The 126529-nt window shown below is 53.3% G+C and overlaps 3 protein-coding genes and 3 long non-coding RNA genes across 42 annotated transcripts; 2 read left to right on the top strand and 4 right to left on the bottom strand.

Moving 5' to 3' along the window:
* Window positions 1-8444: 8444 nt before the first annotated feature.
* Window positions 8445-9215, bottom strand: LOC123611751 (uncharacterized). The gene is made up of 2 exons (XR_006718844.2): window positions 8686-9215; window positions 8445-8606 (listed from the first exon to the last, which is right to left on the bottom strand). It is a non-coding gene; the product is annotated as an uncharacterized LOC123611751 (long non-coding RNA).
* Window positions 9216-9394: 179 nt separating this feature from the next.
* On the top strand, window positions 9395-51471 carry PKNOX1 (PBX/knotted 1 homeobox 1). Of its 7 annotated transcripts, none has more exons than XM_074347322.1 (13): window positions 16048-17548; window positions 18452-23630; window positions 23733-23801; window positions 24626-24733; window positions 27407-27534; window positions 29540-29711; window positions 30994-31164; window positions 34674-34773; window positions 35687-35784; window positions 40761-40889; window positions 43905-43981; window positions 46079-46251; window positions 48307-51471. In XM_074347322.1, the coding sequence occupies exons 4-13, from the start codon at window positions 24683-24685 to the stop codon at window positions 48516-48518; spliced, it is 1311 nt and encodes a 436-aa protein (XP_074203423.1). In that variant the 5' UTR covers window positions 16048-17548; window positions 18452-23630; window positions 23733-23801; window positions 24626-24682; the 3' UTR covers window positions 48519-51471. The 7 variants fall into 7 exon arrangements, with proteins under 7 accessions (XP_074203522.1, XP_074203622.1, XP_074203777.1 ...); XM_074347356.1 differs by having other exon boundaries at window positions 16048-22918; window positions 23530-23630; XM_074347421.1 differs by lacking the exons at window positions 16048-17548; window positions 18452-23630 and adding an exon at window positions 9395-9533.
* A 1146-nt stretch (window positions 51472-52617) lies between these two features.
* LOC123611737 (uncharacterized) lies at window positions 52618-55563 on the bottom strand. The gene is made up of 2 exons (XR_012500748.1): window positions 53441-55563; window positions 52618-53329 (listed from the first exon to the last, which is right to left on the bottom strand). It is a non-coding gene; the product is annotated as an uncharacterized LOC123611737 (long non-coding RNA).
* A 6491-nt stretch (window positions 55564-62054) lies between these two features.
* On the bottom strand, window positions 62055-84873 carry CBS (cystathionine beta-synthase). Of its 4 annotated transcripts, none has more exons than XM_074347116.1 (18): window positions 84755-84873; window positions 82675-82763; window positions 81213-81429; window positions 80892-81024; window positions 77946-78052; window positions 75676-75810; window positions 74166-74245; window positions 73911-74045; window positions 73331-73400; window positions 72046-72137; window positions 71153-71278; window positions 70458-70542; window positions 70069-70174; window positions 68587-68664; window positions 68346-68480; window positions 67561-67669; window positions 64686-64770; window positions 62055-62870 (listed from the first exon to the last, which is right to left on the bottom strand). In XM_074347116.1, the coding sequence occupies exons 3-18, from the start codon at window positions 81280-81282 to the stop codon at window positions 62707-62709; spliced, it is 1710 nt and encodes a 569-aa protein (XP_074203217.1). In that variant the 5' UTR covers window positions 81283-81429; window positions 82675-82763; window positions 84755-84873; the 3' UTR covers window positions 62055-62706. The 4 variants fall into 4 exon arrangements, with proteins under 4 accessions (XP_074203217.1, XP_074203270.1, XP_010964864.3 ...); XM_074347169.1 differs by lacking the exon at window positions 80892-81024 and adding an exon at window positions 64243-64284 and having other exon boundaries at window positions 84755-84863; XM_010966562.3 differs by lacking the exons at window positions 80892-81024; window positions 84755-84873 and adding exons at window positions 64243-64284; window positions 83628-83779.
* An 11415-nt stretch (window positions 84874-96288) lies between these two features.
* U2AF1 (U2 small nuclear RNA auxiliary factor 1) lies at window positions 96289-109145 on the bottom strand. Of its 4 annotated transcripts, none has more exons than XM_074346335.1 (8): window positions 108987-109145; window positions 105475-105562; window positions 102962-103028; window positions 98642-98691; window positions 98412-98510; window positions 97761-97894; window positions 97579-97671; window positions 96289-96571 (listed from the first exon to the last, which is right to left on the bottom strand). In XM_074346335.1, the coding sequence occupies exons 1-8, from the start codon at window positions 109028-109030 to the stop codon at window positions 96427-96429; spliced, it is 720 nt and encodes a 239-aa protein (XP_074202436.1). In that variant the 5' UTR covers window positions 109031-109145; the 3' UTR covers window positions 96289-96426. The 4 variants fall into 4 exon arrangements, with proteins under 4 accessions (XP_074202436.1, XP_074202390.1, XP_074202535.1 ...); XM_074346289.1 differs by lacking the exon at window positions 102962-103028 and adding an exon at window positions 102086-102152 and having other exon boundaries at window positions 108987-109144; XM_074346387.1 differs by lacking the exons at window positions 96289-96571; window positions 102962-103028 and adding exons at window positions 96951-97258; window positions 102086-102152.
* A 69-nt stretch (window positions 109146-109214) lies between these two features.
* Window positions 109215-116462, top strand: LOC141573931 (uncharacterized). 25 transcript variants are annotated; one of them, XR_012500464.1, is made up of 6 exons: window positions 109217-109819; window positions 111309-111379; window positions 111509-111564; window positions 112331-114426; window positions 114791-115036; window positions 116142-116462. It is a non-coding gene; the product is annotated as an uncharacterized LOC141573931 (long non-coding RNA). The 25 variants fall into 25 exon arrangements; XR_012500459.1 differs by having other exon boundaries at window positions 112277-114426; XR_012500401.1 differs by having other exon boundaries at window positions 111509-114426.
* The last annotated feature ends 10067 nt before the right edge of the window (window positions 116463-126529 follow it).

Genomic DNA, 126529 nt, shown 5'->3' with positions numbered 1-126529 from the left:
ACCCTCCTCCCACCCTGGCAACCGCAAGTTTGTATTCTGTGTCTATGAGTCTGTTTCTGTTTTATATTTATGTTTTGTTTTGTTTTTTTTTAGATTCCACATATGAGCGATCTCATATGGTATTTTTCTTTCTTTTTCTGGCTTACTTCACTTAGAATGACATTCTCCAGAAACATCCATGTGATGAAATTTTAACTTTCAAGTGACAATTAGAATTCTGGAAAGCAGGTCCCTGTCATGTAAACTTGATCACGTCCCAGGACTTTAAGATTTCTCTGATGAGGTGGGTGGTGGTATTAACAATCTTTTTTTTTAAAATTTATTCTGTTGAGGTGATACTGGTTTACAACATTATATTTCTACTTCTGCATACACAACAGCGTGCTTACCACCAGAAATTTAGTTTCCAGCCATCACTATACACTTGGCCCCCTTCAGCGACTTCACCCTCTCCCCACCCCTCCCCCTCTGGTAAATGCTACTCTGTTCTCTGTATCTACATGTGTTTTGTTGTTGTTGTTGTTGTCCACTTGTTTTGTTTCTGTTTGTTGGTTCTTTGTATTCCACACCTGACTGAGATAATAGGTATTTATCTTTTCTGCCTGATTAATTTAACTAAGCACACACTCCTCAAGGTCCGTCCATGCTGCCGCAAATGGCTTCATTTTATTTTCTGAATGGCTGAGTAGTAACCCACTGTGTACATATGCACCACATTGTCTTTATCCAGGTATCTGCTGATGGACACTGAAGTTTTTTCCATAGCTTGGCTATTGTAAGCAGTGCTGCTATGAACAGATATCTTTTTGAATTAGTGTTTTTATATTCTTTGGACAAATATGCAGAAATGGAATAGCTAAATTATATCACAATTTTATTCTTCATTTTTTGGAAGACTCTCCTTATTGTCTTCCATAGTGGCTGCACCAATTTCCATTCCCAAGAACTGTGATTTTTAATATTGTCCAGTGAAATATGTCGACATTTGGAAAAACTGCGTAACTCAGTGAATTAATATTTTCCAAGTGACCAAATGGCCATGTTACTTAAATCATGTGTGTGTAACAGACCCATTCAAAGTGCCAGAGAGACCAGTGGGGTTTTGTCTAATAGCGTGGGAGTTTCATTGCTGCGGTGCTGGAGTCCGCGCTGCAAGGAACCTTTAAGAAACGCCCCCGTGTCAGTTTTGGTGGAGGATATATACAAACGCTCCTCCGTGTGCCGGCCACACATCTCCGTGAGGCCAAATTTTCTTCACCCACATCAACTAAAACAGTATCTTACAGCAGATGGAACACAGAAGCAGACATGAGAAGCCAGCTGTCTTCTATTTGGCTAAACATCAAAAAGATTTGCAAAAATACAAAACAAGCCCACTGTTCTCCATGATCATTTTTTGAAAACAGTGATTTTTCATAAAATGTTATTTAGGTCAACATTGATTAGCATGGAATAGGTTTCTTATTGTAAGTTTAAATGAATTATTAAAAATCCTTTAAGAACAATTTCTTAGGTTTAATGTCTAATATCGTATGCTTTCAGGAACCCAAAGCCAGCTGTGAGGTGTGACATGGAGTTTCCCACCGGGAGTCTGTATAAAAGGACTCATTCTAACCTCTCTAAGAAATTTAAGTCTAAACTTCCCAATTTCTCATTTTTAGGAATTTATTTTATACATTTAACCTCTTGAACTTTTCAGAAGATAGGAGGGGAGAGAAAGTCCTCTAAAGTAATTTGGAACCAAAGGAGTCTTAAAAACCATTGCTACCACCTCACCCTCTACCCTCTACCCTCTACCCTCATTGCTACCCTCTAGGATGGCTACTATCAAAAAATGGGAAGTAGCAAGTGTTGGCAAGGATGTGGAGAAATTGGAATTCTTGTGCATTCCCTGTGAGAATGTAAAATCGTGTGGCCACTGTGGAAAACGGTATTGCAGTTGCTTAAAAAATTAAAAATATAATTACCATATGATCCAGCAAATCCACTTCTGGGTACAGACCCTAAAGAATTGAAAGCAGGGGCTCAAACAGGTGTGTGCACACCTGTGTTCACAGCAGCATCACTCACAATAGCCCAGGGGTGGAAACAACCCGGGTGCCCACTGGCAGATGAATGGGCAGACAAGATGTGGGCCATCCGGACTATGGAATATTACTCAGCCTTAAAAGAAGAAGGAAATCCTGGCAAGGGTTACAGCATGGAGGAACTCAGTGGAAGAAGCCAGGGGCCTTCGAGGAATGTTTGAATCAGATCACTCTTCATAACAAACAACAAAGAGAGGTCGATTGTGCTCATGGGCTCTGTTTCTCAGGCCAGACGTGGGGGTGCAGCTTCAGGCCAAGGTGGGCTCGTCTCCCCACCTCCCTGGACCCCCAGCACTGGTGGCAGCCTTTAGAATAAAGTGGGGTTGGCCCTGCAAAACCGTCTGCTCTTGCTGCTTTTGTAACTTCAACGAGAAACAGACTTTTACAAAAATGACATCACAGACAATGCCTCTTTTCTGGGGGGAGTAATTAGATTTATTTGTTTGTTTATTTATTTTTTAATGGAGGTACTGGGAGTTGAACCCAGGATCCCCCTGCACGCTAGGCATGCGCTCTACCACTGAGCTGTATACCCTCCTCCCAAGGCAATGCCTCTTGACTGTGAGCCTAATCAGAAACTGCCCCCCCCCGAAAAAAAAGAAAAGAAAAAGGAAAAAAGGAAAAAAAAAAGAAGAAAAAGAAAAAAGAAACTGGCCCGATCACAAAGGAAACTGAAGCAGCAGCTTATTCTGGAGAGTCGCTGGTTACAAGCCAGCGGCCAGGTCACTCTGGCCCTTGCAGCCATGGGGCCTGAGGAGGCCTGTTCTAGTCCTGCTCAGAAAGTCAGTGGCTGGCTTTCCTTGGAGCAGCCAGCTCCAGAGCACATTGTCCATCGATGGGCTGAGCAGCCGTTGTGGTGTGCCCTGTGACCAAGACTGGGGAAGGTGACGGCTGCAACACAGGAGACATGGAGCCACGCTTCATGCCCTTGAAGCGGCTGTTCTGGGGCAGGTGGTGGGGACAAAGCTCTTTCGCTGGGAAGCCTGCGCACAAGCTGTGCGGTCGGGGTAGAGCCGGGAGCCGTGGTCCTCCACCGCGGGGGTTCGGACTCCTGACTTCACCTCAGGCGAGCGCGGGAGGCGAGGGCCACCGCAGCGTCCTCCCAGAGTGCGTCCTCAGTAAGCGTGCTCCTGAGCAGCACGTTTTCAGTCATTGACTCAGAGTCGCCCGAAGGAAGCCGGATCTTTCTGGGACCAGGGTTGGAGCCCACTGGCCAGGAGAGGTCCTGGTGCAGACAGGTGGTCACCCACCACAAAACGGCCACAGGACCATGCTGACTGGGGGGAGGGACCCCTCGCAGCCAGGACCTGGTGCGATTCGATCCCGCGACCAGAGCCCAGGCCCTCAGCTCCTCCTCACATCTCTGTTTGGCCAGCTGCGTTTCCAGGTTAGGACGTTGTGGTGTTAGGCTGGATTCTGCCCCCACCCTCAAAGTTCGTATGTTGAGTCCTAGCCCCCAGGACCTCTGGATGTGACTGCTTTGGGAAATACAGAATCTTTCCCAAGTTACAAAGAGGGTATTGGGGGTAGGCCCTAACCTAATAGGACTGATGTCCTTATGAAAGGGGGAAATCTGGCACACAGAGAGAACACTGCGAAGGCAGACACCAGGGTGATGTTTCTGCAAGTCCAGGAATGCCAGAAACCGCATCAGACCTCCAGAAACTAGGGGAGAGCCTGGGACAGAGGCTCCCTCCTAGTCCTCAGAAGCCACCCAGGTGCTGACACCTTGGTCTTGGTTGGACTTCCTTCCCGCCTCCAGACCTGAGAGAATGACTCCCTGTTGTTTCAGCCACTCAGTCTGCAGCGCTTTGTTACGGAGGCCCCAGAAAAGTAACACACCCTGTGTAAGGAGCCCTGGGACAGGCAAGAACACTTGCTGGGCGTCTCCAGTGGGAAGCGACGTGTTCCTTGGCGCGCGCCCATCTGGGCTGCTGATTCCAGCCCTTCACTGCCTTTGAGCTGCTTCACAGGCTGAGCCGCAGACAGCGGGTGATGATGGTGTCCGTCTGTGTCTATGCGATGGAGGGACAGCTTGCTCCCCACGGCCCCCAAATCCTCCTACCAAAGCCAGTTCTGCAGTTTCCAAATTCACCCTGATATTTCTGCCTAGATATGTGTCTGTTCTTGGCGTTTTCCTTTGAACTGGCTGTAACTTCTTCCAAGTTCCCTCATTCTATTTTTTTTTGAAATGTCACTCACTTTATTCATCTTACTTGGTTGAATCTTTATTCCCAAAGAGTCATTTATTAACCTCAGGTCAGTTTTAATAAAATAGTTTGCATTTCTATAGTATTTATTTCTAGGATTGCATTTTAAATTCCCTTTTTTTAAATTGAAGCGTAGTTGATTTACAATGTTAGTTTCAGGTATAGAGCAAAGTGATTCAGTTATACATATAGATATAATTTTTCAGATTCTTTTCCACTACAGCACATTACAAAAAATTGAATAGAGTTCCCTGTGCTGTACGGTAAGTCCCTGTTGTTTATCTATTTTATATACAGTAGAGTGTATCTGTTAATCCCAAACTCCTAATCTATCCCTTCCCCCTTCTTTCTCCATTGGTAACCACAGTTTTTTTTCTGTCTGAGTCTATATCTGGTTTGTAAATAAAATTTTCATTTTTTAGATTCCACATATAAGCAGAATCATATGATATTTGTCTTTCTCTGACTTACTCAGTATGATCATCTCTAGGTCTATCCATGTTGCTGCAAATAGCATTATTTCATTGTTTTTAACGGCTGAGTAGTATTTCACTGTGCATGTTACCACATCTTCTTCATCTTGACGGACATTTACATTGCTTCCATGTCTTGGCTGTTGTAAATAGTGCTCCTTCCCTCATTCTATTAATGTACTCAGGAAGACATTTGCCACCTGTTGATTGTATGTCTGCCTGAGAGTCATGATTCTTTCTTTGGCCAACATTATTATTATTTTTTTAATTGAAGTATAGTTGATTTACAGTGTGTTTATTTCTAGTGTACAACATAGGGATTCAGTTATATATATTTTTTCCTTTTCATATTCTTTTTCATTATAGGCTATTATAAGCTATTGAATATATTTCCCTTGCTATACAGACCTTGTTATTTATCTATTTTATATATAGTAATTGGTATTTGCAAATCCTGAACTCCCAACTTATCCCTCCCCCACCCCCTTCCCCTGGTAACTGTAAGTTTGTTTTCTATGTCTGTGAGTCTGTCTCTGTTTGTAAGTAAGTTCATTTGTATCCTTTTTTAAGATTTCACATAAAAGTGCTATCAATAGTTCTTTCTCTTTCTGGCCTACTTTACTCAGAATGATGATCTCCAGGTCCATCCATGTTGCACAAACTGGCTAACAATATGCTTCAACATTGGCTGCCATTTCCCTGCTGCATTTTGCTGGGATCCTTGAGGGGGAAATGTCACTGGTGGGGTGTGTCTTCTACCCTGATCTTTTAGGGACTTCATTGTTGGAATTTTCTTCTTGAGAAAACCAAGGCTCCAGCATGAAGAACTGTGGGTCCTCCTCATCTTGGCCTCGGGGACCCTCTGTGTTGGGGGGGGGGGCTCTTCCTAGCAGACGCTAGTCCTTGCTGGCTTTGATGAAGCAAGCTACTGTATCATGAGTTCCTCTAAGGAGAGGTCCACATGGCAAGAACTGAAGGGACCTTCAGCCAACAGCCAGCAAGGAGCTGAGGCCCTCAGTCCATCTGCCCACAACCATGTGAGCTGGGAAAGGGACCCTTCCCTGATCAAGCCTTCAAATGAGACCCCAGCCCTGACCATTAGTCGTGAGAGGCCCTGAGGTAAAGGACTCAGTCAAGTTACACCTGGATTTACAACCCACAAAACTGAGATAATGTGTTTTTAGCCACCGAGTTTGTGATAATTGGTTCTGAAGCAACAGATAACAAACATACCTTGTCTTAGAAACACTCGTTCATGCATTCAACAAATACTTACTTGCCAGGCACTAGGACAGGTGCTCCACATACCTCAGTGAACAGAGTAAAATTCTTGCTCTCCTGGTGGGCAAACTCTAGTGTTCATGTGTGTGTGAGTGTTGGACAGTAGACATAATAAATATGTTACATGGTTATACAGTTACATCGTATGTTACATGTATCTACACAAGTACCATGGGGGAGAAAGCAGGGTGAAGAGGATGGGAAGGGGTTGGGAGTTTGCAATTTTAAAGCTCTCTTGAGGAAGTGATGCTAAGAAAGACTTCAGGGTGTAAAGGTGAGAGCCATGAAGTTATCTTTGGGAAGAGTGCTCCAAGCATAGGGACTAGGCAGTGCAAAGACCCTGAGGCTGAATCACTCCTGGACTGAGCAAGGAGCAGCAAGGGGGCAAACTGGAACAGAGTAGGCGAGGGGAAGGGTGGTGGGAGCTGAGGTCAGAGGCACAGGGCCGGGGCAGGGAGACCACGGAGACCCTCACGGGTGCTGAGCGAACTTTGCTTTTACTCTGAATGAGACAGGGACTCTCGGAGGGGTTGAGTGCAGCAGTGATGTGGTCTGCCTCAGATCTTTTAGAGAATCTTCCCCTACTAATCGCTGGCGACTCCCAGCCCCTGCTTATCAGTGCAAATCGAAGCAGCGCATGTATCTGGCTACCCTAAGCCAAGAGACTTGCCCTTATTTTTAGGTGGTTTTCTCACTCATTTTTCTTAGCAAAGCCTCAACTCCCAGCCATTCTGACAGCCCAGCTCTGCCTCCCCCCACCTCCTCCAGCTTCACCTCGTGATCTCCTGCACACAGTGCAGTGCCCTGCACCCTGTCCTGGGTACCACAGGCTTTGTGCACTGGATCATAAGCTCTGCCGGGCAGGGTCCAAGGCTTTTCTTTCTTCCACATCCTCCCCCACCTCCTCTAGCTTGAGACAGAGCTGCACAGAGCAGGGCTCCATCAGGCTGGCTCCTGTGCCCCACCAACTCGCCTCCTGGCCTCACAGCCCCTGCTGTCCTCCTGGAAGTTCTATGAACAGTTGTATGTGGCTTTTTATTTCACACACCCAAATGAGGTTCTTGGGTCAATAGTAGCAAATCTTTAAATAAGAAATTGGAAAGAAAATAACCAGAATTACTAATTGTGTACAAATGTTTCCTTTTTGTTAGTAAGCCACCCTAGTGCCAACAGGAGTTGGGAGGCCGTGGGTGGAGCCCAAGGAAAGCAAAGGAGGTTTTGACCTCCGTGACCCGACTTCTACCTAATTTTGAATGTTTCCTAAAAAGGGTTTCCAAATGTGAGTGGCTCAGGGCCACAAGCCTGGAGGTGATCTCTGTTGGTGCTTCCAGCCCTCTCTCTTTTCAGAGACCAGATGTGGGGTGCAGGGCCTGGGCCTCACCTGCCTTGACTTGTACCCGGCTCTCAGGTGACTGCACACCCCCAGGTCTTCCTGGTCCCAGGCCCCTGATGCCTCACACACTTGATGGGAACCAGGTGACAGCTTCAGCCCAAGGTGGGGACTAGGGTGAGGCCAGTGAGGCCAGGGCAGGTGCTTGGGGCCCATGTTCAATTTAATGTTCTGCTGTCCCTGTCTTAAAATTCTTAACAACTTCTGAACATGGGAACTTGCATTTCCGCTTTGCCCAGGCCCTGCACGTATATGTAGCTGGTCTGCATCACTGAGGTTTTGGCGTCCCCTCCAACTTTCCACTCGTCAGTGGCTCACTGGCCTCCTCCAAGCCCGGGCACTGCTACAACCTTCTCTCCAGAAAACACAGTTCTGCAGGGCCACACAGGCCGCCTGTGGCTTCATGGTGTTTGTGGAGCCCTGAAGACTTAGCAGGGATGTCCTCCTGGGCTGCTCAAGACTGAACCTCCCCCAGGTAGCCTCCAGCCCTACTTCCTGTCCTGCGTCTGCTTCACACCAGGGCAGCACGGTGGGGCAGCCCTTCTCCCAGCTGTGTACGGGCTCCACGCAGCCATCCTCCCATGCAGGAGGAATGTTTCTGCAAAGATGAACAGCCAGTCGGCCAAGCCCAGGGCCTCTGCACTAGGGAAGGCATTGCCCGTCCCTTAAGGTCTTGGAAGGCAAGGCCACCAGAGGGACCCGAGGGGATACCGCAACACAGTCTTTGAAAGTTCACCTTGAAATACAGACCACACTTTACGTGTCTCTGTGAATGAAAAATAAAGCAACCCATATCAGTAAACAGAGAATGCTGAAACCATCAAATCATCAGCTGCTGCCGCCAACCCCCAGTGAAGACAAGCCTGCAGCCCGACCTCTGCAGCCTGAGGGGGATCAGAATGTGAAAGGACAAGATACTGGCTAGGTGCTTGTCAAAAGATTTAAATGAGCCCAAACGTTTGCTTCTTCCCACACACAGAAAAGCACTAAATTCTTTGAGATGTCTGGTTTTCTTTAACAGTAATCTTTAATGTTCTGACTACAGGCTCTTTGTTGTAAAACTCCAATAATAGCCTGGGTCCTCCCGTACCTCTTTGGAGCAATCCTTCAGAGCGATCTGGGAGGCTGTCATCCTGGGCTCCAGGGATTCAAGTCTCAGAAATGTCTGCAGAATAAAACATAAATCTCAGCTTCTAGGCTGCACATTTATTTCAGTCTACACTCCCTAAAGGAGGCTACTTCACCTGCATACGGGGCTTCTGTGGGTCACCTGGAGACAGGCATACTGAGGGCAGGGCACCGGACCAGAGGCCAGCCTGCAGTGGTGACAAGAGCTCACAACCCGGGCCTAAGCACCTGGGGTCAGGCAGGTGCTGGGCACCTGTGCCATGCTTGGGGTGCACGTGTGCACTCTTCGCGACCCCGGCCTGCGCCCCAGGGAAGAAGGCAAGGGGCGGCCGCGGGCTTGTGTACAAAGGGGCGCCGCGCCCGGCAGGGGCCTGGGCCCCGGATGCCCGCGCAGCCCGGCCTCCGAGGGCCGCCCCCGGCTGGCCAGGCCCGGCTGTGCGGGGGCGCATGAAGAGGGGCCAGCGGCTCCTCGCGCGGATGGTACAGCTCAGCCCCCCCCCGCCGGACCGTGGCGGATGGTTTCGCCCACCCGAGCCTGCTCCAAACCCCTCTGCCGCCGCTGAGAAGCGAGCGGAGGAGGCGTGACCTGAGCGCGCCACGCCCCCTGCTGCCAAGTCCTGAGGCGCGATCGCGCCCCGGCGCGGCGGCTGAGGGCGGGGCCTGACTCGGGCGCAAGGCGGGGGCGGGGCCGGGTCGGCCGCAGCCCGCCCCCGGCTCACTCTCCGCCCTCCGCGTGCAGGCCCCGCCCCCAGCCGCCGCGGCGCAGGGACGGGGCGGGGCCCGGGCCAGGCAGGCCCCGCCCCCTCCGTGAATATTGATGCAGCGCGCGTCGGCGTCGCCCTCCTCCCATTGAGCGAGGCTGTGTCGCGTGGCCCAGCGTCGGCGTGACGGTTGGACGCGGGCGCGGCACTGCGGGTCCCGATTGCTGCAGCCGCTTGTCAGTGTGATGAAGATTGGCACCCAGGTAAGCTGTCACTCAACCGCTCCGCCGCCGCCGCCGCTCCGCCGCCCCGTCCCTATCAATCACGCCGGCCCGCAGGCGCCGCGGCCACCGCCCCGCCGCCGCCGCCCGGGTCTCCGCGGGCCGCCGCCGCCTGGGAGGGCCGCGCCGGACCCGCCGCCAGGGGCAGGGGGCGGGGAGGGGGCGCGAGTGGGGGAGGGGAGCCGAGGCGGCGGGGAGGGGCGCCGTCCGCCGGGCCGGCGCGGGGGCGCGCCCCGTTTGTTTTTCAGTGTGGGTTTAGGGACGCGGAAATTTCTGGAAGGCGCCGCCGCCGCCGTCGCCGCGCGGGGCCCGCTGCGAGGAGCGCGCGCCTAACTGTCCCTCTCGGAGTGCGGCGCGCGCCCCTGGCGGGCGGGGTCGCGGGGGCGCGCGGCGGGGGCGGGGCCGGGCTGAGGGGCGCGGGGGCGCGCGGCGGGGGCGGGGCCGGCGGCGCGGGGGCGGGGCCCGGTTCGCGGGCGGCGGGCGCGGAGCTCCGCGGGGCGGGTGGCGGGGCGACCATGCGCCTCTCAGGCTGCGAGGGTCCCGCTTTCCCGGCGCGGCCAGCGGGGTTGGGGGTCGGGGGTCCGGGAGGGGACGGGGTGTGCTTGCCTTCTGCCCGAGGGCCGGGGTGCCGGGTTTCTGGAATTCGTTACGAATGCGCCGCGAATAATAAACGGCTAATTTGAACTCGATGACTGGACGTGTTGGGCACGGGCCGGCCGCTCTCTGGAATTCACATTCCTTTAGAAAGAAATCGTGACTCACTTCAGAAAAATCAGGAAGAGTTGAGTCTGCTTTATTTCAGCGCAGTGGCTGTTGAAATGTCCTGTTTTATTGGTGGCTCTGAGGCTTAGCCATTTAGGTTCTCCTTTGTGCTGTGTGACTCCCCACCTGCGTCTGACCTGTGCTGCGGGAACCAGGGTCCGAGGGGCTGGGAGCAGAATTAAGATGCTTGGTTGCGGCAGGCGGAGGATACCTGTGCGCAGGAAAATGTGCGTTTGGTAAATTTGATCGCGTGCTGGCAACCATCCAGATATAATTGCCGTATGAAACGGGCTATAATTAATAACTTAGAGCCTAAGACTCAGCTTCACTGTTTTTTTCTTAGGAAGTGAGTACTTGCCACTTCAGGGTAAACGAAACCTTCAACTTTTGTTGGGTATAAATATGATTTTTTTCCTGACATATTGAAAAATGACGTATTTATATAACACATAGCATTTTGTATAACACATTGTAAGTGTCATGTGGAACAGTGGAGGTGAGATGTGGCCATTCTGCTAGTACAGGTATTGGTGATGCTCCCAATCCAATTGTACGTTGATTGGAAGATGGCAGACTGACGCAGATCTGCCTTTCATCACTTTTTTTTTTTTTTTTTTTTTTTTTTTTTAGTTTACAGAGAGTGGATACTTCTGTTACAATATTTGGTTGAATCTACGATGTACCATTGTGTAATACTGACTGACACGGTGCTTTCTGAATGCACCAGTGGAAGGACTTACTACTTCAGAGATTTAAAAGTGGGAATTAGAATGGATGAAATATAGTTGGTGAAATATGACTTAAAAGATTAACATTCTGTGCTGATGATTTCAGTTTCAGCCGGTTGCATGGTTAATGGTAGTGGATTCCAACGCATTTGTTGGGTTCGTGTCCCCAAGGGTACATACATTTACACTCTTGTATCTCTGTTGTAACTTCAGAAAAGTACTACTTAAGAATAGTGAAAGGAACTGTGTAAATAGTAACGGTCTAGTTATAACTGTCACTTTTGTTGCAGACTAATTGAAACTGTTTAAAAGAAAACCTTGAAACCACTAGAGTGAAGCAAAGCGTCTGCCCTGGGCGTTTCCCTGTGCTCTCCTGGCCTCCAGACTCCTCACTGCAGCTGTTTTAGAAAAAGTAAAATAGGATCAAGAAGAGAACCTGTTATACTCAACTTTCGTTATCAAAATATTGAACCAAATTGGTGATAAGTTTCCTTAAATGCCACCTTATTGGCTCCCTTAGTAACAGACTGAACACAGGCTCAGCCATCTCTTTCTGGGTGCTGATGGGTGTCACTGACAGTGTGCGATTGCTGTGGTAGTGCTGTGAAGACACCTGTGGCTTCTGTTGGTGAAGAAGTCACAGCTGCCATTAACACTCCGGGATTTCGTGTCTGCCTTCATAGTTGAATGAGTGCTGAATGTCAGCCAGCTGTTATTGCAAATAACGATGTGATTTTTATTTCTTATTCAGGTTCACAGAGAGCAAGTTAAGAACCTCTGCACTAGGACTCAGTTTACTCTCAGCCCATCCCTTAGTAGGAATATATATGTGCCTCTTTTTTCCTTCCTCAAATAGTTGCTGATAGCAAAGGTGATGAGGAAATAAAACCAGTGCAGATAAGGGAGCTCAGAGCTTGCGGTCTGGTGTATAGCGGGGTGAGGCTGCGTGGGGATGCTGTTGACCCCAGTGTGACGACTCGCGGCTGTGATGGTTCTGTCTTGTACACGCTGTTTAGGAAGACATAGGAAGGGAAATACAGTGTAGAAGAGGTTCCATTTGGAAATTGTTAGAATCTACATTCAAGGGCCTAGAGGCATGGTCACTTGGTTGGAGAGGCCTGGCTGCACAGGCTTCAGGGAGGCCACACCAGCCAAGCTGCCCTGCAAGCAGCGGGAGGGGGTACCTCGGCCTGAGCCGCTCCTGGAGTCAAGGTGGCAGTCCCACCCGCCAAGTCACTTTCTGGCAGGTTCACTCACAGAGGGCCGAGTGCTGGTGCGGCAAACATGCTGTCCAGTGGGGGCTTCAGACCCCGCTGAGGAAGCATCATGGTTCTGAGGATGCCCCTGGGGGACCCGGGAGGGGACAGAGCAGCTGCCCGACTCCATCTAGGATTCCTTGGGGAAAAGGTCCTCAGGATTTGTCAAAATCCTGAAAAGTCCTGCTCTCTCAGGTTGCAAGACTGAGGGCCTGTGTGTAAGTAAAACTGTTGCAGCCACTTTATTGCCTCGAGTCTTTCTTGAAGTGACAGGAGGTGCTCGCCCTGCAGGTCCAGACACCAGACCTTGCCCTCCCTCCCCAGCTGATCCATGTGGACTTGTGGGGAGATTATTTCTGCTCAGGGTGACGCCCCACCCCCGTCCCCCAAAAGGTGCACGTTACTTGGTGCAGCCTCTGGCCCTGCAGAGCCTCATGAGGTGAGGCTGGGGTGCCTTGTAGGAAATTCAGCTTTCACTGTTTGCGTCGTCAGGCCCCAGGGTGGCAGGGAGCAGGCTGGCTCCAGGGCCAGGGGTTTGGGGTCACACCGGAAGAAGGAAAAAAGGGATGCAGGGGCCACCCCAGTGCGGGGCCCTGGGTGGATGGACCCACGGCGTGGGCCGCGCCAGGATCCACTGCCCTCCTGCTCTGCCCACCGCATCCTTGGCCTGTTTTCCCAGTGCACCCCGGGGAGAGAGGGACAAAGCTCTTTCCTTTTGTGTCTCCTGGGGGCTGACCTGTGGGCCAGGGGCTCCGGGTCCCCCTTTCAGCAGGGTCTGCAGTGCGGTGGGGTCACTCAGAGGGGCCAGAGATTGGGAGGAACTGTGATCGCAGTTTCCTGAACAGTCTGATCAGACTTGAAAAAACCCTGCCTTAATGAGAGCTTGGTAAGCCCTCAATACATGTCACACGTCGTCTGAGACGTTTTATCAGGGCTTGTATTTTTGTTTGAATTAAAGTCAGGAGTTTAACTTTGCATTATTCTAAATTCAGTTATGTGTTTATGTATACATTTTTGGAAAAAAAAAAAACGAACATTTATTTCAGCAGAGTTTATTGCCGCGTAAAACACCCCTGTGGTCCCCTGGGCAGGGTCCCGAGCTGTGGCCCCGCTGGCATTTGGGGCTGGGCGCCTCGTGCTGTGGAGACTGTCCTGTGCGCTGTAGGATTCAGCAACGTTCCTGGTCCCTCCCTGCTAGGTGCCAGTGGGACCCCACCCCCAGTTGTAACAACCGAACTGTGTTCAGATGTTGCCAAAAGTTCCCCAGGGGACAGAAATCCCCCAGGTTGTGAAGTACTGATCCAGGACAGCATTTCCCACAACGCGTCATGTGGAACCTACCTTAGTGGGAAATGCATGCATTTTTACATAAAATTCAATTAAGCTGTTTGGTGTCAGTGTTACCACATGTGTTTTCATGTATTTACATAATCCACGTTTCTCATTTTAAACACTTACCTCAGGTCTCACGCGGTTTGGTGGTTCTGGGGTGTGTGTGTATCTGCGTGTGTGTGGTTGTGTGTGTGTGCATGTATGTGCGTGTGCGCATGTATGTGTGAATGTGTTTGTGTCTGCGTGTATGTGCGTATATGTGCGTGCGTGTGTGCGCATGTGTGTGTGTATATGTGTGTGTACACGCGTGCGTGCTTTACGGCCCGACCTAATGTTGCAGACCCCTTGGAGCACTTAGGCGCTGATATTTTGTGTGTTTATTTGATCATCTCGGGCCTCGGGCCTTGGGCCTCCCAAGTGCCAGCCAGGGCAGGTCGGGGTAGTGCTGCCAGGCCCGTTTCTGCGGTGCTCCCTCCTTCCCCAGGGAGAAAGATGTCCCGTGGGAGAGTCCTTACCTTGAAGGACTGTGCTCCTACTTTTCCTAAGACGTGTCCACTGCCCTTTAGCAGCAAGTGTATGATGAAAGTTCTGAATGTCAGTGTTTAATGTTGCCAGTGATAGTCATGGTCTTAAAAACAAAGCTGTGATGTGAATTTTAAATTCTGCCAGCTGTGATAGACCAGCCCATTACTAAAATGGATTCTGAGACCATTAAACAACTTTGTTGTTAGAATTTTGCTGTGTCTCTGGTGGACACGTACGGACCTTTGGCTCAGAAATACGTTTTGGGGATAGATTTTGTTTACCAGGATTTAACGTCTGTGATTTTATTTGAACGTTAAACTTCAAGTGGTACTTCCCCAAACCTTGTTTGAAAAGTAAAGTGAGTTCTGGACAGATGTATTCCTCAGAATGAGTTACTGACCGAGCACCTCCCCTGGATGGGACAGGAAGCCAGGAGACGGGACAGGCAGGCAGGTGGCTGGTGTTTCCAGGCTGCAGTCACCTAAGCCTTCCTACATGCAGAACGACAATTTACTGAGCCTTAGTGCTGAACAGTTAGTGTCCTGCAAGGTGTCTTGGAAAAGATCTCTTTTTTTGAATATAGAATTTTGACAGTTGGATTCCTTGACAGCTTTCTTAGTTTTATTAACATTCAGGTTTAGTTTAGAAAAGGATCATCAATTAAATGTTCTGGGAAAGATTAGTAATTCTGCTCAAAAATCTAGAGAGAGAGTTTGCCCTGTCTCGTGACTTGCTGTTGTCCTGAGTCCTCTTCTGACTTCATAGCTGCCTCTCACAGCCACTAAAACTGACATTGCCTGAGTTTCCTGCGTTTCTCTGCTCGTGGACTTGGGCTCAGTAGCTAAAGCACCTTTGAGAGCGGCTGGGAGCCGCCTTGGCTGGGGCGCGGGGCAGCCCGAGAGGGAGGGGCTGCCGGGGCTCCGCACGTGCGCAGGGAGTGAAAGCTGAGCTGGAGGGTGCCTGTCAGTGGGGCTGTGTCTTCCAAGTGCAACAGGTCTCCTTGGACAGCTGGCCATCAGGCCCGGGTCCCACTGTGGCCAGTTTTCCTCCAGCCCAGGAGCCTTACACGATAGCTTTCAAAGGAAAAGGCAGATGTCGGAGAGACGGTGCGGCCACGAAGCCACACATGTTTCCCAGCGGGCCCTTTACAGACCTGGTGCCCCCAGCTCTCAACTTGAAACTCCGTTGGTCTGGATCCGAGTGGAATCAGATGGCGTAACTGCTGGGGGACCGTGAATGATGAGGGGGGAGGTGGGACATTTTCCCTCCCCGGGCTCTTAACGTCATGATGACTCGTATGTAGTGTCCTCTGTGTAAAAACTGAGCCTGGGAAAGTAGCTCTTAGGTTGTAATCAGGATCTTAAAGGAACCCATGTGAATAAATGCTAGAAACATAAGCCTAGGAATTTCCGCCCCAGTGAGTAGTTCCCATTGCCTCCGAGCCCTTTTGTTTTTCTCTGTTGTTGGCATCTGAGCACTGGGAACCCCTGCCTCCCTGACTGAGCCGTGTGTCGTGTTGAATTCTTTTCTGTGGGTGCCCCTACCTTGCCCAGCAGCCCCTGTTCAGAGATCCCAGATGCCAGTGGGACAGCAGGAGGGCCCAGCATCTCTGGGCTGCGGGGCTCCGGGGTCAGGAGCTGGGGAGCAGGCCTGGCCGGGCTGGTCAGTGCCCAGGCTGGGGGCCGGGGAGGGGGCAGGGCTCCAGTCAGACCAGACCAGGCCGCCCTCACTGGTCTTTGCTCATCAGGGCTTCTTTTTTTTTCTTTCTAGAATCCCTGCTTTTTCTCTTTCTTTCTTTCTTTCTTTCTTTCTTTCTTTCTTTCTTTCTTTCTTTCTTTCTCTTTCTTTATTTCTTTCTCTCTTTCTCTTCTTTCTTTCTTTTTCTTTCTTTCTCTCTTTCTTTCTCTTTCTTTTCTTTCTCTCTCTCTTTCTCTCTCTTTCTCTCTCTCTTTCTTTCTCTCTTTCTCTCTCTCTCTTTCTTTCTTTTCTTTCTTTCTTTCTTTCTCTTTCTCTCTTTCTTTCTCTTTCTTTCTCTCTTTCTTTCTTTCTCTCTCTTTCTTTCTTTCTCTTTCTCTTTCTTTCTCTCTTTCTCTTTCTTTCTTTCTCTCTCTTTCTTTCTTTTCTTTCTTTCTCTCTTTCTCTCTCTCTCTTTCTTTCTTTCTTTCTGTCTGTCTGTCTTCCGGTCTCTCAGCATTTCTTGTGTAAAAGGCATCAGAACAGGAGATGGAATAATCCTCAACTCTTTCTGAGTGCTTTTCTGGGACTTGTTTCTTGTGGACCTTTCGACTGGACTGGATCGTGTTTAGTTAACTAGCCTGAGGGTGTACTTTACCTGCTATTTATTTAAATGTTGATTTTCCAGTTTCAATTTTAATGTCAGTTCAGTATTCCCTAAGTCTATAAGCTATAACTGTTTTAAACTTTAAAAATCTCTCCATCTTTATGTATGTTGTTTTTCTTGTTTTTTAAAAAAATTGTTCTATGCAAATTGTGTTCCAAGTGGAGAATTCAGTTATTGAGTTTGTTTGCATGAGTGGAGTACATATTATGGACTATTCCTAGGATTTCTGCCTTCAAAGCTTAAAGAAATGCTTTTCTATGGTGTTTTTTTCATATAATAGATAATACTGAAAGTAGCGATTATAGTGCGGACAAAACATTTAAGGCTTTTTCTCTTTGTAGCTGTATTCTTGATAGCATGGCATTAAAATAATCTGAATTCTTCTCTGGACTAGTCAAAATAATCAGATGTTCAAAACCAGTTACTACAAGATGCTTTGCTCAGTTTGGTGTGGCCCCATTGAAGGGGACCTCGTTTCTAGTTCGGTGCTGATGCACAAATGTGTGTGGGTGTGTGTTCGGTGTCATCAGGTTACACAGCACCCCCTGGGGATGGAGCATTACGGCCGGGTGAACCCCCTAGACAATAAGTTTAACCTTTAAGTGCCCTGAAATTCATCTGAAAGTTTTAATAAAATGTCCTAAAACGATCCTAGATGTGTTTGCCCTCCCAGATTGTGCGCTCTCTGCCAGCACTACGCCTGTAAAGGCAGGTCAGTCGCAGTGCCTGCTGCGAGAGAACTCAGTTCACATGTGAATTAGAAAGAACACAAGTTCACATTTCATCAGTGGAACAAGGATTGTTCTGGAAGTGGATTGGGCTCTAGGTGTTAGCGTTGACTGTAGGCCATGAAGGTAACCAGTAGGAGACTGAGGACAGGACACGTGACTCCTGGGTGCCTGGGGGAAAGCGAAGCAAAGACGGACTTCGTCATTTCAACAAAAGGGAGGTCAGGAGAAAGAAGGAAACAAGGACGCCTGGTTGGTGTGTTTAAGAACCGATGACTAACGTCAGATGGCGTGAGCGAGCCCAGAGCTGAGAACTAGACTCAAGGTGAGAAGTGTCTGAGGAGCACGTCCTCCTGCTCAAAGGTGTAGTTAGTAACCATAAGCTAATGCATCTGTAATGTGGAGAAATATGGAGACTGATCAAAATAGAAGCTGACAGTTCTACACAGATGGGAGACTCTAATGTGACTCTTAGCAAGACGCAAACCAAGTAGATCAAAAGAAGAAAGGATGTGGAAGGGGTTCTCACCTGGCCCTGCTGGCATTCGGGGCCAGATGGTTCTTTTTCAGGGGGCGTCCTGTGCACTGTAAGATGTCTAGCAGTGTCCCTGGCCTCTGCTCACTACGTGCCAGTATCACAGAACCCCCTCCCTCACTGTGACAACCAGAAGTGTGTCTGGACGTTGTCAAATGTATCCTGGGGGCCAAAATCATTTCTGGTTGAGAACCACTGACATAGAGGTTTTAAATAATATTGCTAATGGATATGTACAGAAATGCGTGCACAACAAACAAAACAGATTCTCCTCAATTACATGGAGTGTTGAACAAAACTGGCCACATATTAGGCCACAAAGAAAGTAAGGTTTCAAAAAGTAGGTACTATAGACCAGATTCTCAGACCGCAGGGCAGCCTGGCTAGAGCCTCAGAGAGAAAGGAGAGCTAGAAGTACCTGCCTGAGCGTGTTAAGACCCCCTTCTTTGTATCTCTTGGGTTAGAGAGGAGATCGTTAACTACTTTGAGGCTCTCTGTTAATGAGTGACAGGACTACACAGCACAACCTGCAGGGTGGGGCAAAAGCAGCTCTCACAAGAAAGGAGGTGTGTGGCCTTAAATGCATTTATTAGAGAACAAGAAAAATAAGTGAATTAAGTTTTCAACTCAAGAAATGAGGAAAATAAAATTAAGGCAAATCTGTTTTTGCTTCCTGCAAATCTGATTAAGAAGAAACGAGAACACAGTATTTAAAAAGGGAGGTGACTACAGATGTGAAATTTGGCAAATGAGAACATACCAGGTACAGCTTGACGGCAGTTAATGTGAAGCGCTGCGGATGGCTTATGAAGAAGACTTAAGTGACCAGAATTGACCTTGCAGGTAGGAAACTTGTACAGAACAGCAACTTTAGATGAAGTGGAGAAGGTAGTCAAGGTTTACCTTTTTAAAAAGACACTGGGGCGAGTTAGATCAAACTTTCATGGAAGAGCTCATTCCTGTGTTGTATATATTGTAGCAGCCATTCATGAAACAATCATTGTGCTCCTGCTGTGTACCAGACACAGGGAGGGTGCCAGGAATATGATGGTGAACGAACACAGAGCCGGCTCCTGCCTGCCTGGAAGTAGTAACGGCACAAGCTAATCGAAGGCCTGTCCCCATAAATGCAAAGTGACAACTGCAGTGAGGACTGTGGGAAGGAGGCGTGTTTTGCTCTGAGATGTGGGTCAGAGGTCAGGGCAGCCCTTCTAAGGTGGAGCTGCCCGATGGGAACCATCCAGGGGGACAGGAGTGGACAAGGGGACAAGGGTAGGAAGAGCATTCCAGACAGGTGGGGACGGTGAGCTCACGGGCCTTGAGGGGTTGAGGGTGCTGAAGAGCCTGGAAGGGCCCAGTGTGACTGCAGTGCAGACGGGGGTGACCTGGGGTGGGGCGGGAGGAGAACAGGTAAGGATGCAATGGTGCTGAGCAGTCACACTGTGTTAAGATTTATGATCTGTATCTTGTAGGCAGTTGGAGTCCTCTGGAGGGTTTTAAGTGGGTGTGTCATGATCAGACCTAGGTTTCCAGAAGAAACACGCCCATGTCCACAGAGGAACTGGTGGAATAAACTACGCTGAGCCCACAGTGTATGTTTCTCAGTCCGCAGCTGTGGACAGGGGTGAGGGGACTACTGACCTGCTCTGTGGCATCTTTAGGACGTGGTGAGTGGGAAGAGTAAGGCTCAGAACTGTGAACAGAGAGGCATGTGAACATCTGCTTGTGATAAAAAAGCTTAAACCCAGACTAGTTAAAATGGGTTCCTTGTAGGAGAGGAGAGGAGAGAGGAGGGTTATAAATTAGGTTTCTGGACCTACCTTCTATAGTTTTGATTCATGGAACTGTGTAACCGTATGAATGTTTTATATAGTTTTAAATTAAATTAAACCAAATGGTGGGGGGCAGGTGGGAGTACTACCTAAAAATTAAAAGCAAAGGGAATCAGAAGAACCTAACTGGGCATTGAGTTGGTGGCTTAACTGCACAGAGAAAAATTATTTCAAGTGACTTCGAAACAAATTGGATTGTACATCTATTCTAGTGGGATAAATCCTAAGGAGAAAGGAATTACAAAGAAATCTTAAGGTTTTTAGTTTTCATATTGTTAGTAGTAATACTCATTATTTTGAAACTATGTATATACATATGTATAAAATATGACAAGTTGTCATTTTACTGTTATTAGGAACAAGATTTTCAGGGTAAGAAAAAAGATATATAGTGGGGAGGGTACAGCTCAGTGGTAGAGTGTGTGCTTAGCTTGCACGAGGTCCTGGGTTCAATCCCCAGTACCTCCATTAAATAAATAAATAATTAAACAAATCTAAATTACCCCTCCTGCAAAAAAAGAAAAAAAGAAAAATGTTATACAAATACTAATTCAAAGTAGTTAAGTAAATACCCTGTAATCCCAAATTTGAATTGGAAGTATCAGTGTTTACTTGTTTTGAAAAGATTTTTTGAGAAAGTATTTCCAATCACTGTCCATTGAAAAGGCCTAGCCAGAAAGAGAAAGAAAAATACCATGTGAGATCACTCATATGTAGAATCTTAAAAACAAAACAGAACAAAAAAGAACACTAAGAACTCATCTGCAAAACAGAAACAGACTCGCAGACATAGTAAACAATTTTATGGTTACTGGGGAAAGGGGGTGGGAAGGGGTAAATTTGGAAGTTTGAGATTTACATATGTTAGCCACTATATATAAAATAGATTTTAAAAAAGTTTCTTCCGTGTAGCACATGGAACTATGTTCAATATCTTGTAATAACCTTTAATAAAAAAGAATATGAAAACGAGTACACATGACTGGCACATTGTGCTGCACACCAGAAATTGACACGTTGTAACTGACTACGCTTCAATTAAAAAAAGAAAAAGAGAAAGAAAATGCCTGGAGACAGTGACCAGCCAGTGGCAGGAGCACACATAGCACTTAGATTGTGGTCTCTACCTATCATTTTCCATTGTCAGGAATCAAAACCCCCTCCTTGGATGAATGGCACAGACTGAGTTTGGCACAGAAAATGAACAAGATGAGCCTGGAGTATCTCGTTTTACCTGAAAGCAAGGAAGCTTTCCAGACTTCCAGGGTGCGTCAGAAGCTGTAGGAGATGACTGCAGGATCTTGCATTGGAAAAAGATAGGATAACTTGGAACATCAGAACATGTATAAGTATATAAAAAATGACTGAATTTTTAAATGTTCAAACCCATGAGATCATGGTATGCTAAAACCGCCTCCCTGGTCACTATCGGAGAACGCTAGGGAACGGGCATATTACCCTGAAAATGGGTAACCAGAGGGAAGGAAGCAAGCCTTAAGAACGCCCGTCATTTGGGACTGGTAGATACTACTGTGTACAGAACGGTACACTTGCAACTGAGCGTCTCATCAGTTCTCCGACAGCGGGCGAGCACAGGGGACAGAGTCCACCGGGTCAGCGCCGACTCCCTGCCCGGGCAGGAGAGGAGCCCCTTGATGCAGATGTGAGCAGGTCTAGGGGACAGGGTGGGTGTTCTGGGGTATTTGGTCTGGGGAGGGCAGTCCCTCCCAGGTAAGAGCAGGGCGCCCACTCTGCCTCCCCATCCTGCTCTGCCAGGTTTGCTCAGAGAGCCCGGCTGGTGAGAACCACCTCACAGCTGAGAGACGGGCGTGACTGGGGCTCTGTCTTCTTTGTCTGGGCCCCTGCAGGGCCTCTGCTGTGGGTTTTGTTGAGTTCAGCTGTTGGGGACGTGGCAGTGCTGCCTGGTCGCAGTTTGACACCATAGGTGAGCAGCTGCGGCTCCTCCCGACCCTGCGGTTCAGGCCCGGTGGACTCTGAGCAGAGCCGGCAACGGCGGGCCTGGCATTGGGCCTCGTCCCAGAGGATGTGCGTCCATCAGTGCATGGACAGCAGTGACTCTCCAGCATGGCCAGGAAGGGACTCGTCCACAGAGGGGAGGGTCATATCTTTTCCTTCAGTTTGGCTTTTTTTTTTTTAATGAAAGTAGTATAAAGTGTTTTCTTTTCCGTCTTGAATGGCGGCCGACCTTCAGAGATGCGCACAGTGGCTGATGGGGGAGAAGCCCCCATCTCCCGTTGTGCAGCTCTGGGAAAGAAGCCCCGAGACTCAGGAGCCCTGTGCCCCCCTCATTTCCCAGGGGGATCTCGCGGCCCCGGTTGCCTTCCCTGCAAGCTGGAGCTCACAGCTCCGCTGGCCGCGGGGGTGTGGCGTTACCTCTGCCCTCACCGGACACGCTCTGCTTTCTGCAGGCCCTTATCCCGTGTCTCCGCGGCCAGAAGGTATAGCTGTGAAGTCAGGGAGTCACTTTCAAAGTCTGCCTGTTGCAGAGACGTTCACTGAGAGAAGTTGGCTTTTTCAGTGTTTGTGTGTGTGTACGTGTGTGTGTGCACGCGTGCATGTATATGTGTGTGTATGTGCATGTGCGTGCGTGTGCACGTGGACTGGGGCCTGGATCTCCCCAGGAAGCCTCTTCTGCTGTTCAGTGACTGTCCGTAGGGCGGTGCTGTGGGCTGGCAGCTCCCTTCTCTACAGGCAGAGATGAGTTCAGACACAGAGCCCAGCTGTGAGCTCTCATCCCAGCAGCCACGTGGTGGTGGCTGGGGGAGAAATGGGAAATGGCCAAGGTCCCCAAGGAGAGGCAGAGGTCAAGGTGCAGAGTGAGTCCTGTGTCCAGAACGTGCCGTGTGCACAGTGAGCCTGGGTATGAGTCTCTCCTTTAGACTCTCGGCGCTTAGACTTCACGTTGGCTGGTACTGGTCGTTGGGGATGCGGCAGGACCGGCCCTCAGCCCTGAAGGACCGTGCACAGGGTGGAAATGAACTGCTGAGGTGCTATGGGCCTGCAGGGAGCCTGTGAGGGCCCCGGGGAGATTCCTGGCCTGGGTGAGGATGCAGTTCCCAAGCTCCCAGCTCAGAGGCCAGCTTTGGGGAGGGCGCTGGGGGGTGTCCCTTTGGCCATCTGCACACCCGCAGTGGGGCCAGGCTGCCGGGACTTGATCTGCAAGGATGGTTTTGGAAGGTGGAGGACGGAGTGGGAGGGTGAGCCTGGAGCTCACGTGGTTCCTCCTGAGATCAGGGTGTAGCGATGATGCCGGGGCGGAGCTGGCGGTCAGTCAAGGCAGAGGCCGTTAGGAGGGGCTCAGCGACAGGTCTGTGGACATGTGGGGCCTCTATCTCAAGAATGGAGTCCCAGGGGGCCGGGAGGGCAACTCTGGTGGTGACTCCACGTGACTCATCTCCCGGCCTGGCGCCCCCTCCCGCGCCCACGCCTCCCTCTCCCTCGACCCTCAGCTGCATTACCACAGCTCTGTTCCCAGCATCAGGGGCACTACCTAGCTCTGCCCTCGTCCCGTGGGCCCTGCCGGGTCCTTGATCTTCCTCCCCCCGGGAGGTCTCCCGCAGCCTTGTGGCTTTACCTGCTGCCCCGTGTCCTGGGGCTGCTGTGACTAAGTCCTAAAAGCAGCGGCTGGATGGAAACCACACAAATGTGTCTCTCACTGCTCTGGTGGCCAGACCTGAAGTCAGGGTGCCGCAGGGCCACACTGCCTCTGAAGGCTCGAGCGAAGGGTCCTTCCTGCCGCTTCCGGCTTCTGGGGCTCCGGCTGTCCCTGGCGTGTGGCACCTCTCCCGTCTCTGCCTCTGGTTCACACAGAGTCACACGGCCGTCCCCTCAGTGCCCCTGAGAGCTGCTTCTCCCGCCCCCACCCCGGTTTTAAGGGCATCCCTCTTGAGAGCTTTAACGTGGTTGTTGTGTCTGTAGAGACCCTGTTTCTCAGTAAGGTCCTGTTTGCGAGGATGGGGATGCCTTGGAGGGCACAGTTGGACCTCTGCACATGCCAGCCACGCACTGATGATTACTGGGTTTGTACCTATGGGCCAGACTCACTTGTTAGCAACTTCCTCGTGGATACTTAAGAAGCGTCTCAAACCTAAAATGTCCCATCTCTTGCTTTCTCCTCCCAGTCTGCAGAAACTGCTCCTCACAGTCTGCTCCGCTTCGGGACATGCGGCTCTGCTCTGCCAGTTGCTCAGGTGGGACCCGTAGACCCTGCCCTGGCCCATGAGAGTGTGACCTGCTCCCGTGTCTCCCTCCCCTCCCCTCCCCTCCCCCCTCCCTCCTGCTGTCCCACTGCTGGGCCTCCCCTCTGCGGGTGGCACAGGTGGTCCCCTCTTCCCCAGGTACCCTCACTGCCCTCCCCGCCCCCTAGTCATTCTCTGTCCCTGCCTGATTTCTCTACTCTCATCACCTCTGGACATTTCTCCGTGTGCGTGGTGACAGGTGAATGACAGCATCCTGTCTTTGCATTACATGCAGATGTTAGCTGAGTGCCAGGTGCAGGCACCCTGAGCACACCTTTGTCACTCCTGCCTGAGACTCAGCCTCCCTGGGCTCAGTGTCAGCACATCTGCCCGACTGCACAGCCGTGGGCTCTCGCTCCCCTGTCATGTCACCTTGCAACCCTGCGTCCCCCCCCCCCCCGTCCCGTGTGCTGCCTGGCATTCCTCTTGTTTATGGTCCCGGGAAAGCAGGGCCTCGCCTGTTGTTTGCTGCTGCACCCCAGGGCCCAGGACAATGGCCTGCATGCGTAGACATTGCTAGATGTTTGTTGGGGGTGTGAACGAATGAATCCTAACGTCTGGAAGCGCGGTGACACGCCAGGGCCCCGGGCAGCACGGCCGCCCGGCCGCCGGGCGGGTGTGGGGTGCTGCATAGGATTTGGCTGATGACGTGGTGTCGAGGGTGGTTTTTACTCCCCATGTGAAAATACATGTTTTAAGAAGTCCGGTGCTATGTAATCAGGGGACAGCAGTGCTCTGCAGTGATTAACGATGCTTCTCTGCTTTTGTTTTCCCAGACACCACTTGCTTTTGACTCAAGATGATTTGATGTTTTGTAATAAAGCTCATTAACCATGATGGCTACACAGACGTTAAGTATAGACAGCTATCAAGACGGGCAACAAGTGAGCGCTCGCGCCAGTCCCCTCTTCACGCTCAGCGGTGCCCTGTGCGTGCCGGCTCCAGTCCCCGTGAGGCTGCGGGTTCAGCGTGAAGTGTCTATGCGGTTATTACGTGTCAGTGCTCAGAAGATGAGCTGTAGAATTGTTCGAGTCATTTCCTAACTGATACTGAGATTGCTGGTAGTTCTGACTCCCCCAAGTCACAGTATCTCGGGCATTTACCTTTTTCAGGTCAGTGTTAGTGAGTATTGTTGCTTTTAAAGAAAAGCTGGTTGTTGTGGATAACGACAGATGCCCGCGTGGCCTGGCTGCGGACGTGAGCAGGACCCGTGTGGTTGCATGTCCCCAGGTGTGGTGGCACAGCAGAGTATCCGGTGATGTGCAGGGCACCAGGGCAGTGCTGTCTGCACCTTTCCTGCTCGCCCCTGGGGACGGCGTCTACACAGCTTTCTTCAATAATGCGGTGGCTTCTTAAGTGCCCTCCCACTGCCCCTGAGGCTTGATTTCCCTTGAAGCTGCAGGTGAAGCCCGGGTGTTTTGTGTTCTGTGGCCCAAAGGAGCTGGGGGCCAGGGAGGCACGTGCAGCCTTTCTGGGGACCTGAGGACGTGGGAAGGCTGTGTGCTGGAAGGCTGTGTGCAGGGAAAGGACGGGGCTCGGCTCAGGCCCCTCTGGCTCAGGCCCCTCTGGCTCAGGCCTGGGGCTCGTTTCCATCGCGGACACTCACCTGCCTTTGCAGGAGGTGGTCACGATGCCCAGCTCCCTGCTCCAGGGTTTAGGGATCAAGGCACCCCCCTCAAGCCCGGGGCAGGGCACCTCCCCCACCCATCACTCCCCGCTTGGTGAGGTCCCGGGGGCATTCATGACCCGAGGCTGTGCCCCCTCTTCCCAACATGTCTCTCCGTGGTGGACAGTTTTGCACTATTCCTGGTATGTTTCCCGTTGCAGCGATTTTGTTTGTTTTTGTTGGCTTTTTAAAAATTCTCGGTGTTTTTTGCTCCCTATCGGTGGGGAGCTCAGTTTCAGCTGCTTTCCTCACCAGGAGGTCCTTTGCTATTCCCAAGTGATTTTGTTTCTAAAATGCAAATCCAGCAGTGTCCCCTCCTGTCCCTGGGCCCTGCCCTGGCTCTGCCTGCCCCACCCCGTGTCCCTCTGCCCTGTGGCCCCAGGCCCCCCCTTCGCTCTGCTTCCTGTCCTGCAGGTCTTTGCCGTCTGCCAGGACTCCCCCCGCCTGGTCACCACTGCAGCCCGCTCCCCGTTTGCCAGCTGCCCCCCCATCTCTGTTCTTCGTAGCAGAGCCCACCTTCCCACAAACTTCTGTGTCCACCCTCCTCCGGCCGGCGCAGCCCCGATGCGGTGGGCGTCCGGTGCGGGGCCAGGCACAGTGGGGGAGAGGCCTTGCTTTCAGGAGCTAAGCCTTTCCCGTGACGTGGAAGCCTCTTTGTGAGCATGATTTTAAGTAAGCATTTAATACTCTGCGGTGTAGACAGGCCACACTGACTTAGCATCCTCCGAGGCTGAACATTTAGGTTTCTCTTTTTTCACAATCAGTTTTTAAAAACCCTGAAGTAAATCTTTTAAGGCTTTTTTTATAGTGCTGTCAGATTTCCCTCCAGAAAGACTGTGTTCGACTTGGCTTTAGTTAGTTGCTTTAGGTTTGTTTTTTTAAGAGAGAAACAACTCCCACGTAGGCTGTCCCACCCCACGGCAGCGGAGTGGCAGTGGCCACCCGCCCTCGGGGCCCTCAGGGCCCAGGCCGAGGCCAGAGCCTGGGCCTGCAGGGCTGCTCCCTTGGCCCCTCCCCCAAGCGTCAGGCGGGGTTCCTGGCAGGGGTGCAGGCTCTCCCAGCATCCGAGGATGAGCCCCCCCACCTCACCCCCAAGTTTCCCCAACAGGCTGCTTCCCTGAGGGGCAGGTGGATCCCAGACAACCCTGTCCTGAGGAAGCCGAGCTTGGGGGCAGTAACCTGCTCAGGGATCATTAGAAGTTTACTGCAGCAATTTTGTTTCATTTGTAAACTGAATTCTTTACGTTTAAGGATTTAAATACTCTCCTCTTAAGTTACAAACAACACAGTTAGTTTAAAGCAATTTAAAAGATCATATCTTTAAGGCTTCCTCTTATGTTTAATACCGTTTCTTTAGACACAGCTGGTCTTTGCTTTCTGGATGTAGTGACTTTTCTTAACATTTGTATAGCTTGCGTATTCCTGAGGTGTAAGGATCGGTGAGGGAGGAGGATTTCAGCCCTGTCACGAGCACGTGGCATGCTGGATTTGAGTTGTTTTGCGACAGGACGAGCAGGGCGTGGACTAGTGGCTTGCCCTGCTCCTGCTGTGGTGGCACTTAGTGTGAGGACGCACCGTGGGCGGGGAGAGTGAGACAGTGTGGGTCCCATTGCCGCAGGGCTGTGTGATCACTATGGTTTTGAAAACCATAAGCATTTCACAGATTTTGATCCTCTCAGTGCTTAAATGGTTTGGGAATTTTACCTTCGTTTTGGCCATTTAAAAGCATATTAAATTCGCAGGAGATTTGGTGGTGGTGTTCTGTACGTATTATTGCCACTGGTAACTGTCTGGCAGTTTACTGTTTTACTGCCTTCCTATTTGAGAATAGAATACTTAGTGACAGCTCATTTTGTGTTTAGTAACAAAAATTCCCTTCCTCCTTCCACAGATGCAAGTAGTAACAGAGTTAAAAACCGAGCAAGACCCCAATTGCTCTGAACCAGATGTGGAAGGAGTGAGCCCTCCCCCCGTGGGGTCCCAGACACCGATGGATGCAGACAAGCAGGCCATTTATAGGTAACGATGAGACGTGGGGCATAGGGGTGTACAGAGGAGCAGTGAGAACAGAAAACCTTGTTAAATGGGACATGAGCTATTAAAGGCAGAGTAGTAAGGCATAATGTGCTAATTGCTGGGTGAAAGCTTTCTCACATTACGACGTTTTTCCTAATATCTTTAAGAAAAAAAAAAGTTTGGGAATGTAAATCTACATTTTAGTCAGCCTTGCAGAAAGAAACCTTGAGGCCCAGATGGTTGTGCTGGCGAATTCTACAGAAATACAGAGAAGAAACAAACAGCGAGTCTACGCAGTCTCATCCAGAGGAGAGAAGACGAGGGAACACCCTGAACTCCTTTTATGAATTGAGGATCCTACTGATACTGAAGCCTGACAAAGACAATACAAAAAAGAAGAGTGAAGACCAGTATGCCTCATGAACTTAGACATTAAAGTCATCAATAAAATAGTAACAAATAAAATCTGGCAACATATAAAAAGAACATTTAGTGACCAAGTGGACTTTATCCCAAGAGTGCAGGACTGGTTCATCATTCAGAGATCAACCAATGAGAAACACAATGTCATCATACCAAGCAATGCAGAGAAGCATTTGACAGAGGTCAATAGCCAGTTACCATTAAAAACCCTCAACAAAGCCATAATAGAGGGGACTTTCTTAACCTGAGGAAGGGCAACTGAAAAAAACCTACAGCTCACCTCGTGCTTACTGGTGAAAGAGAGAATGTTTCCCCTTGAGATTGGGAATCATGCAGAGGTGTCCACTCTGACTTCCTGTTCAGCACAGTAGTGAATGTTTCACCAGTTCAGTGAGGCAAAGAAAAAAGAAAAGGCTTATCAGATTAGAAAGGAAGAAATGAAACTGGCTTTATGCCTAAGTAACATGATTATCTATATATAGAAAATCACAGAGTGTACCAAAAGCTACCAGAACTAAATAATTGAGTTAATAAGGCCACAGGTTGTAAGAGGAATGCAGAGAAACCATTCCTGTTTCTGTACCAGTAATGTACAACTGGAAACTGAAATTAAAAAGATAATAGCATTTACAAGAGCACCAAAAAAATTTAGATATAAAGCTACCAAAACACATACAGAACCTTTATGCTGAAAACTATAAAATGCCACTATAAGCCATCAAAGAACACCTACATAAAGGACATACCATGTTCATGGATTGGAAGACTCAACATGGTAAAGATGTCATTTCTCCTAAAATTGATGTATAGCTCTATAGCAATCCCAGTTAAAGTCTTTGCAGGATATTTTTGTACATGTAGACAAGTTAATTCTAAATTTTACATGAAAGTCAAGAGAACTAGACCAGCTAAAACAATTTGGAAAAAGAGGAATGAAGTTGGGCAAATCCATCTCCCTGATTTTCTCAGTGGAGAAAAAGTAGACTTTTCAACAAATGGTGTTGGAACAACTGGACATCCATGTGCAAAGAAAAGATCCTTGACCTAATCTTATATACTATTAAAAAATCTTCTCAAACGGAGTGTGGCTCCAAGGTAAATTTTAAAACTGTACAAGTGGTATTAACCAAACAATGGAATGCTACATGGCCACAGAAAGGAATGGAGTACTGACTGGTGTCACAACATGGATGAGCCTTGAAAACATCACACTAAGTGAAAGAAGCCAGACATGAAAGGTCACACGGTGTATGACTCCATTTATGGGAAATGTCTAGAACTGGCAGATCTGTAGAGACAGGAGGTAGGTTAGTGGTGGCCTAGGGCTGGGGTTTGGGGGGAAATGGAGACTGACTGCTAATAGCTGCTGGATTTCTTTTGGGGAAAATGAAAATGTTATAAAATTGACCGTGGTGAGAGTTGCACATCTCTGTGAGTATACTGAGGCCACTGATGTGTAAGCCGTAGCGAGGGAACCGTGTGACATGTGAGTTACATCGCAGTAGAGCTGTTATGTAAAATGGTGCATATGTACATACATTCTCAGGGAAATGTACAACATATATTTTTAAAATTTTTCCCCCAGGCATCCACTATTTCCATTATTAGCTTTGTTGTTTGAAAAATGCGAGCAGTCTACCCAGGGCTCGGAAGGCAGCACATCTGCCAGCTTTGACGTGGACATTGAGAATTTCGTAAGGAAACAAGAGAAGGAAGGAAAACCCTTCTTTTGTGAAGATCCAGAAACTGACAATTTAGTAAGTAAAAGAAGTGTTTTCATTTTTTATTTCTTCTAAATTTAAAATCTGTTCACTAAATTTTAAATTTCTAATTAGAACTCTGGGTCGTTTGAAGCTCTGCTGAGGCGGAGGACCGTACAGTTCATGAGTAGCTTACTGTGTGCGGCTGGAGTGTCCCCAGGTCTCCAGCCTTCCCCCTTCAGAGCCCGCGGGCTCTCGGACCAAAACCATAGGCCCTGACCAGCAGGGAAAGGTCTTTGGAAAACTTTTCCCTGAAGAAGTTGCCCTGGTCTCAGGTGGCAGTGTTGTCGTGGTTGCTTTTAATTTCTCATTACATATTCGACCCTTACAGCCAAGTGAATTTTACGGGTGCGTTGTCAGTCGGTCTCCTCACCTTTGAAATGGGACTAACAGCACCTTCCTTTCCAGGGTGAGGACCAGAGGCTGTCTCTGCCTCTGAATCTGTGATGCAGCCGCCAGCGAGCAGGAAGCAGGTGTGGCCAGCGTGGGCCCGGGCTGCCAGGGGCCGGGCTCTCCTGCCCAGTTCCGTAGCACAGGGCCCGGCAGGCTTGATGCCTGGTACTCACTCTCGTTATTGACCGGCTGACTGGTTCATTCCCCGACGGTGTGAACCCACCAACAAGGTCACGGGGAAGGAGCTGAGTTTTAGGCTGAGGGTTCACAGCAAGTGGTGCTCATGGTAACAGGTCTTCGTTAGTGTCAGTTGTCTACCGCTGGGGGCAGATTACTCCCAATGTAGTGACTGCATATAAAACCATAGAACTTATAGGGGAATTGTAAGAGAAAATCTTTAGAACCAGGGCTAATCGAGGGCTAGGCAAAGAGTTCTTTGCATGGACACCAAAAGCAGAAACCATAAAAGGTGGAGTTGGTAAGTTGAACTTCTTCAAAATTAAGAACCTCCTAGGAGGTGGGTCCGGATTCATCCCCATTTAGAGATGAAGAAACAGGAGCAGAGCGAGGGTAAGCCTGTAGCGAGCCCGTGGTGGGGCTGGGCAGGGGCCCGGCCATCTCCTGGTGCCGTGACTGTCTGGGGCGGTTCAGGGATGGTCCGTCTTCCCTGCACACCAGGAGGATCCCAAACCCCGAGCCGCAGCCCGATGGGGCTGGAACGATTTGTTGTTCTGCATAATCTCTGGTGTTTTCCCTCTGTTACTGGCAGTGCGGATGGCCACGCTGCACAATGTTCATGCCAGTGGTCAGCTGTGTGCTGGTACTTGTACCTTACCACTGCGCCACCTTTTTCTTGTCTGAAAGTCTTGATTTTCTCTGCTTCTAGATGGTGAAAGCAATCCAGGTTTTGCGTATTCATCTCCTTGAGCTGGAGAAGGTTAATGAACTCTGCAAAGATTTCTGCAGTCGATATATTGCTTGTCTAAAAACGAAAATGAACAGTGAAACCCTCCTGAGTGGGGAACCCGGAAGCCCATACTCTCCCGTCCAGTCCCAGGTACTACGTCCCGGTCCCGGAGCGTCTGCAGGGCTGGCGCGTGTTGCGACACCAGCCCGTCAGAGTTGTGGGCTGTCGTGTGGCTGTGCTGCGCCAAGGACCCCCGGGTCTGGGGACCTGGCCTGCTCTGACATTGAATTCCCTCGGGCTGGGAGAGGCCCCAGCTGCTTCTGCAGTGAATGAAGTGAGGCCTCAGTCTGTGGCCTGGAGCCTGGAGTCCACGTTTCTGGAGACCAGAGTACCATTCATCTCTTTCTTTCTCTTTTTTTAAGATGTATTTTTAAAATTGTGGTAGAATACACATAGCATAAAGTTTGCCAGCTAACCATTTAAAGCACTCAGCTAGGTGACATTAAGCGCATTGACACTGTTGTGCAGTCATCACCTCCATCCGCTTCCAGATTGTTCCATCTTCCCAAACTGAGACCCTGTCCCCAGGAGACACCGACTGCTTTTCCCCCTCCCGCAGCCGCAGCCCCTGCCGCTCCGCTCTGTCTCTGTGAATGTCACTAACCTGGGTCCCTTGTGAGAGGCAGTCGTACTGTGTGTGTTCTGTGTCTGGCCTGTTTTATGCAGCATGGTGCCCTCAAGCTCGTCGCTGTCAGTTAGCGCTCTGCAGGCACGTGGTGACATTTCCTGGTGGTTGTGCTTTGCGCATCCCCGATGGCTAGTGGCGTTGCCGTCTGTCACGTGCTCACTGTCCATCTGCGCCCTCTTTGGGAGACTGTCCGCTCTTGTCTTCTGCCTGTTTTCTAACTGGATATTTAAAACCTGTTAGCCCCTGAGAGTGTGCTACACACTAGTCCTTTACTGGGCACGTGATTTACGAATATTTTCTCCAAGTCTGTAGTTTGTCTTTTCATTCTCCTTTTTTGGGGAGGTGTTGGGGATTGAACCGGGCCTCATGCATGCCAAGCACGTGCTCTACCACTGAACCACACCCTCCCCCCACTTTTCAGCCTCTTAACAAGGTCGTTTGCAGAGCAAACATTTTTAATTTTGATAAAATCCCAGTTATCAACTTTTCCTTTTATGAGTCATACTTTCACTGTAAAGTCTAAGAACTCTTTGCCGGGCCCTAGATCCCAAAGATTTTCTCTCTCTCTCTCTTTTTTAACCTAAAGTTTTATATTTTACGTTTAAACCCGTGGCCCATTTTGAGGTTTGTGCGTTTGCCTCTGGGCGTCCAGTTGCTCCAGCACCATTTGTCAACAAGGCAGCTCTTCCTGCACTGAGCTGCTTTGCACCTGTGTCCAAAATCAGTTGGGTGTGTTTGCAGGGCCTGTTTCTGTGTTACCTGCTCTGTACGTGTGCCGTGCAGTCTGGATTCCCGTGGCTGTGTAAGTCTCAACACTGGGTTCACTGATTCCTCTTGCTTTATTCATCTTTTTCAAAATTATTTTAGCTATTCTAGTTCCTTTGCCTTTCCATGTAAATTTTAGAATAATTTTGTGTGTATCTACCAAAAATGTTACTGAGATTTTGATAGGAATTGCATTAAACCTGTGCATCATTTTGGGGAGAACTGACATCATTACTTTCTTGACTCTTCCAGTCCACAAACATGGTGTTCTTTCCATTTATTTATGCTTCTAGGATTTCTTTCATCAGTGTTTTGTAGTGTTTGACATACAAGTCCTGCACATGTGTTTTTAGAATTACACCTAAGTATTCCTTTTTTTGACCAGTGTAAATGGTACTTTATTTTTAACTTCAGAGTCCATGCTAACATGTAGAAATCCAGTTGATTTTTCCATGTTTACCTTGTATCCTATGACCTCAATGAACTCAATAGTCCTAGAAGGTCCTTTTTGTAGTTTCTTTGGGTTATCTACCTGTTTAGTTTTGTCGTCTGCAAACAGGGACGGTTCCGTCTCTTCCTTTCTGATCTGTATGCTTTCTATTTCCTTTTCTTGCCTTGTCGCACTGGACAGAGCGTCCCGTGCTGCCTGAATGGGTGGGGAGAGCGGGCGTCTCCCCAGCTGCAGAGGGAACGCGTTCCGCCCTTCCTTGTTGGTTACAGTTTTACTGGTAGCTTTTTTTTCTAGATATCCTGTGTCAAGTTAAAGAAGCACCCCTCTGTTCCTGTTTTTCCGGGAGTTTTTATTACATTAAATTTTGTCAGATGCTTTCCCACGTGAGTTGATATGGTTCTGTGATGTTTCCCCTTTCACCTGCCAGCATGACAGGTGACATTACTTGATTTTTTCAATATCGAGCGAGCCTTGCGTTCGTGAAATGAACTCCACTTGGTCACGGCACATAATTCTTTTATACAGATGCCTTATTCTGTTTGCTAATATTTTTAAGGCATTTTTGTGTGTACATTAAGGGGCAGTCATCTGTAATTAATCTTTCATGGTATAGTCCTTGGCTAGGTTTGGTTATCAGGATAATACAAATTTCATAAAATGAGTTGGAGAATGTTTTCTCCTCTTCTGTTTTCTGGAGGAGACTGTGTGGAGCTGGCATTAATTCTTCTTTAAATGGTAGACTTCTCCAGTGACACTACCTAGACCTGAAGATTTCTTTTTGAAAGTTCTAGAAGTGCTAATTCAGCTTCCTTAATAGTTACAGGGCCACTCAGAGTATCTGTCCCTTCCTTTTGTGTTGCTTTCATTTCTTTCCTCTCTTTCTAGGTTCTTGATGTGGGGCTTAAATCACTGATTTGGGTGGCTTAATTTTGATTCTGACAAGGGTAATGTGGCAGACTTTCTATATACCTACCAAAGCTTCTGCTTTCAAATTGATGTAGTAGCCCACAGAGTAATTGTCTTTGAAGGATATCCACTGTTTAGCTGTTCAAGTTCCTGGGTGTCTGCTGCGTGCCAGACCCTGTGCTGGATGCCAGGGGCAGAGATCCCTTCCCTCACCAGTCCCCACCTCACCCTGACTGCAAATGGATACATTAGCCCTTTAGGATCTGCCTTCACATGAGTGGAAGAGTGGAAGCTCCGACGCGGTGTTTATAGACATGTGCATGGAGCTTACTGTAGGCCAGGCCCAGGCCCCACACCCCACAAATGTGAACACGAGGGCTTCGACATGGGGAGGGCAGGCACGGAGCGTGCAGGCGCCGGGGTTGACTCCCCAGCCTGTGGCGTAATCTTTTGGAGAATAGCTCATCCTGTCCGGGAGACTTTGGTTCCTGGAAAAGAGTCTGAGCCAAATTGAATGGAAAAGCTGTGTGATGAGATTAGGTAATTTTGGTCTTCCAGGGCCGTAGGGTGTGTTTAGTATGCTGATGAGATGAAAGGTCATCTTTTGGAAGCTCAGTTGAAACTAGTATCTCAGTATTGATCATCATACTTAATGTTCAGTCAGTTTTGCCTCCAGGTTTCCAGGTATGTATGTAACGCATGCGTTCCGGAAGGCTTGTCGTCTGATACGCTCTGTGCCTCAGGCATCTTTCCTTCATTAGTGATACTGTTATGCCACTTGTTCTGAAGTTGTAAACGTGGGTCTCCTGTTTTCTACTCATCCCTTCACTGTGTATCTGTGACTTACAGCAGATTCAAAGTGCCATCACGGGCACTCTCAGCCCCCAAGGAATCGTGGTGCCGGCGTCCGCGCTGCAACAGGGGAACGTAACCATGGCAACAGTGGCAGGTACGAAGACAGGAATAGGGACACTTTCCTTGAGCTTTTGCAGAAAAAAAAGCCTTTATAGTAGAATGAAGAAGTTCAAAACTACAGGTTTTAGTTAACGCCGGCTCCCGACAGAGGAGCGCCAAGGCCTGGAGCTCTTTGAATGCCTGATTCTTGTTAATTCTCAGTAACGAATGTTTTATGCAAATTGTGTTTTCCTGTCAAAAAGTATTGGGAAGAAAGGTTTTATAGGAGTTAAAAATATATTGCAAAAACAGTTATAATTTTCAAATAACATAGCTTTTAATTGTGCTCCAGCAGCACTGGAAGATCTTAAGCAGAGCTATTACTTAATGACACGCAGATGAACATGCAGCCTGGAGGTCAGGATTACTTGTTCTAGGCGCACCACAGGCCTCTAGAATCTGTCCCCTTCCTGTAATGGTTTTTGTTGTACGTTGCATACACAGAACCATCATGAAAGTGGAGTGGGGCTTGGGGGGAGTGGAGCCTTTACACTAAACCCCCCACATAATTGCTCAAAGGGAAGCCTCCATCGGAAGTCGAAAGCACGTTGAATCAAAAAAATAAGTAGAATAAAAGTATTTGTTGTCAGACACCTTGGCCAAGTCCTTCCCTACACACTGACTGTGGGGAAAGGAGGAAGTAGAGGTGAGCCACGGAAGAGAGGCGCAGACCGCGCCCCTCCCAGCCCTCCCCCATCCCCTGCCCTGGGTGGTGAGGGGCCACGGCCGCCCGCCTGGCACCTGCTCCCCCGCTGGGTGGCAGGTCACCTGGCAGAACACTGTGGACCATTTGACATGATTTCCAAAGCTCGTACGCCACAGGCTGTGTCCCTTCCTTGAGCACACTGAGAAGACGCTCTCATCGCTGAGTTGTGAGAGGGATTTAACTTTCCCTGTTCCTTTTCCAGGTGGCACAGTCTACCAGCCTGTCACAGTCGTCACTCCCCAAGGCCAGGTGGTGACCCAGGCATTGTCGCCTGGCACGATCAGGATCCAGAACTCCCAGGTGCGGGCACGGTTCCCGGGAAGGGTGTGGGGCGGGCGGCACAGGTGTGGGGACGCAGGTGGAACGTGGCCCCAGCTGTTCCCTCCACGTGAGAGAGATCCTTTGTCTCAGACTCGCTTTCCCGCGGCGTCTCCAGCTCATCTGAACGTCAGTGTTCTGTTCCCTTTTCACTCTTCATCTCCCCATTGTTGCAAAGTTCAGGGGACTCTGAGGAAGGAGAAGTCCTGTGTTGTCCCTCCCCGCGGGCGACTGATGTTGTCCAGTCCAACCCTGGGTGTGGTGTCGCCTCTGCTGCAGGGGACAGGTGGCGGCGTAGACGCACCCTCCAGGCCTGCGGAAGTTCATGGCGGAACCTCCAGGCAGGACTTTCAGGCCACAGGGGCAGGGCTGGGTGACAGAGCTGGAGGTGCCGGGATGTGCTGGCCAGACCTTGGCCATCCAGCCGTCTCTGAGCCTTTACATTCTGCAGATACACGCATGCTTTTCTTTCTTTCACACTTAGGTTTAAAGCAGAAGCAGTATTTTGTTACTAGTTCTTACTTAAGAACACGGACTCACTCTTTGTGTTCGTTCTCTGTGCTTGGGCTGCATGGGTACATTCTACATCCTCATTTACAACTTGGAGGCCCGGCCTCAGGGAGGTCAGGGTTTTCCTAAACCAGGTCGCAGGTACGGGAGGGCCTGGGGCGGCGTGGGCAGAGGCCATCCCGGCACACACCGGCCCAGGATGTGAGGTGACTTCTGAGGCCCAGACGGGTCTCACCCCCGACCAACCCCCTCGCCCTGAAGTTGCCCATTTACAGTAGCTGTGGACGTAACGCTGGTTTGTGGAGCGTTTCCTCATACTGCAGTGAACTGTCTTCAGGAGAAAACATTCTGAAGTCAAACGCCTTACTGGTGTGGTAGAGGGTCATTCGTTCTGTTGTTTAAGAGAGAATCGAACTGGACTCGCCTGCAGGCGGAGGTTCCTAGCCAACGTGGCCCACGTGCGGGTTCGGGCGATTTCAGCTGAGCCCCTTCCCGCGGGGAGCCTGTGTGGGCGTCCGGCTCCCTCGGGCGAGCAGACCTCTTCTGCCCTGGCCCTCCGCAGCCCTGGCAGCACCCCCCCGCCCTTGTCCCCTCTCCTCACACCCACCTTGTCTGTCCGTCCTGGAGCCGCAGGGCTGGGAGCCCGAGGGACAGGCCCCTCGGGGTTTCTCACAGGAAGAAGAGGAAACAGCCTCTTCGAGTAAAACCTGTACATTTATACGTACGATTCTGTCGCAGCTCTTTGGGCCGCTCTGGGCTTTTTCCCCTTCTCACCGGGCCAAAGTCTGGGTTTCTGCTGTGCTTCAGATCACTCGGGGTTTGTGTTAGAAACTGTCAGGATTGCTCTGCTCAGAGAACAGGCGGCGCCCTGGGAGCGTCCGCTGTGCTGCCGCCCGGCCTGCCCCGCAGGCGGCTCCCCCGGCGCCGGGCGGGGTCGGGGCGCCCCGGGGTGATTTTAGCACAGCGTCCCCGCGCTTCCCCGGAGAATGCCCTGCCGTGGGGCTCTTCCTGGCCTGGGGCCGGTCAGGCGTTGCAGTTGGACGCTCTTCCTGGGCCACCTTGACTGAAAAGCCCTTAATTACGCTGGCAGTACCTCCCGCCTAAAAGCACTTCCCTCCAGGCACTAAGGGGCGCCGGGGAGGGAGATGTCACCGGTCTCGTCCCTCTGCCCTCTCCCCGGGTGGTCTTATTGGCGCAACTATTATTCATATATTTTAGGGTTTTGCCTCCTTTTTACCCCTCACAGTTACTTTGAATTCTCTCCTTAATAATCAAGTCACTCCGTGTCCAGGGTGCTGAGAGGCCAGCGGCTCCCGGCCCTCCCTCGCCGCCCCGTCTGCTCCCCTCAGGCACCCGCTCTCAGACCTTTTAGCCTTTTCTTTTGCTGTTTTCCTCCATGATTTTAAATAAAACCCCCCTCTTGTCTCACCCTGTAAAACCTATAGTTTGGGCTTTTTGTTGTGCTCTGGGTGCCCTGTCCCCACCCCAGCTGGTGCCCGTTCACTTAGGCACCGCGAGGCTGATCGTTTCCACTGTGAATGTCCTCGTGAACATGTAAGTGCTGGTTTCTGCTGAGCTGAGGGAGTAACCACCATCACAGTGCTTTTCTGGTTCAAACATTCGTTTCTTCCCGAGTTAGTAGCTGTTTATTTTTCCCCTTCTCTCCATGGCATCGGTGGCTGAATCCTCACGGATTCCTCAGCACCCTCTCGGTGGTCCCTGCCACGTGGCTCCTCAGGGCGTGTATCCTCCTGTCTCCACCTCGGCCAGGCACTACACACGTTACGCACGTTCCCGAACCTTCCCTCCACATCAGCCTGAGGAGTCCCTTCTCTGCGAGCCCACGCCTTCTCCTTTTCTACTTTCTTGGCTTTACTCCGCCTGTGAAAACTTCCCATGATCAGTGCATGGGGAGTGCACTGCATTGGGACGCAGCAAACCTTGAAGTGACTTCGCTGGGGTCCCGTCCTTGACCTGCTGGCTGTCTCTGTGTGGGGGCCGGTCGGGAGGGCACTGCGGGCACCACGTGTCCCTGTTTTTCTTTGAGAAGGTCGGCGTGGGCTCCGTTGTCCAGTTTTCTGTGTTTTCTCCTCTCCCGCATGCTTCCCTCTCTTCTGAGTTTCAGGCGCAGGTCTTTCTCATTGGCCATGCTGAGCACGGCCTCGTGCCTCATGCCCTTGAGTCTGGGAGTCTCCTGAGCTCCCTGCGACAGCCCTGCCCCCCTCCCCAGCCTGCATCGCCTCCCTTCCCAGGGCCCTATGAACGGGCGCTGGGCCTTCTAAACCGAGTCTTGGTTTTTGTGTATTTTTGTACTTATTTTCCCATTGTCTACTTTCTGAGAAATTTCCTTTTATCTTCCAACCCATCTATTATGTTTTAAATTTTAAGCGTAGTTTTAATTTCTAAGACTCTTCTTTGTCCTCTGTGCCTTTTTTTTTTTTTTGGAAGTAGCACCCTGTTTTGGGTTCATGGACAACTGCCGTTTTCTGTGGCTTCTGCACTCCACTGTTCCCTCTGCATCACACTGTTCACTCACTCCAGTGTTTGCTTTTTGTGATGGAGGCTTTCAAGTTGGGGACAGCCGGCTGTCCTTCCAAATGTAAGCACGAGCTACTGGAAAGCTGCTTGGTGCTTGTCGGGCGCTGGGCTGTGGCCAGCCGGCTCTTCTGCTGACTGACTGTCAAGTTCAGCCAGTCCTCGGCCTTTTCTTACTTCACTTTCTCCCGAGAAGGACTGATTTCTTGCTTGGGGCAGGAGCAGGGTTGCAGGGGCAGAAGTGGGTGGTCTCCCGCTGTTTGCAGATTTTCCCCACTCCTCTTCCTAGCCTTGCCCCCTCCCACTCTCCAGCTGGGCTCAGTCTGCAGCCCCTGGTCTGTTTCTCTGGGGAAGAAACCCCGAGTGTCTGCAGGGCAGGGGGCGTCTAGACCGGTCATCTGCAGAGAATGATGGGGGTGCACTGGGGGTCCCACGTCTTCTTGAATGGATTTTCACCCCATTTCCTAGGTTTTTAAATCCCCTACCACCACATGCAGGCCCAGGCTTTGCGAGAGATCCTTGGGGGCAGGTGGCCCATCCCCTCCCAGGCCCTCTGGGCAGCATCTGTGAAGCCGAGTCCTGCAGCTGGCTGGCAGGTCCACATTCACGAGCCCACGTGGGCTTTAACCCTGCACAGAAAAAGCAGCACTGAAACTGGTGCACGTGGCAGATTCTACAAGGAAGGTCATGTGTTAAGTTGAGGCAGATACAGCAGACAAGCTCCATTTTGGCCCTAGTGCTTTGGAACTAGTTTAAAAGTTCATTTTCCATTCCTTTTCCTGTGCACACGAATGTGAGTATACAGGCAGCGCTTACTACCGTTTGCTTTCAGTCCTTTATCAAACAAACACATAGATTCCAAAAATGTTATGCCCCTGTCTTGAGTTTTTAGAAATTTTGGATACAGTTAGTGGTCTTAATGTCTCTTTTAAGTCATGAATTCTGTCTGTTTAGTGTTGGTGTTCAGGCTTTTAATGAATTATTCAAAATGATGGAAACTCAGAGGAAGTACAAATAATAATAGTGAAAACCTCTCCAAAATAAACCGCCACATCCTGTAAACTGTTTATGACTATTATATGGACACTGACCTACGGAAGTCGATGCTGGTGTGTTTATAAAGTTAGGTTCCTGTGTAAGCTCTCAGTTAAAGCACGAATGACAGTGGAGAGGCCCCCACTGCCTCTGTGCCGAGGCCCGAGCGAGGGGCCCTGCTTGTCCTCTGCTCTGCGCAGTGACCGCCGGGGGCACCGACTCTGCAGCGTGTTGGGAGCGAGACGCTGGGCTGGGCAGGCCTGGCGGGCATCAGCTCTCTTCTCCCATTTGTGGTCAGGACACTCATCTAGGAGAGGTCATGCACATGTCCTTCCCTCCTGAAATGGAACGAGCAGAACGCGTCTGGTGTGCTCCCCAGGGTGAGGGGAGCTGCTGGCTTGGCCCCTCTGCGCTGGGACCCTTCTATCTGCCCTTTGTGTGTTTCTGGTTCTTTCCCATCTATCCCACTGCGTGGCTCCTCTAGCCAGTGCGCTTTCTGCGTCCCTGTCCACCCTCCTTGGCTGCCGGAAATCTCTTTTGGGCCAGGAAGCGGGCTGGTATCACGTCTGCTGGTGGAGGAGGGACAATGAGAACAGGTGTGAATGAGGGCACCTGGGACCCCCGTCTCCTGGGGTGACCCAGAGGCCTCCTCAGTGTCTGTCCTGGCGGCCTCGCCACACGAGGTGTCAGTAGTTATAATCAGAGGGAACTGTGTCCTCAAAACACTCACCTGTCCGGGTCTCCAGCGTACAAGCCATGACGGGGACTAAATCATTCACCCGTGCGACCCCAGCTGACTCTCCACCTGCAGTCGTAAGCTACTTGGGAATGTCCTAATTTTCTGTGCTTTCTAACGTTATTTTCCAATTGTTTAAAAGCTTCAGTTACAGTTGAACCAAGATCTAAGCATCTTGCATCAAGATGATGGCTCATCTAAGAGCAAAAGGGGAGTCCTGCCGAAGCACGCCACAAGCGTGATGCGGTCTTGGCTGTTCCAGCACATCGGGGTAAGAACAAAGTGGCTTCACAGCCCTATTTTAAGAACCGATATTTTGGTGACTGTCCGTAATGGCTTGAGCACAAGACAGGAAGGAGGGTCACCAAATAAGTGGAGGACACTGCTTTCAGAGAATGAGAGTAAACGAGCGTCCCACTGTGCAGGGCATAAATTCAGCTCCCGTTGGTGTGTTTGTGCACGCGGAGAAACCGCCCTTGGAGGTGCCTGGGTGAGGTGAGGTTAGCTAGAGAAATGCGCAGAGAAGAGGTGCTTTGGGGTAAAACCTCGGGAAATAGCAACATTTTGTGCATTGGGTTTGAAAGCGATAGGAGGGGAGGGGTCAGCAGATGGGTGGATTGAACTTGAAGGGGCTTCTTCCGCCTCGTCTGTGCCTCCTCCCTGCATCTGGGAATCCTGTCTGGGGGGGGCGCACAGCTGCCCATTGGCCTCGCGGGACGACTGGCTCATTACCCTGTGTGGCGCCTTGGTCCTCACACCACTGACCTCAGGAGGAGGCGTGACCCTGAGGAGCTTTCGGGAGTGATACCCTGTCTGGCTGCTGGGGTCAGAAGGGCCAGCCTGGCTCTCAGGGAGCACAAGGTGGGGCGTGGGGAGCATGCAGAGGCGATCCTGTGGTCCAGGGGCCAGGTCAGGAGGGCCAGCAGGAAGCCGCTCTCCTTCCAACATCCGCGCTTCTATCCGCGGGGCTGTCCCTGAGAGCTGAGTCTGTTGGCCCCTATTTGCCCCTTGACGTCACTGCCATTGCCACCCGCTGTGGCTGCATCCTCCCTGCCTGGGGCGTTGTTGTGCCTGTGGGCACCTCGCTCTCCACTCTCCACAGGCACCTGTCGCCCAGCCCGAGGCCCCTGTTTGTTCCTGGTTCCTGTTTCTGTCCCTGCCAGCAGGAGGATTCCTGTTAGGCTTCCCTGGTGTGAGGATGATTCCTGAGGCGGCCGGGCTGACGGTCCAGTTAGACGCTGCTCCTCCCGGAGGCATTTCTGGGTCTTCCTGCCTGTGTGCATTAGAGCCCCCCCCCCCCCCCCCCCGTCCTTCCCTCGCCCTCCAGGCAGCAGCTGCTGCTTGTCGTCCTGTCTTGTTTTGTTCCTAGTCTGTGTGCTCGTTCCTGCCTCCTTTTTATTTTATGAGCTTTTTAAAGGGCAGAACAGTCTATATTTGCATGAGCTCTGACTTGGGGCCATGTGCTCATCTATAGAATCAAAGTGAATCACTGTCACTTGGTTTGAGGAGTCAGGCTGCTGCAGAGATCGGCCTGATGCTGCTCCATTATCACCGGGACGCGCGGTGGCTCTTCCAACGTGCTGAGTGTCACTGAGGAGCCAGAACAGACCCCAGCCTCACCTGTTGTTGCCTTCCCTCTCGGGGTCCTGGTCGGTGCAGAATAAGGGACTTTGGTGCGGGTAGGTCTTAGAGTAAATGTCTTACTAGTTTCTACATGTGAACGGTCATCAACCTTGAAGAAAGTGTTCATTACTATAGGTAGAAATTATTTTCCTTTGGTACTTCTGTGAATTTTGATCCAGGCAGACCTCACTTTATTGCATGTCTCAGATACTGGTTTTTTTTTTTTTTTTTTACAAATTGAAGGTTTGTGGCAACCCCACATCAAGCAGATCTGTTAGTGCCGTTATTTCCAACAGCGTTTGCTGATTTCATTTCTCTGTGTCACATTTTGGTAATTCTCGCAATGTTTCAAACTTCCGTCATTATTGTATTTGTTAGGATTATCTGTCATCAGTGATCTTTTAAATTTTTTAAAAAATTTTGCGGTTGGGATAGGTAATTAGGTTCATTTATTTATTTTAGAGGAGGTGCTGGGGATTGATTGAACTCAGGACCTCCTGCATGCTAAGCACACGCTCCACCACTGAGCTGTACTCTCCCCACCCCCATCAGTGCTCTTCAGTGTGCCTATTGCAAAAAGATTACGGCTTGCTAAAGGCTCAGATGATGGCTAGCATTTTTTAGCAATCAGGTATTTCTTAATTAAGTCATGAATGTTGTTTTTTTAGATATAGTACCGTCGTGCACTTAACAGACCGCAGTATCGTGCAGGCCGAACTTTCATGTAACTTTTTTTGGAAACAAATAGATCCGTGACTCGCTGTATTGCAGTACTTGCTTCATTGAGGTGGTCTGGAACTGAACCCACAGTATCCCCCAGTATGCCTGTATTTACTTCTGATTTAGTTCTGGTGTTTTTCAAGTGAAATACTTCAGTCAAACCTGAAATAAAGAGGAACATAACAGACACTCCTACCCCGTCCTTGGCGCAGCTCTTCCCCCACAGCACGGGTCAGCTTGGCAGAGGTTGGTTCTAGGGACCTAGATGACATCACTGCTCCGGTGCTGGCCAATTCTCACACGACCTGTGATGGCACATGTCACCTGAATGTGACGGGCCTGGAGGTCTGCTTCCTGCCTCCTCCTCCCATTTAGCGGCCCAGGTTGGAGGGCGTGCACACCCTGCTCAGTTTGCTTGTGGGAGAAGACGACACTGTCTCCAAAGGTGACTGTGAGGAATCGGTGACTTGCTGTGGCACGGGCAGGTGACGGATGCACCATGTCTTGCTGCAGGTCCAAACGAAGCCATCCATCTGCTTCAAATGGATGCATTTTATGGTTCTTAGATGACACCTGTGAGGTTGACACAAAACCCGCAGATCTTATCAGGTGTCAGGACAGCACCTGGCGGGGCTGCAGCAGCCCCCCTGCTCCCCGAGGCGCCGTCCTCCTGGTCCCTGAGCCTTCAGACTCCCGTCTGCCCACTCCTCCACCCGACTCTCACCAGCTGCTGCAGCTCCATGCACCCTTGGGTGGCTGGGAGAAAGGCTTCATCCTGTTTTAGGCATTTATGGAAAAGATTACGAGTCTAAAGTTAGGTTTTAGCTGAAAGCACCGTCGACACCACTTTTACTAATGATTATTTGTGTGCTGTTTTCCCTGGATGCTCTCAAGTTCCTTTTTAAAAGCTGAAGTACACGGTGACCCTTCTTTTTATTTTCAGCATCCCTACCCGACAGAAGATGAGAAAAAACAGATTGCTGCTCAGACAAATTTGACACTACTCCAAGTTAACAACTGGTAAGATGCACCCTCTTTCTGAAACTGTGCCGTCAACAGAACACCTGGAAATGCTGGCACTAATCAGTAGTGGAGTTTGCTTGAAAATATCCTAACTAGTGTTCCTCTGTTGTCAAAGTGCCAGGATCGGTGGCCGGATACTTAAGCACAAACCAGCACACACTTTCACCTTCAGTTTTCAGCAGCCAGCACCCCCTGTGGACTTTTTGCCTGCACCCTTTGGCTCCATCAGAAATGTGTTTCTCCAGTGCGTGACTGGCCCTACTCCTGCAGTCACTCAAAGACACGATGTTTCCTCTGGGCAGTGGACGGCCGAGGTGCCGTCTCCTGACCTCTGGTGGCCCCTCTGCACCTGGCCCCCCTTTAGAACCCTCGTGTCACCTGTTCAGCAGTGGCTGGGGGAGAGAGTCCCTCAGCTGACCGGCCGTGTGGTGGTCCTGTCCCACGGCACGACTTGGGGCCCCGTTCTGGTTCTAGTGTCACATGTCACTGTGGACGGCTGGACCTGACCACGTGTCTTCCCTTAAGTAAGAGGTGTTCACATGGTGCTAAGGTCTGGGGTGCACCTACATTTCGCTTGTTCGTCATCTGTCTCATTTTTTATTAACTTATTCAGACGTAGGAAACGATTTCAGCATAAAATTGACATGCATGAAAGAGAAGAAACCACAAATTCTACCACTTGTGCACTTTGTTATCTTGTCATTTTAACTGTTAAATTTAACCTTGCAGGTCAAGTAGGTTCCCATATAAATAAAAAAAATCTTCCAATAGGCAGTTACATATGCGGAAGGCAGGCTTTGGTGTTGGGTGAAATATTTCTATTATCTTGCCTTTGGACCATTTTTTTATTTTGGTAGCAATAACAGACCATACTATTTGAATTATTTCCTGTTGGATCTTTTAAATAGAGTGTTAACAAGAATTCAGAGATTTCAAGCACTTTGTAACCATGAGTTTTGTAATGTCACATCATGGTTCTGTTCTTTTCATGTAGTCTCAGATAGAAACTGTTTTGATTCAGTCGTAATAGTGACTGATAGGCTGGGGTGAGAGACACAGGGTTCCCTCTTTGGAGACTCTGCTTTGTCCCTGTCCAGCCTTCTGACCTCCTTCATCTGTGGGCGTCAGTGCTGTCCCTAACTTGCTCGCCTGCTGTTAACAGAATTATATTATCTAGAAGGTTTGACTTCAACTTTTAATTTTAAAATTAACGACAGTTTCATACACAACTTTTATAAATTCTAAAATTTCTGAAGTCTTTTAGTAGCTGCATTTACCTTTTGTGAGTTGTTTACAAAAACTACATCTTGGAGTCAGACTGGCCACACCCACCGTCCGCTTTCGCCGCTGCCTGCAGCCGCGCTCACAGAGGGTGAGGGGCAGGCGGAAGGCAGCGGTGGCTCCGCGGCACCCGGGTGCCGGGGCGGGGGCGCTGGCGTGGCTCTCCCAGCCCTGCGCAGGCTGTGCTGCGGGGAACGGAGACGGACTGTAAGTGAAGCTCTGCGGCACCAGCCTGTTCGTTCGTACTATGAGAACATGTCCTAGTGCAGCCCTAGATGGTTTTGAATCCTAGGACTTCACAGTTAAGCAGCCTCGGAGCTGGACATGTGTCCACACTCAGTGCCCGGCTGGGTGTGACTCTCGGGTAGAGACGCAGCCCGCAGGGCCTCGGGCGTCATGAGGCTGCAGGCTCTGTGGTTTTGCAGTAGTTTAACTTTTCTCTTCCTTCGAGAAAATAATGCCAAATCCACAACTTTGACAGTATCGTCAGTGTCATTATGAGTATCAAGTCCACGGACGTGGGCTACATCAGTTAAGGTGGAAAAGGGCACGGGGTAGAGCTGGGCTTTCTTCAGATGAGCTGCCTTGAACCAGCCCTGTTTCTGTGGCCCTTTAGAGAGTGTGCCTGGCATCCCTCTGAGTTGCTTCTTGCTCCGGGGCCTGGGAGCGCCGTGCGTGCCGGGCGCGGGGTGCGGGGCGCGGGGTGCGGGCGCGGATGCGGTCAGGGCGCGGGGTGCGGGCGCGGATGCGGGGCGCAGAGCACGGGGTGCGGGAGCGCGGTGACGCGCTTCCTCTGCCGCTTTCCCCACGTAGGTTCATCAACGCGCGGAGACGCATTCTGCAGCCCATGCTGGATTCTAGTTGTTCAGAAACTCCGAAAACAAAGAAAAAAACCGCTCAGAACAGGCCCGTTCAGAGGTTTTGGCCCGACTCCATCGCCTCAGGAGCCGCGCAGCCGGCGGCCAGCGAGCTCACCATGTCGGAAGGTAGGACCGGGCCCGGGCACCGGGGGCCGGGGGAGCAGCGCGGTCTCTCCGCACCCCGGGGGGCCTGTCCCCGCGCCAGCCCGGCCCCGCGCCCCCTCGCCCCGCCGCCGTGAGCGCGCTGTGTGCACGAGCGCCCGCCCCGGGCGCGGGTTCCCGGCCCGGGCGCGGCCGGGCGCGTCCTCAGGTGCCCCTGAGCCGCGCTAGCGTCGCGTTCTCACCTTCTCATGCTCCTCAGACTTTTTTCGCTCAGCAGTTAAGTGTCAAGTCAGAAAGTTTCGGGGCCATTATTTCTTCAGATGTATTTTCCGGCCCCTCCTCCGCCAGGGGCTCCAGGTGCCCATGTAACCGTCACGGAAACTCACACAGGCTCTGCTGTTCCAGGTTGTTGGAGTCTTTTTGTGTCTTATTCTGGCGAGCTTGTTTCTGTTTCGGACCTTCCGCTTCCTCGGTCTTGTCATCGTGGTGCTTGATCCTGCGCTGGGCACACCTTCCTGTCGGGCCTTGTCTGGAGGTTCCGCGTGGGTCTGTGTATCCTTCACGAGTCTGCTTCAGTTCTGAGCAAACAGTGCAGTTGGCAGTGACTGGGTGACGTTCTCTGCTAATTCTAACGTCTGCCAGTGCCGGGCTGGTTTCTGTGGACTGAGTTCTCCTTGTGGGTGGTTCTCCTGGCTGTTTGTGTGCCTGGTGATCTTTGGACGCCAGACACTGTGGGTTTCACCTTGCTGGGCTGGGTGTTTTTGTCTTGCTGCAAGTCTTCCTGAGCTCTGTTCTAGCAGTTAAGTTACTTGTCTGATACTCTTGTGCTTTGTTTTCACAACTGGTTCTCATCTGGTGGTCCCAGCAGTGCTCAGTCCGGCCTGCTTTTCCCCCAGAACAGAGGCACAGCCTTGGGGTGTTCCGCTCGGTGCCCGTGCAGGACAGTGTTTCCAGCCCAGCTCCGCGAGCCCCGGACACTGTGCTCAGTAATCTTTTGGCCCAACTCTTTCCCCAGCCTCTGTGGTTTCCTGTACTCAGGGGCTAATTGGTCCTCTACCAAACGCTCGAGTTATCCCAGAGCCACGCGGGCCCTGGGCCTGGGGGCTCCTCACCGGGCAGCGAATCAGCTGACCTTGTGTCCATCTAACCTCAAGTCATGCTTTCTGCACTGCAAGCTCTATCTTCATCATTTGGGCTTTGACATGCAGAGATCTTACATTCATATTTGAATGATTTGTATTTTCAGTTTGTGTTTTCTCTTCTAATCCAAGAATTAGCTGGAGAGGTACTAGTTCTCTCTCCACTCCTCCTTTGCCCCACTCTTGGAAAAGGCAGTGCCTGTCTACTGGGCAAGACGTGCAGACAAGAAAGTCCAGTGAACAGTACGTCTTTCCTCCGTCCTGGCTTCTAACCCTCTCCAGGGATGGTCCTTCTTACCAGTCTCCTGTGGACGCTCCCAGAGCATGTGGGGTGCAGTGGTCTGTGCACAGACAGAGGAATGGATGAATAAATCTCCTTTAAAACTTTCCTAAACATGTATGTTATGTTACCACACATACATATGAACATACATACATGTGTGTACACATAAGACATCCTCTTGCTGTGGCCCTTTGTTAGTTCTGTGGAGGTTGTTACGATCAGCACGTGGGACACCCCAATCTGGGCTTCCTGGCCTCAGGGTAGTCCTGGGCCAGCATCTTGAATCTATGCCCCACTCGCAGGTACTTGGTGGCTTCCCCTCCACTTTTTTCCCTTTCAGACGGGCCTTGCTTCCTCTGCCCCCGTCTTCCTGGCTGTGTCTTGTGGCCTCTCCCTGTGTCCTTGGGTCTTTTGTTCTCCACATGGCACTTGGTTTCCACCTGGGCCTCTGCCCTTCCTGCCCTGAGCCCCTTGGACCCTCTGTGGACCCAGAGCTTAGCTACCCAGGGTCTGGGGCCAATTCCCCGGACAGTCTCAAGCGTCCTGGCAGCGTGCATGGGGGCTGGCGGGGTCCCACCACATGGCCCGCGCGGTCGGGGGGTGGAATGTGCTCAAGCCAAGCGCCGAGCTGCTGGTGACGGGCGCCTTGTGCTGCAGGAGCCGTTGTGACGATCACCACACCCGTGAGCATGAACGTGGACAGCCTGCAGTCCCTGTCCTCAGACGGGGCCACACTGGCGGTGCAGCAGGTGATGATGGCCGAGCAGAGCGAGGACGAGTCGGTGGATAGCACGGGGGACGGCACAGCGGCACTGGCACCTGGCCACATCGGCGGGCTGGTCCTGGAGAACAGCGACTCCCTGCAGTAGGGCCATGGCCGCCCGTGCAGACGGCCTGACTTTTTATAGTTTGCACAGCAAACATTTTACAGTTTTATTGCTAACATGTTTTATATGTAGGTCTAGAAGAGTGCACTTTTGTACTTCATAGTGAGCTCGGCCGGTGCAGCGACTTCTTTCAAGGTGTGTGTGTGCTTGTGTGTGTGTGTGTGTGTGTTTTTAAGGAAATTCTTTAAAGGTTTAACGCTAAAAATGTGATGAATGACAACTCCCCCCACGAACCCCCAATTGGATTGAAGACTAGTGCTGCCATGTTCTAAAAAATCATGCAGTTTTAACTTAGTTCTGTGGTTCAGGCCGGTCTCAGCGGGCTAATTTCTTTGCGAAGCCCATGGATTTGAAAGAAGCTTCTGCACCTTAAACGGCCAGTGCGAGGTGTCGGCGACACAGTAAGCGGAGTGTGGCCTGGCGGTGAGCGTACAGCAGCTGAAACACGGCTGCGCGCGTCCCTGACCCTGTGTCGTTTGCTACGTGTGAAAAGAAACGCCTATTTTTACCTTGCTGGAATTATTGGATAAAAAGCTATTTTTATAAATTCGTTATGAATTGGATTATGACTATGTCGAGGATACAGTTTCTAGGGAGGAAACAGTACATGCGTACTGTCTCAATTTGGAATGCTCTGAGTTGTCCAAATTTAATGATCCTGCCCAAAGTTAGCTAACACTCCATGGTTCTCTGCTATCCCAGGGTGGTAATTTACACTTACTACTATAAAAGAAACAACTATTTAATGAAATTTTGATATCTTCAAATTTTAGTTTATATGTAAATGCTCAGATTGCATTTTACACTGATCTAAACATATATCTAAAGGTATTTGCTAAGTAGGACTTAGGGAAGTGAAATGGTAGCTGGTAATCAATTAAAAGCTCTTACCAACATATTTCAGTCTAAGTTAAATTTGACTACAGTTAAGTGGTCAGTACACCATGTTAGCTGAGTATCGTTTTAGAATTTTTTTAGCCAGCCATATGTTATGCATAGAACGTTCATTATAAACTGAAACGCCCTCTGTCCCATCGGCTCAGAGCTGGGCTAGGTACGGACACTCGGCTTCGTGGCGTAATTCCAGATACCTGCTGAGGGGCGGGGACGGGCGGGAGCTCCTGCCGCTGGAGCCACGCCGGCCGCTGGGCCCGTGTCGGTGTTTTCTCCCCTACGCTGCTGCACCGGGCCTTCCAGAGCCTTCTTGTCTGACTCGATCACATCAGATCTGGAATCATTTTAGGGCTTCTGATTCCTGGTGACAAGACGAACCAAAAGAATGAACTGGGTTTTGCTTACTTGGATTTTGCTTTGTTTTCTTTGGTTTACTTTCAAGTGGGGCTTTCAGAGAGAAAACAGGCCACCTGTTTCACGGAGGATGCCTTTACATAACAGCTAATGGGGCCCCCAGAGCTCAGTGCACCTGCAGCCGGGTCTCCCGCAGGAAGGGCGTCGGGTCCTGCAGTGCTGCCGTGGTGGCGGTTAGGGACGGCGGCTGCACTGGAGGATAGTTTAAGCTAGGGCAGATTTTTTTTTTCTGGAACTGACTTTTCTCCTCAAAAGTATTAATAATTAAAGTTAGTCATGGAGAATACTTCCTGGATAACTTAGACGGAAGCAAGAACTACAAAGAAATTTCTTTTAAAATATTTCAGGAGCTTTAAAAGAAAAACTTGATTATTGACTCTTTTGGGGAGAAAATAACATTTTTAAGCAGCTATTACATTCCTTATTTATAAACATTTTTTGATATTTTAAGTCAAGTCTGCACAAGTATAAAAGATCTTCTTAACTTAAATTCTGTCATCATTGGACTTCTTAAGACTAGGACCCGTGGAAGGTGGCCAGCCCCTCCCTGCCTCCTTCCCTCCCTCCGCTCTTTAGTTCAGGCAGTGAATGCACTCGCAGAACGTGGACTCACGCAGGTCAGTGTTCCTGCCCCACCAGAAATCGTGTCCCCGAGCGTGGACTGTGGGTGAGGGCTGCACAAGCCGAGTCCGTGTGGAGATGGGGCTGCGTCCGGGACCCCTGTTGGCACCCAGTGCCGTGGCCTGTGTCTCTCCAGCTGAAGTCGGTTTTCTTAAGGCCTAAATTCTTACTATGTTCAGAGGAACAGCAAGAAGATCTTTAGAGAGGGCACCTGTGGACATAGCCTGAGGGCCCTTCACCTCTGCCCGTGAGTAACTACAGGGATTTTAAACAACCCAGCAGGCAGAGTGCTTTGGTCCTTAAACCGCTGCCCAGCCAGTTGGTTGGCGGTTTGCGCCTCAGAAGCACCCGTTTCCCAGCGCGCGGACTTGCGAGAGTGTCTGTGAGGTCGCGACCCCACTGAGCTTGCATTGTAAATGAACAGATTTGATCCTGACTTCGCTCTTGTTAACTTCTTCCCCCGTGAAGGATGCTTATGAGTGCATTTTGAGACCCCAGTGAAACACGTTGTGTGGTCCCCGGCTCGGTGTCGAGTGGGCCGCAGGCCGGGTGGGCTCCAGCTGACATGCTGACCCGGCGCTCCGTTGTTTGAGTCCAGATGTAAAACAGGTTAAGAGTTTATCCGGTGTGCAAAGTAAGGTGGGCCGCGTCCCCAGCTGGCTCTCGGGCCACAGGGCCAGGCTGCTGGAAGCTCACGCCCGAGGGCTCCAGGAGTCCCTCCCCGTGACCCGCCGATGGCCTGATGCTCCCTGGGCGCCGGGCCGGGGAGCACTTTTTCTTTGAGACGAACTCAGACACACCCGGAGGGTGTCAGGGCCCACCTCTGGCAGTCAGTGAGAGACAACTCCGCGGCCTTGCTTTGTTTAGGTGTGTTTGGTCCATGAACTGACAATCTTTAAATGTGAATACTGTAACGATGTTTTCTTGGATTGTTGTCTTTGAAGGGGATTTTTGTGAAGCAACTGATTTATCAAAGCAAAAAAATTAAAGACAGAAACATGTTTCATGGATGTTTTGTTTTCTAAAGCTCATGTCACCGCAGCTGCTTGTCTGTTTTAAGAACAACATTCCGATGTTGACATGTTCGCCGGTGACACTCGGGGTTCAGAGTGACCCCCGCACATTCTAGAAATTGGCTGCACTGCACTGGAGCATTCAGAGCCATTTACGTTTTCAAGACTCAAGTTTCTTCAGTTAGTCATTGGTTTTCTAGGAAAAAAATGGAAAGTTTTTATTTGTTCTTTTTTATTGTAGTTTATTATAAATCTAATTATTTTGCTAGTTAATGAGAAGAAAATGATTCATCGGTAAGGTGCTGCCTGTCATAGTTCAGGCCGTCAGATGACACGCCAGAGCGGGTCCCGGCGTCCCGGAGACGGAGAGCCCTAACACACAAGTGCACAGTGCGCACTTGGAGGCCGAAGTCAGTCAGCAGGCTTAAGTGTTTTTAAAAGTGCATCTAAAATCGTGGGCTTTGTGGGAGCCGAGGAGCGGCAGCTGAGAAGTGGTTGCTCCAACAAAGTGGGGTCGCCAGCCCTCCCTCCAGGCCCTCCAGGTCGGAGCTGGGAGGGTGGGCGTGGGGTTCAGCCAGGAGAGACCAAGGCCAGCCCTCCACCCTCCGGCTCCAAGCACTTCATCTGCAAGCGGGAAGCTGTTCGTTGATAAAAGGAAGGAATTGGTTCATGAGGTTTAGTCTAGCTCAGGGTAATATTTGACTAATAAAATTCCATCTGGAGAGGGACAAGTAAGTAAGTGATCTAGCAAATCCTGGAAGTGAGAGCTGTGTGTGGAGACATTCAGCGCTGGGGTTTGGGGTGTCAGGTGGGGGTCCTCGGTAACGTGTACTGTGTTCCTCCCACGTGCTGCGCTGTGTGCGCTCCAGGAAGACGTTCTTGGCACAAGTTACCGTTGCCGTTTTACAGTTGATCCTCTTGTCTGAAGCCCTAAGATCTCCGTACCATTTTTAAATTAAAATTTGCAAAACTCTGTAGAGCAGTAGCACCTGAGCGCGTGCGCCCTGACGGAGTGGGTGCTGGTCCGCCCCGTCTCTCTCGGCTCCGCCCTGGCCCGGCTGTAAAGGGCTGCTTGCTGTTGCTCAGTCACTAGCTTGGGGGGTACTTTGCATGCACGCGGTGCTCAGAGGGCACTGTCCTACACAGATGCTTTCGTTTATTTATGTCACTGTTTAAACGAGCCCGAGACTGCAGCCCGTGAAGGCCAGTAGCGGCCCTGGTGCAGGGGGCGAATCGGGGACCCCTCGTCCCAGCGCATGTGAGGAGGAACGTTTTGACGCAGTTGTTGGCTTCAGCTGCTTGGACCTTTTTGGAAAATGGTTGGTAGAAAAAATCGGGTATATTTTTTTAAACATTTTGCTTTATGTTAACTCAGGTTTTTTCCGTTATTAACACCATGTCAACCCCTGTCAGAAATAAGCTGAAGTCCTTAGCGGTGTGTGCTCTCAGCGCGCAGACCTGAGCGCTCCAGCCAGAGCGTTCTGCTGGAGGGGAGCAGCTGCTCAGCCTGGGGCCCTGGGGCGGGGTGTCGCTAGGAGTTGGGGCGGGGGTTTGGGGGGCCCTGCTCAGAGCAGTCTGGGAGAGGTGGGGCCTCGGGGTGATGACCACAAAGCCAGCAGAAGATGACATGGGAGCCCATCTTCGTGACCTCGGGGCGAGGAAGACCTGAGAGCCCGAACGTAAGTCGCAGGACACAGCAGTGGCGGGTTTGGCCAGGTCGGGAGGACTCCTGTTCCATGAGGGGCAGTGCAGACCGTCAGCCGGCGGCCGTCTGAGGGAAGTGTCTTCCTCTGCTTCTGTTTTACCTTCACAGCTGACGAGGAGTTCACGTTTAGGATTAAAGGAGAATTCCTGGAAATCAAGAGAAAATGACAGGGTCTTAACAGTCAGTCCACTGAAGGGGAAACCCCACGGCCAACAAGCACGAGAGGAAGCCCCAGGCCGGAACCGGAGCTCCGTCACCTCGCACAGTGAGGCTGCCCTCCGTCAGGCAGAGGTTGGAGAGGTGGCGTGAGTGTCACCGGACGCCGCTGTGGTGCTCGCGGGCCCTGAGGAGTGAGGCGTGCTGTGCCCTGCGGCCCTGCGGAGAGCCGTTGGCAGGTTCCCACGAGGACCCGTGCAGAGGTGGTCCTGGCAGTGCCGTCGTCTGTGGGGGCAGAGTCACAGAGGCACCCTGGGTGTCCGTGCGAGTGGCGTGCGGCCGCTGGCCGCGGGGATGGTGGCACACGGACATGCCCGGGTCTGGCTCCTGGCCGCGTGGTTTTCTCTGTGGTGTCTCCCGACGCGGGACCCAGTGCTGGGGCTGCTTGCGAGCAGTGGGGACCAGAACCAATGGTCCCCCGCAGCCCATGGTGTGGGGGTTGAGTCGTCTTTCGAGCCGAGTGCTGGGCTTCGGGTTTAGGTCTTGTCGTTTCTGCCATTGCCTCCGGATTCCTCCAGCTTCCAGCAGGCCCTGGGGGGCTATCTGCTTTGTCCCCCGCCCCGGGTGGAGGCAGGGCGCCCTCCTGCTGTGGCCTCAGTGGCAGGCAGGGCCTGTGTCCCAGGGTGCAGGCGTCAGCTGTGTCCCCCGCTCCTGCCTCTCCCTGTGTCTGGGCGGGGGCCTGGGGCCTGGCTTAGGGGCTCTCTCCTGGTCCCCGGAAGCAGGAGTCTACACCCAGGGTGGGGGCTTGTTCCTCCCCTGCTGGATTAAGGCTTTTGCTTCAAATGAGAGAAGGGTCGGGCTGGTGGGCGGGGGTCTCTCCAGTCCTGCTCCCCACGGTGGCCGGGCCCTTAGCGCCTGGGCCACCTCGTCCCGCGTTTGCCCAGCGGGGGCCGTGCTGCGTCCCCTCCTGCATTGGAGGGGCTCGTCCCTCTCTGGAAGTCAGTCACTTGGTGGCCGAGCAGCCACAGCTCTCTGAGCTGGAGGAGAGGTAAGATTTTGTGGATTGTCCACTCCTCCCGGTTAGGGTGTGAGCGGCTTTCCCGCTGCAGCCCACGTGGAAGTGGAGCCACAGAATGACTGAAAACAGGATTTTAAGACAGGTCTGTTTCTATTTTTTTTTCCCGTACAAACCTATTTCACCATCTCGTTAGGGTAAACGAGGAAGGTACAGAATGTGGTTTCTCAGGGATTTGCTCCTTTCCAAAGGCACGCAACCCAGGGGCCCGGGGTGGGGGTGTGGTTGATGGGAGTGGGTCCTGAGGATGGCCCGGCGGAGGTGAGGGGGCCCCGTCCAGACCGGGGGTGCAGTACCCGACAAGCTCTCTGCACTGAAGGGCCAAGAGTGGAACAAAGACGGGAGTCAGGAGGGGAAAGCTGTGTCTAGAAGTCATTTTGATTCAGGATTTAAGGGGCCTCTCACCTTACCGTGGAGTGACTAAAGCTGTTCCGCCCCAACTTTCATTGGGGAGCGTTTATTCTCTACCTCGCCGGGGTCCCCTGGCAGGTCATGTTTTCCCACAAGGGCTGCAGCAGTGTGTCCAGTCCCATTTATTCTGCTAGAACTTCGTCAGGCACGTCCCCATCCCTGAAACTGGGAGAGGCTTTTTACCGCCTTGATGTCAGGACTGGATGCAGGGGCCACGGCACCGGGTGACTGAGCTTAAACCAAATGCGATAGCTTCTGCCTGGCGCTGTACGGAGGCTGCCCTGGGGCCCCCGCTGCCGTGCAGCACGGGCAGAGGTTGTGGCGTCCACTGGCAGCCACAGGGTGGGGCCCAGACGAACTGTCCCTCCACTGCCTCTGCTCGAGAAGAGGCGTGTGAGCAGATGGATGTCGTCCCTGCTGACACCGCCCGGGGGGACTGTCCCCCGCACTCCGCAGTGCTGTGCGTGGCCTTCGCGTGGCCTCTACTCCTGCACCGTGTCAGGGACCCACGGACCCATGAGAAGACTCTGATGAGCCAGGTGGTTCTTGATGCTGATTCGGGATCGTCACTAACCTACCCCCACTTTGACGTGGGGCCCAAGAAAGGGCATGAAAGGGGCCCGGGTGGGAGTTGCCTATGGCTTCGCAGGGACCTCGCCGCCCCAGCCAGATGCCTGCGTCGTCCAAGGCACAACTCTGTGGGGCCACCTTCGGCATGAAGGACCAGCAGGGATGTGCAGCCCGCGGCCCCGCCTTCCAGCCCATTTCACCCCCGACTCAATGTGCTTATTACTCAGCCCCTGCTGCTGGGGCCCCGGCCACCGCTGAGGCTCAGGACGGCCCGCCCTGCAGAGATGAAGACGCCTGCCCAGTGCCGGGGAGGAAGAGGTTATTTTGGACTAAATTACAGAAGCCAGATGGAATTAACGAAGAGACAGAATCAGAAACCATGGCGGTAGACTAGTCCTGTAGTTTAAGCGCTCGACAGATGAATCAATTGCAAAACAAGTGTCCCCAAGATGAAGCCTTTAGAAGCCTGATTTACATAGTGGCCCACTGGGAACAGCAACGTCTGTGTCCTGACGACTCAGGTGCTGCTGCGTCTCTGAAGCAGCTCCCACGCGCCCGTCCTTGCTGGACGCCGGCCCAGATGCGGGTGCCGCCGCCCCCACCCAGCCCGAGGTCCTGACTGCGGGGAGGGGCCGGAGGGCGGGAGAGCCGACGGACAGCACGCAGGACCCTGGCTTCGTCCTCCTGCCCTGCTGGGAGGGAGCTGGGGGGCCCACAGAATCCCAGCGGGACCCCGGGAGACACTCCTTGGGTGGCGGGGCCTCCGTGGGGACTGCGCCATCACTTCTGCCAGCAGCAGCGCCCCTGCCTGCGCGGAGCTGGTGGCGGGCCCGCCCGGTCCTCCCGTCCTCAGCCTTCTCGGCCTTGACAGTTGATAGTTTCCAAGGCTACACGCAGCTTGTCCTCTCCCTTTGACACTGTGAGCCTTCAGCTCCGTCAGTGCATGCTCCACATCCTGCAACCTTCAGTCTTAACAGTGAAAGCAGCTGACATATGTTATTATTACATGGTACAGGAATTTTAACTTAAATTTTAAGAAATTTGGAGAACTTAAAAAATTTGGAGGAAATCTGCTCACAAGCACACTGTCTGCCACCTGCCTGTGGGGCTGGTCTTAAGTCAGCGGGTGGGGTTCCTGCTCCTGGACACCGGGGAGCATGTCCACTGCCCGGGGAGCCCGGGGGCCGTGCCAAGCTGTCAGAGCAAGGCTCCCACTCCAAAGCCAGCTTCCCAGACCCCAGTGTGGACCAGGCTGTGCGGCAGGGCCAGCCTTCACACAGAAGCGGCCCCGTCACACCAGCTGTCTCTCCCAGCGCCCAATGCCGTGCTGTCCCCACTCCCCACCTGGTCTACCTGATGGCCCGGCCCAGCTTTGGTGGAGTTCACGTCAGCTGTTTAGTTTGGCGAGGGGAAGCTGCATGTGGCACATGTGTGCCGGCGCTCTGGCAGGTGTCCTCCCTGGCCCGGGAGTCCAGGACCAGGCACACTTGCTCCTCCAGGAGACAGCGCCCCAAGCCGAGAATGATGGCCTTCCTCCACCGAGGGGCCGCCCTTGGACTCAGCTCTGAATGTGATCCCGCTGCTCATTCTGGTCCCTCAGCCTGTCCACTGATTGCGAGAGCTGCTCCTGCCCCAGGGCCTTTGCACGAGTTGTGCCTTCAGCTGCTGGGCTCTTGCCCTGCCGTCCACCAGGCAGCCCAGTGGGAAATGCAGCCTCAAATGTGGCCCCTCTGCCTCCTGGAGCTCTCCAACCCTTTCCTACTTTTCCTTTTTAAAATTGTGGCAAGCTATACATATAAAATTTACCATCTTAACTATTTTTAGGTGCACAGTTTATCTTCCCAAACAGAAACTCTGTCCCTATTGAACACTCACTCCCCATCGCTCCCACCATCCTCACTTTCTGTCCCTACGGACCTGGCTCCCCTAGGGCCCTCTGTGAGTGGAACCAGACACTTGTTTGTCCTTCTGTGACCGGCTTATCCACTCGGCATAATGTTCTCCAGGTTCACCCACGTTGGGGCACATGTCAGAATATCCCCTTCGAGGCTGAGTACTGTCCCACCGTGTGCGCAGACCATGCTTTTTACCCGGCATCCGTCGCTCTCCAGCTTTGCCCTGGTAGCACTGACCACCAGTGCACTTATTTCTTGTTTGACTCCTCCCACCAGCAGGGAAGCGGCGCTTGTAACTCGGCCTGGGATGGTGCCTGATCCGTGGTGGGGGCTCAGTGAGTTTCTGGTGAGTGAATGAATGAGCATCTCAGGTCCCTGCTGTCAACCCCAGGGGTCATCCTGATTTCCCCTCTGGTGTTAGGAGTTGGCTGGCAGAGGCCCTCTCCCTGGGCAGGTGAGATGCCCAGCTGTCCCCACTGCTTCCTCCCTCTCGATACTGACCCAGTTGGTAGATGGAAAAGACCCGTGCTGTCAGCCCACGTGTCTCCGTGTCCACGGGGAGGCATGTTATCAAGCCGGTTTCTTAAGGAATGGAGTGCTGCGGACAGCATTTAAGGCCAAGAAGACAAGATGAGGAAGAGCGGTAGGGGCTGGAGGCTTCCCGACACTCCCCAGACCTCCCAGAGGGCAGCTGGCTCCCTCTCCAGCTGGTCTGGCCTCCGGTCTTAAGCTGCGCCCACGGCACCTGAGTAAAGGTCCCACTGCCCAGCCTCCCTCACAGGTGGGCCGTGTTCCCAAGCAGGCCAGTGGGCCGGCAGCCTCCTGTGCCCAGAGTGAGAGTGTGGAGCAGAGAGGGTGAGCCCGGCTGAGTCCAGGCTGACCTCTGCTCACCCTTAGAGGGTCCCTGGCACAGGGCTGTGTCCCAGGTCTGCCTGGAGAAAGGGCAGTGATGGGCTAATTCACTGCTTTTCCAGTTTGCACAAAGGCTCTGTCAGCTTGCCAGGCTGTGTGTCCTCAGGGCTGCATCTGGCCAGGGGTGGGGGGTGGGGGGGTGCGGTGGGGTTTGCCTTTTACAGATTCCCCAAGTACGCTGTATGCTGACAGTCGGATCAGCCAGTGGGATCCAAATGCAAGTGTGGTGTATGACTTAAGAAGTGTTGACAAAGAGAAGAGGGCACTCTCCATTATCCCTTCTTCCTCCCTGCTCACTGGCATGTATACATAATGGCTGGCACTCAAGCAGCTCTCTGGGATCATGAGGTAGAAGCCATGTGTTGAGGATAGAGGGAGCAGCAAGGTAGAAAGGTCTTGGGTTTCTGCTGGTGATGGGACTGCTGGCCTCTGCCCTGTGATTCAGTGAGAGACATAAACTCCTCTAACCTGAAGGCAGCCATTGTCATGTGGGGTTTTCTATCATTTGCAGGAGAACTGAATTATAACTGATAGAGAATCTTGATGCTCATTAGCATATTGAAGGCTCTGAGAAGCCCTGCAGAAAGGAACATAACTGTTTCACCTGTGCTTGCCAGTCAACCATGGACCGTTTTCGCCACCCAGCTCTTCACCCCTTAGGGAACAGCGCCTGGGAGTGACAGCTCCACTCAAATGGAAATGATTCCTCTTGGTACTTATCACATGTCAGTCATACTTTCTGAAGAACTTAGTCTGTGTTCCTGGGATCCCATTGCTCAGTAATGGGTGGGAGAAGGAGCGAGCCGGCTGTCTCAGGAACAGACCCGGGGCAGTTCCAGGCCCCCAGCAACACTGACGCAAGCCCAGTGCCGTCAGGGCCCCTCGGGGTTCCCACTGCCTCGGTGAGGTTTTCCTTCTCAAGCGGGGGGTGGGGGGGTGGTTATCGTTTACAGCTTTTTATGTGTCTGAAATACTGCATTAAGCTCAGCAGTGTATTACGCAGAGTGAACGAAGTCCACTGTCAGAGGACAGTTTGATGGTTCCACAATACAAACTCACGTGCGTCTCCTGGGCTGCGGATACGGGACCACACTTGGGGGGCTTAAAGCAACAGACCTGTCCCCTCACAGCCAGGCAGCCAGGAGTCTGAGGTCACGGCTCGGGGGGCGTGCCCCCTGGGAAGGCTCTGGGAGGCGCCTTCCCGCCTCCTACATTTCTGGGGATCCAGGCGCCCATTGGCCAGTCTCGCCCTCCAGTCCCTGGGCCGTGGCCGCCACCTCACCTTATCTGTGGGTCTCACATCTCCCTCCGCCTCCCCTGAGATGGACGCTTTTACCGCGTTTGTGAGGGCGTCTTGGCCTCGTCTCAAGAACTTCACCTCATCTTCAACCTGCAGAGACTTCCAGACAAGGGAACGGTCTCAGGGTCCTGGGGTTAGACCTGATGCCTGGGGGGGCCTGTTACTCCTCCTACCACAGTTCTAGTGAAAAACAGATTTTTTAAAAACTTCTCCGTTCTCAGGCCAATCACCCGATGCGTCACTCCGAGAGGTCGCAGCACGTGTCCCGCCGGCTTCGCGCAGCCCCAGCCCCTCCCAGACCTGGTTTGGGAGAGAGGCCTCCGCCTGCCCAGTTGTCTCTGGGGGTGCAGTGGCTCTTTGACCAGGGGTCCGGGACGGCTTCCCGCACAGCCTGGCAGAGCCAGGAGTCCCCGCGGTGCCTCCCATCCACCCCCCACCCGTGGATGGCGGCATGGCCTGCTTGTGAGCCTCAGCTGCCCCCCCAGGGGTCCTGACAGAGGAGCGAGGCCTGGGCCGCAACAGGCGGCTTTTCCCGGGGGCCTGCTCCCCGGGAAGCAGGGATGGAGGGAGGCGACCAGGACAACGGGGCAGCTGTGAGCCCCACAGCCCAGCACAGAGCCCCCAAGGGACCACGGCACGGTCCCTGCTGACAACTCCCCACACAGGCCGGAGCGCCTGCAGGAGAAAGGGCGAGGCCCCAGGCTGCGGCTTCAGTGCGTCCCAAAGCCCTGGGTCCCATCGCAGTCTGCAGCTGCCCAGCCCTGCAGCCCTGGGACCCCTACTCCGTCGTCCTGGGGGTGCCTGTTGTGATCTCGCCTGGTGGCGTCCTTGTTTTCCTCCTTCGTCTTGGTGGGTGCATCTTCCCACTTCCCCAGACCACGGAGGCCCCTGCCTCGGTGGGAATGTCGGCGCCCCCCCACCCCACCCCCGGCCCAGGGCTAAGGCAGGTGTGCTTGTGCCCGGGACGTTGGCCGCCTTTCATCCTTGCAGATGATTCCAGGCCACGCTGCCTGGCCTTGCAGCCTCCATGGCTGGACGGAGAGGTCGGAGGCTCTTCCCGTTCCCCGGACTCCCTGTGAGCTGCGTCTCCCCACCGCACCTGAGAGCTTTTCTGGATCTTCTGCTCCCCAGTGACCTGACGCCTCACGGCCGTGCTCTGCGTCGGGTCCTTCCCCGCCGTTGCTCTGGGTTCTGGGTGGACCCTTCCAGTCTGCAGACCGGGTCCTCCAGTCGGGGCGGCTTCTTGAGTTACTGCACAGGTGGTTTCCTTCCCTGTCTCTTCTTTTGTTTCTGGAATTCTTACCAATCCGATACCAGAACCCAAGAAACTCTAAGGATACTGAGCACAAGAAACACGAGGAAAGATCCGTCAAGACACATCGTGATTCCCAAGCCACTGAAAACAAGGGAAACCGGAGGACTCACACTTCCCGACGGCAAAACTTACCACAAAGCCACAGCCATCGAGCGGCGCGGCGCTGGCACAGGCCAGGCACGCACACCAGCTGAACAGGACCGAGTCCAGAAAGAAACCCGCACGTTTCTGCAGCCAGCTGGCTTCCCACGAGAGCGCCAAGGCCGTTCAGCGGGGGAAAGAGCGTCTCTTCACCCAACGGACAGCCACATGCAAAAGGATTAGGCTGGGCCCTCGCCTCACACCACGTACCAAAATCGACTCGAAATGGGTCAGTGAACGAAATGTAAGCGCTAGAATTTTCAGACCCTTAGGAGAACATGGCTTAGCTTTGGCAATGGGTTCTTAGATATGTGCCAAAAGCAAAACAAAAGGAAAAACAGATAAACTGGACTTCATCACAAACAAAACACTTGTGCACCAAAGGTCAGTGTCAAGAAAGGGAAAAGACACCCCAAGGAATGGGAGAGAATATTTCCAAATTACGTACCTGATAAAGGTCTGGTGTCCAGAATATTTAAAGGTCTTCTGCAGCCGAACAACAAAAGACAAGCAACCCAACTTAAAAATGGGCAAAGGACTTGAACAGGCATTTCTCCAAAGAAGATACACAAGTGGCCAAAAAAGCACATGAAAAGATGTTCAACATCATTCATCAGCAGGGACATGCAGCTCAGAACCACAGTGAGACACTGCTTTCCACCCACTAGCATGGCTATAAAGAACAAAAACCAGAAAATAAAAGTGTTGGCAAGGACGTGGAGCAACCAGAACCTTGGTGCACTGCTAGTGGGGATGAAACATGGTGCAGCTGTGGAACAGTTGCTGTGGTTCCTCAAAAACATTAAACAGAATTATCACGTGGCTCAGCAGTTCCAGCCTGGGGTATATAACCAAAAGCACTGAAAACAGGTGTTCAGACAAATACTTGTGCACAAACGTTCATAGCAGTACTGGTCACAGCAGCCCGAGAGTGGAAGCAACCCAGATGTCCATCAGCTGGTGGCTGGTGAGCACAACGGGGTCCGTCCAAGCAACGGAGTATTATTCAGCCACAACAAGGAAGCACTGGTTCCTGCTGCAGCAGGAGTGCACCTCAGAAATACCGTGCTAAGGGAAATACGCCAGACACAAAAGGTCACAGATTGTACGATTCCTTTTATATGAACTATCCAAGGCAGGTAAGCCCGTGGGGACAGACAGGGGCAGACGAGCGGTGGCCGGGGGCGAGGAGGGGAGGGGAGTGACTGCTTACTGCGGGGGATGTTTTGGAACCCGACAGAGCTGTGCAATACTGGGAGTGTCATAAATGCTACCAAAGTATACATTTTAAATTGATTATTTTAGGTTATGTGAATGTCATCTCAATTTAAAAACCTCCAAACACTCAAGCCACTCCACCCGACCCAGCCCCGAGGGGACAGCGCTGAGAAGGGCCGCTGAGCCGACCCAGCCTTCCTCAGCCCCTTTCTGCGGCTCCCGTCCTGGGCTCCTGGAAAAGGCTCTTTCCTCTGCCTTTCCTCCCCCGCCCTGGTCCTGCTGTGGGTCCACCGCCCACCTGCCCGGCTGAGCTCTCTTTGAATAGACTTGCTTGTGGGAACATTTTTAGGAGAAAGTTAAAGAAAAACACATCTGATGGAAAAAACCATAAATAGATTCTTTCAGGCAGCCAGGCGTTGGCAGGGGAAGCCTAACCTTTCTGCCGGCCCCGGGCTCCGCGCTAAGCGTCCTACACCTGCTTTCTGCTACCGGTCGCGACAGAGCCGTGCCCGGCGGCAGGCGGTTAGCAGTCACGGGGCGGGCTGGGCCCCGGCCCCCATGCCTCTGGGCTCTGAGGTGCTTCCTAGCTTTGTCTTCTGGTTCCGCTCGCGGGTGGCCACGAAGTTCAGCAGGTCAATGGCGCTGACAACCCCGAACACTGTCTGCCTCTTACTGGCCTCCCGGTGGCTGTGGTCTGAGGAGGGACAAGGCCGCAGGTTTAGGGGGGCCTCCGCCCGGGCAGGTCTGAGGCAGCCGCGCCCACCCCCAGGCGCCGTCGGGGACCAACCCCGCCTGCTGCCCTGAGCCCAGGTGTCCCAGGGCGGCACCCAAGGCAGCCCAGTGACAAGGACCGTCTCCCCCGACACCAGCCAAGTGGGCTGAGCCGCAGAGAGCAGAGTGCTGACTCCTCTGAGCTGTGCCCCCTGGGGCTGCCTGAGCGGTGCGTGGTCTCCCTCGGTGCCCCAGGCTCGAGTCCCAGCACTGCTCACCCCCACCACCAGCAGCTGGCGTCTCTGCCCACAGTTCCGTCTGCAAACCCACGCCTTTCCCTCAGACTTAGAATGAATGCCCCTGGTCTCCCCCCGCCAGCCTCCAAGAGCAGAGAGGGTGGTTGAGATGGTTAATTTTCCACTTCAACTTGACTGGACCCCGAGTGCCCTGAGAGCGGTCAGACACCATCCTGGGTGTCTCCAGATGGTGTCAGTGCCTGGTTGGAGGGACCTAGTAACACAGATGCCCTCCTCAGTGCAGGGGGCGGGGGGCCGTCCAATCCGTCGAAGGCCGGAATAGAACAAAAAGGCAGAGCCTCCAAGAGTAAGAGGGGACCAGTCCTGCCTTCGGGCTCGGGAGGGAACGCTGACTCCTGCCTGGGCTCGAGCCCGCCCAGTCATGTACAGATCTTGGGACTTCCCAGCCTATCAGCCAGTTAAGCAAATCTCTCTCCACACATCCTGTTGGTTCTGTTTCCCGGGGGAACCTGGACTGAGACAGTGTCATGGAGCACAAAGAGGGCCGGCAGAGCTGAGCACGGGTGGGAGACACCCAGGTCTCATCCCATTCACCAGCCCCACATCCCTGTCTGTCCCCCATGCCTTTGGGGCAAAGGTCGCACAGGGTGGGGGTGGGGGAGGCACAGAGGGGCCTGGCATCCCACTGGCCTGCTTGGAGCACCTCAGGAACTTTTGGGCAAAGGGGAACTTTGGAGAAGCTGTGCGCCCCCCAGGAGGGGGCGATCTGAGGGGCCTCCAGGCCCCCCAGGGGACACCATCCAGAGCAGGGTTGGCAAACTTTCTGTAAAGGGCTGTGTGCTCTGTAATGACCACTCAGCTCTGCCCACACAGCACAGAAGCAGCCGTGGACCTGTTTTCAGGCATGGCTGTGTCCAAGGAAACCTCACTTACAGACCTGACTCTGGAACCCAGGTCGGGGTGTGTGGATGTTGAGACATGAGTTGACGTGACATTAAGGGGAGGGAGCTCCCAGCCCGGCTCGGGACCTGGGGCCTGGACGCCCTCCTTTGCGGTCAGGGGCTGCGATGCTGAGCACAGCCGAGCGGGGGTACGTACCTGCTGGCCCCCCCACCACTCCTGACAAGGCCAGGTCCCGTGCTGTGGAGCCAAGGACGGGAGAGGGGTTAGATGGGGCACCTGGGCCCCAGGACCAGCCTTGGCAGCAGAGTGGTCAGGCCCCAAGGCCCTCCCGATTCTTGTGATTTCTACAGCCCTTGTCCTCGCCCAGAACCAGGACATCCCCGGTCTCTGGAGACACAGTGAGGAGGCCCGGGAAGGGCCCTGGGAGCAGGTTATCAGCCCCACGAGCTTGTTGGGGGCGGGCACCCATGTGGACCCTTCTGGGATCTGCACCCAAGGCTGGGGGTGGCTGACGGTCAGCACCTCAGACTCCCCAGGCTCCCTGTGAGCTCATGGCAGGAACGTGCACACGGAAGCTGGGCGCTCAGTGGCCGGCACTCCGGCTCCCAGCACCCCGGCCCCCAGAGAGCCCCACTTACACTGGATCTGCTCGTGGACCACCAGGACGAAGTGGTCAGTCTCCAGGATGTGTGAGAGCTTGCCCAGCGGGTCCGTCAGGAAGATCTGGAAGAGAAGCCACGGTCAGCACTCACCAGCCAGCCCAGCCCGGCCCAGCCCAGCCAGAGCCTGAGGCCTGCTGTCCCTGCGGTCCCCGTCTGCCAGGCCCTCCGAGGAACGGAGCACCAAGCAACAGGAGAGGCTGCCTCCCTCCAGAAGGTTCTCTTGGACCTCTTGTTGATTTAGACACTGAAGGAGATGTGACGTGTGTAAAAGGACACTTGGATGAGCTGGAAGGCTCCGTGCATACTGCTAATCACAAGAGCCAACTGGGGCAGCTCCCCACGTGTGACCCCACCCGTGACATTCTGGAAAAGGCAAAACTCCTAAGATCGGTGGTTGCAGTGGGTCAAGGACGGAGGGAGAAACAGGAGGGAGCCAGGATGTGGGGCCACACGGTGCGATGCTCTGACAAGACACGTCACCGCATGCGTGTCACGGCCCACACAGCTGCAGAACCCGAAGACTGAGCCCTTGTGTCAGCTGGGGACGTCAGTCACTAACGACGTGATATCCATCACCGTCGTAACAAATTCTGGATCGGTGCAAGAGGCGACGGCACAGGGCTGTGAGGGCGGGAGCGTGGGGGCTCCCTCCGCACCATCTGCTCAGCAGACAGAGTGAGAACTGGCAAGGGTTTTAAAAAGGACATCGAAGGTCCATCTTTCGAAAGAAAATAGAACTGGACTCACCCGGCATTCACGGGAAGCGAGTTCCCAAGATGGGAGAGGGGCTTTGGGGGGCACAAGACAGAGCAAGTCTGGGGAGGGAAGGTCAGGGGGTGGGGTCGGAGAGACCAGCCACTGCGCAGGAGGGGCGAGGCTGACCCCCACCTCCAGACCCACCACCCCACTCGGTCCACAGGTGTATGTGGGTCCACGTGGAGCCACCCCCTTCCTCCCCACACACCGCCAGCGCCTGGCCCAGCTCACGCCCCAGACCCCGGAAATGCAGGGTGGGGGCAACCCCAGGGTCCCTGTCTCAGCCCAGCTGCCTTGGAACCCGGAAGTCGCAGCAGCCAGATGCCCGGGAGGAAGATGTTTGCTCTGGGCAAGAGGCTTAAATGGCCCTGATCTTGGTCTCTGCAATCACTTCTGAGGACGCTCTTCATCAGTTTAGCCCCCTGGCCGGGGGGAGCTGGTTACGCCCTTTCCTGACCTTCCACGTGTGAGAGGACCGGGCGCCTGGTGGTCCCCAGGGAGTCAGGCCTGGGGCGATGGAAGGTGACCTCCCTGCACTTGGAACTCACTTGAGGCCACAGTTCCTTTTACCAAGATCTTTGTGGCTTTAAACAACCCCCAGGGAAGGGGGCGAGCAGGAAGGTGGGGGTACAGAGAAAGCGGAGTGAACTTGACAGCTTGCCACTCAGCTTTTTCAAAGCGATGGAAACTGGAAAGGCTCAGGCAGCCTGGGACTCCACCGCAGGGCTCCTCCCGACCCGGTCAGGGTGCCGGGCTCCTGCAAGGGGACTTCCAGGAGGAGTCCTGTATCCCACATGCCTGGAGTTACACCCCAGCCCCAGGTGTCCCTTAGTGTCACCATGGCACCAGGTCCTCTGTTGATGGTCCTGGACCTAGACAGTCCTTTATGGATCCAGAGGGTCCTCACCCCCACAACCCTCACTACCATGGGTTTCCTGGGAGGGGCCGCAGGGGCTGGATGAGCAGGTGACACTGGGCACCGTGCTTCCCACTCAGTGACCACTGGGGCCAGGACAGCTTCTTGGAGCTTACACTGTGGGGGGAGGGCAATGAATGCTCCGAGAAACACTCCCAACGTGCTAGGTGCTGGGCCCTGGGGTCAGGGAGGCCAAGAGGAGGGGGGCTTTGAGCTGAGACCTACAGCTGGGGTGTGGTGGGGGGTGCCAGGTGGAGACAACTGGGGTAAAGGCGGCAGGACAGAACTGCCCCTTTGAGAACCGGGACAGGTGGACTGGAGGAGGGGAGAGAGCTGGGGGTCGCAGCATCAGGACACTCTCCAGGGGGGCTGGGGTTGACAGGGACGGACAGGACCCCACCTATGCCTCCTGCAGTCTCTCCAGCTGCGGGGAGTGAGAGCCCGGATGAGGGACCTGCAGGGACCACCCTAGAGGTGGTGGCAGTGGGGTGGAAATGGCGAGAAATACCAGATCCTGGCAGCATCTCAGCTCCGTGTATGGTGGGGAAGAAGGAAACCCAATCCATTCCGAGACCTGGGCTCAACCCCCTTGCCCTTCGAGTGTAAAACAGCCACCAGCTCTCCACCCCCTTCACTTGGGGGTCAGTCGAGGAAGGCACTGCCAAGTGTCAGGTGTCGGGGGCCACGAGGCTGGGGACTGGGGCTGCCCCGACTCCACCTGCCCTCAGGGACACAGGCCCACCACAGGGTGGCCACCACCTCAGGAGGACCACAGGGTCCGAGTGGCCCCGCACAGCAGGGCCTCCCAGCTCTTGTGGAATCATCGGGTGTGCCCAGTACTCTTAAATGGAAGCGTGCGCAGGACAGGATCAGGGCGCGGCGCCAGGGAGCAGGGTCAGGCCAGCAGACACCTGGCTCGGCTGGACTGAGGGTCTCTGGGCTTGCGAGTGACCCTGGCATTGCCCGGGTATGGACTTGGCGAGCCCTCACCCACGTGGGCCCCTCCCCAACCTGGGCCTCTCGGTTTGCAAAGCTGGGGCAAATTCTCAGATATATGGGTCTGATGGGGTCCAGCCAGCACTGGCCCAACAGATGCCAGGGAAGAGCTGAGGGCCAAGCCCTGCCTTCCAGGACGGAGCTGGTCTCAGCGCCAGCTGCCCGGGCGAGTGGGGCTCGCACCTGCTTGAACTGCCTGGAGACGACTTTGCGAACTTGGTCCGACGGCCGCACCTTCCCCGCGAGCAGGGACGACAGCATGTTCCCCAGAGTCACCATCCCCAGGACAGCCCTGGGGAAGAGGGGACGGGGCAGGGGTCAGCACGGGTGCCCCTCCGCCTGTGAGACAGCAGAATTCAGCACAGCCGCCCTCGGGGTCGAGCGTGGAACTCTTCTTAGAATTCAACCACCGCCCGCCCAGGGTCTCCGTGTGGCAGGAGCACAGCAGCGACCAGGTGCCCTGCCTTGACACCGACTGTCCAGTGCAGGGAGACAGGAACCCACGCCCTTTGGGTGTCTCCATTCTGACTGGTGTCAAAGGTGAACAACTGGCCAGTGTCCCAGGACACAGGACTTTCAGGGCTGGAACTGGACAGTTCTGGGAGAAACTGGATGGTTGGTCACTGTCACCAGGGCATGTCTGCCATGGCCTTCCACTGTTAGGCACGTCCTCAGAGCAAGGCCAGGTTGCTATACCCGGCTCCTGTGCACACACTGGGTGCAGTGGGGTGGGACCAAGGCGTTAAGGCCCAGAGGATTAACATGAGCAGCCCCCACCCTGGCCAGTCCTCAGGGACCAGCGGTCCAATGCTCTGAGCATCTGTATATACAGTGGCCAAGGTCAGCCAGCCAGCTTTGGGTGCACCAGGCTGCCCGGCCCGCGCTGCAGACACAGGAGGGAGGGGCACAGGCCGCAGGCTCCCGGCAGAGCCCAGAGGGCCGAGCTCTGGGTGGCGGCGGAGACTGACCCCGATTCGTCCACCACGGGCGCCTGGTCGAAGCCCTTCTCCCGGAGGATCTCGATGGTGTGCTCACAGGTGACCGTGGGCAGCACTGTCAGCGGAGCCGACAGGCTCAGCTCCTGAACTCTGAGGTGCCACCACCTGAGGGGAGAGGGCACGGTGGGGGCTGTGAGCCGGGTCCCGGGAACTCAAGCCCCAACCACGTGGGTGGCTGCCAGGAGTGGTCTCTGCAAAGAGGCGCCCTCACCATGGCTTCTTCACCGTAAGGTCCTCCTCCTTCATGAAGCCCTTCTGCAACATCCACTTGTCACTCAGGAACTTGGACCTGCAGCCGCAGAAGACACCAGGCCTGGCACAGGGTCTCACCACTGCCTCTGCCCACACCGAGGGGACACGGTTCTCAGAGAGAGAAAGTGCAGCATTTCTGCCCAGACCCCAAGGGTCCAGCAGAGACTCCACGGGGCTGGCTGGAAGCTCCACCAAGCGGCCTGAGAGCTGGACTCCAGAGAGAGCCCCTAGGGAGCTGTGGCCGACGGGGGCGCCTGGCCCACCAGGGCCGCACGAGCTCAGAGAACGGGAAGAGGTTCTGTCCCGGGTACTGTGACATCCCGTACCCCTGCTCAGGGCTCCCCGGGCGGCCACTTCCCTGGCCATCCTCACGTCTGCTCTAGCTGAGTCCCACCTGGGGTCAGAGGGCGCCAGACCATGCCTTGGGGGCTGCCAGGGACCTGCCCTAAAAAGGCAGGCGAGGGCCAACCAAGTGTGGGTCAGAGATGACCCACAGACCCCAGGACCAGACGCAGGTGCAGAAGACACGTGTGCGCACACATTCATTCACCCACACTCCCATCACACACACGTGTGTGTACACGGCAGGCCAGCCAGGCACATGGAGAGATGACCGTCTGTTTTCATGCACCGAGTCGGGGAGGCAGGCGGTGCAGCTCAGGGCAGCTCAGCAGGGGACCCTGAGGTGACTCGCCCCCAACTGGAGACCCAGCCTGGGACATCTGAGCTCACCCAAGGTGTATAAGCTGCCGCTCCCGAGCCAGGGAGGAAGCTGGAGGATCCAAGGGTCTGTGAGGGCGGTCTTTAGGCCCCTGCCCCCTCCCTCCCTCCCTCCCTCCCTCCCTCCCACACAACACCCTTGGCACTTTCAGCTGGTGACCTCCGGCAGGCCGTCAGCCCAGAGGACGGGAATTCAAAGCGGAGGCTGTGAGCTGCCACGTGGGGAGAGGGCTTGTGCGGGTGTGCAGAAGCAGCACCATCAGATCGAAGGAGCCTCGGGGGCCGTGGCTCAGACATTGCACAGCATGTCCCCAGGCTGCTGACCCCAGCCAGGGTCTCCTCGGTCAAGGCCAGAGGGTGGGTGAGCCAGTGGGTGGTGGGCAAGGGGCGGGGACCTGTTCTGAGGGCGGCCCGTCTTCCTCCCCCTCCTCCTCCCTTGGCTGGAGGTTAGGCCCAGAGAGCTCAGAGAAGCAAGGGGGCCAGAGGGGTGGCCCCTTGGGGAGGTCTGTCCGGCCTGTCGGTGCGGGCACTGACTTCAGAGGCATCTGGGAGCCCCGAGCCGGGGACGAACAGGCTGAGAAAACGTGAACTCCCGGGACCCCCAGCCTGCCTCCTTCCTGCCGTCAGCTGTCAGCGCAGACCCCCGGGGGCAGTGACAGTGACAGCTCAAGTGCTGGAGGAAGCGGAGGGGGAGGGGCAACAGAGGGGGAGCGCGCCTCACATGTAGTTCCGCACGGAGTCGGGCAGGATCACCACGCAGCGCTGGCCCTCCTGCAGCTCCCGGGCGGCCTTCACGGCCACGGACATGGCACTGCCGGCACTGCCACCTGCCGAGAGGGCCCGGGGGTCAGACCTGCCGGGGCGCAGTGTGCAGCTATGTGTGCAAGGGGAGGAGCTAGGAGAACGTGTACGTTCTCCTCGATACCACGGAGCCTCACGCCTGCTCAGGGTTTCAGAACCAAACCCTCACCCGGAACCCCAAAGGCTTGGAGCAGATGGGGGGCAGGCGGGTGGGGCAGCCTCAGAACGAGGGAGGGCATCCTCACACGCTGGCCTGGAGGCTGGCGGAGGGCAAGCAGCCAGCCGCCCGCAGCCCGGCGCCCCGCTCACCGCACAGCAGCCCCTCCTGCGCGATCAGCATGCGGGCGAAGGCGAAGGCGTCCTGGTCGTTGCTCTTGAACCACTTGTCCACCACCTGCGGGCGGCCGAGGGCAGGCGGTCAGCCAGGCGGCGCCGGGAGCTTGGCACTTGGGTGGTTCTGGGTAGGGCGGGCAGGGAGCCCACCATCTGGTCTGCACCCTCCCTGCCGGCCTCAGCCCAAGTGGCCGCGACCCTCCAGGGGTGTGGCCTGGCCCCTCGTCTGGGATCTGGGACTCGCTCTGCAGACCCAAGGCTTCCCCCGCCTCCGTCGAGCACATTGTGCGCCTGGGGCAACTAAAACTGCGTGCCAGCCCTGTTGCATGGCCACGCTCCTGGTCTCTCGGGCCAAGCGTCCTCTAGCATCCTCACAGAGAGCCTTTCCTGCGGTCCCACCGCCCACGTTGGCCTGCTTGCCTGCCTCAGCTGCCTGCTCCCTCCCTCTGCAGGGGCCTGATCTGTGTGCAGGCTGGACGTGCCACCCCTCCCCCCCCACAGCGGCCTCCGTATCTGCTCCGTGGGGCCACTGCACGCGCTCATCATGGCCACAGGACTGCGTGTACCAAGTCTTGGCCCCCGGGACTGTGCACCAGGGCTCGCTTCTCTGCTCGTGGTCAGCGGGTGCAAGGGTGCGACCTCAGGCTGGGCCTGTCATTGCCCCCGCCTACCGTCCGGTCCAGCACTGTGGGGACAAAGTCATAGCCGATCCCCTCCACCTCGTAGACCGTCTGCTCCGTCCGGTTCAGCTCCTCGGGCTCTGCAAGGATGGAGCCTTCGGGGTCCACCCCAATGATCTGAAGAGCGGGTGGCGTCAGGGCTCACATCTGGGAAAGTCTCACCTGGCCGCGTGCGGCTATGCTTGGGGTGAGGGCCCCCTGCTGTTCCCCGGTCTCAGGGGCAAGACTGGAAGCCCAGAAACCCAAGCCTGGCACTGGGAGGTGATGAGGCAAACCCCAGCTCCGGGCACTCGGGGTGGGTGGCTCGAGGCTGGGGAGGTGGCCTCCTGGGATGCCCCCCACGTGCAGGGTGCCCCAGGACAGCCTCGAGAGATGACCCCTGGGACAGCAGTCTGGGGGCAAGGGGCGGTGCTGGGACTGCCCTTCCCAGACGGCACAGAGACAGGCTGCAGGGAAGAGCCACCAGTGGGGCGTCTCCCTGAGCCCCTCCCCAGGCCCACTCAATTCCAAATCCAGGTGCCCGTCCCTGGCTCTCAGAGCCCCTGGCAGGGCAGCCGCAGGACATGGACCTGAGTGCTTATGGCTTCTGGAATGATCCTTCGAGGCCACCCAAATTGACTCCCCCCCAACCCTGGCTCATCTGGGGGCCCGTCGTGGGCTGCTGGGCCATTTATCTCCAGGCAGGTGCAGGCGCGCCCACCGTGTGAGACACAAGGCTGTCTACACAGAAATGGCAGGGACGAGAACCTTCCGCTCTACCCAACGCCAGAGAGCTTAACGATGAAGCTTCCAACGGCAGCGCAGGCCTCGGGTGGGAAACGCGCTCACGTCCAGGCCCACCTCTCCCGGACAGGGCGGCACCCTCGCAGCCCCGGGCCGCTCACCTGGCACCCCGGGCACTTCTCCTTCAGCTTCCTGGCGATGCCCGTGATGGTGCCGCCCGTGCCCGCGGAAGCCACCAGCATGTCCAGCTTCCCTGAGGGGGAGATGCTGCGTCAGGGAGAACGTTCTCGGCCGGCCGTAACGGCCAGCCCACCACTCTCAATAATGTGCAAAAACATACTCAAGCACACGGAAGACGGGTTGTCAAAAAGCTCTAAAGAAACTGTTCTCAAATTTAAAACCTCTGATCACAGTCCTTTATCTTTAAGAGGCGTTGACAGTGACAGGGACCCGGAGTCCTCACTGAAGTCTTTGCTAAAGGACAGACGCCACTGAAATCCCTGTCTGTCCTGAATCTGTGAGTCGTAGGTAAGGTGGCGTCCTGTGGGGGGCAGGGCACTGGGCTGAGGGCTGAGCCCGGGAGCGGCCCCTCACACTTTCCTGAGCTCTCCGGTTTTGTTCGACGTGAGTAAGTGGGCTGAATTATGAAATGAACTGGCATAAATCACTCAGCTCGGCTCAGACATCGTCTGGGCTCTCAGGGGGCCCAGGGACCAGCTCGGGCACCTGCAGACAAGTCAGCACGGGCCCCTGTGATGAGGCAGAAAGGCTGGTTTTGCCAAATGAGAAGATTCTCACACATAAAACCTGGGTGAGCAAATGCCCGGACTCTGCTGCCTGGCTCCCGGGCACGGAACGAGGTGCATTTAAGCCAACATCAGGCTCCAACAGGAAGCCAAGGCGGGTGCCAACCCCCTGGAACTCGTCCTGAAAATCTCTTAGGGAGATGGCCCATCAGGAAACATCACAACCCCAACCGGCCTTGGCACCAAATGTGTGGAGAGGTTCCAAGATGCCTCCTGTCCATACAGAGTAGGACGTCACCACCCCAGACCTGGAGATGAGAAAACCTGAATGTTGAATTCAGTGCCAAGTTGGGGCTTGATGCCAAGTGCCAATCAGCAATGTGACACCCCTGCTGTGAGCCCCGTACCAGCCTGGGACACACTTGTTCCCTGTGCTCAGGAGCTCCTATAGGTTTGGAGGAAAGATGGCTAGGTAAACAAAGACGGTATGTTTGATATTATAGGAGAGGCAAGGGCAAAGTCCAAGAGAACACCATAGAGGCCGGAAACTGCTCTAGGGAAATGCTCTAGAAAACATTTTATAGAGAGGGGACATTTGAGCTGGGTTTTGAAGGATGAGTAGGAGTTTACCAAGGAGAGGGTAAGTAACTTCTACACTCCCAGTCAAGATGGACAGCAGGGTTAGGCTAGAAGTACACACCGTCACACTGCTGCAGGATCTCCTCGGCCGTGATGTCATAGTGGGCAAGGGGGTTGCTGGCGTTGCGGTACTGTGAGAAAAGACAGCAGAGGAGCCATGTTCAGGTCGATGCACAGAACTGGCAGCAGCCACAGGGCGCCAGGCAAACAGCTCAGCGCAAGCCGGAGAGGATCCCAGCAGCTCAGAGAAGGACACAGGCACCTCAACAGATGCCAAGCACTAAGACCAACTCTCCAGAAGACGCGATTTCTGAATTAACCCAGAAGTGGAACAAGTGGCAGAGAGCTTCCAGCAAGAAGCTTTTCATGTCTGATGCCTGTAGAGAGCGTCCCAGGCCCTCTGCAAAGGGCCTTCCAGCCCAGTGTGCGGAGCGGACAGCAGAGGCAACAGCCTGGCCGACCCCGCTGGCTGGGGGACCTGAACGGGCCGGGAGCAGCCAGCGACCCCGTGCCAGCACCTCAGTCACCTCTGCAGCACGCGTGCAACACCACCCCCAAGCCCCCACAGAGCCCCCCCGGGAGGGCCCCACTGAGGTCCCAACCGCTGGGCACCTACTCGCCCCCGGGCCCTGGCGCCTCACCTGGTCCAGGATGTGGGAATTGGGGATCTCATTCTTCAGCCTCCAGGCAACCCCTACATGTGACTCGGGGGAGTCGAATCTGGCTTGGGTGGGAGTTCTCACGATCTCAGCCCCCAGGGCGCGCAGGACATCCACCTGCAGAGGCACGCTGCGGCCTTCATTGCACTGCCAGGCCTGCAGCGCGGGGACGGGGGCCCGGGAGACGCCCTGCCCCACACCTCCCCAGCTCTCCGCCCCCAGCACCCCAGGCCCCACCTTCTCCGTGCTCATCTTCTCTGGCATCACGATGATGCAGCGGTAGCCCTTCACAGCGGCAGCCAGAGCCAGCCCGATCCCTGGGGGCAGCACATGGGGTGAGGGGGGCCCACAGCACCCCCCCAGACCCGGCCACCCCCGGGAATGCCCAGGGGAGTGGGTGCTGCAGGATTCCCAGTGCCCAGCATCACCCCCTTCCGCCCTCACATGAGGGAGAAGGGCATGTGGGGGCAGAGACAGAAAAGCGAGTGTGCCCAGAGAAAAGCGGGGTGCAGCACTGAACCCCGATTCCTCAGCTCTCACTGGGTGCCTGGGAGGGAACAGGGGCAATGGCAGCAAATGCGTGGAGCTCGCTGTGACACGGGGCTCGTCCAAGGAAGGGGACCCCGAAGATGGTTAGAGGTTGGTGCTGCCACTCCCATCGCGGGCCCAGAGCACAGGCCAGGGCTGGACTCCTCCTCCTCTGTTCCAAACGGGTCAAGGCCACTGTCCAGGGCTGAGGGGGCACGGCCACCCCCGTGGGTCTGAAGACAGAGCACTGAGCCAAAGAGGAAGATTCTGGAGCCTCCAGATATCCCAGAGTTTGCCCTGCTCGGCTTCAAACTTGCTTGGGACCCATGACCCCTCTCCAGGTTTGGATGAGGGATGTCTGTCCTGTGCCTGGCCCTCTGCTGTGCTCTGGAAACACATAACTGGTCTGGTTTCAAGGTTCACAGCTGAGAGGAATTTGCTTCAGGAGGAATCGTGCCTTGGGTCTTGTCCACATCTGATTTAGGTGATATTTAGATGATACTTAAATGAGACTTGGGACTTAGCGTAGATACTGGAATGGCTGAAGACCCCGGGAGGCTGTACAGATGGGGTGAATGTATTCTGCATTCAAGAAGGACATGAATTCTGGAGGCCAGAAGGTGGAGTGTTATGGGCTGAATTGTCCCTCCAAAATTCATGTGTTGAAGCCCCACCCTGCAGCACCTCAGAATGTGACTGTAATTAGAGATGGGTCTTTGAAAAGGTGATGAAGGTTAAGCGGGGTCATATGGGTGGGCCTTGATCCCATGTCTGGTGTCCTCATAAGAAGAGATCAGGACCCAGACGCACACAGAGGGGTGCATGTGAGGACACAGGAGGAGATGGCCATCTGCACACCCGGGAGGGAGGCCCCAGGAGGAACCAACCCTGCCAACGCCGTGATCTTGGACGTCCAGCCTCTAGACTGTGAGACAATAAATGCCTGTTGATTAAGCTGCCCAGGCTGTGAGACTTATGACTGCAGCCACAGGAAACTAAGACAGATTTTTACTCCCAGGGGTAGTTGCTCCTGTAACAGACTCCGACGTCACAACGCAGCCCGGACAGCAAGACGTCGGAGACAGCTGGGCGGGGACGCCCACCTGCACATGGGCATCAGGTGCTGAGCAAAGCGTGCAGGGGAGGGCGGGGCCGGACACGGCAGCGCAGCGGCCGTGGGGCCCCTGGGCCGGGGGCTCTGGACTGCTGCAGCACCCACCTGTGTTCCCCGAGGTCGGCTCGATGATCGTGTCCCCGGGCTTCAGCGTCCCCTCGCGCTCGGCGTCTTCGATCATCCGCAGGCTGATGCGGTCCTTCACACTCCCGCCCGCGTTGAAGAACTCACACTTGGCCACTGGGAGCCAGAGACCCATCATGAGAGAGGAAGAGACCCCGCCCTGTCACCTGACATGCCCCAGGATGGAGGGACAGGTTTGGTCCTTGCTGGTCCTAAAAATCATCACGTCCCCATCACCACCTCCCACACCTGCACCGGATGAGGGTGCTCAACCATGGGAGCATCTCCCACCTGCCCATCCCACCTGCCGGGGACCACGTGGCAACTCCAAGTGAACGAGACAGAGGCACCCCAAGGACTCTCTAAAGGGGTGGCTGGAGCAGAGCCACACCCCTGGGGGGCAGCAGTCTCAAAATGGTTTGCTGGACAAGCAGGGGGCGGCAGACAGCCCGGCCAGACGACCTGATGACCTGAAGCCACGGCTCCCACCCCCTCACACAGGCCAGGACCCGCAAATCCTCCACACCTGCCTCTCACTGTCCTGCCCAGGAGGAGCCCCTCGCCAGAGATGTGGGGATCCCCGCTATCTCCCCACCCAGCAGATTCCATGTCCTTTCCTGTGCCTAAGCCTTCGCTCTGGCCTTCTTTCCTTCCTTCCTCCCTCTCATCTCTTACAGATACGCAGAGTTTGTAAAAGGGGGAGATACTGCACCAAACGTGACTGGAAGGATGCAGGCCGGCCTACAACACCTACAAAACAAGCTCCCTCCTGGTCTGTCCTGGTTTCTGAAATCCCACAACTGCAGACAGACTTTATCCTCCTGCCGGGACAGTGTGTGTGTGTGTGTGTGGCGGGGGGGCTCTCGAATGTCTGACCGCTAAGGAGGCCTGCGCCCCAGGACTCCTGCAGGTCACACAGCACTTGAGTTAGAAAATTCCGTGGCGGCGAGTACAGCTCAGCGGCAGAGCGCGTGCTTAGCATGCATGAGGTCCTGCGTCCAATCCCCAGCACCTCCGTTTTATAAAATTAATGAATTTAATTAAATAAGCAATTTAGAAAATGAATATATGTGTATGACTGGGACATGATGCTGTACACCAGAAATGGACAAATTGTAACCGACTATACTTCAATTAAAAAAAAATTAACCCTCCTCCCCAAATCCTACGGAGGCCACGGGAAGGCCGGCACGGACACAGGGACTCAAGCTGATCAGCCGCGGACGAGCCACGTAACCAAACTGAGCCTTGGTTTTTCCATCTGTAAAGCTGGCGCAGTAAAGCCAACTTCAGGAGCTCCTGCCAAGTTGAGCCACAGCAGGTCCACACCCGCTGGGAGCTCGCTGATGGTCTCTGTCCCCTGACGGAAGAGCACAGAGCCGTCAGCAGCTCTCGCGGGGCCGCGCCCGTGCAGCCTGAGCCCCCCAGAGCAGAGCCGGGGGGTGGGCAGTGCTTGGGGCTGATTAGAGGATCCTCCACCGGGGGTGGGGGAGGCTCCGGCGATGATGCCTCTGGGGTGCATCGGCCACATGGCCTCGGTCCCTCCCCTCGGTGGGGCCGACCCCCTAGGACCCCCGTGCTCTCTCCTCTCCAGCTCTCGGCCCCAGCAGCACCGGGCCTGGTCCCCCTCCAGGGCCTCCACTCCTGCCGCTTCCTCTGGGACAAGGCTGGCGTCTACCTGGGCTACATGCCCTGGAGAACAGTGACTGGGAGGTACACTCCACCCTCCTACGTTCCTGGAAACAGCTTCCTGCACAGAAGCCCCTTCCCCACAGGACTTGGGCAAGACTTGAGGGTGACCCGCTTGTGTGCCCAGTACAGGGCCAGCCCCAGCCTCCAGATTCCCCCTCTTTGTCTGATACACGAGAGATGAACAGTCTGTTGAAGCTGCGAGACAGCCACCTCCTGCCCAGCTGACAGCTGAGATGTCAGCCCACCCACAGCACGTCTCCTCCTCCTCACCAAAGTCCAGGACGCAACGGCCTCACTCTGCTGCGGGGATCCCAGCCTCCTCTCCTGCAGTTTCCAGCTTGGTTCTGCCCTGACACCTGCCCGAGCACGCCCCCCACTCCACGTCCGGGCCTCAGCTCACAGGCCACCTCCTCCCTGACACCAACTCTTGAATGGGCCGGGTCACCCCCTAGCTGACCAGTTGTGTGTGCATCCTGACTCCACCTGAGGTCATCTCGGTCACATTAATGCACAACTGAGGGTCAGAGGGGCCCACAAGCCACGCAGGGCAGGGTACTCACAGAGCTCACACTTCAGGCCAAAGTTCCTCCCAATCTTGTTGATCCTCACCATCGGGGTGTCCCCAATCTTCTTCAGGATATCTGGCAAGATTTGGGGGGATTTTGCCCTAAAATAGAGTAGCCCATGATTACCCAGAAAAATAAACCAAAACGGTACCAGTCTTGGAGTCCAGCATATTCTTTAAAATAAATCAAAAAATAAATCCAAGAACTGGTTTTTACAAGGGATCTGGGTGGTGATTACACACATCTACACTTGGTAAAAGGTCACACGCTCATGCACGGGCAAGCACGCCCAAAACCTGCATAAACGAAGGTACTGAGTTAACAGCTGGACCAATGTTGCTCCCCGGGTCTGAGAACACACCGCGGTGGGCCTCCAGGCTCCGGGATACCCTTTTCATGGGTCACTGTCTCCTTCCACATTCTAGTGACTGGCCTCTCACCAGCAGTCCTTCCAGCTGAGAAGCTGGCGACCGGTGACAGGAGGGTGTGGGACAGCCCAGCTGCTGCTCAGCTGTGAGCAGACTGTTACACCCGCATCCTCTGAGTGGCCCCAGAAGATGTTTCCTCCACCATCACCCTCAGGGACTGACCGATGCAAAACCCACCCTCTGCCCGTCTGTGCCAAGGATGTGCCACCAAAATCACCCCAGAACAAGCCAAGCTGACTTGCACTCCAAGAAATGCAGTGCTTCCTACAGCCTGGATTCCCCATGCGCTGTCCCACGGTTCTCAAACCCGGGTGACCCCGGTCACCCTGCAGGAACCCATCGCCCCCACCTCCCAAGGTACTGACTCAGCTCCCCAGGAATACCACCCTCCACCTCGGGACCCAAACAGGCAGCAACACGGGCCAGTTGGCAAGGAGCTAACATCAGAGTCATGTTGGAGGCAGACTTGGCAAAGGGAGGTGTGGACGTTGGGGTGAGGGGAGAGCCTGGACCAGGGCAAAGGGCTCTGGACCCCGGCCTTGGAGGGAGACCAAGCCCTAGAGGCGACCCTGGGGTTGACTCATTAACTAGTTACAGCCAAGGCAGGAGAGTGCACACCTGGGATGGAGGGAGGCTGAGTCATCCTGCCCCAGCAGGGGCTGTAGGGGCCAGAGGAGGGTGAGGCCGGGCGGGGTGGGGGTGGGGGCGGACGGAGACAGGGTTCCCAACTCAGCACCAGGCCTGGGGGGCCGGGCAGAAAGTCCCCTGAGAAGCTTGCCTGGGGACATCAGGGCAGGCGTCAGGAGAAAGAATTTAACAATTTATCCCAAATGTTTTCACTGTGATGGCCCAAGAGGTTTCTAGGAGGGGAACCCCACAGCGTCTTAGAATCAACCTGAAATCCTTCCCGGGGAGGGGGCCCTGCCTCCCCCTCCCCTGCACGGCCCCTATCCCCACTCTGCTGCTCCCACCTTGTTCCTCTTTCTGAGCCCATCCCACCTTGGGACCATCTGGAGCCCCCTTCCCCAGATATCCACATGGCTGGCACTTTCTGCCTGTCCAGGTACCGGCTCTGAGGCCTCCCCAGGCCGCCAGGCCTCATCCCCACTGTGCTATCTCTGCCAGGACCCCCTAGGCCGTCTCCTCCTGGGATCTGGCCTAGAGTCTTCCTAGCAGGTGAGCCCCAGCGCGTCGGGCCTGAGCCCAGCTACCCATAGCCATGGGCCTGGATGGGGACAAGCAGCTTCAGGGCAGGAGAGCAACCCACCAGGGCATTTTAGGAGGGTCAGGCTTATACGTGAAATGCAGGTGTGACGCTGTGTCACAGCCTAGATAGGAGGGCGTCCTGCCCCCCCAGGCCTGAGCTAGAAGCCCCCCGAACCATTGGGAATCCCTTCCCTGCACACCCTGACCCACAGCAGCCACCCGGGCCTCACCCAGGCCTTTCACCTCCAGCTCTGGTTTGTTTTGGCAGCAAGGGCTCAACCTGTATGGCTGGCGGCCAAGCTGGCCTCCTAAACTCCCAGCATCAAGGTGCATTTAATCTGGGAGCTTCTGGGTTTGTACATTTTATTTCTGTCCATTGGCCCCACGGAGGAGCGCACCCACCTCCCCACGCCCAGTTCTGAATCTAAGTCAATAATCATAAATGTTGATATAGCAGTGCACACAGAACAAGAATCAGACACCTAAAAGGTGTATTCTCTGACTCATTTGCTCTACTCCCAGGAGGTCACACTAAGGAAGCAGAGGTTATCCTGAGATTTAGTAATCTTGACTTGCATTTCATGAAGGGTTAGGGATTTTTGCCTATTTTTTTCTTTCCCACTTGTTAATCTCCTGCACCTGGAAAGGGCCCAAATACAGCAGCTGTTTGTGCACAAGAAAGATGCACAGACTAAGAAAGAGAAAGAAAAAGATCACATGATATCACTCATATGTGGAATCCAAAAAAAAAAAAAAGAAAGAAAAAGGACACTATGAACTCATCTGCAAAACAGAAACAGACTCACAGACATAAGAACCAATCTTATGGCCACCCGGGGAAAGGGGGTGGGAAGGGATACATTTGCGAGTTTGAGATTTGCAAATGTTAGCCATTATATATAAAAATAGATTAAAATAAAACAAGCTTCTGTATAGCACAGGGAACTATATTCAATGTCTTATAACAGCCTCTAATGAAAAAGAATATGAAAACGAACGTATGTATGTGTGTGCATGACTGGGCCACTGTGCCGCACACCAGAGACAGACACACTGTAACTGACTCTACTTCAATTGAAAAAAAAAAAATGCACGGACTAAATGAACTGTGTTCTGCACCGCAGGTATTCACGGCGAGATGGCTGCAGACCCTGAATGCCCAACACAAGGCTTATAAACCGTGGCTTCTTCATCCCACAGTCTCGGTCCAACCACAGAGACCCCACGATGGAAAAATATTTCATGACCAGAAGTTAAGCAGGAAAGGCAGGCACGATCCTAATTACTGAAAAGTAAGCATTCTCACCTCAAACAGGAGCGTGCAGCCAGACGGGTGTGGGTTAGAAGCCTCACCGAAAGCGGTCGCTCTGGGCACGACCCGGGTGCATCCCTTTGTTTACTGAGTGTCTGCTTTTGGGCGCACTGACCTGGGTGCTGGGCTACAACGCAAGCAAGACTTGCCCTCCCTGAGCCTCCCACCCCCACCCACCATCCATCCCGAGTGCCTGCAAAGGCTGGAGAGTGGGGGGGCCCCCCTAGGTCCACAGGGCTATCTGGCTTCCAGGTACCAAACTCTTCCCCCCAAGGGAATGGACAGACCATCTTATGATCATAAATAGGGACTTACAGGGCAGCGTGGTGATGTGGAGAGTCGCTGACAGGCTTGCCCAGCTGCCAGCAGCACCTGCTCGGGGCATCAGGACGGATCCACACGTGCTCTTTGGCTTCCTTGTCCCCCGGAGGCCCCTTTTCAAGGCTCCCTTTCCCCAAGTGTGCCCCTGAGAGGTGGGGGCACCCTGCAGCCCTCTCTTCCGCTTGGGGTGTCTCAGAAGGCATGGTGGGATCTGTCAAAGGTAAGGGGAAGAATGTGGTCCGTTTGGGGTCGTTTCCAAAAACCTGCAGAAGAGCCTGCTTTATGCAGTAGATCCTGGGAGCCCTGCTCACCAGCCTCCCTCCCCAGTGTGAGGCTCTGTTCCTTCATGTAGCTCAGCAGGAAAAGGCACCGCACGCAGGCACCGGCTGCTGTGGACCACGGCTCAGGGGTTCTCAAAAGGTTAAACATACAACTACCCTGTGGCCCAGCAATTCCACTCCTAGGCATTTATCCAAAAAAAAAAAAAAAAAAAGGAAACAGATATCTGCACACCACATTCACAACAGCACTGTTCACGGTAGCCAAAAGGTGGAAACAAACCAGTGTCCATCCACAGATGAATGGATAAACAAAACGTGGTTTAGCTGTACAATGAATAGTATTTGGCCATAAAAAAGGAATAAAGTTTTAAAATCTTCTCAACATGTGAGTGCATGCGCCACCCCCCCACCCAAAAAAAGCAGCTTGATAGCTTGATGGTGGTGTCCTTTCACAACGTGTATGTAAATCAAAACACCAAGTTGTACACCTTAAGTATATATATAATTTTTATATATCAAAGATATCTCAATAGAGTTGTTTTAAAAAGATTACACTTGGTTCATATCTGGGTGTCCCCTCCAAAAAAAATAAAAAGACTGCATTTATATGATGGAAATAACAAGAGGAAACTGGATATAATAAATGTATTTTTACCCTGAAAAAAAAAAAAAAGGAATGAAACATTCTTAGTCAAATCAGCCAGACACAGAAGGACAAGGGCTGTAGGACTCCACCCATGCGAGGGACCCAGAACAGGCAAAGCAGAGACACTAAGGGGTTAGGAGGGTCCCAGGTGCGGGGGTGGGGGTGGGGCACTGTTTAATGGGCAGAAAGTTTGTTAGAAATGATGAAAAGTTTTGGGTACAGGTAACGGTGATGGTTGCACAACACTGTGAATGTATATAATGCTACTGAATTGTACACTTACGAATGGTTAAAATAAATAGTATATTCGGTGTATTTTATCAAATTTTCAAAATTTCATGGAACCTTAAAATAGATGACAAAAAAATGGAAAAAAGAAAAAGGAACGGGCGCCCTCAAAGAAGAGGCGGCGGGGCTCCTTCTGGGTGACAAGGTGCTCTCTCATCTTCAGAAGCCCTTTCCTGCCTCCTGTGATTTTCCACACTGAACGGAAGATGAGTCCACAGCTGGGCACAAAGCCATCACTCACCAGGCTGAAGGCTGAAAATTCAGCACAGCACCAGCTCTGCAAGAGGCCGTGAAAGCTAAACGTAATAACGCGGTCTCCTGGATGGAATCCTGGAACACAAAGGGTATTAGGGGAAATCTGAGTAAGTATGGACACCGTTTAACAATAATGTTCATGAACTGTAACAAAGGCACCACACTAATGCAAGACGTTAGCATTTCCTGGAACTGGGCGAGCGTGGGGGCGGTCTGTGGGAGCCCTGTGCTGTGCGCTCTATTTTTCTGTAAATCTGAAGCTGCCACACCCCTCCCCCAAAGACCCCAGCTGCGCGAGTTTGGAAGTTCCCTGCAAGGAACTCAACGTGGGGGATGTGGCTGGGGCGGGGGGTGGTCTCTGAGTGCAGCCCCCACTGCCCCTCCGGGAAGCTGGAGGGACCCCAGCCTTGCGCGTCTGCCCCTCAAGGTGCTTCAGAAGGCAGTTTTACTGTGAAAAGGTCGGGTGGGCCAGGCGGAGCTGGGCTGAAGGTGCAAAGGGCTCCTTCCTCACTTGGAGGTGAACGCGGAGGTTCTGGGACCCGCCCGCCTTCTCTTCGAGGGCAGGCACCGGCCGGGGCACCGCCGCCCCCAGCAAGGGCAGAGGCAATCCCAGCTGGTTCCGTTTCTCCCAGAGCAGGGCCAGGTGCAGACCAGCGCCAGCAGGTCGCCCTCAAGGAAGGAGGAAACCCCCAAGGCTTGGCAATCACATCCCTTTCAAAGCCACCAGGCCTTGGCTGTGCTCCGCGGTAGCCCGCGGGGAGGTGATTCTTCCTTCTTGTAGAAGCGCCCCGGTCGTAGACCTTTCTCCCCACCAGAGGCCAACAGGCCGGCGGCGCCCTGGCTAGGTGGGTGCCTGCTGGGCCGCAGGACTGGCCCGAATACCACGCAGTCCGGCCCCGCAGACACAGGCAGCCCTTCGTCCCCTATGTGGCGACTTGCCTCGCCTTGCCTGGAGCAACCTCCCGAAAGGTAAGGGGTTGCTGGGAACACTGATGAAACCGTTCGAGTCTCCGTGGGATCCACAGGCACGCGGCGGGATGCTCGCTTGGTGACCCAGGTTCAAAACCGCGGACTGCGTCGCGCCCAGCCCGGCTCATAGCCCCGCGGGCACAGCGCCCGGCGCGCCGACGCACGTACGTCCTGGGGAGGAGGGCTCACCTGGCGCCGCCCTGCTGGCTGCCGCCTTAAAATGCCAAGACCCTCCTAGGGTCACGACACCTAGCACCCCGACCCCGGGCACCCTGCGCGCATGCAGGCTGCCCCAAGGGGGCCAGTTAGGGCCAAGGGTGCGGACGGTAGTAAACTCCTTCAAAGTAAGAGTTTTCAGGTGGGAAATCGAGACTACTGTGGATCTGGAGGCTGCTCGGTAACCCGGCCTTTGGTGGGGTGGGGGTGGCATTTGGGGATACAGTTTGGGAAAAACACCCCCAGGTAATCCTTGGGAGGCTAACTTTTGCACTCCCGCCCCTCCCCCTCCCCCTCCTCCATTCTCCAGCTTAGCCATCCGTCTTGCCTAGGGTTCGAAGTGGCGGTCGCAGGGCACCCTCCCCCACCCCCTTAGTTTGTGCCAGGGGCAGGGCCCCGCGGACCCCGCGCCCCCTACCCCCGAGGGCACCCACCTCCCGTGCCGCCCATGCAACTACGTCAGTATTTTACCCCACCCCCATCCCATACAACTGGCGGAAAAGAGCAATTTGTGAAACAGTCATTTCCCATCCAAAATCGATGATGGCACCATTACACTGTATCTCCCCCAAATTCCTCCCCGAGTCCCAACTCGACGCTCCCGGACTCGCGCCTCCTGCCGTCCCCTCCGCATCTGTGGGAGTTGGAGTGGGGGCCCTGGGACACGTGGGCTAGGAACGCCTGGCTTAAGGACCGTCTGGACTCGCTGTAGGGGTAGGGTCAGGGACGCGGGGCGCGCGGGGCCCGGCCAGCTCTGCGGCGGGCAGGTGCGGATGATGCAACTCCAGCCGAGGGGTGGGGCGGCCGGGACCCCCTGCCTGGACCCCAACCCGATCCTTCCTCCTAGCGGTGGGACGGGTCTCGCCCCGGCAAGTGCTCACCTGGACCGAGACCAGGGAAGAGTGGTGGGCTGGGCGCATCCGGGAGTGGTGAGCGTTGTCCCGGAAAGCTGCGACTCGGAGACGCGACCGGGGGGCTGGCGGGCTCCGCCGGGACCCGGCTGCCGCAGTGGAAGGAAGGCGATTGGCTGAGGGGCGGGGGCGGGAGTCGGCATCCAGCCAATCCCGAGTTGCAAAGCGCAGGGCCGCCGCCTCGCTCGTCCCCGCCCCCGCTCCGCCCCGCCCCTAGCTCCCTGCCCCCATCCCTCCCCAACTGCTGCACCTCGGGTCAGGACCCCAACCCCATCCCCCACTCTCCTTTGACGCAACCACCGTCCTGTGGTCCCTGTTCCCTTCTCTCCTCCCGCTCCCGGGACTCCGCCCTCCCTGCATGTCCCCTGCCTCTACCCCCTCCCCCGCCCCAGGACCCTAACCAGAACCGCGCATCCAGGGGCGTGCGAACGCTCTGTACCCATGTCCCGATTCTGTTTTACTTGGATAACCGCTTGCTCTGCGGGAGTGTAGTAGGTATTTACTGATGAGTTAAAAACGAGCGGTCGCAGAGGGAGGGACTTGGAAGTGCCCTGAGGATGAGCCTCAGCAGGGATCCTGCCTGCCAGGTCCCTCACGCCCGCCCTGGTCCCGCGACCACCGGGCACGGTTCTTTCTGCGGCGGGCCCAGCGCTTGCACGGTAGGCGCTGGGCACCTGGGCTTCGGATTCACTGTGGCGGGTTTGTCGTGGTCCAAGGGCCAGACATGCACAGTGCTTCTCCATCCGAGCTCCCCCGTCTGCCGAGCCCGGCCACTGCTCCTACCGGACAGCCAGGGGACCTGAGCGCACTTGGACTTGGCCAGAAGCCACAAAGCCGCTGGGAACCGGGGTGCCAGCAGGCTCTCCCCTGCTACGGGCGCCAGGGACTGACAGCCAGGATTGCCTTGGCCGCTGGGAAGGCCACACTAACAACATTTCAAACTGGGCGCACTTGACTTTTAGAGCTGGCCTGCCTCCTGAGGTTCCAGGGCTGAATGGAGAACCCTGAGGCCTGAGTTTCTCGAGTTTCTCCTGCACACTGCAGTGACTAAGTCAAAGGCGGAGCCTCCAAGCTTGGGCAGAGCCTCCAAGCTTGGGCAGACTTGGATGATGGAGGTACTTGCCAGCACCCAACTATTTAGGGCCCTGGCCACATGCCAGCAGCACCAGCATCATACTGCTCGGGAAACAGAGGAAGCTCAGACAAACAGGGCCCCTGCCCCTGCGAGGTGGCCATTCTAGGGGACGGGGCTCAACAAGATACCATTTTACAAAAAAATTTCCACTGATGAGAACTGATATGAAGGATGATACAGCCAGGAACAGAGAGAGGTGGCAGTGAGAGAGCCCTACATCATGTGGTCAGGGAGCCTCTCTGGACAGGTGACACTTGAGAGCTTAGGAACCACCTGTCCTGGAGAAGGTTGTCCCTGGCTGAAGACAGTGCAAATGCCTGGGGCCTGAAGGAGCACAGAGCACAGGGCATTAGAGGAACCAGGGAGGGTCAGCGTGGCTGGAGCAGGAACAGGAGGGTGGGAGAGGGTGTTGGGTCCTGAGGCCCTGCAGGTCCAGGCCAGGACTCAGACTTTAGCCTCAATGACCTGGGGCCCTTGGAGGGTTTGGGGGGGGGTGTTGATTATGCCCTGAATTATTTTATCTTGCCGTAATTTCAGACTGCCACGAAAGTATGAGAATTCCCAGACACTCACTGACTCCCTAATGCTAAACTCTCACTGACCCCTGGATCATTTGGAAATGGGGTCTCTGAGTATATAACTGATGTGAGACGGGTCATACTGGGTAAAGAAAGGGCTTCTAAGTCCATTACAACTGCCGCCCTCATAAGCGGGAACTCTGGACACAGACCTGTGGAGAGGACACGCTCGCGTGAAGACAGAGGCTGGAGTCGCACAGTCACAAGACAAGGAGCACTGGCAGCAGCTGGAAAAGGCAGGACGAGCCCCCCCAGGGCCCTCAGAGGGAGCAAGCTCTGCCAGCACCTTGATTTCGGACTTCTGGCCCCCAGAACTGCGAGAGACAGTAAATTTGTGTTGTTTTAAAACACCCAAAAAGCTCACCAGTGAAGGCAAAGGTAGGAAACTGCACCACCAAGCCAGCAGGGAGGGTAGAGGACAAAAGCAGTACCATCGTCTGTACCCACAGAAAGCAGTTACCCGTGGGACGTGGGACCCTGTGCTGCCATGCTGGTGCCTGGACAGACGCCTCCTCCAGCAACGGAGCACAGAGAAACTCTAAGGGACTAAAAATAACTGTGAATATGCGGGTAAATTATGAACAGCAAAGTGCAAAAAGACCCCAAACCCAATTGCCACTTTTGGGGTGTTGGGAGCAAAAGCAGGGTACTGTGCATGATCCCTGCACACAGCGCCACCAAGCGGGTGGGCTGACCACCTAAGCCACCCCTCCAGCCCGAACCCTGGACCCACCCCTACCCTCACCCCATGTAAGGGACCAGCTTGCCCCCAACTCAGGGAGCAAGCAAGGAAAATCGTTACTTGCTTTCGTTCTCTTGTGCTGAGTTCCAACACAGCCTTGCTTGAAGTTCTCTTCTGGTCTCTTACCGATTTCTATTGCTTAGGGAGTCCAAGAACCCTGGCCGGTAACAGATGTAAAAGATGACATCGAAAACAGTCATCGCGAGGGGAGGAGGGTACAAATGCAGGGTATTTAAAATGCATTTGAAATTAAGAGATCAGCAACTTAAAACAATCATGTATATAAAACATCCAATTTGTATGGCAGCCAAGCATTAAAATTTTCTTCTTAATTTTGACATAATTTTAGATGGTCAGGAAAGTGGCACAAAAAGCACAAAGAATTTCCAAAAGCCCTTCATCCACATTTCCCAAATGTTACATTTTTATTACATTTGCTTTATGCTACTCTGTCTCTGTCTCTCTCTCTCTGACTCATACAAATAAAATACCAAGCTAACTATCTGTCATCAATTTATCTATCGTCTATCTGGTTTTTCTGAATGTTTTAGAGTAAGTTGGAGACACGATGTCCCTTTATCCCCAACTTTTTGGGTGTGTATTTCCCAAAACCAAAAAATTGTTCTCTATAACCACAATCCAACTGTCAAAATCAAGAAGTTAAACTAAAACTGCCCTAAAAAAAAAGCTTTAAAAAACAAACCAAAAAAAAAAGTTAATGTTGATACAAAACTACAATCTAACCAGCAGACCTCACTCTGTGTTTGCCAACAGTCCCACTCGAGTTTGGCATAGCCAGTCCCTGATCACATGCCACACCCAGTGGCTGTGAGTCTTTAGCCATGCTTTGTATTACAACATTGGCATCTTTGAAGTGTATGGGCCAAGGACTTTGCAGGATGCCCCCTAGCTGGCCTGCCTCCACCCCGGGGACATGCTCTGCACAGAGACCACAGGAGCGGTGCTGAGTCAGTGTCTGTGCCCGTCAGGGCCACCTGCCATCTGTGCGTCCCTCCTCTGGCAAGGGTGGCTTGGCCCACTTGCCTCTCTGCTGTAAAGTTACCATTTTCACTCTTGTAATCAGTAAGCATCTTAAGGGAGATGCTTCGAAATCATGCAAGTATCCTGGCATTTGTTACGTCTTTTTCTCTGCTTGCAGCTTCCATTCATGATTTCTGTCAGTTTCAATTATAATGGTTGCCAAGTGGTGGATTTCTAATTCCGTCATTCCTTCTACATTTATTATCTGGCATTCCACTATAAGAGTTTTTCTTCTCCACTCATTTATTTATTTAACCAGTGTGGCTTCATAGATCCTTTTTTAAAAAAGCCTACATTTTACCATTGAAAGTGTACAATCCAATGGGTTTTCATATGCAAACACTAACATTCAGTCCTCACAGAATTGTGCAACCATCACCACAACTTAATGTTAACATCTGTGTCACCCAGAAAGTCATCCTGTACCCACCAGCAGTCATCCCTCATTCCCCCATCAATGTAGCAGCCAGGGGTAAACCACTATTTTATGTTTTTGTTTATATAAGATGAATTCATGGCTTCTTGCTTTGCTATAAAGGTTATAATCTTCTACTATCATTATTTTGATGGTAAAATGGCCCCAGATCAGGAATCAAGCTGGATCCTGTTACCTGAAAACTGGGTTCACCTCTTGGTGGGTGTCGACAAAGAGCAGGAGAAGGAAGGATGGATGTATTACTCGCAGCAAGTACGGAGAACACCGGGGTTCTTCCTTGATTAGATTTATTCCTACGGATTTCATTCCTTGTGATTTGGGGAGTACATCTTCTGGTCCGTGAGCGTGGGGTATCTATCACTTTCGGTCGACTCTACTTTTCCCAGCCATGTTTTGTCAGTTTCAGAGTATCAGTTTTGCACTCAGTAACATCTTACAGTAAATGTCAAGTCCTCACCTTGTAAAAACAAGCCCGTTAGGGTCCGAGTTATTCCTCTGAGGGTCCTTCTCCACATCACCCCATCCTGCCTTCAGTTCTAGCAGTGTTACCACTAATAACAGCAACTAACCCTGCCCGTGCCAAGCACTGTTTACCTAAGGAATCTTCATAACTATCTCAGGAGGTGGGTGCTGTTTAACCACCACTTTACAGAAGAGGACAATGAGGTGTGGAGAGGCTGAATGACTTGCCCAAGGTCTGCAGCTAATGGGGAGCAGAGCCGAGAGTCCACCCAGACGGCTGGACTCCGACGGCTCTGCTTCTCCCCAGTGAGCATCCTGCCCGTCTAGCCACAGCAGTCAGCCCAACCTTGGTGTATGTTGGGTGGAACCGCATGAAATTGCTCATGTGTGACCATTTTTAAAATGTGGCAATTTTATTTGACTCAACTTGTTAAGAAAAAAAAAAAAACAAACCTTGAGATTTGAAGCAGGTGCCTGGATATTTGTCCACCAGGTGCAGGTGGAGATTTTCTGAGTTTAACACTCTGCTGTGGAAGGTTTGAACACGCTCCCCAAGGAAGCTCCCGCTGTGAATGAGCCAAGTTCGCTGGACGGGCCTGGCATCCTCTGAGCAAACGGCTGCAGTCTGTCCTGAGACAGGGGCCCTGTTTTGGGAGTGAGAGCTCCTGTGCTCTAAGTCCCAGGGAGGGGAATGGTAGGTCCCCCCAAGAGCCATTCTGTGCCATCTGCGTGAGCCATCCAGCCACCAGGAACCCGCCACCAGGACTGGGAGCCACTCTGACGTGCCTGGGCAGGGACCTCTCCAGACGGGCCACGTGGACTTGCCGTGGCTGTGTTCTCAGGCTCGTCCTGCTGCTCCTGGGACAGGTGCAAGGGAAAAAGGCCACCTGGTGGCCTCAGGACTGACTGGTAGAGAAGCTTCCATTGCATAAGACAAGGAGGGAGGAAGAGACCTTGAGCCGCAACGTCTTTGGACTTTAAAGGGGCAGGTGATTTTGGCTTTGGACGTGTCCTCTCTTAGGGTTGGACATGGGAGGAGGGTCCCAGCTTCCCGGTTCTGCCGTCTCCAGCTGCTGGCTTTGTTCTCATCTGATCTCCTGCACAGCTGCACGGGAGCCTCCCTGGACAGTGGGACTGAGCTCAGGGGAGGTGGGTGGATGGGGGGTGAAGTTTCAGCCTTGGCCTCAGGGCAGCCCTTGAGTTGATTACTGCATGGTTCTCACCTGTTCAAAACATTCTTGGGGCAAAGCCAACCGTCCATCCGTGGAACAAGAGAGGTGGGTGGGGTACTGGCCTGTGCATGAGGGAGGGCAGCCTTAAGGAATGTCCCTTCCCCAGCACTCCAGACCCCCAGTGAGCTTCTGCCCAGTGGGCTGGGAGAGAACACTGAGGAACCCCAGTGGGGGGGCCCTCCAGTATTGTGTGTCCCACTACGGTGCTGCTCCCCCTTCCCCGTGTGTCCCTCTTTCCTGGGAGAGGAGAGTGGGGTGTCTGCTGAGCGGAAGACCTTGACTGTCCATATTTCCCACCTGCAGGACACTGATCAGTTTAAAAGGTGTGCACCCTGGGGGCTGGCTTTTCCCTCTCCCCTCCTCCGGCCGACAGGAGGCTGTGCGAGCTGTCCCTCGGGTGGGCTGCCCCAGCGTCAAATGGGGGCGGCATGACAAGTTCTATGGGCCTTAAAACCCAAATTCCTCTTCATTCAGCTTTATCGGTAATAAAGTTGATTAGGAAAAAAAAAAAGATCTACTGAGGTTAAAGCCCATGGAGCTAACGTGGAACCCCCCTCTCACCCGCCAGCAGGTTCTGCTGTCTCTGGTTCATTCCGAGCATATGTGAGGCACAAGGAGGTGTAACCGTTACGGGATGGAAGAGAATCTGGAAATGGACCCGTCTACACGAGTGGTCAACTGACTCAGCTCTTCAGGGGAAGGCTGTGGTTTTTTCCCACAATAAAGGTTGTTGGAAAATCATCAGCCTCACACCACACACACAGAACAATGGGAGAGGAGTCCTAGCCCACAATAAGCTTGCAGTAAAGCCAGAGTATCAGCAGGAACTCGGGAGGCAAAGACGCCTTAACCAGGACCCAGAAAGCGCTGTCCAGGAAAGAAATATTGCTGAACTGGATCACTTACGTCTGAAGACAGGTGTTCATCAAAACACAGCACTGAGAGGGAAAAGGAAGTCAGGGACCAGGGTAGATGTTTGCAACCCACAACAGCAAAGGTACTGAGCCCCTAGAAATAGACAGGAAATGAACCCACAACAGACTGTGTATTGAACCCCTAGAAATAAGCAGGAAAGAGACAGATGACTGTTTTAAGATGGGCAGAGACTTGAACGGGGGCTCCACAGAATTATGAAAGCGCCCATAGTGTGAAATGACGCTGACCGTAGTCCTCTGTGGACGATGTGTGGGGTGAAGCCGGGGTCCCATCACTGCACCACCTCCAGAAGAGCCAGACCACAAAGGGACCAGAGACCGTCCATCCCAGACTCCACCGCCTTGCCCCCACCTTCGAGGTCCAAACTGCCCTCCCCTCCTGCTGGGACCAGAGTGGTGGCTTCCACCTTGGCCCCTCCTGCACTCCTGCTGTGGTCAGCCTCCTCGCCACCCTGCAGTGAGAGACCCTTTAAAAAATACAAAGCAGAACATAGCACCCTCCCATTGCAGGTCCTCCCCCAGCCCAAGAGGCCCTGTGAGATGTCGCCCTGACTCTCCTCCTGGCGTGTTGTGCCTTGAACGTGCAATGGAAGACGCCGTTGCCACGCAGTGTCCCAGGACCCCTCCCTCTGGCGCCCTCTGTGCACAGCCCTTCCGTGGCCGTGTGACTTGCTCTGACCGACGGTGTGGAAGGAAGTTTGTGCCTCATTCTGACCAGAGGCTTAGAGAGCCAGCAGGGAGCTGCTCTCTGCGCCGGCGGGCTGGCTGGCAGGGCTCCAGCCGGGGAGGGGGGTGCTGCCCACCAGCCCCAGCGGCCACCCTGAGGGAAGAGGGCAGCGATGGCAGTGGCAGCAGCCGGCCCCGGATGGACATGTGGGGCGAGTGGGAAATGAGGGTTACGTGTTTCCACAGCACAGCCTGGTGCCAGCCTGTCCTGATCACACCCGTCCAAGCTCATTCTTGCCTCAGGGAGTTTGTCCCCACTGACCCCTCCCCCAGCCGGTCAGCTGCACTGGGAACACACATGAGCTACTCCATCCCTTTCTCACCACGTCCACATGCCTCCAGCTGCAAATTCCCAGTCAGCTGCGTCCAACAACACACGGAGAGCTGCAGACGAGCTGAGCCAAAGCAAGGAGAGAAGATACGTGGTGTCTTGGTTTATATGAAATTCAAAAGCAGGCAAAGCTGCAGTGCTCGGTGAGGCCTCTGTGGAGACTAAGATAATACAACCAAAGCGAAGCAAGCCGGTGGCCACAAATACCGAGACGGTGGCCCCCTCCAGGAAGGGCCGGGAGGGCCGGCCGGGCGCGGGCCGGCGCGGCTGCTTCCTGGCTGGGCCAGCCCTCCGGCAGCGTGCGCGGCCCGACGGGCCTCTAGGTATCGTGCGGTCACATCACGCCGCTCCTTTTTAGAAACATGACAGCCCCGGAGCTGGCTGAGAGAGAGGACACAAACGGGACCGGGAGTCTCCTGAGGAGGCTTCGGCAGGACAGACGAAGTGTCTGTAAAAGCCCCAGAATAAACCCCACTTACCTCTGGCTTATTTATCTTGACAGGCCGCTGTATTCTATCTGCTAATACTGAAGTTTGGACTTTGGCATCCACAGTCAGAACTGCGGCTCCCCTGCAGTTTTCTGGGTGTGTGTGTGTGTGTCCTATTTCCGTGGGGCTTTATCAGTATCATACTCACTTCGTATGAAGAATTTGGAAGCTGTCCATTTCCCGATGGGAGAAACAAGCAACACCAATTTGGGTCGATGAGACGGGAGATGCTGGGTGTCTTGGGGGAAGGTGTCTTTCCTGTCAGTGTGAGGTCCAGAGGAGCTGGAGTCTTGCTGTGCAAACCTGTGCGGGGTGAGACGAGCAGGCAGCTGTGCCCCGATTCAGTCAGGTGGCCCCGTGGGGACGTACACAGGGGCCTAGGGGCTCACCACTAGTGGCAGAACCGAACTGCAGTTCTCTGCTGATCCTGAACAAACCCATCTTTGCTGGAGAAGTAACTGCAGTCTGTTTGCTTCAGGTCAACACAGCCAAACACCGTCCATCGCTGTTGCTGAAACTCGCTCCGGGGCAGCCTGACCAACGCACGCAGTGCTCCCCGGAACCGTTCCCTCCTGCTCCTCAGGTTATGCGGACTAACTGGGATGAAAAGCCTGCTTGCTTGCTCCAGCAAGGTCCCTGTTCTTGCTGCTTTGTTCCACGTCCCTTGGCCGGTGTCTGGATTGGCAGGGACACTTCAACCTCCCAGGCAAGCTTGAGTTGCCACTTCCAAAGCCTTCAGAGCCGAACCCCTGCTCCCCTGGACGGGCCCCAGCCCTCTCCCCACTTGCTTGTCTGGACCTGAGCTCCTGGAGCGCCCAGGCTGCTGGCTGCCTCCTTCTGCCCTGACCGCCTCTCCAGGGGGGAGCCTGGCTTAGTTTTGCCCTGAAACGCCAGCCAGAATGTTCTAAGTGCCAACTAGGCATTTATTCTGTCTTGCTCACTTTTGGCATACAACACATGCCTGACGGACGGTGCTGCCAAACCCTGGGACCAAGGAGATCTGAAAAGGAAGTCACCGTGGGCTTGCTCAGGGCTAAGCCTGCTCAGGGGCTGTGCTCTCCTGAGGTGGCAGTGTGGGAAGGCCCTTAGGTGGCCGGGGCAACCCAAGTGCACAAGAGGTACGCACCTGGGGCTTCATCACAATTTCTCTACTTTGAGTATGTTTAAAACTCTTCATCATTAAAAAAAAAAAAAAAAGTTTTTTCATGAAATGATGGGTGAAATTTGATGGGAGCCATTTACAAAGTCCCACTCGGGCAGATCAGAAGTTGAGAACCCCATGCTGACCACTGGGATTGTTTCTTTGGGGAAATTTTCATGGCCCGTGAAAACGCCCACATCTGGGAACCAGTGGACAAAACAAAGCGCCGCCTTATTATGTCAGTCCCACGCGAGTCCCATGTGACATTCTAACTGCCAAGACCCGCCTGACTTCCCATCACAAAGGCTCCAGGAGCGCATTTATAATACCAGTGTTCTCTGTGCTTTGAATAGAATTTTTTTTTTTTTTTAAAGAAATCATTTGCCATTTTACCCCCTTTCGGTAAATCAGGACTCCTGAACTGAGAAGCGGGGAAGTGATGACCACTGAGCTCGGGAACCGCAGAGACCACATCAGTAACCTTTTCTCCAATACGATTTCACTCGAAGCAAATTTCCTCCAACTCACAGGGCACTGGTGACCTGTCATTAAGGTTTGAAACATCTAAAACGAGTTTTATCTATTCTATGCACAGGCACAGGGCAAGCCCATTACACCTGTGTTACAAGCTAAAGTCTAGAGAGCTAACTGAAATAATTCAGCCCAACTGTTGAATGAAATGTGTCGGCACCTCACTTAAAAGACTTTTTCAGCAGCTCTTCTCCACTTGGCTTTAGTCTTAAAGTACATCACGTAACAGGAAAAGAGACAGTGATATTTGGGCCTGAACGCACTACACATTGCAATGATTTCAAGTGGCTTTTCTTTCGGGACCACAGGCTGCACGGCTCATCTCCTGAGCTGCTCTTCGCCGACTGGGGTCCGAGCACGTCCGAGCCAGCGGCAGCCCCAGGGGCACCTCTGGGCACAAACTGCCCCCGGCAGCCTCCCACTCCGGGCCTGCGCTGAGGTGTGGCGGGACTCCTTCTCCTACACTTGGTAACCTCCTCTTTCTTACTTCGGTGGCAATGTTTTCAAGACACTTTTGATGGGATTTTCCGTCTGTTTTAAACAGACGTTCACAATAGGTGATTCTAATCAGAGTTAAGAAATACACATTTTTGCCACACTCCCGCCTTCAGATGCAGTGGAAGTGACTCAACTCTGACCAAACTTAAGTAGAAAATCTGAAGTGTTGGTACTTTTTTGGGAGTATGGAAAATGAGACGATTTGAACAAAACCTCGTAGATCACCAACTCAAAGTGGCATTAATTTATCTAGAATCACCTGCCTACTATTGCAAAAAATATATAAAAATTTCAACATCAAACCTGAACAAAACTAATAGTTCAATCACTAGAATCACTTTTTATAGTTCCATCAAATAAAAACTGACTTTTATGAAACAGACTTGTCAAATACGTACTATTTCCTCCCAGACACTCACCAGGTGTGCAGTTAGGGTTTAACGGGCTCGAACACGACTCCCCGAGCTCCCAGCACTAGTGAAGGGAGACCGAGCGGGTGCCGACCAGGGCAGCGTGTGGGCAACTCCCTCTGGAGATGCTGTGATGAAACAGGGATGCCAGCAGTGTCGTGTGATGGTCACCTGGGACCACGTGTTGGTCTGCCTTTGGCTAAGACTTTCTCTTACAAGAAACTGTTCCCAGCCAAGGCGCAGCCGTGGTGGCCACAAGTCACCGCCAGCACACTGCCCCGGGCCGCCATGATGAAGATGGTTTGGGAAGGTGACACCAGACAGCAAGGTTTTGTGGAGGCAGATCTGGGCACACATTCCTGTGTCTGCTGTCGTCTTCATGGTTTGTGACACAGCAACCAGTTAATGGAGAAGGACACGAGAGCGGCTTGAACACGCTCCCGTTTCATGAGCCACTTGGGTTCCAGGAGCAAAACCAGAGGCCACATGGATGAGAAACCTAACACTGGCAGGTCCACGCCTGCGCTGCATCAAAAGACTGGCTTCCCTGTAAACGCCAACACAGCCCGCAGCTTCTACCCCCGTCCATGCAACAGCTTCAGAATAGGAATACTGGATTACTTGTTTATACACAGACAACCAGACCGGGCTTTTCCTCACACCGCTCTCCCCGTAACTGGCAGGCACTCTCCCCCCGACGCGGTTCACCTGCACCGCGCGTGACGGGCTAAGAGCCTCACCGCGAGGGCTGGTGCCGTGCAGCTCCGCAAAGGAAGACTTCAAGCAAACGCTTTCCGCAGAAATAAGGTACACGAGAACACTGTATCACTACAAATTTTATTCAGAAACCCATCTTTGTTTTTTTTTGTTGTTTTTTAAAAAAAATTCCCATTATGAACTGGTTTGGTCAATCGACTACAACACTTTCTAGCAGACATACGTAAAAACGGCATGGCTCAGAACCGCCCCGATCTCTCCCGATCTCTCGACCGCCTCCTGTCGCGCTCCCGTCCCCCGCCGCCGCCGCCGCCGCCGCCGCCGCCTCGACCACGGTCTCTCGACCGAGAGCGACGCTCCCGGGACCGGGACCTTGACCTATGCCTGCAACCAAGGGCGAGAAGCAGACCATGGCTTCCGAGCCAACACGTGTGGCATGAGATCACACTCGTGACACTTTCAAATAAATAATACAGCTCATCTTTCTGATGACACCAGTGAAAAAGGGAGATGCTGCCAATTAAGGCACAAGCTGAAGCTGTCAGATGTGCCCGCCCTGATTCCAGACGCTCGAGCGTCAGGGATAAAAAGTGGCATCTTGGAATGGAAGAGGAGGACATCTTCTGTTTCTTCTTCTGTGGTGCCAACTCCCATGACCGAGGGAATCAGGATCAGGACTGAACTGGACCTGCACACCCCTCACCCCACCCCCGACCCCGGCCTCAGGTCCCCAGAACCGAGCTGCCGCCCCTGCCGCCGCCCCCAGCTACGGTGTCTGCCAGGCCCGCTGTGGGGGTGGGGAGAGCAGGCCCTTCTGTGCTGCTTTTTGTGGACAACGAAACAATCACCAGCAGCGTCTGCATTGCCAAATGCATGCTTAACGGGAGAGGGCATGACAGCCCCTCTGGGGTCACGACTCAACTGAGTGGGCAAGTGACTCCCTACGCTGACATCTTGGTGTTTGCTCTGCTCTGTGACGTGACCGCCCACACTGAAGCACCCGGACCACTAACCTGACTGTTGGTGGTTCGCAGGGCAGTGCCCCTACCCCCACAAAGAAACCTGCCCAACCTGTAAAAACCAAGAAACCCCCATGGAAATATGCAGCCCGTGAAGTCTGGATATCCATCTGAGGACACACATTGTGTAAATAAACCCGATTTTAATGGTGACCTGCTTAACGGCTCCCTCAGTTACTAAGGTCTGATCTACTTGAGAAGGTGTGTGTGCATGGAATGTGCTTCCAGTGTACACTTCCATATTCTCAAATACTTGCTACATTCTAAGCACTGCCTTTTAAAGAAGAGAAATGCACCAGGCCAACCTTCACCCTGAAAATACTATTTTGGTTACACTTACACACAGAGTCACGGACACACTTAAATACTCACTTCTTGCGACGGCGCCCGTACAACTCCCGCCGCAGCTCCCGAGAAATGGGCTTCAGATGCATGAAGTTGCAGAAGCCTCCTCGCGTGCACTCTCTGGAGGGAGAGCCAGAGGGTCACACCGTGCGCGCACACGCTCCCCCAACCTTCCCAGGCGTGGGCCGTGAGGCCTGCCCCACACCTACCCCATCTCGTACTGCCGGCAGCAGGCTTCTCTGAAGTCGGTCACGGGGGAGAGCTCGGCGTGGATGGGCTGCCCGTTAAACCAGCGGTTGTTCAAGTCAATCACAGCCTTTTCCGCATCCTCTTCACGGCGAAACTGAAAAGACAAGACAGAAACACTCGCCACCTGCGCTTTGGTCAGAAGTGTTCTCGATGACCGATTCAAATACACATCATGTGCTCCTCAGGGCAAGCGATTAAGAGGAACAACGTTACAGATCAATTGAAGAAGCAGACACTCACTTCTTTACTCACGATCACTCAGCTTTGCAGTGGGCCCAAATCACACCAAATATGCCATCTTGGTTTTCAAATTCAATTGGTTAAGAGAACAAACGTAGCGATTTGTGCAGGTGGTGAAAGTTTTATTTTAAAAAAAGGGAAAAAGAAACCAAACACATAAGCAGCTTCCTCTCCCTGGTCCAACAGCCCGAGATACAGACGGCCGGGGTGTGGCATCCCCAGGCCGCTGACAGAGGGCTGAGCCAGCGCAGCGGAGTCCACCGGCCGGCGTGAGCGCCACCTGGCCGCCAGGCAGCCCCAGGGGCAGGCGCCCCTCACTCCTGACCCCTGGCCAGCCGGGAAACGGATGCCACGAGCCGCCTCAGTCCTACCTTGACGTACACATTCCCCACGAGGTGGTCTCCAAGGTTGTCACAGACGTTCATCTCCTCCACCTCCCCGTACTTCTCCTCCATCTCCGTGAAAACCTCCTGTCGGGGAGGACACGGGTTTAAGGACTACAGTACAGAGGAGAGCCACTGAACAGAACACGGGCAAGCATCTTCATCATGGGGGAGAAGCTCCAATCCCTCCCAGCAAAGGGGGGCAGCCAGCAGCTCACCTCAAAGAACTCATCATAGTGCTCCTGCATCTCCACGTCGCTCACGGCACCTGCAGACAACAGAGATCTTGCTGGTCAGAGCGGGGACCGCGGCCTGGGCTCTCGAGCTTAAACTCAAACTGCTACAGTGACACACATGAGATTGTCTAGAGAGAGAACGAGGGCTGCCCCAGCGGAGCACTGACGACACTGCGTGACACGGCTATGTGTGACAATTTCAACGTGTGCTGAGGTTTTTAAATGCCCCTTATGACAGTCTCAATCTGGCCATTAAAATACTGAAATCACAACAGGTTTTAATCAGCATCAAAGGGCCATCATTTTCAGAAAGTCTGAGGAAAAGCTGACTCTCAAGGAGATTTTAAAGGAAGATTTCTTCCTCTTTAGATTTAAAGTAGAGGCTAAGTAATCACACTGATTTTTCACCTTTCAATTGACTAGAATGAAAGCTGAAACCAGGGTAAGTGATCAAAAACGTATGATTCCTGACTAATTTCTTTTACCGATTATCAGCCACACAGAACGTTACATGATTGTTTCTGATGCGATTAAAACCCAATGACTGAAAATAAAGACTCAGTAAGATAATTGTTCAATGGCAGTCCTCTGAAGGCCCTCTTTTGCATAAAGGGAGAGTTACAATGCTTTGTTGAAGAAAGCATCATTTTGTATTTCAAACTATTTTCATCAAGTTTATTCTTTATAATCCACAGGCACTAAGTGAAACCACGCCCACTGTGCGGACAGACTTTGCAAATTTACATTCTATCCTCATCGTCATTCTGCCAAATGTTACCATTCAAACTCCGTAAAGTTCTCCGCGCCCAAATCGGAGAAAGCACAAAGCTGGCATGTCGTAAGTGGGCGTTCCAAACAGCCAGGCCAGGGAGTGGCTTGGAGGCTGGGCCGCCCTCCTGGACTGGTGGCCTCCTCCGGGCGCCCTGCCCGGGCCCTGGCTGTGGGCCCTCTCCACTCTGTGCTGCCTCGGAGAAGCTCCCTGGCTCTCTTGAAAACCTTTTTACTTTTACGGGTAAGAACTAATAACTTCAATCTTTTGATTCTGACAATGATTTGAGTTCCCTTTCTAGTCATGGGGAGGGAGGTGTCCCTGCATTTTAGTTATTTTTGGATTTCCAGGAACCCCGCCTGTTTGAGAACACACAACATACTGAATGCATCAGGCAGCATCGGCTACTCCTGACAGCGCATCCCAGTTTAAAGCTATCATGAACGTACCTCCTTTCCTGAGGGGAAATCGAGTTCCAAACAACAGAGAAGCTAGTCAAGAGGAGCCCATTCCAAAGGGCAGAGTTTAATATTTAAAACTAACTTCCTTCTCCACATCAGAAGAAACGAGAAGACAAAAATATCTACACGCTCAAAGTTTTAGCAACATTGAGAGTAAGTTTTGGTGACTGTTAAAATGCTGTCTGTATTCACGGCACTTCTGTTCTGTCACTATATAGCAGAGCACTGTATTTCAGCAACTCATGCAAAGTTGCTCTTTGAAAACACCTGACAATGGGCACATTTTATCTTCTATACTCTTTAATTTTTTGAGTCAATCAACATGATGTGAAAGGCAGAGATGAGCAATTAAAAAACTGATCAACTGAAACATTTACAGGACTTAATATATTTTAAATACAATTCAAAAATACCCAGTTTTCTCACAGAAATGTTCTTAAACTAGGGTTCTGTACATGTAAGTTTAATCCAAGAGTAGAAAGCTGACTTTCCTACAGATAAAAGGGAATTTTAAAAAGAGCCAGTAACTTTAGGAAACTGAGGAACCTCGCTGGCTGGCATTCTGTCTGGCCTGCTGCCAAATAGTTTAGGTTTATCAACTTAAACTGACATTCTTCCTAAATTGTAGCATCAGAATTTCACTTAATTTATACAATCTGGACCCCAGAACTGTAATATTTAGCACAGCTAAACTTTTATTTTGTAGCATACGCAAAACAAGAGTGCTGTGAATCACATATATAGACACAAAAAATAAATACAACATTCTTCTGTCAATAAAACATGTGCGCATCCCCAGGAAAACCGCCAGGGCAAAGACTGATTAACTGCTGCCACTCAGCCATCTACTTTTCACTTTTTCCCCAGGGTAGGGCTGTTACAAAAATTGTTTAGTAAGTCCACAGAGAAACAGTTTCCTCCACCTATTGCTCTTATTTCTTTAAAAAAACCAAACCAAACAAAAACCAGGCATTTTAAACCAAGGGCTACCAAGTAAATCCTGCTCCCATCAGATTCAGGGAAAGAAGTTAATTCTCTGTCAGGTCAGCATCAGCATCAAAACCACCGAGCGTCTTGGCAGGGAGACTGTACACACCCCCCCCCCCCCAGACACGGCGCCGCCCACGCACAGGTGCACAGCCCGGAGGCCTCCCAGCGCAGGGCCAGCCTGAGTGGGTAGTGGCTGCTGGGACCAGGTCACCTACAGCCTGAGGGGCTCCAGGCCAAGGGCGTGTCTGACTCAGGTCTGGGGCCACCCACGGGTACCTTATGGTATTATTTTGTGATCTATGTTTTTCACAGTTTTAAAACAGATTGGTGAATGAGAAACATCTACCTTTTGGTTTGGACCCCTTGATTCTTGATTTTAAGATGAGTCCAGGATGCTCATTTCAATTTATCCATAGGTGACTAAATTTCTTCTACAGCTTAAGAGTTATAAACCTGAAATTTTAGTTTCTTTAACTTTCCAACAACAGCAATATTAACCCTGTTCTCTAAATGCTACCCCTCGGGAAATACAATACTCATAACTCAAAATGAGTGTTTCCCAACGTGGGAAGAAACCGGCAGTGTCCACGGGACGCCCAGTTTAGCCCTGCTCCCTACCGAGCATCCTTTACTTTCCAAACGCAGTAAGCTAACTCCTGACGTTGGAGCTAGCCACGTAAAGTACGTTAGTGAAACCTGAGTCAGCACAGGGCTGGTGGTGAAGGGAAACTTGGGGTCAGTGCACCTTGTGGGGCCCTCATTTGGGAAACACTTTCAGAGCAGTGCTCTCACAATGAAAAGCATGATCTACAAAATGGAGTCTCAGGGACAAAAAAAGTTTAGTAAGAAATAAAATCTGAAAAATAACTTCAGAGCACTTTTTCTGTAAGTCAGAGAACGTTCACTCTTACGGGGGAAGAATGTGGCCACACGTTTAAGCCGCCACGTTCTCCCAGATGACAGCCAAGGGCAGGGAGGGCAGCAGCTCCAAGCTCTTGTTGAGGACGCCCTCTCCAGTCCCTTTCTTCCTTCCTAAGTAAGTGGGTTCAAATAGCAAACAGAGGCTTCCACGGGGTCGGTGGGACAAGCTCTCGACACCGCTAATGAAAGGTGGTCCTTGACGCTACAGTGCAGACCAGATGGAGTTGACACTGAGCTCTGACACGCAAGCCCAGGGAACCAGGGAAGGAACTTGTATGAACTTACAGCGCAAACCGTCAGCAGACTGGGAAGAGTTTTGAGGGTTACGGTAAATGTTCAAGAGGGCAATGGTCTGAAATACAAAACGCAACAACTTTATATTATGGAAAATTAAATGTAAACACTTAACCGGTCTCCTGCGAAGATCGCTTCAGTCAAGACTCAGTGCTGAAAAAAGAGCAAGTTATTTTCTTTGGAAGCAGAGACGTTTCTTAGTTGATGGCTGTCTTGGAGCACCCTAACACTGCGATGGAAGAGATCCCATGATATGATAATACTGTATTTCTGCCACAGACTGTAACAATTCTCCAAGTTCCAATCCAGTTAAGGCTGCACACAACTTGGCAGGCTACTACCAAAATACTCTTGTTGCAGAAAACTTTTAATGAACACATGAGAAAGAAAAGTGCCTGTGTAAACTGATTAGAGAAATACAATTATTACATATCATGAAATCTCCACTTCCTAGAGGAAAAATCGTAATGGTGAAATAAAACCCACACTTACTGGGCAACTTACCTTATTGATTCCTAAGCATTCCTAAGATTTTTGATTTTACAGAAAGAACTTAATAATTGCCAGGGGTTCAGTCACTGCAAAGACCAATGATTGGCTGGTGACGTTCAGATGGCACAGGGACGGACCCCTCTTGTTAAGCAACGTCAATCAAGGGAAGAGGCCGGGCCATGACCTTCCCCAGACAGCCTGCTGAACGTGGCCAAGTATCAAGTTCTTGCTGTGCGCACCACGGACTTCCATCACCTTGTCCTGTTTGCAACAGCTCTATGTCAGCAGCTCAGAAGCCAACATTGTTTGTCTCAATTAAGAGTGGGCTCTTTAACACCATTGTTTTAAAAAAATTTCTCCAACTGTGGGACTTACAGTGTGAGCCGTCAGCCGTCTGTGCACTGTTTTGGGGATTACGATAGATGTTTTGAATCAAGATGGTCTGCGGGGAAAAAAAAATAAAAAGGGGAATTCTACTGGCTGCTGTGCATATATTAGACAATTGCAAAGAGACAACTTGTTTGCAAATGGCTCAACGCTTGCTGTTTGTTTGTTTCCTGCAAGTCAGACACTTGTCTTCTGAAGAACACACCCAAACCATCATATTATGAAAACAGAGTTTGAGCAGTGACTTGGGTCAAGTCAGCCAGCAACCAAGAAGAAACTGTAACTGTTACTTTGAGTAGTAGTCCCACGTTATGGAAGTGTTTTAAGGCAAGGTAAACAAGAGAACGCTAACATTTTCTTTTACTTCAAGCTAGCAGACACTAAGAGGTCAAAAAAAGTCACATTATAATCATATTCCCCATATGAAATTATTATTTTTTAAACCAAATGCATAACTCAGCTATATGCAGTCCATCAAGCTCTCTTGGTCTCGTAGGAAACAGGACACCGAATGGGTTTCCTAACTGTCACGGACACCTATCACATTCACATTTTCTTGGTGGGATCTCTGTTTACATAATACAATAGCTTAAAACATTTGCTCTTTTCCGATCCTTCTTTTAAGGGAAAAAAAATCCTTTTAGCCCTTGTGCTTTAAACTGGATCAGGCAGACTTGAAACCTTACATTGTACCGTTCTTCTTAAAACCAAGTTGTCTGAAAAAACAAACCATGTTTAAGTTAGTAGGCTAGTATATTACATGAATCCTAATGTCCACATCACTGTAAGCTTAAAAAGAAACCCACACTGAATTATGCTAGAGGTTTACAAGCTGAATCAATAAGCTGCATAATTTAGGAAAACACTTAGTCCCAACATGTGGCCACGGCAGTCTTGTAAGTGGTTTTTACAAACCCAGCCAGTTCCACCTCTAGCTGCGTTTTGAAGGGGAGTGGCTGTGAGAGCCCCCTCAAAGGTCTGCTCTGGGAAACCCACTTGGGAGGACGCCCAACAGCCAGACAGCACACCCCTAACCAGACTCCCCCCACCCAGGGCCTGGCCTCCTGCCCAAGCCGCTGAGTACTGCCCAGAGCCAGCTTATCTCGGGCCTCAGACGCCTCCCACTCAGAACCGGACTCCCACCAGCATGACGACTCTGGTGGAAAGCTATCCTGAGCCCAGTTACTCAACAGGAAACTAATCTGAGGTCTCACTTGGGCCATCTGTGTAATGAGGGAAACTTCACTTAAAGAGAGCAGTGCAGCTCCATCAGAACCAGGGTGGTCAGGATCACCCAAAACCAACCAATCAATCAAGACAAGAGGCTCAAGTTAACACGTACAATCGAGCCCACTAAATTTTAATGGAATCGTGGCCACTGGCCTAGTGGGTGAGATTCAGTTCATAAATTGAGGCACTTGAAAAAGAAATACAACAGAAAGTGTAAGGCAAATTCTCCAATATTCTGAATTTTGAAAGAGACGTGTTCAAAGCTAATAAATTAGGAAACACTGTCTCTTTCTTACACCAATTGGCTGATTTTCCTAAATACTTACAGGAAAACATTGTTAGAGGTTCAAAACGTGAACAAACACCGTGCGCTCACAGGCAGAGCCCGGCAGACCCCGCGGGCGCTGAGAGGCCCCAGGGCCCTCCGTCGGCAAGGACAGGGGTTCGATGTTTTCACATTCCAAGTGGTCAAGCAAACGCGGGCAGAAGTTTTCTGTTCCTCTTAGAGGTGCTTTCTCCCTTTGATTCACTTGCAGGGTGCAAACCCTTGTGTTTTCTTCAATTAACCAAAAATAACTACCAAAAATCACAAGTTTTGACTGGTCTGAACTCACAGCAGACCCAAGCCCAAGGTAACAGGCATCTCTCGATTAACTGAATAGACTGCCCACGAATAACTGAAGATAAACGCCCACGTTTCAATGTTAAGTTTCATTTTTCCGTATTTCTCTGACATGACACAACTTGGTGTTCCCCTGACTGGGATCTAAGGGGACACGCCCAGGAGCACCAGAGCCCCCGCACGCACAGCACCACGGCTCTGCTGACAACCACGCAGCACCTCTGCTGAGGTGGCTCCGGACGCCCCCACGGCTGGCGAGAGCACCAGGCAGGAAGCGCGCCGCGTCCGCCAGGGCTTGAATGAGGCTAAGTCAGTGCTGGCCGGGCCGCCCTCCCCACCTGCGTCTGTCAGAGGCAGGGAGGGTGGCTTGGCAGTGAAAGCCAGCCACAGCTAACATGCCAACGTGTAAAGTTTCTTTTTAAAAAGTTTCTCTAATGATAAAAATAGGGGTGATGCTCTCAGACCTTCCACTAGAGGTGGGTCACCTGCCTCATTCTCATTTAAACAAAACACTTATGAACACAAATGGAAAACTAGAGGGAAGAAAATGACCTGCTTAACATGAAAATTATTAACTGCCTCTGTAAAGTACATGAAGTTTTGACAATTTACATAAAAACAGGGGGAAGAAAAGGAAAAACAAACAAACCTGGCTAAAGGTCGGTTTGTTGTGCAGCCGAGAGCATCTGTCTCCATGGCGACACGCTCCGATCTTGAAATAAAATGAGCAGTTGACTCTGTGAAGGAAAATAGGAGCTGATTGTTTCTCTGGGAAGATACCAAACAGATGGAAACGCATCATCAACATGAGACATGCTATCAAACTACTCTCCCTCCGCCTCGCACACACACAGGCCAGCTGTGTTCACTGGTCGCAGTGTCTGCCCCTTCCTGGTAGCATTCTGGGACTACTCAGAGTCAGTTAGCTCCTCTACAAACACGCAGCCTTCCGACGAAGAGCGCTCTCTTCTAACTCGAGTCCTCCTCACCCCAATCCCCTCCACTTCCAAACACAGCTGACCTGCGAACAGCACAGGTTTGGACTACATGGGTCCACTTATACTTGGGTTTTTTCCACTTACTAAATACTGCAGTACTACGCGGCCCATGGGTGGATGAACCTGATTCAGAGCAGCAGACAGGCAGGGCTGACGGCCACGCACTTGGCCCGCACCACTGGCCGTGTGGGGGGCGGCACGCTAGCCCCGTGCTGCTCCAGGGTCAACTGCACTTCTTGGCTCTACTGTTTTCTCTTAAGTTGAATATGAAATTAGTCTAAAACTATATTTAACTTAAAACCTATCTGTTCTCTAGTCTCCCACGATAAAATTCTCTGGAGGACATCCACACAGGGCAGTGAGGGGTCAAGATGTGACTGCTGCTGCCTGTCCGGGCCTGAGCCAGTTTTCCCAACAGTGCGGGTCTCAAGAACCATCTGAAGACTGAGGAAAATGCCAACCTGGCATTGTTCCGAGAACCAGGATCAGATATACCGTCTGTGTGCTCATTGCACAGTGCTCATTAAATGCAATCATCGTCATCTACATAAAACACAAAGTCAGGTTCTCTCACCCAAGACACCAAACCAATAAAAAATTTCCAGAAGCAGGTCTGAAGTAAACAATTCCCCCAGCTTCAGTACACTGAAAACAAGCTCTTAGGGAGTCCACTCTACCTACAGGGCTAACGAGGCCACCTCTGTCCCCACCAGGAAGCCCTCCCTTATTATGCCCAATACTTGGACGATCCCGATAAAATCAAAAGCAGCAACCCAGCCAGCACGACAGCAATGCAGGGGGGCTCAGCAGGCCTGGGAGGTGTCCAAATTCAGACGTGAGGAGGGAAAGTTACCCTGTAGATTCAGTTTCTAGCAAGCGCCATGAGATAGCCAATCCACAATTGAGATCAAAGGACCTCGATGAAATCTGATGGGCTATGAAGATCAACTAGCCACTAATTTATTATTAGATGGAAGTAAAGATGGAAAAATCTGAATTTATCAGGGGAGAAAACGATCACTACACTATCTGCCAAATTATCTTACAAGTCTGCTCTTACTTGAGATTATTTAATTTGAGCATTAACACTGCATCTCCCAGAAGTCACTCCAAAATGAAGCGCTTATTTTAAGAACATCTCAGAATGGACAAAACTCCTGTCTCAACAATTAATACCCAACTATCGCACGTAATTAAAATGATCCTTGTCTCTGTACTTCCAGAGATGACTTTCATTTCAGGATGCGCAGTTACTTCCTAACAGTGACACAGTGTATCAGCCGGAAGTGTCCTAGCGCTCTGCTTACTAACCTACTGAAATAAAAGAAAAAGATGAAAAAGACATAATTTACTATCACAGAGAAGATAATAGAGGCTAATCCATGCTTACATTTAGATAATGTCCATAACTTTACATGCGTGATTAGCTAAATATTTTTAATTGGTAGAGGCCTACATTTTACTTTTAGCTTAAATTAAAAAAAAAAAGTTAGTGGGAATCCTCATCTTTAGTTTTTAGGAGTTGAGATGTTTCCTGGAAATTAAAACCCCACCAAGTCTCCCTGAAACAAGAAACCTGGATTAAATGATCAACTTTGCAGAACTGCAGCCATGACTTTTACAATACAGCTCCAATAGACTGAAATGTGGTTATTTACAGCAGGAATATAAAAAATGTTATTGGAATAAATCTCTGAACTAAGAGTTTTGTAGAGTAAGAAATAGTGAAGACACCACATTATGCAGCTTTTTACAAGAACAAGGGGAAAAAACCTGCATGAACAGGAGTCATGGCCCTTACTAGGATCTGCTAGAGTGAAATTAACATGGCATGTCCTTCAGAAAACTGGGAGAAGCCTCTTTTTCTACTCAATTCCAGAGGTGGCCAATTCATTCCCGATCATGTTCCCCAAGCTGCCTCCTCTGTGAGCCACATCATTCGGAGCACACACCTCTTCCACAGCACTTAACACGTTTAGGTGCATTTTACTTTAGTTACCCTTTACGCAACAAGCACCCCTCTCTCTTTGAGTTCCTTGAGAACAAGATCCAAATAAATGTTCTCCACTTCTGAGTCTCCAGATTTGGTCTCAGGTTGACACCCAATAAATGTTTCTGGAACGAGTATGACTGACGATTCTGTCTTGTGAATTTTACTAGGAAAAAACATGAACCCCTCTTCTAAACAACACAGATGATCCTAGCATGTGCAAAAGCAGACATTTTACAAGACAGACTGCACCCTGGAAAACAATTTAAATAATGTTCGATAAAGTGGTATTAAAACATTATCTATAGCAATCTTAGGAGTTTATCACTAAAAACATTCACATAAGCCTTGTACAGCCCTGAAAAATCCCGATGGTAACCACTTATTCAAAGAATAGATTAAGCTAAGCACTCAATCTTCAAGTTTTCAAAGTAAGAATTATCCTCCAAAGTGTTGAAAAACATCCCCTTTAGTCTAAACTTCGGTGAATGCACTGGAAATTAATACATGGTAAAGTCAAAACTACACTTTTTACTTTTAACCTAACAACTGGCTAGGGAAGGAATGCAACCTTAGAGAGAGAAAAAAAAAACCTTGTTCTTATATTTGAACCGCATCTTAAAGTATTTTAAAAGCAGACTATGTCTTTTATGGTCAGTTAAGCCGTAATCTCCATAATACTTTTTTTACATCAAATGTCCTTAGGACCGGCCCGATCATCGCTCAAACACGCAAAAGTCTCGTTAAGCGGATAAAGCCCCCAGCAGTTAGGACCCTAAGTTACCTAACGATGTACCACGGGCGAGATCTGCACCACAGCTTGCCCGGACTCGACCTTAAAAGCTGAAAGTTGGGGGAACTGTTAACGTTGACAACTTCAGCACAACTCGAGACGACTCCGGAGAGCCGGGGGCCCGGGGCGCCAGCAGGCGGGCCGCCGAGGGGCCAGGCCGGAGAGGCCGCGCCGCCCGAGCGGAAGCCCGCAGCCCGCCCGGGCCCTGTCGCCCGCCCGCCCCGGCGCACGAGGCGGCGGCGCGCTGCTCCCGAGGCCGGAAGGCCCGCTGCGCCCCTCCCCCGCCGGGCCTCCCGCCGCCGCCGGGACCACGCTCCCGAGCCCACGCGCACACCGCCCGCCTCCCCGGCCGGGATCCCCGGCGTCCGGCTCTCACTCACTTGTCTTTCTCGGTGCCGAAGATGGAGGCCAAGTACTCCGCCATTTCCCACCGGCCGCCACCGCCGACGCTGCTGCCGACGCCGACGACCCCGCCCGACGCCCGCGGGAGACGTCACCTGGACGCGACAACGCTCGCCCCGCCCCGACGACGTGGAGGCGCTGCCCAATCGGGAGAGGCGCTGCCTGCGCGTAGGCGGGGCTTGGCGCGCGCGGGAGGCACCGCCCTCTCAGCCGGGAGCCCGCGCGCCGCCCGCCAGCACCCCCACCCGGCGCTCGCCTGCCCCACGCCCGCCCTCCGGGCTCCGCGCGCCCGGGGCTGGGGCTGAGGCCCCCGATTCCCGCCGGCGCCCCCAGTGCCCTGAGAAGCCGAGCGCGCAAACGGCGGTCGGGGAGGAGGAGGCCGCGGGCGAGGGGCTTCTCCACGCAGTCTCGGGGGCTGAGCCCTGGGCGCGCCCTCCCCGCACTTCCCCTGTGGGACCCCCACCGCCCTCCGAGCCCTTCCCCCGGGAAGACCCCATCTCCAGCGGCGCCGTGGGCAGGGAACGGAGTCGGGGCGCCCCGGGTCCCGGGAGAGCCCGGCGGGGTGCGGAGGGGCCCCGATCGTCCAGGGGGCCAGCGGCACGTCTTCTGGCCGAGCCGCCTGACCCACAAACATGAGCGGTGCGCGCGGTGGGCGCGCAGCGCGCAGGGGCCGGGGGCCGCGGGGTCTCGGGCTTGGGACCGGTCTGGGGACGCGCAGTAGGTCCCAGTACGTAAATCCTGAAGACCGCGGAAAAGCTGGATCGCAGGGAACGACGCGGGGAGAGGGGCAGGTGCAGGAGCGGAGCACGAGGTCAGACCCACGGGGACGCCGGGTCCTTCCCACGGAGCTCCCCATTTTCATCTTTCCTCGTTTATTCTATTTTTTGGAGGCCCATCCTTTCTAGCACTGTTTTTCCCACCTTGCCCTCTTTTGTGTCACCATCCATCCTGGAGGTGGCTCCCTAGGAATACGTGGTCATCGTCCTGACTGCCCCGAGCGCCACTGTATGGTGATGAATCGCTCGTTCAACGAATCACCTGTTGATGGGCACATGGGATGTTTCCAGTCTCACTTTTCCTAGCAGTTCTTCAACAAGTGGCCGCCTGCAGGCATCTTTTTCTATTTGGGGCAAACTCACACCTGGTATATTTGCCCACCCAACTCTGAAGTCTGGGGGATGCAACACGAGTTTTATTCCGGGAGAAGGGCTACACAAAAATGAGTTATCCTGGTGGTCTCTAGTGTGTGAAAATTTGGTATGGAACAGATTTGAGGATGGGTCACATGTGAAGAGGCAGAGATAATCAGATGCTCGCGCAGACCTCAGAGCAGCTCTGAAGAGCCTGGGCTTTGCACGTAGTTGCTGAACTGCTGTTTAGGTCATGGGTGTCACAGCGGGAGCTATGGTCCTATTTGTCCTGTTGGCGAGGGGGCCATTTCCCCTCCACCGCTCTTGGATTCTGGTGGCTGGCCTAATAGTAAAACTGACATGAGAAAGGTTAACAGGAGAAAAAAGCTCATTTGAATTCATGCGCATGGAGGTCCCACAGAAGAAGTGGCCAAAGCAGCAGCTTTTATACTTTTTAGACAAAGAAGCAGTAAATTTGTGAGGACTTGACAGGACTAAGAAACTTAGGTTTTGGGTGCCCAGTTAGAGAAGTAACGAGATTTGTTTGTGTAAGCTTCTTGCCCGATTCCCCACCTTTGGTGATAAAGGTGTCCTTCCTCCAGATGCAGAGGGGGCTCCTTTCACATGGGAAATTTACTTCCAGCTCTCAGGGGGGCAGAAAGAAGGGTCAGAGTGTCCCTCTTGCATTGCCTGTTTCTTAAGTAACTTTAATTCAAAATAATCAATATGCCATGAAGGCACATTTTGAGATGGCCTCTCCTGGGACCCAACAGCCCTCACACAGGGGAAGGGAGAGCTCTCTGGGATCTCTTTTATAAGGACATTAATTCCATAAATGAGGGCTGTGCCCACAGGACCTGATCATGTTTTAGAGGTTCCCTCTCCAAATACCATTGTATTGGAGGTTAGAATTTAACAAATGATTGGCAGGGAGGGGAGTAGGTGGCTGCTTGGTTTTAAACTTCTTTGGACCCAGGGTTTCCATTTATGAACGGGAGCGGTAACACCTACCTTGGTGAGTAGTATTGAATTTGGCACCTTGCAGGTGCTCACTGTAGCTGAGCAAAATTTGCCACCCCAGAATGTGTCTCTTTGGCAGGAGGATTAATTTAGGCTGATTATTTTTGAGAAACAGGACTCAGGAAGTCTTTCTTTTTACCTCCCCGTTAGCTGCCTAAATAAATGAAGAAAGGGCCTGCTCCCGGAACAAAGCCACGACCAGAGATATCTGCAAAGAACGGGTGGGTGTGGCGGGGAGACCTAGAGATCGGAGTCCCTCTGTCTCAGTGTCTCTGCACAGCCCACGAGCATTTGTTCACCCAACACGTGCTTTTCCATCCTTGTGCTCGTTGCCTTCCTTGCCTTTGAAGTCCCACGCCATCCACCCAAACACCGTCTTTTGTCTTCTGCTGAGATGGCATTTAAGGTGAGAGCTGCAGCTGTTTTGGTGAGATACTTCCTGGGTTTCTCCCATGTGTACACGTTACTCGACTTCTGTCTGGTGTTCTCCTGTTAACCTGACATGTGTCAATTTAATTCTTAGAGCAGCTGGATGACCCTAGACAGGGAGAGGGGAAGGTCTTCCTCCCCGACATCAGTGAGCAGGAGCCGCTGGCACTGCTGAGCTGTGTTCTGTTTGCTGACGGTTCCCTCTTGCTGAACTGTGAGCCCTTTCCGCTCCCCGCTTCTATCTTTTCCTTGATTCCGTGGCAGAACAGACCCACAGCCCCTTAGCTGCAACCAAAATGCAAAAAGCTTTAAAAATAGCCTTTTTTCCCCCTGTAACTTTGGTGGTAAGATTCAATTTGCTGCAAAATCTGACCTGACCTGACTGCTGCAGTCCCATGCTCCCAGGGGTGCAGGCACCTCTGTGGGTTGCTGATGTGTGTTCTAAATTTTAAAATTTATTTCTCCTTTTGTGACTTCGGGCTCAGTTGCATTATTCATGCATAAAAAAGAGTTACACACCCCACTGCTTGCTACGGGGGAGACACAGAAGTACTGACCCTGCCAGTATCAGGAAGCCAGGGATGTTGGGACCCCCATGATGTATGACTTTGGGAATCAAAGGAAAGGCAGTTGAAGTTTTGCAGTATTGGTGATGTCCAAGACCCACTGAGACGTGGAAACCACTGCAGGTGGGAGGTGGGCGGGGAAGGAGATGCTGACCGGAGTGGACGTGACGTTCGCAGTGAGGACACCAGCGGATGCCAGGCAGCGACTTGCCGCTCATGGAACAGCTCGGTTACTGCAGGAACTGCTGATCTTTAAAGGTGAGCACGAATATTCAGAAGGTTGGTGGTGGAAATGCGGGAAGGATTGTGATGGAGAACAATCTAAATGTCTGTGGTGGAAAACCTTCCCTTTGGGAAACAATGGAAAAGCATCCTGATGGATTTGCCAAGATGGTACCGGTGTAAAAGCCTAGTCTGCACCAGTCTTCAGAGCTGAGGAGGCAGGGGGGGTCCTGTGCCGCATTTCCACAAAGGCATTAGGGTGGTTGAGGAGGGTGCAGATGGGGGTGGTTTCAGGTCACAAAGCACAGGCTGAGTCGGGGTGAAGCTGCCACAGGTGCGCGTGGTGAATGCGTCCCTGCGTCCCCTTGTGCAAACGAGCACGCACTGGATACTCAAGGACTGGTTTCTGCCTGATTGGATAGTCCCTTTCAGTCAGCAGCGTGAATTCACTGCAGGTAAGCTGGGCCCAGGGACAACTAACGTTTCGTTATTTCTGCACGGCAGCACCGTACGGCTCCTTCCCGAGTGTCTTCTGAAAGGGATGTTTCTGACATTTACTTTGCCCTGACTTGTGAGGGGAGTTTACACCCCGTGAAGAGTGAAAACGAACGCCTTTCTGAGGTGGAGCTTGGGGGGGGGGGTGCGTGGGAGGATGCTTCCTGCTGCTGACTTAGGTCCAGGGCTTCTGGAATAAGCTCGCCCGAGAGACGGCGGTTTCCCCAATCGCTGGTGCTTGGGCAGTGGGGGCGGGGGGGGCTCCCTAACACAGGCGTGGGCAGGCGTGCGCAGGACACGGCGCTCAAAATGGGCTGGAGAGGAGACCCGCCCGCAGGAGGGAGGAAGGTGATAGCAAACTTCATTATATATATATATTTTTAATTCTTATGTTTTATGGAAGTGTAGTTGATTTGCAGTGTTAATTTCAAGTGTACAGCAAAGTGATTCAGTTATATATATATATATATATATATATATATATATATAAGATCATTTTCCACTACAGAAAAGAAATTGAATTTAGTTCCCTGTGCTGTACAGTAGTAGGTCCTTGTTGTTTATCTGCTTTATGTGAAGCAGTGTGTACCTGTTAATCCAAACTGCTAATCTGTCCCAACCCCCTTCCTGCCTGGTAACTGCAGTTTGTTTTTCTATGTCTGTGAGTCTATTTCTGGACAGACTTCATTTACCCTAGAAGTTCATCAACCGAAAGTGTAAGGTGAAAAGGACATGGAGGAGATGCTGAGCAGCGAAAGGGGGCTGGTCTCATTACTTCCTTGAGGGACAGAGGAATCCCGGTAATGGACCGAACACAGAGGAGGAGGAGTGGGGATGATGGGGGAGCCCCCGTGAAAACTGGGGGAGCCCCTGTGGACTACCTGGTCATAATGTATGACCTGCCAGTTGCTGGCTTCAACGTTGATCAGCCAGCAGGCACTCACCCAGCTAAAGAGACAGCTTAGTTCTGAGCTGGTGACCTGGGAGACGTGCCAGGAAGCACCGTCTCTGGGGTGCTGCATCGTGGCGCGGGACAACCATCCTCCAGCGCCCACCTCCAGCCTGGTGACCGGAGCCACACGACAACGCTGGGCCTCCCCCCAGAGCCCCTGCAGCCAGGTGTGGGGACGACTCACGGCACTGACACGTCCAGGCATTAAGCTTTGCTTGAACTTGTGTATGTCTGAAGCTTTGTAACATTTCCCTTGGGAATAAGAAGGACTAGGAAACGTGCCGCCTGTGGTGACCTCAGCATCTCGGGGACCGCTTTAGTACTGCATAGATCAGCCGGGAGCAGGCTGCAACACTGCGTGGGGTGTGTGCCCCCTGAGTGGGGTGGACTTGGCTGCAGAAGTGCTGGTGTGCTTGAGGTTGGGGTCCCACCACAGGCCCCTACGGAGGTTAAACAATATATAGTATGTGCTTTTATTCACTTGTATGTTTGTTTTTCTTAGCTCTGAATGCTTTGAATTCCAAAGCACAGCTGGCCCTGGATGACTCAGACCTGGCGCTCAGCCAGAGGATCCCAGGAAATGCTTGTGAGCGATTGAGAAGTGGTGAGGAGGGGTCACTGCGCGTTGAGAGGGACACTCTGAGGGCAGGAGCAATGGCTGGGCCAGCCCCGGGGAGAAGAGGGGAGGAGGGCAGGGAGTAAGCCCGCTCAGCCAGTCCCTGTACCTGACCGATGCTCTTATGCTCAGAAGATGCGGGGGGAAATGCCTTGACAGCACTTCCTGTGCCCATCAGACACTTTGTCCCTGGGCAGTGCTGGGGCCCGGGTGTCAGATGAAGCACAGGCGTCCCAGTTAAATCTGCATTTCAGATAAAGGAAGAATAAATTTTTAGTGTAAGTATGTCCCAATCGTCGCATGGGATTGACTGTCATTTACCTGAACTTTGTCCTGCACTTCTGTGAACTAGGTCTGGCACCCTCGCGTGGGCCTCAGTCACCTTTGTAGATGGTCCCTGGCCTGGGGCTGTGGAGGGCACGCACGGTGGGTGTCTGTGCAACGGCCGACCAGGCGGACGGGCCTGGGGGCGTGGGCTCGTGATGGCTCTCAGTCTGCTACTCCCACCATCAAGGCCTCCCTTCTTCGCTGCTCTGGGCTTTGTGAATGGTTCTGCTTCGCAGCCGAGTGGTGTTGAGCCCCGTCTGTACAGGCACCGGTGGGACATGGTGGCGGGAGGGTTTCTCGTCCTGGTTCCAGTGTGTAGGCCCCGCAGCGCACAGTGGCCAGTCCTCCCACAGCCCCCGCCCTAGAGTGACCTGGCAGGGCACCTCCCGCGAGCAGCTTCTCCCACACTCCCTTGGGTGGCTTTGCAGAGTCCCGAGGCACCTCCTGGCACCCCCGAGGGCAGACCTCCAGCAGTCCCACCGGTGAGGCCCTGCGCGGCTTCCCCACGCGGTCAGCCCCGTGCCTGCCCCACGTAGCCGGCCACGCTGGGGCCACACTGGGGGCAGGCCGGGCTGATCCAGCCAGGTCTGCGGTGTCGGGGGTGTCCCCGTCAGTCTGAGGGCTGTTCCCTGCATCCGCCCTTCCTGTATTCTTTAGTGTTCTGTCACTGTTACTGCCACTTCCCTGTTACTCCGAGGCCCTGTTTACAGCTCTTCGTAACAAACCTTCCCGGTCACGTGACCCTGTGGCTCCTGTCTCCTGGCGGGGCTTTGCTGGCCCAGCCTGAAGCATCTTTAGAGCTCTGTTTTCGCTCTGAGCCAGGGCTGCTTTCTGTTTTAGAACAACTGGGGCCTGTGTTTTCATGGTTGGCCTAATTCTTTCTATGGAAATATGACTGCCAACAGCAAATGCAGCCCAAAGGCCTCCCTGAGGCCCTTAGACCACTGTCCCCTCCTGAGAAGTGGCGGTCACACAGCGGCCTTGGTTTCCACTGGCCTTCCCCCCCCCAGTGTCCTGGCTGAAGGATGACGAGGAGCCAGGTCTCCTGGGCTTGGCGGTGGGAGTAGCTGGGCCAGCCTGGGGCTGTGACTGGGGGTAAGGAGACATGGAGAACTCAAGGCAAGACTTTTCCCAAGGAGGCGGGTTTTGCAACTTTGAGCTAGCTGTCCTGGGGGCTCACAAGGACACTGTGTTCCTTCTGGGGCCCCAGGGAGAGAGCTCTTATTCACAGACTCCAGCGGTTCTGTTTTGGGGGGGCCCAGGGAAGCCCACCCCAAAATATGCTCAATGCCATATTGATTATCTTGAATTAAAGTTATTTCAGAAACAGCCAACACAAGATCCTCTGACTCTCCTCTCTGTCTCCCTGAAAGCAGGAAACGAACCTCCCATGTGAAAGGTGCCCCCCCTGCCTCTTCATGCAGAAGGACACCCTGTCGCCAGAGATGGGGACTCCGGGCCGAGAAGCCCAGATGAACCACCGCCTTCAGATACACACGACTGCAGAGAAAACAGATGAACAGCAAGGGCCTACCGTTTAGCACAGGGAACAATATTCAGTTTCTTGTAATGAGCTGCCATGGAGAAGAAATTGAAGAAAAAATACATGTATCTGTATAACTGAATTGCTTTGCTGTGCCCCTGAAACTAAGATTGTAAATCAGCCACACTTCAATAAAAAATAAGAGTTAAACAAAGGACTTCTCTGAACAGATCTGACTGCAGCTTCGGCTTTGGAGACAGACGTTTCACACATTCAGAAAACTGTAAAAAACCAAAAGCCTCCTGGCATCTTTCATTGGCCGCCCTGAGCACAGCCTGTTTAGCGTCTTCACTCACTGGGCTCCAAACCTGATTCTCGGCCTGGCAATGCCTCGCGTCTTACTGTTTCTTCTGTGCCTAAGAAGAGCGAGAGCTGCTGCTTTGGCCACTTCTTCTGTGGGGCCTCCACATGCAGGGGTTCGAGTGGGTCTCTCTCCCCCATTAACCTGCCTTGTGTCGGTTTTACTCTTAGTCCAGCCACCGGAACCCAGGAGGGCTGGAGGGGGAGTCTCCCCTCCTCGCCAGTTTCAGGCAGGAGATAAAAATCAACCCAGCATGTTGTGACTAGACCAGCGGACAGGGTCCTTGAGGGACCTCCTTTGACAGCCTAAAACCTGTCACCAGCCAGTGCTGCCACCCTCAGATCTCTACCAGGAGACTCGGGCCAGCGGGCCCCTCATCAGCCGAGAGGTGTTGGGAGGAGGCCTGGCTGGGGGCCTGGGGCCTCGAGGGATGGTCCTCAACCCCTTTGGGCTCCCCTGGCATTTCTGTCTACACTTCAACTGAAACGAAACAAAACAAACAAACAAAAACCCTCCTAAGGCAAAAAGAGGCCCGAGGATTTATGACCTGAAGTCCCGGGTTCACCTGCCCGCAGCCCGTCTGTGGACATCCCGTGGGGGCTGCAGGGGCTTCCCTTGTCGGGCTGGATGGAGTCCATGTGGGTGGAGTCGTTGTGAAATGGGCGTCTTCTGTCTGCTTTGGGGTGAGAATCACGTCACTTCTCCAGCCGCCCTTGGGAACTGAGCAGGGGTGTCTGAGTCTCTAAAACCATGTGACCAAGTAGTGACCCCATGACCTGAGCTGGACGTCCCTGGTAAAAGCAGAAAACAACCCATCCGGAGAGCTTCGGCAACAACGTGGGCTTGAAGAGTTCCCGCTAGTTCAGACCCTGGAGTTGCCAACTCAGAGGCCGACGGGCAGGGCCGGGCAGCCATGGCTCCAAGGAGACCCTACGCTAAGGATGCAGGTCCAGAGCTCCCGGCCCGGATCTGGCCACGACGCTGCAGGACGGCACGGGTTCCCCAGGGCTGCTGGTGGCCCTGAATTCCCCCAGCTCCACCTTCCTGGAGTAAGCCCAGACCCCTGGGTCTAGGAGCCCTCTTCTAGCCACAGTGAGAGGCAGGGACCTCTAAAAACCACATAACTGTGCCTTTACAAGAGTAAACTTTATGGTATATGAATTACACCTTAATAAAGCTTTATTTTTTTTTTAAGCAGAGCTTGGCATGTTGAGGGGTAAGGCAGCCAGGGAAGACTGGTTAGGGAGCTGATCCTGGGAGGGGGACCAGGGTGGGGGCGTGGAGGTGGAGCAGACGGGCCAGGGAGAGCTTGGGAGGTGGGCGGCCAGGCCTGGCTGATGGCTTGGATGTGGAGGGCAAGGGTATGAAAGGAAGAGGTTTTTGGCCTGAGTGTCTCACCCAGGCAGGCTGATGGGCGTCTGTGCGGGGAACCAGGGTGGACAACAGCTTGGGACCTTGTCTCTGGACACCCCGAGCCCCCAGACCAGGCTGAACCCTGGCTCCACTGCCTAAGGCCTCCTGGTCCTGCGGGAACTCAGGGAAGGTCTTGGAGGCTATGCTTTTTCTACAGACAAGAGGCAGGTGGAGGACAAGGGGGAGGTTTGTTCTGGCCCCAGAGTTCCTACTGGGTTACAGCTTTAGGCACATTCACATTATTGTGTGACCATCCAGCTGCAGAATATTCCATTATCCACAATGCAACTCTGTCTCCATTAAACGCTCACTCCCCGTTCCCCTCCCCTCAGTCCCTCATTCTATCTCCATGAATCTGAATCCTCTAGGGACCTCATATCAGTGGATCAAGCAGTATTTGTCCTTTTGTGACTGGCTTATGTCACTGAGCTTGATGTCCTCAAGGCCCATCCACGTTGTAGCAGGTGTCAGAACGTCCTTCCGTTTTGAGGCTAAGAAATATTCCACTGTAACGGGTGGACCACATTTTGTTTATCCACTCATCCGTCGACGGACATTTGGGTTGTTTCCACCTGTTCGCTTTGTGAGTGTGCTGCTATGAGCTTGGGTGCACACATTTTCATTGTTTCGACAGTTGCAGAAAATCCCACGCAGTGGGGTTTGGTGCGCCTGCCCCGGTGCGCCTTTAGCCAGCGCCTGCTTTTGGCATCACAGACAGCTGCACCAGGTGAGCCCGTGCGCAGGCTGCTCCAGACCTGTGCGGCTGCGCTGTGGGGTGCTCTGCCGCAGGTGGATTTGCGGCGTCTGTAAACCCGTGTCTTTGAACTCTTTCTGTTTGGCAGCTGTTGGAAGCTGGTTGAAGACGTGCCAGATCTTGCAGGTGATGGTGTGAGGGTTGTGGGTGTATTTACCAGGCTACAGTCATGGACAGACTTGGCAGAATTCAGACTTTTGCTGTAGTTGGAGCTGCACCTTTGACAGAACAGCTGCTCTGCCCTGGAAGCGGGAACCCCCGTGTGCTGTGGGGGATGGACACCAGGGGGCGCAGCTCTGCCGCTTTTGGGCAGGGAGAAGGCTCAGTCCAGTTCTCCGGTTCCGCTGCTGCACGGATGGTTATTTAGGACTTGAGTCGAGGGGTGGGGCGGGAAGTACGGTGTTTCCTAAAGAAAGGCTACACAGGACTTGTTTGGGTTTTGGGTGGAGAACAAGTGATGAAGATGGAGACCACTTCTGGGGACTCGGGGATTCCTGGTGGTTCCGCCCAAGCCTCAGCCCAGCGCCTGCTCTTCAGCCGCTGCCTCTCCCGGGCACTTCGAGCCAGGCCCCACGGACACAGGGCCCCACGGACACAGGGCCCCACGGACCACAGGGCCCCACGGCTGTTATGTGTGATTCTTTTACACTGATGACGGTGTGTTTCTTTATTGTCTAAACAAAATACCTGTCCAGTGGCCCTGCCCTTCAGTTCACCGTGGCCGGGCACACATCGTCTCCTGTTGTCTGTTGACCATGACTGGTGGCAGGGCCCCCCTGGTGGCTCCAGGACTCTTGGTGGGATGCTTGCTGGGTGAGGGCGGTGGAGGGAGAGGGGCCAGGTCCTTCCTGGCTGTCAGTGGGGGTCAGCAGGGTCTCTCACTTCCTCCTCCTGCCAGCACAGCGCGGGGCCACCTTCCTACCCCAGGTGTCCAGCGCTCCTAGGTTTCGGGGTGTCTGAAGGAGCTCAGAGGGGCCGGGGGCTTCCAGTGTTTCTAGTTAGACTTTGAGAAGTTCACCTGCACACTTTCCCCAAGAGGAGGAGGAGGATATAAACATTATACTCGCTTATTTTGCATGATTTCATGAATTTGCTGGGACAGTTCAGAGGGAGTGTGGTCATCTCGGCTGACACTTGATTATTCGGTACAGCAATTCCGCTTCTGGGAATTTGACCCGGAGAAGTGCTCGCTGGGAACGCGGGCAAAGCCGGTTGCTGGGACGTGGTCCGCAACCAGCCCGACTGGAGGCATCTGCGTGCGGCTCCCGGGTGATGCCCGGGTACCTTCGTGTACGCGGGTGGATGGGGGGTCTCCATCAGTTCTCAGAGCGAGGCCGGCCGGGGTCTGCTGGTCCAGGAGTGGGTGCCAGGGCTCTGTGTGGTGCGTCCCTACCCCGAGAGCCTGGAAGTCACTCCCACAAAGGCAAGCAGTCCATGCAGCCCCTGGGGCGTCACACGCAGTCAGTCGTCTCCAAGTGTCTAAACACCCTCATTTTCTTACTCCTCCTGCCCTGTCACATATTTAAGCCGAGTCCAGGCATCAAGCCACCCCTCCCTCCCGGCTCCAGGTTACTCCTCTAAGGACAGAAGACTTCTTACAGTACCACGGTACCACTGTCAGACCTATCAAGACTTGGCAACTGGGGAGAAGGGGAGGGTGGGGCTCAGCGGTAGAGCACGTGCCTAGCATGCACGAGGTCCAGGGTTCAATCCCCAGCACCTCTGTTGAAAGACAAACAAATAAAAATAAACAAACTTAAGTACTTCCGCAAAAATAATAAAAAAATTAGCAATCAGTTCTTAATGACACGCAACAGCCTGTGTCCGAATTTCCCCAGTTGCCTCAAAGCTGTCTTCTTACAGCGAGCTTGGGTGTGGCTGTCACGCTCTGCAGGTCTTTGCAGACGGAGCTGGAGTGCGCGTCGTGTGCAGTGACGTCTGTGTCCTGTGGCTGCTGTGACGAATGACCACAAATGTAGTGGCTTAAAGATAACACAAATGTGTTGTCTTTTGTGACAAGACAGAGAGGCCCATTGACCAGAATGGGCCCCCCCGGGGCTGAAATTAAGGAGCTGACAGGCTTGCATCCCTCGTGAAGGCTGAAGGCTCGGGGCAGAATCCTCACATTTCCCTGCTTCTCAGGGCCACCCACACTCCCTCACTCACCCCCTGCATCCCTCTGCTCTGTTTCCTCGTCACATCTTCTGCGACCCTCCAGCCTCCCCTCTTTCCCTGTGATGACATTGGATCCACCTGGATAATCCAGGCCACTCTCCCTGGCTCAGGACCCTTCATTTAATCACAGAGTCCCTTTTGTCATACAAAGTAGCGTAGTTACAGGTTCTGGGGAGGAGGACCGGACGTCTCCGAGAGGGCATTCTTCTTCCAAACACAGCAGCCAATAAGTAACAGCTGGGATGGAGACACAGCAATGACCTCACTGTGGTTCTTTCAATTTCTGCAGCCAACTGGGGGCTGTCACTCCACTTGTGAGGGAGAGGCAGGGACATGCCTGGGGCAGAGAGGGAGGGACGCTACACACGTCACTGTGTGCACAGGAGCCGAGGTTCCGCCTAGAAACAGCTCAGCCACTGCCGCCAAAGGGGGTTTGCTGCTCGGAACCTCTGCTGGCCACAGCCGGCTCCGGCGGGGCATCTTCCGGGCTCCTGGGGGAGTTCGTCGCCCCTCCTGGGGGTCTCCAGACTACACCCTGATCAGAGCCCGGGATGGTCAAGATGGAAAAATACACATACTATAAAATCTATTGATTTTTAGAAGTTTTAAAGCGAATAGGTCTGTGGCAGTAAATACATTCACTTTGCTGTGTGACCATCACCACCACGTGATGGTCAGTTTTGTGCGTCAGCTTGGCCAGCTTCTCGTCCCAGGGATTCAGTCAAACACTCATCTAGGTGTTGCTGGAAAGGTATTTTGTAGGCACGGTTAACCCCTACCACCAGCTGCCTTTGCTTAAAGCAGTTCATTCTAGAGGATCTGGATGAGTCTCATTCCATCAGCTGAAAGGCCTTAAAGGGGAAAAATTGAGGTTTTTCTGGGGAAGAAAAACTTCTGCCTCAAGACTGCAGCGTCAGCGCCTGCCTGGCAGGTTTTGGACTCGCCACCCTCTTCCTTTTCCTTGTTGGGTCTGTTTGCCTGTGACCCGTAGTGAGTTTGTCTGTGTGTCTGTCTCTCCCAGGGGACTGTAAGCTCTCTGAAGGCAAGAACTGGCTTTTCCGTAGTTGCATTCGATCAGGATGGCACAAAGTGGGTGCTTAATAAAAACGTGGTTACCTCTGACTTCGCCAGCCCTGGAATGCAGGTAGACCCAAAGGAGAGGGCTGTCCGGGCTGCGCCGATGGCCCGATGAGCGACCTTTGGTAATGCACGCGGGATCTCACGTGTTCCTTCTCTCCTGGTGCCGTCGCCCACCCCCGCCTGCCCCAGGTGGTTCCGTTCACTTTGAGGAAGGGAGTGATCTTGGGGACTCTTCCATTGGTGGGTCACGGGGGCCACCTGGGGCTTCTGCTGCCTCCTCTGGGACGCCCACCCTGATTGCTGGGGCGGGATTACCCCTCCCCTTGTGTGCTCTCATTGCACCTGGGACTTGGTCCTAGTGCCAGACCCATCTCGTTCATGCATTCCTTTACTCATTCAATAAAGCAGGGAGTGGATTTGGTTTGGGTCTTGGTTGGAACAAAGCTGTAAAAGGACCATGTCTGAGACAATCAGGGATGTCTGGTGAGGGACTAGCTTTTGGGTGACACCAGGAAATTATTGCTGTCAAATGTGAAATGGAATTTGTGCTTATACGAGGAAACGTTCATTAAATTTTTTTTGCTTGTTCATTTTGGGGGGTAATTAGGTTTATTTATTTATTTTAATGGAGGCACTGGGGACTGAGCCCAGCACCTCATGCATGCCAGGCACGCACCCTACCCCTGGGCTCCACCCTCCGCCCGAAATGTTCCTATTTTTAAGAGGACTGACGTGTGAAGGGGGTGAGCTGACATGAAGTCTGGGCTTTGCTTTAAAAGATTTCAGGAAAGGAAAAAAGAGCAAGCGAATGGGGGCAAAATCCTCACAGTTGTGGGGTCTGGCTGGTGAGTATGTGGGGTTCACTGTACCATGTTCTTTAATTTTTCAGATGTATGAAAAATTCAGTAACAAAGATAAACACAAATCAAATAGTACTTTACTCTCAAGACAGAAATGATTGAAAATACGCAGTGGGGGTGAGGAGGAGCGCGTGTCCCACCGCGGGCAGACACAACCTGGTGTGTCTGGGGCAGAACTGTCTCTAAGTCTCCACCTTAACTCGTGTCCCCTGCAGGCAGTGTCTGGGGGCCCCTGCTGGGTCTCCGTGCTCAGGTCCGTGCTCCGTGCTCCGTGCCCTCCCCCCCCATCGACCGTGTGGGGTCGGCAGGGGGCTGTACGTGCAGCCCACACACCTGCTGAGGAGTCAGCACTGCCGAGGGCACAGCCAAGGCTCGCTCGTGCTGACCATAACGATGCCTGTCCGCTCATAGGGGCAGATTTGTGGGTGAGCCCCTTGGGGCCCTGGAGTGGAAAATCTGGGTGCCAGGGCTTTGTGATTGCGCCTGCAGACTGCTGGCGCGTGGGAATCCTGGGCGTAAAGCAAATCCCAGCCTTTGTGTGAGCAGGGCTGGCATTTAGCTGGTGTGCAGCGGAATGCAAACTGCTGAGAGCGGGCTTAGCCGGCCACGGAAACAATGGAGAGGGGACAGCCGGTCTCCCCAGGGTCGCCCTCCAGGCCGCATTTCCTGCCGACACAGGGCTTTGCAAGGGTCTGACCCCAAATTCCTGACAGCCCGACTTGTTTGGATGTTGGAGAGAGATGATTTCAGGGACTGTGGCTCATGCTCCCCCAGACACACAGAAGCACACACACCACACACATGGACACGCACACTGCACAGACTCACACAGAAGCACACACACCACACAGACATGCACACACAGCTCACACGCACACCCACGTACACACACACACGCAGCACCCCCATACAGACACGGACACAAATGTCCACACACAGCCAGGGGTCTGCCCTGGTGCCCACACTCCCCACACCCATCCCGCTGGTTCCTTCAGCCCTGCCCTTTCCATCCTCAGACCCTCCCCATCAGCGCCCCTTCACCAGGTCTGCCCGCCTGGGCCCCCTTGCTGGACTCCCCCACCCCAGGAGCCTCAGGCTGGCTCACTGTGACGGCAGGTCCCCCAGGATGCAGATCCCATGTGGGTGCTGGATTCCCTTGGATCTGCAGATGGCGTCAGGCCTCAACAGAATTGTCTCTGGATTCCATTCCTTTTCTTGGCTTTAAGAGAAATATATTCTTTTTTCTTTGATTTTTGGAAAGTTTGTATTTCTTCTCTTCAACCTGCCACGTGGGTCAAGCCTGCCGGACACCCTGGGATGGATGAAGTGTGCTGGACCCCGGCCACTCTGGGCAGACTCAGGAGAGCCACGTGGTCACTGTGTCCGTGGGCCTTGTTCCCCCAAGAGCAGTGGTGACAGCAGTGGCTCCTTCAGGGTGTGCGAGGACAAACATCCACGTGGGGCTGGCTGCACACAGAGGGCCTCGGGTGAAGCCGGCTCCACTGCGTCCCTGAGATCTGGGCAGGCATCTCCAGGTCACCTCCTGGTCCCCTGCCCGTCCGTACCCACCAGCTTCCCCGCCTCTAAGGCCAAGGCTGCCCTGGCCCGTAGGGAGGGGCCAGTCACACTCTCCAGAGTCTCCAGGCACAGGCGGAGGAATGGCAACCCTCCGGGAAGCCAGGGATTAGGGAGCTGGGGGCCAAGAGATGGCCAGTGAGGAGCTTCTGACACACGGGCCCAGGCTGGCCGTGGTCACAGTCCTTGGGGAGGAAAGCACGGCGCAGAGGCACCGTCCTCCTCACTCAGGAGCCTGAGGTCAGATGGCCTCCTGTTCCTGTCCTCCCTGGTCCCCAGCCCACCGTGGGCCTGGTCCTCCCTCTCTGAGTGGGAGCTCCAGGGCTGTCCCTGCCATTGCTCTGCACAGACCTGGCCCAGACGTCAGGGTCACACCCCTGCGCACTTCCTCTGCTCCCTCACCTGTCCTGGGGGTGGTCTTGGGGTCATCTCTGTAGCCTTACAGGGACCATGGCTGGACCAAGTGGGAAGACCTCTGTTGGGGTCTCCATGACAGGCTGGAGGGATGGAAGCATCCCAGCACAGCTGGTCCCGGTCACCAGGGATGTGCACAAAGCAGGGTCAGGGCCCAGGATGCTCTGGCTCATGGCTCGGCATGAGGACAGTGGGGCTCACTGCACAGATCTGAGGGGGCGCCTCCATCCCAAAGAGGACCACTGGCCTCGCCCCAGGACCCGTCCTCCCAGCCCACATCTCAGGAGCACGTTGCTGGAGTTCTGTGGCATCGTCCTCCCTCTGCACACCTTTCTGGTTGGCTCCAGGACCCTAATAAATAGCCCAACAAGCCAGTGGGGGAGCCTCACCAGCTCCTCTGACACAGCCTGTTGTGAACACTCAGGGTTTGGTAGGATAAAGGGAGTTTCCCCACTTTAGATTTATTGGATTTGCTCAAATTCTGAACAATGACAATGTGTCGTTTTTATAATAAAATGTTATTTAAAATAGAAAGAAAATCTACAGTCTTATCAGTCCTTCTAAAATCTTAGTTCACAAGACCTTCTTGGAAAAGCGTCTCCTCGTCAACAGCCTGCTTCTGTGCGTGGGAATAATAAACAGGACACAGAGAGGGGCTGTGGGCACCCGGGGCCTCTGTGGGGCCGCGCAGTCCTCAGAGCGCAAGCCTGAACAGTGAGGATGGGGGCCAGAGCCGCTGCCCCAGGCTGGTTGACCAGACGGCCCTGCTGCCAGGAGGCACGGGGACGGGGAGCCTGGCCCTTGAGGCTTCCTGATGTGGGCTTGCCTCGTGCATCGTTTCCCAGAGCTCCTGAGGGGGGTGTGTGGGGGGTGGGCTTCAGGTCTGCCCCAGGCTGCGGGGGGCCCCCTTCACTCTCGCAGGCCTGTCAGACTCCCACGGGCTGGCAGCAGGTGGCCCGGAGGAACCCGAGGCCAGCGGTGTGCCTGGTGTGTTTGACGCCCAGAGCAGGTCACTCTGGGACTCTCCCTGCCCCACGGGACAAAATGGTTTCTGGCGGGGGAGGGTAGAGCCCAGGGGCAGAGCGCCTGCCTAGCCTGCTCGAGGTCCTGGGCTCAACCCTCAGTAATTCCATTAAAGAAAAGAGGATTTTTCTGTGTAATCAGGGAATGATCATGAATAATCATGATTTTCTTGATTGGTTCTTTAAAACAATGAACAATAAAAAGACTATATTTCCATCTTAAAGGTATTATTCAAAATCAGTGAAATATTCCACCGAGAACAGCCGTCTGCACTGAAGCATCTCACCTCGTTGTCTGGGCTCCGTCTCACAGGTTCACATTTTAAACGTGCTGTAAAAGCGCCAAGAAGTCACGCAGAATGGCAGAGCTGAAGTGACGCCGGCTCTGTCTCCACGCGGGCTGCCGTCACTGATCTGAAACCCCGTGTCTAAGCACAGAAAGACGTCGCATCACAGAGGCTGGAGGGAGAGCTGTCCCCGGCCTTGGCAACCAGCTCAGAACACGCTCACAGACGGGAGTCTGCTGGCGTCGGGCCGGCCATGTAACGGGAAGTTCTGGGGTGGTTTCCGCTTAGTAAATGCGTACAGAAAGATGAGGAAGAAAACTGCTTACCTGGAGAGCACACA

This window comes from Camelus bactrianus, chromosome 1 (assembly GCF_048773025.1).
Source record: "Camelus bactrianus isolate YW-2024 breed Bactrian camel chromosome 1, ASM4877302v1, whole genome shotgun sequence".
NCBI lineage: Eukaryota > Metazoa > Chordata > Mammalia > Artiodactyla > Camelidae > Camelus > Camelus bactrianus.
Note: the sequence above shows the minus strand (reverse complement) of the source record. Positions and strands in the feature narration are given on the sequence as shown.

Bases quoted from the DNA above. Each gene is read 5' to 3' on its own strand.
- PKNOX1 (XM_074347421.1), top strand. From the start codon at position 24,683: ATGATGGCTACACAGACGTTAAGTATAGACAGCTATCAAGACGGGCAA. The intron at 35,785-40,760 runs GTGCGGGCACGG...ATTGTTTAAAAG, and splicing joins TCAGGATCCAGAACTCCCAG to CTTCAGTTACAGTTGAACCA. The intron at 40,890-43,904 runs GTAAGAACAAAG...TTTTATTTTCAG, and splicing joins GGCTGTTCCAGCACATCGGG to CATCCCTACCCGACAGAAGA.
- U2AF1 (XM_074346335.1), bottom strand. From the start codon at position 109,030: ATGGCGGAGTACTTGGCCTCCATCTTCGGCACCGAGAAAGACAA. The intron at 103,029-105,474 runs GTTTGTTTGTTT...TTTTCCCCGCAG, and splicing joins ACAAACCGACCTTTAGCCAG to ACCATCTTGATTCAAAACAT. The intron at 97,895-98,411 runs GTAGGACTGAGG...TTGTCTTTTCAG, and splicing joins TGGGGAATGTGTACGTCAAG to TTTCGCCGTGAAGAGGATGC.
- CBS (XM_074347169.1), bottom strand. From the start codon at position 81,421: ATGCCTTCTGAGACACCCCAAGCGGAAGAGAGGGCTGCAGGGTGCCCC. The intron at 72,138-73,330 runs GTGTGTACTTCT...TCTCCCCCTCAG, and splicing joins GATCCTGCAGCAGTGTGACG to GGAAGCTGGACATGCTGGTG. The intron at 67,670-68,345 runs GTCAGTCTCCGC...CCTCTTCCCCAG, and splicing joins CCCGTGGTGGACGAATCGGG to GGCTGTCCTGGGGATGGTGA.